At 48.3% G+C, this 144,179-nt stretch overlaps 1 protein-coding gene across 2 annotated transcripts; it reads right to left on the reverse strand.

Moving 5' to 3' along the window:
* Positions 1-6,296: 6,296 nt before the first annotated feature.
* Positions 6,297-92,139, reverse strand: LOC122555665 (phospholipid scramblase 1-like). Of its 2 annotated transcripts, XM_087993214.1 has the most exons (9): positions 91,811-92,139; positions 90,449-90,574; positions 41,216-41,328; positions 38,977-39,019; positions 34,299-34,519; positions 30,208-30,369; positions 12,497-12,658; positions 7,921-7,999; positions 6,297-6,916 (listed from the first exon to the last, which is right to left on the reverse strand). In XM_087993214.1, exons 3-8 carry the CDS (start codon positions 41,264-41,266, stop codon positions 7,967-7,969), a joined length of 672 nt encoding a protein of 223 aa, XP_087849340.1. In that variant the 5' UTR covers positions 41,267-41,328; positions 90,449-90,574; positions 91,811-92,139; the 3' UTR covers positions 6,297-6,916; positions 7,921-7,966. The 2 variants fall into 2 exon arrangements, with proteins under 2 accessions (XP_087849340.1, XP_087849339.1); XM_087993213.1 differs by lacking the exons at positions 6,297-6,916; positions 7,921-7,999 and having other exon boundaries at positions 12,226-12,658.
* Positions 92,140-144,179: the final 52,040 nt, after the last annotated feature.

Here is a 144,179-nt window from a genome sequence, read left to right on the forward strand (position 1 = left end):
AGATAACTTTTCCTGCAAAACAGGAAATTGTTCATTGATTGTGACTGTCAGAACACACCTACACTGAAACGTAGGCTGATACATGAGAGCATTCAGTCTCACTAGTGCACTCCAGTAGAGTTGAAACTGACTTTATAACCCCTGTCCTTGTGTATACTTCCAAGTGAAAAATACAAAATGTGTCTACAGTTTGGAACATAATGCTGTTGACTCAGGGTTATCAACTTCTCAATATTCTTACAATCACAACAGATCACCGTCCAATCTGTTTGAAGTTTCTTTGATACCATTAAGTCTTCCATCCTTTGCGCCCCACTAAGATTTTATAAAATCAGCTGTAATAGGTTCATAGAAATGTACAGCATGGAAACAAATCCTTTGGTCCAACTCATCCATGCCGACCGGATATCCCGACCTAATCTAGAACATTTGCTAGCACCAGGCCCATATCCCACCAAACCCCATTGAGATACAACATAAATGGTGTAATTGTACCAGCTACCGCCACTTCCTCTGGCAGCTCATTCGTACTACCTTTTGTGTGAAAAAGTTGCCCTTTTGGTCCCTTTTAAATTTTTCCCCTCTCATCCTAAACCTATGCCCTCTAGTTCTGGACTCCCTGACCGCAGGGAAAATACTTTGTCTATTTATCCTATCCATGCTCTTCATGATTTTATAAACCTCTATAAGGTCACCCCTCAGCCTCCGACACTCCAGGGAAAACAGTCCCAGCCTATTCATCCTCTCCCTATAGCTCAAATCCTCCAACCCTGGCAACATCCTTGTAAATCTTTTCTGAACCCTTTCAAGTTTCACAACAAACCAAATGCCTTCTTCGCTATCCTATTTACCTGCGACTCTGCATTCAAGGACACTCCCTAGGACCTTACCATTAAGTGTATAAGTCCTGCTCTGATTTGCTTTTCCAAAATGAAGCACTTCGCATTTATCTAAATTAAACATCATCTGCCACTCGGTGCATTGGCCCATCTGATCAAGAATCTATTGTTCTCTGAGGTAACCTTCTTCCCTGTCCACTAAACCTCTAATAATGGGGTCATCTGCAAACTTACTAACTATAACTACTGTGTTCACATCCAAGTCATTCATATAAATGAAAAAAAGCAGTGGACCCAGCATCAATCACCACCACCCTTTGTCTTCTGCCTTTGAGTCAGTTCTGTATCCAAATGGCTAGTTCTCCCTGTATTCCATGAGATCTAACCTTGCTAATCAGTCTCCCATGGGGAACCTTGTCGAACGCCTTACTGAAGTCCATATAGATCACATCTACAACTCTGCCCTCATCAATCCTCTTTGTTACTTCTTTAAAAGTTCAATCAAGTTCATGAGATATGTTTTCCCATGTACAAAGCCATGCTGACTGTTCCTAATCAGTCCTTGCCTTTCTAAATCCTGTCACTCAGGAGTGCCTCCAACAACTTGTCCACCACCGATGTCAAATTCATCGGTCTGTTGTTCCCTGGCTTGTCCCTACCATCTTTCTTAAACAGTGGCACCACGTTAGCCAACCTCCAGTCTTCCGGCACCTCACCTGTGACTATCAATGATACAAGTATCTTAGCAAGAGGCCCAGCAATCACTTCCCTAGTTTCCCAGAGTTTTAGGGTACACCTGATCAGGTCCTGGGGATTTATCCACTTTTATGCGTTTCAAGACATCCAGCACCTCCTCCTCTGTAATGGACATTTTTCAAAATGTCACCATCTATTTCCCCACATTCTATATCTTCCATGTCCTTATTCACAGTAAATACTGATGCAAAATACTCGTTTAGTAACTCGCCTATCTACTGAGGCTCCACACATAGGCTGCCTTGCTGATCTTTGAGAGGCCCTATTCTCTCCCTAGTTGCCCTTTTGTCTTTAATGTACGTATAAAATCCCTTTGGATTCTCCTTAACCCTATTTGCCAAAGCTATCTCATGTCCTCTTTTTGCCCTCCTGATTTCCCTCTTAAGTATACTCCTGCTGCCTTTATACTCTTCGAAGGATTCACTCGATCTCTGCTGTCTTTCCTAATGAAGGGCTTATACCCCATATGTCGACTCTCCTGCTCCCCAGATGCTGCCTGATCGGCTGTGCTTTACCAGCACCACCCTCTTTGGTTCGAATCTCCAGCATCTGCAGTCCTCACTTTCTCGCTGTCTATATCTGACATATGCTATCTTCTTTTTCTTAACCAAGCCCTCAAATTCTCTAGTTATCCAGCATTCCCTGCACCTACCAGCCTTCCCTTTCACCCTAACAGGAATATACTTTCTCTGGGCTCCTGTTATTTCATTTTTGAAGGCTTCCCATTTTCCAGCCGTCCCTTTAAAAGCGAACATCTGCCCCCAATCAGCTCTTGAAAGTTCTTGCCTAATATCGGCGAAATTAGCCTTCATCCAATTTAGAAATTCAACTTTTAGATCCGGTCTATCCTTTTCCATCACTATTTTAAAACGAATAGAATTATGGTCGCTGGCCCCAAAGTGCTCCCCCACTGACACCTCAGTCACCTGCCCTGCCTTATTTCCCAAGTTTTGCACCTTTTCTAGTAGGTACATCCACATACTGAATCAGAAAATGTTCTTGTACACACTTAACAAATTCCTCTCCATCTAAAACCTTAGCACTGTGGGAGTCCCAGTCTATGTTTGGAAAGTTAAAATCCTGACCATAACCACTCAGTTATTACCTCGTTAGTAGTCCTCTTTTTAAAACAGTGCATTTTAGAATTAGGGCTATAAATGTCAGTAATACACTGGAGTTCTGATCTGTGGACACGACAGTATTGATCCCTCATTGACTCCAGTGGTTCAAAAGGCCACCACCACCTTTTCAAGGGCCTCTAGGGCTGGACAATAAATGCAGACTCAGCCAGCGATACTCATACCCCACCAAATATCTTTTCCAAAGTTGTATTTTGTACACTGTCGATTTGAGAAGAAGTAATATACCATGATTGAAAACCAATGACCTAGTGTGAACCGCAATATTCAGATACAATAATTTAATCTTTATTAACTTTACAGTTTGTCGGCCAAATTTAGTGCCTTGTAGTCTGTAGTGATGTGTTTCTTTCATGCATGGCGAAGAGAGTGTTTCTGTTTGTACACATTCATGGGAAATAGAGCACATTTGTACATTTTTAATGTTTTTACCTGGATGTGTTTTAATAATAAAGTTACTCAGTTACATGTTTAACTTAAGAACATTTCCTGGCTTAATTTTTGCCAGCTGTGCATAGCCAAGAACATACCAAATTGACAACCCAACACCCTTTTAAATTTCACATTTGTTGAAGCCAAACCAGAGATGGAAAGGAGAGGACATTAACACTCCAACATGTCATGTGACAAACACAACAGGAATCCCAATTTCTACTGATCAAATAGATAAAAATTAGTATTCCTACCATCAAGTGTGATAGTGATTAAACTACAAAAAGGACTCTAAAAGTTATTTAGTGCTGTGTCATCTAATGAAGAAAAACCCTGTCATTTCAATTTCTATTACTCGGGCCACAACATTGTCTTCTGAATAAACTGAAGCCAGCACTGATTCAATAACACCCTCATATTCGAACAATACGTTGTATTTTGAAAGCCAAGGTTCACTGGCACGTAATTACATGACAAACATGTGACCAGCTTGTTTTTTTTTTAAAGATGTTGGATTAAACAAAGGTTTCATAAAATGCTCCATTTCCCCCAGTCACAAGCATAGCGCACATTTCTTTGTTCCTGCAACCCTTTAGAAGGCTAACTGCCTTGATAAGCATTTTCCCCTACAGTATGCCCCTTTCTCCTCGCAGTGCCATGGTTGTCTAGCTCATGCCCCCTCACATAAACAAGCACATACCTCCTGCATCTGGTAGGAAACTGAAATGTAGCCAATGCTTTTCTCCATTTTTAGTAGAGAATTCAGAAGGAACCTCTTTACTCTCAGTGTGGTGAGAGTGTGGAAATGGCTTCTATGGGAAGTAGATAAAATGAATAGAACACATGAATGTATGGGGAATCTGGATAAATGTATGAAGGAGAATAGAACTGGATGTTACAACTGAATGATGAAAGGTGGAAGGATGCTCTACTGGAACATAAACATTGGCATAGACTAGATGGACTGGATGGATTGGATGACCTGTTTCTGATTTTGCGAGAACATCGAGGGCTAAAGGGGCAACTTGATAAAAGTGCATAAAATAATGATAGTCATGCAGGGGATGGATAGTCGGGAGTCTTTTACCCAGGGTGGAAATGATAAATATTACAGGACATCCGTGAGGGGGGTAAGTTTAATAGAGACGTACAAGGCAGGTTTTTAACACAAAGGGTGGTAGGTGCTTGAAATATGCTGCCGGGGAAGCAGTAGAAGCAGGTATGGTAGCAACATTTGAGAGGCATTTTGACACACATATGAACAGGTAGTGAATAGAGGGATATGGATCATGTGCAGGGAGATGGGGTTAGTACAGAATGGCATCCTGGTCGGCACAGACATGATGGACTGAAGGGCCTTTTCCATTCAATGTTCTGTAAATCCTGTCTCATCCCACACAATTCCATCCGAAATCACAAAGATTTACTTATTTATACATTTCATCATAAGTGGCAATATAATTTGATTTTGTGGAATCTACATTAAAAAAAGAATTAAGAATCTTTCTTCCTTTCCAATTTCTATTCATTCTCCACCCCACCCCAGCAATATGATTTGCCTTTTCTGGAGGACATTATCTAACTACGTGACTTTTACTTGAACCATAGTTGGCTCAGCTTTGACATGCATTAAGGAGAAGTTAAAACGTTCTGGGTGAATGGGACAAAAGCTTATTTCAATGCATTCAGGTGTGGCCCAGTTTAGCTGCAGGATTAAGCTCCCTTTGCATTGCCACATCAATATGCTTCCACCCCCAATCAACTGCAGTGCGTTTGCATTTTGTTCCACCAACAAATCCAATCTGTGATCAGACGTAAGCCACAATGACGCCGAGTTTTGTCCTGGTAAGTGATTTGTGCTGAATGCACAGGGTCATCAGGAAGGTGTACATTAAAGTCTCAGAGTGAGGGAAGGCCACTTTCTTGCATAGCAAGAGAAAGACCAGGGCAGAAGTTTAACCAACCTTTCATAGAATCCTCACAGTGTGGAAGCAGGCCACTCAGCCCATCGAGTCCACAATGACCCTCTGCAGAGCATCTTACCCAGACCCACCGCCCTACCTTATCCCTGTAAACCCTACATTTCCCATGCACATCTTTGGACTGTGTGACAATGCTGTCACTTGAGGAGGTTATTTTGTTCTGGTCTTATTTGAAGATATGTTGTAAGACAGAGAAGCTGAGTTGTCTCGAGGCAAGTAAACAATTTAATAAGGCCTTCGTTTTTTTTAAAAGTTGGAACAATGGGAGCAGCCTGGGTGTGGCCAGCTCTCACACACCAGACTTTCTAGTTTTTTTGTTAGTTTTAAGCAGAAGCCTTTAGGGCCTCAGAAGGTTCAGTGAATGTCTCCATGCTACTTCTCCCTTTGAATGTTCTCTTGATATTTTCCTCTTGGAGTGGAGAACTGCATGTGAGAATCTGTATCTGAATTTGCCAAGGAGTGTATTTGTGGGGTGCCACTATACTGCTACAGTTAATTAATACTAAGAACTAATCTATTACGTGGTGAAGTTTTCTAGTCGTTAAGTTATTCTAAATTTCTATTTCTTTTGTTTGAACTTAAATAAATTGTGTTTTGCTTCACGTCTCGTAGTTTGACCATTCACATTGCATCGGGAACACAGCACTTCCAATCTACCTTTAAAAAAGAAAAAGTCTAGGCCACCTTCTTAAAATATTTTGAGGAGTTCTGGTCTGGTCCATTACAGAGGAAACCCATGCAGACGCAAGGAGAACATGCAATCTCCACACGGACAGTCACCTGAGGAATCGAACCCGGGTACCTGGCAATGTAAGGGAGCAGTGCTAGCGGCTGAGCCACCATGCTCCCTACCACCCACCTCCCCCTCACTGTATTTGTAATGAGGGGACCAGGTTCTAACACGTTCCATAATGGAAGGCTTCAGCATGTACACTAAGAATATGGACATTTGATTTGTCAGTGAGTTCAATAATTTCAAATTACAATTTCTGTTCCTGCTTTCTCAAGACAGTAGATTCTGGTCATAGTTCTTACTGATACGACCTATATCTCCTCCAGGGCTGTTTTTGCTCGTCCCATTACCACATTGCTTTTGCCTAACCCTTTGTCATTTAATTCCTATTCTCTGCCACTCTGTCACAGAACCCCCACACTGTTCATTTCCTCTTTCCCCTAGTTCTATACTTGCTTAAAAACAAGTTTCACACATTTAATCGCTTCCAATCCTGATGAAAGCTAGGATGGTAGCTACCTCATGAAGGAGCAGCGCTCCAAAAGCTAATATTTCCAAATAAGCCTGTTGGTCTATAATCTGGTGTTGTGTGATGTTTAATTTAGTTCTGATGAAAGGTAATTAAGCTTAAACTTTAGAGACTCAGACTTTAAACTTGAACTTTGATTATTTTCTTTTTGCTGTTCACAGACTCTTCCTGGCACATTAAGTAATTGCAGAACTTTTTGATTTTATTATAGCGTGCATGCAGTTGCAATTCATGGAGTAATTTCAAGATCGATTGCTTGTGAACTTTAGAGGTAAACCATTCTGGGTGGTTTCTGCACAGCAGCATCCTTCCCACTGCACCACTACACCAGTTCTCCTTGTTCCCTCCAAGGCACTTTCAGCCTCAACATGGTCATACTTCATCTTTACTGGAGATGTCAATGCCAAGCCAATTAATTTTCAATTCAAATGAATGTTCTCTCGGAAAGGGAGATCCACAGAGAGTGGGAATAAAAGTCTTGAAATAGCTTCACAGTGATTTGGTCCCTGTAAATATAGAGTCACAGCGTCACAGAGATGCACCGCACAGAATCAGACCCTTCGGTCCAACCCGTCCACGCTGACCAGATATCCTAACCCAATTTAGTCCCATTTGCCAGCATTTGGCCCATATCCCTCTAAACCCTTCTTATTCATATACCCATCCAGATGCCTTTTAAATGCTGTAATTGTACTAACCTCCACCACTATTATTCAATACACGCACCACCCTCTGCATAAAGAACTTGCCCTTTAAGTCTCTTTTATATCTTTCCCCTCTCACCCTAAACCTATGCCCTCTAGTTTTGGACTCCCCCACCCCATGGAAAAGACCTTGTCTATTTATCCTATCCATATCCCTCATGATTTTATAAACATCTGAGGTCACCCCTCAGACTCCAACACTCCAGGGAAAACAGCCCCAGCCTGTTCAGCCTCTCCCATTAGCTCAAACCCTCCAACCCGGGCAACATCCTTGTAAATCTTTCCTGAACCCTTTCAAGTTTCACAACATCTTCCTGATAACAGAGAAACCAGAAATACATACAATGTTCAAAAAGTGGCCAAACTAATATCCTGTACAGCCGCAACATGACCTCCCAACTCCTATACTCAATACTCTGACCAATAAAGTAAAGCATACCAAACGCCTTCTTCACTATCCTATCTACCTGCGACTCCACTCTGAAGGATTATGAACCTGCACTTTAAGATCTCTTTGTTCAACAACACTCCCCAGGACCTTACCCTACTGCTCCTCGGATGCTGCCTGAACTGCTGTGCTTTTCCAGCACCACTCAACCCAGAATCTGGTTTCCAACATCTGCAGTCATTGATTTTACCATTAAATGTATAAGCCCTGCCCTGATTTGCTTTTCCAAAATGCAGCACCTCACAGCTATCTAAATTAAACTCCATCTGCCACTCCTCAGCCCATGAATCCATCTAATCAAGCGTAATTAATACAATGATTTGGTGCGTAAGGCAGAGAGAAGGATGTGTCCACTTACTCAAGTTGTATCGTTGCCTTTCTACTCCATTCCAATCACTCACTTCTCATCGTGGTGTAATTTCAAAGTACATATAATCCTGCAAGAAAATGGTATCATTCAATATCCACTTGTACAGTATCCTTAACACACCTTACTGTACTTTGCAGAAGGATCATCAAACAAATCTGACATTGAGCCCAAAGGTGATATTGAAAGAAGTGACAAAAAGCCTGGTTGGAGATGCAACTCCAATCATCCTAAAGGAAGGGAAGGAGATTAACAGCTGAAGATGTTTAATCTAGTGACTGTAGCTCAGAGGGCTGAAGGCAGGGACAGTATCATGGGGCAAAGAGATTTTCCGGATGCTCCGGAGACCAGAGTTCTTGGAACATAAGGGTTGGAGAAAGGCACATAGACAGATGGAATGGGCAAGGCAGAAAGGGTTTTGTGCCAAAATTTGAACTCTATCCTTTTGAGGGATGCAGGGACAGAGTTGATAGCTTAGTGAATTTGTGTCGGCTAGGAGACTTGGAACAGCCAAATTTGGAAGTGCCTAAGAGTACACTGAGTACAGGAGTTGGGAGGTCATGTTGTGGCTGTACAGGACATTGGTTAGGCCACTTTTGGAATATTGTGTGCAATTCTGGTCTCCATGCTATAACAAGATTCAGTGAAACTTGAAAGCTTTCAGAAACAATTTACAAGGATGTTGCCAGGGTTGGAGGGTTTGAGCTATAGGGAGAGGTTGAACAGGCTGGGGCTGTTTTCCCTGGAGTGGCGGAGGCTGAGGGGTGACATTATCGAGATTTATAAAATCATGAGGGGCATGGATAGGGTAAATAGACAAAGTCTCTTCCCTGGAGTGGGGGAATCCAAAACTAGAGGGCATAGGTTTAAGGTGAAAGGGAAAAGATTTAAAATGAATCTAAGGGACAACGTTTTCATGCGTGTGTGGAACGAGCTGCCAGAGGAAGTGTGGAGGCTGGTACAATTAAAACTTAAAAAGCATCTGGATGAATATATAAATAGGAAGGGTTTAGAGGGATATGGGTCAAATACTGGCAAATGGGACTAGATTAATTTAAGATATCTGGTCAGCATGGACATGTTGGACCGAAGGGTCTGTTTCTGTGTTGTACAAGTCTATGATTCTGACTGTTTATTGCTGAAAGCTACAGCAGTAGATGGGTTGAGAGATGAGCAATATTGTGGAGGTGGCCTTACTAAGGAAGATGTTTGAAGTTGGAAGGTCACTTTGTGTCGGATGAGATGCTATGGTCACACAGTCAGATTCATGTCAAATGCGATTACTTCCATTTCAGCAATGAATTATTCATGGATATAATATGTCCATTTCAATATATCATGATGATGCAACTGATGTCAGCAGATGTCAATACATGCTGACTTAGCTAGTGACACCCACATCCTGTGAATGAATTTAAAAAGGCCTCAGCTATAGGCCGAATGTTATGCTAGCAGCATGAAATCATGTGTTCTCCCACTTTCAGCTTTGCTCTCAATGCTCTATTCTACGATGTCACAATTCTAATTGATTTTACCTTCCCTCACCTAATGCCTATACTTGCCTGCTCTCAATAAAGATGACAAGAAGCTGCTCAGAAACAGGGATTAGAAATAATTTCTGTTTCCATTTCCTAATCCTGGGATGCAAAGATTTTATGGAGGTGTTATCATTGATGACAATTAATGTTGTCGAGATGTTGAAACTGATTCTTGCTCAATAATCTATTACGAGGGGGCATAGCTTTAAATTAAGGGGTGGTAGATATAGGACAGATGTTAGGGGTAGATTCTTTACTCAGCGAGTAGTGAGTTCATGGAATGCCCTGCCAGTAGCAGTGGTGGAATCTCCCTCTTTATGGGCATTTAAACGGGCATTGGATAGGCATATGGAGGATAGTGGGCTAGTGTAGGTTAGGTGGGCTTGGATCGGCGCAACATCGAGGGCCAAAGGGCCTGTACTGCGCTGTATTTTTCTATGTTCTATGTTCTAACCATAATTCTGTTGAAATTGCTTCCATTGTGTTTTCTTGCTTAACCTTTGATGGGATGAGGAAATATTTTCCCAATCTGATCATCAGAGCCAGGCAGGTGACCTGAGTTTATCAGGTACAAACATGTGGATAAGGTAGAAACACAGGCCATTGGCCCTTCCAACCTGCTCTACCATCCAAGAAGATCATGGCTGAATTCATTGTAACCTCAACTCTACATTTCTACATATCCCCAAAGGTCTTTCATCCCCCTTGGTCATTAAGGGCTCTGCCTTAAAAACAATTAAAGACTCTGCACCCATCACCTTTAGATCAAGGAAATTCCAAAGACTCTCAACCCTTAAGTCTCTTTTAAATCCTTTCCCCTCTCGTTTTAAACTTCCGCCCTATAGTTTTGGACTATCTTACCTTGGGAAAAAGACCTTGGCTATTCACCTTACCCATGCCCCTTATGATTTTATAAACCTCTCTAAGGTCACCCCTCAGCCTACGTTGCTCCAAGGAAAACAGCCCCAGCCTGTTCAGCCTCTCCCTCTATCTCAAATCCTCTAACCCTGGTAACATCGTTGTAAATCTTTTCTGAACCCTTTCAAATTTCACAACATCCTTCCTCTATAGCAAGGAGAACAGAATTAAATGCAATATTCCAAAAGTGGCTGAGCCAATGTCCTGTACAGCCGCAACATGACCTCCCAACTTCTCTACTCAATGCACTCATCAATAAAGGAAAGCATACCAAACATCTTCACCATCCTAATCCACTTGCGCTCCACTTTCAAGGAACTATGAACCTTGTATCACAAGGTGTCTTTGTTTGGCAACACTCCCCAGGACCCTACCATTAGGCGGATAAGTCCTGCCATGATTGTCTTACCAGAAGTGCAACTGGGCTTAATTATCAGAGCACTCCTCCTGTTATGATTGAACTGAGAAATGGTCACCACTTTGTGGTAAAGGGGCTGTTATGATGCAATGTTCTTGTCTCTAGCTCTGCAGTAGGACCTCTTCTGGCACCCTTACCTTGATAACTTGTTATGATTGCTCTACCTGAATTGGTTTGTACAGTTTTGGATGTCTTGTTACTTTGATTAGACCCGCGGCATGTGTGTCTTATAGCTATCATATTATTCCAGCCATTTCCAGCACCATGTTATTTTAATTTTTTTGTAATTATCTCTCTGTCTCATTTAATCAGCTACCTGACTTGCATGAAGTTCTGGGATTTACATATTAATGAATCGAAACCTGCAATCCATCTAAAAGATGAAAGATTTAACAGAAATCCAGGTTTGTTCAATACATCGCCCAGTTGTACGACACTTTGTTCTTTTACTATAAATTCTGTCCCCTGTGATCCAGCCCCACTAGCTACCTGACAAAGGAGCAGTGCTCTGAAAGCTTATACCTCCAAATAAACCTGTTGGACTATAACATGGTGTTGTGTGATTTTTTAACTTTGTCCATCCCAGTCCAACGCCGGCATCTCCACGTCATTTGATCAAAGTGCCGGTTATCTCCTCACTTGTTATTCAGCTGTTGACATTTTACTCGCACCATCTGACATTTTGGAACACCTGCAGAGACTTACTATCCAATACTCCTCTCACAGTTTTTGTATAACTTTTTGATACCTCTGTCCTTGATCTCTCTGCCCTGGATCTCTCTGCCCTGGATCTCTCTGCCCTTGGTCTCTCTGTCCTTGATCTCTCTGCCCTGGATCTCTCTGCCCTTGATCTCTCTGCCCTTGATCTCTCTGCCCTTGATCTCTCTGCCCTTGGTCTCTCTGTCCTTGACCTCTCTGCCCTGGATCTCTCTGCCCTTGATCTCTCTGCCCTGGATCTCTCTGCCCTGGATCTCTCTGCCCTGGATCTCTCTGCCCTTGATCTCTCTGCCCTTGATCTCTCTGCCCTGGATCTCTCTGCCCTGGATCTCTCTGCCCTGGATCTCTCTGCCCTGGATCTCTCTGCCCTGGATCTCTCTGCCCTTGGTCTCTCTGCCCTTGGTCTCTCTGCCCTTGATCTCTCTGCCCTGGATCTCTCTGCCCTGGATCTCTCTGCCCTGGATCTCTCTGCCCTGGATCTCTCTGCCCTGGATCTCTCTGCCCTTGATCTCTCTGTCCTTGGTCTCTCTGCCAATAAATTCTGTACCCTCCCTCACTTCACCTGATGAAGGGCCTATGCTCCAAAAGTTTGTGATTTCACATAAACCTGTTGGGCTATAACCTGGTATTGTGTGACATCTGACGTTTTCCAGCCCAGTGCAACACTGGCTCCTTCACACCTGTAACAGGAGTCGTGGGTTCAAATTCTTCCTACTTCAAAGATCACAACTTTGGTTTACACCACACCACCATTTGTGGTAAAGCAATCCACATTCCAATGATTACAAGAAAGATTTTCCCCTCCTTTTACCTCCAATCAATTATCCAATGTATAAAATATATTACTTTGTATATGTTTATTTAATTTTCTCTGTAAAGATATGCCTGAGTGACTCACCTTTTTGTAAGACAGACTGGTTCAGCGCCACTATTCACCAACCAGAGTTGGATGTTTCATGAAAATCTTTATACTTACAATTAAAAAACATAGACCAATCAGGGCTGCTTTAATCCTAACATCCAGCCCCATTGGAAAGTTGATTTCAAAGTTATCCTTATCTGTGAGAGCTTCAGTGAGAAATCCACTCCAATTCTTTGTTATACTTCCAACTTTTGTTGATGTCTGAAAATCTTTAATCTGTATCAAAACCGTAAAAATAAGAACAATACAAGACCTTGATCGATATATTCAATGAATTTTAACTTAGAGACATACAGCACGGAAATGGACCCTGTGGTCCAACCAGTCCGTGCCGAACATAACCCCAAACTAACCCAGTCCCACCTGCCTGCTCCTGGCCCATATCCCTCCAAACCTTTCCTCTGAATGTACCTGTCCAAATGGCTTTTAATTGTTGTAATTGTACCCAAATCCAGCACTTTCTCTTTGTAAAACCACTCTCTGTGTAAAAAATGTGCCTCTCATATCTTTTTTAAATCTCTCTCCTCTCACCTTAAACATGTGCCCCTGAGACAACTTGAAAAGGAAAGGACTTGCATTTCTGTAGCACCTATTACTGTTGCATACAAATGGAAGGATCAGAAAGGATGCATTTTGAGGAGTGAGTTAAGCACAATGACGTGGTGGGAGGTCCACTTAGGGTCTCGAATGTGTAAGACGTACCAATTACGTTGGCCTCATTGTTTCCATAACAAAGTCTATGATTTCAATGCAGTGTGTACCTGTGGTCATGATTTGGAGATGCTGGTGTCGGACTGGGGTGTACAAAGTTAAAAATCACTCAACACCAGGTTATAGTCCAACAGGTTTAATTGGAAGCACACTAGCTTTCGGAGCGACGCTCCTTCATCTATCACCTGATGAAGGAGCAGCACTCTGAGAGCTAGTGCTTCCAATTAAACCTGTTGGCCTATAACCTGGTGTTGTATGATTGTTAACTTTCTACCTGTGGTAGTTGTTTAGTTCAGTTGGCCAGCTGATTGTTCTGTAATGCTAATAGTGTAGGCTCAATTCCTGCACCAGCTGAAGTTATCATTCAGAGTTCTCTTTCCCTCAGTCTCCCACATTACCTCAGGGTGAAGCACCATCAGCCATCTCTTTCCAAAGGGACTGTGGCTACATAACTTTTAACTCATAAATATCAAGCAATAAACTACACCTTATTAAAGACAAGTGGCTCTTCTCCTTAAACGATCAAATAGATTTCCTCTATCACAGTCTCCTAAACTGACCCAATGGATCCTGACCTCTAAACAGGTTAATGGCAGCAAATCTACCTCAAAGTGAGTGATGGTAAAGTGAGTTTATACAACATGATGGACAACACTTCCAATGGAATCCACCTCCACCTCTCTCCCAGGCAGCGCATTCCGAATCCTAACAACTCTCTGAGTGAAGTAATTTCTCCTCATCACACTCCTCGCCCTTTTGCTGACAATCCTGAAATTGTGACCCCTCATTACTGACCCACCAACTAGTGGAAACAGAATATCCTTCTGTCAACATTACTCATATGTTTGAACACCTCCATAAGATCACCTTTTAATCTTCTCTGCTCCAGGGAGAATGAGCCCAACCTCTCCAATCTTTCCTTGTACCGAAAATCCTTCATTCCTGATATTATTGCAGTAAATTCCCTTTGAACTCTCTCTGCAGCTTACTTAAGTAAGGTGCCCAGCAGTGAACACAATACTTCAGATGGGGTCTGATCAATGATTTGTAGAGATGTAGCATTATAAAAATTCAAAGTTATATCAAAATAATTCGTCAAAACTGCAGACAATGGGACTCGTTCGACTAAGTTGGTTAAAGAAATGGGTTAAAAATCACACAACACCAGGTTATAGTTTTAACTTTGTACACCCCAGTCCTCCAAATCATAAAACAATGGGAATCATTTATTTGGTCCCATGTGGTTGCTCCTATACATAGGCATTAATAAAAGGTAATAAAGAAATGGTGAATGAGGTGATCAAAGATTTTGCTTCCCCATAAAGGATATAAAAAATAATCCAATAAAAGCTGTAGATGGAACTGGAGGAGGTGGAACTGAAAGGGGAATTACAATTGCAAGGGAAGTTAAAACAAATGAGTGGAGCTTGTGTTGATAGGTCCAAATGGACTTCATTTTAACAAACAAGTAATGGGTGAGTTGGTGTTAATTTTCCAAAACTTGTTAGGTTCAGGGGAGGTTCCACTGAACTGGAAAGTAGTAAATATAACTCTTCCAGACAATGAGGGAGTAAAACAGGCAACTTAACTTGACGTGTCAAAATTAATTATGAAGCGATTGTTGCTGCTAATGTCGAAAGGTAAATCTGGAAGAGTCAGCAAGGTTTTACGAAGGAAAACTTGTTGAGGTTCTTTGGAGAAATAGCATGTGCTGTAGATAATGAGATTTTTTTTGATAATGGGCGACACTATGGCTCAGTGGTTAGCACTGCTGCCTCACAGCGCCAGGGTCCCAGGGTCGATTCCAGCCTCGGGTGACTGTCTGTGTGGAGTTTGCTCATTCTCCCCGTGTCTGCGTGGGTTTCCTCCGGGTGCTCCGGTTTCCTCCCACAATCCAAAGATGTGCAGGTCAGGTGAATTGGCCATGTTAAATTGCCCACAGTGTTAGGTGCATTAGTCAGAGGGAAATGTGACTGGTTGAGTTACTCTTCGGAGGGTCAGTGTGGACTGGTTGGGCTGAAGAGCCTGTTTCCACACTGTTGGGAATCTAATCTAATCTAATAATGGGAAACCTGGAGATATGCTGTCCCTGAATGACTGGGCAGAATTTGATCAGGTGCCACATCGAGATGACTGCAGTAAATTAGAGTTCATGTTGGCGATGGGGATGACAACATGTTAGCATGAGGTTGGCTGGTGGTATCATGGTAGTATTGTGCTGAACATAGCTTCCCTCTTAGGTTTGATTCCCAGCCTTTTACAGATAGAAGATTGACTGGCAGGTGGAAAATAGACAGCATGCAGAAATGGGTCTTTGTCTGATGTTCAGGGTATGATATGTGGAGACCACAGACATCTGTAAAGAGGCCTAAACCTTTTAGAATTTACGTCACTGACTCAGGTGCGTAGCTCAAATCTCAGAACCCCCAAGATAGATTAGATTCCCTACAGTATGGAAACAGGCCCTTTGGCCCAACAGGTCCAAACCAACCCTCCAAAGAGTAACCCACCCAGACCCATTCCCATATGCTATATTTACCCCTGCCACGACGGGCAATTTAGCATGGCCAATTCACCTGATCTGCACATCTTTGGATTGTGTAAGGAAACGCACACAAACATGAGGAGAATATGCAAACTCCACACAGACAGTAATCCAAGGCTGGAATCAAACCCAGGTCCCTGCACTCTGAGGCAGCAGTGCTAAACACTGAGCCACTGTGATGCCAATAGGTAGGGGAGTGTACTGCGATGATGACATAAGGATGTTGCAGACAGATATAATGGGATTGAATGAGTGTGCCGAAATCTGGCAGAGGGATTGTGATATGTGTAAATGTAAAGTTGTTCACTTGCCAGGATGCATGACCAATCAAGTATTACTTAAATGGTGAGCAGCTGTGGAAATTAGGACTTGGAAAAGATGTTTCATCTTCTGGGCCAGTCTGGAACCAGAGTGGGGTTGCAGGGTGCTGGGGATGTGGGGGGTGGGGGAGGGGTGCTGTGTCAAACTTTGGCATCAACCATTTCAGGATCGAGCTGAGGGGCTGAATTTTACCATATTTTGGCAACATGTTATTTTCATTACTGTCCATGAACCACAAGGAATTTTCGCACACTGTTGTCACAAACCTGCTTCATTAACTATCTCCCGCACCTATCCTGATGCCAGCTCCGTTCCTCCACTCACTGTTGCTGTTGCCACTGATGCTAGGATCTCTGAACACTTCTATCATTTTTAGAAGTCTGCTGTGGATCCTGTCAGGCACTATCAACCCAAAGCTGCCCTGCACAGTTTGTGATATTTGCCCTGGAGATGACAGAGAAGGGAAGAGATTGGTGCCCAACTTTGCGAGTGGGGACCAGAAGGTTCTGATGGATGGGGTTGTGCGGAGGAGGGAAGTGCTCTTTTCCAGAGCCTGAAGAGAAAGTCACTAAGCCCTGGTCAACCTGGTCCAGGCTCATCGCCCCGGGTCAGTGGTGTCTCGGCCAGCTGGAAGAATGCTCACCAGCGTATGACAGAGGTCAGTGACCTTCTCTGCTCTGCCAAGCTAAGTGCTACCATCCTCTCTCCACTATCTCACTCTCACTCTCTCAATGCTGCGGTACTGACTCTCCCCCTCACCAAGGCTCATACCCACGATTCCCATGATTGGATGCAACATCATCCCTCACTCACTCTTAGCCCCCAATCCACCCATAGCCCAAACCCTGCATGCCCTCAGCACTACCAACTCATTCAGTTCTGAACCCCCACCCCTCTGTCCCCACTGGCACCAGCACTAACAGCTGTGGGCAGAAGGAGCTAAGATGGGTGTCAGGCTGCCTGACAATCAGCTCCTCAAATCCTTTGAGGAGTGGATACTGACCCTGACTGTCCCGAGTGTCTGACTGGCTGTGTCCAAGTTCCACACTGAGAGAGCAAAATGCAAAATAAAAATCAAGACAAGGCAGGGGTAATGTGAGCATCTGGGTAGGTATTAAGTGAACCAGTGCTAAGAGGCAAGTGAGCAGCCCTGAAATACAGCCTGGACCAGGCTGTGAGATTATTAGGGATATGCATGAATGCAGAATTGAGGCAGAGATCAGATCAGCCAAGTTCTTAATGAATGGTGGAGTAGACTCAAAGGGCTGACTGGTCTACTCATGTTCCTTGTTCATACGAGCTGTGTTAGTATCCCTGTTAGCCAAGAGTCCTTGCAGAGGCATTACAATGGAAAAAATTGGTGTACTTCAAAATGCAGCATTAAAATGCCGGGGCGTACTGTAAGAACATCGGGAATGAGGCATGATGGTGTGGAGTGACTGTCACAGATCCGCTGACATGGAGTGCTTGTAGCTGCTTTTTTTCTTCAGAATTGTTTTCTCCAAGATATCCAGTCTGTATCAGATTTATTCCATGGAGTGCTTGTGGCTGCTGCTTCTGGAGTGTGCTCTGATTTGTTAGTGCCTTCTGTCCAAGGTGGAGTAAATGGTAAGTTAGAGCCACTATGTGCTCATTCTGACTTGCATGTCGGGAATTCTCAGTGTCTAGTTTCTCTCTGATGTATTGTAGAATGGGAACCTGCATAGTAATGAGTTGAGGTTAGGTAATAGTGAGGGTATAGAAGAACAAGAATCCCCGTTAACAGGTCTCCTGCCACTTACTAGAGAGAATACTCTCTTGACTCAGTTGGAAAATGCGACTTGTTCTTTGCATCAGGAAAGGCCTTGTTCGACTTCTCATGGGAGTCTCCCAAATTTAGCAAACTACACACGTCATTCAGGGCCTTGGAGACATCTGCCTGAGGAGGTTGTACAAATTTGGAACTCTCTGCCTCAGAAGGTCAGGTAATTAAATATTCCTAAAACTGAGCTGGATAGATACTTGTTAGACATGGGCATGAAAGATTCCCAACACAAATGGAGTTAGCCATGATATTATAGAATAGCAGAGCAAGCTTGAGGGGCTGAATGGTTCACTTCTGCTTCTATTTCATATGTTCTTATGCTTTCTCACAGAATCTGAGAAAGCACTAGACCTCCCTCTTATTCGCACAGGCGAGATGAACTAATTTTTTCTGGTAGAATGCAAGTATCCTCCATTTTGACTGGAGAAATCTGTAGAAACATTTCTTTGCAACAATACACAACAACAGAGTTTCTTTGTTGTAAAATAAATAGCCTTTAAAGTAAGAAAATATGTAATTACTGTGAGACATGGCTTCTGAAATAAATATTGTCAAGAATTTTTAATCGTAGATATTTCCTAAATAAAAAACAGGATAGATTGGGCATCTCGGAGAAAGCAATTCTTAAGAAGGAATAGCTTCCAATGTCAGATACGAAATCAGATGCTGAACAACTGGATGTATCTCTATACACAATTTGAAGTATAATTGATGACATTATAGCTCAGCCTGATGTAAAAGCAGCGGATAATTTTGAAAAAGTTTGAAAATCTTTGGAAGTTACTCCAACCTTAAAATCAATCCAATTCTTGAAACAGCAATATTTGACAGAACAGTTCATTATTCAGGAAATCCATAGATAATTCCATATTGAGACCACCAAATTCATGGAAAAACGTGATCACTATGATTTAAAGTGAGAGATCATGAAGGACAGAATTGTTCTTGATTTGCTGATGATAAGTCTTTGTTAGATTTATTGCACTCAAAAGAACAATTCACTCTGGAGAAAAGTGAGTGAAGCTAAAGTTCGGACAGAATGCAGATCAGTCCTAACAGGAGCTGAGTTTAAGAAATAATCAAAATCCATTTAGTTTTTAAGATTATATAAACCCTGAAGACACACAAGAGAAACCAATGCAGTAAGTAAGACAGACACCAGATACCAGCAGTCATTGTTTGCCTTGTTAGTTATCACTGTGGAACCCTTTCAAACATAAATAGTATTTAAACAGATTATTTGTTTCTTAAAGAGTAGACCAATTTCAGAAAAAGTGCTGAAGTAGGACACAGCCCCAGAGCAGCAAGAGTTAAACATCTATAGAGACAAAGAAGTTAATGAGGTAGAACAGGAGAAGGTATTCCGAGAGCAAATAGGTAATCCAATCTAACCTCTCACAAAAAGATGGTGATGTGAATGTTAATCTTGACACGGGGTGAATGTCACTGTATTATCAGATAGCGTACATGCTTGGAGAAACTCAGTTTTCAATTGACAACAGTACCGCGATGCAGTTCAGGGGATATAGCTTTAAAATGATAAATATAGTGCAAACAAAAAGACTGTCAGTGTGAAACATTGGCATGCTTTAAAATCAAGAATTGTGAGTCTTGAGCAGGAACATGTGCCTTGCCCTTAACCTTTTCTGAAGATTGAAGAGGTTAAACAGCACAAGATAAAGAGTTCTTTTACACAGCATTAAGGAAGCTCAACACTGAATATAGCATCATATTTTTCAACAAGGAGTTCAATATGGGCTAAAGAGATCATAGGGCTATGGGGAGAAAGTGGAAAGCAGGAGACAGAGTTGGACGGTCAGCCATGATCAGATTGAATGGCGGAGTAGGCTCGAAGGGCCGAATGATGAACTGAAAGCTTGTGATTGAAATAAACCTGTTGGAATTTAACCTTTTGCCATGTGACCTTTGATTTTGTCTCCCCCAGTCATAGAGTCAGAGAGTCATCCTCTGGCATCTCCATGTCATCTCTACAAGCAGGAAGATTTTGCATGATTTAACGGAACAAATTGCAAGACAACTTGTAGAGAAGACCAGTGCGGGCTTCACATCCCTCGTAATCAAACCAATTGAGTGATGCTTGGGCATCCAACTGAATTTTATATTGACCTCAAAACACTCGTGATGACAGATAAATATCCTACGTCCATGGTGACAAGAGTGCAGCTAAATTAGCCAAAAATACAGCTTTCATAAAATGTAATGCAGTGGCATCCCCTTTTCTTTCAGTTAGTTTGTGGATGTGGGCATCGCTGGCTGGGTCAGCACTTATTGCCCTATGTCCTGAGTTGCTCCTTGAGATGGTGGTGTTGAGCTGCCTTGAACCACTGCAATCCACCTGCCGTGGGTTGACCCACAATGCCCCAGGAACATGACATTGTCCTCGTGTCATCGAGTCACGTATGGAGTCAGCTATTACAAGGGGGCATAGCTTTAAATTAAGGGGTGGTAGGTATAGGACAGATGTTAGGGGTAGGTTCTTTACTCAGCGAGTCGTGAGTTCATGGAATGCCCTGCCAGTAGCAGTGGTGGACTCTCCCTCATTATGGGCATTTAAGCGGGCATTGGATAGGCATATGGAGGATAGTGGGCTGGTGTAGGTTAGGTGGGATTGGATCGGCGCAACATCGAGGGCCGAAGGGCCTGTACTGCGCTGTAATCTTCTATGTTCTGTGTTCTATGAGTCATACAGCACGGAAACAGACCCTTTGGTCCAACCAGTCCATACCAAATGTAATCTCAAACTAAACTAGTCCCACCTGCCTGCGCTTGGCAGAAAAAAGTAGAACAGTTTTATCCAGAAAATACAGTTGATTCTATTCTGCTTAGTTTGTGCAGTGTGATTTATAGGAACAGCTTAGGATTCTCTTCTACCAGATAGTGTCATAGAGTCCTACAGCACGGAGACAAGCCCTTTGACCCAAACTGGTCCATGCTGACCAAAATGTCCACCCACGCTAACCCCATTTCCCTGCACTTGGCCCATATCCTTCTAAACCTTTGCTATCCATGTATTTATCCAAATGCTTTTTAAATGTTACTAGTGTACCCTCCTCAACCACTTCCACTGGCAGCTCATTCCATATGTGTACCACCTTCTGTGTAAAAAATGTTGCCCCTCAGATTCTCTTTTATTCTTTCCCCTCTCACCTTAAACTGATGTCCTCGATTCCCCAACCCTGGGAAAAAGACGGAGTGCATTCACCCTATCCATGCCTCTCATGATCTTATACACTTCTATAAGATCCCCTCTCAGTCTCATATGCTGTCATGAAAAAAGTCCTAGCTTGTCCAACCTCTCCTTATAACTCAGACCCTTGAATCCTGGCAACATCCTTGTAAATTTCTTCTGCACTCTTAATAACATCCCTCCTATAGCAAGGTGATCAAAACTGAACACAATACTCCAAATGTGGCCTCACCAAGTCCAGTAGAACTGCAACATAACTTCCCAACTTCTATACTCAGTGTCCTGACTGATGAAGGCAAGTGTGTCAAAAGCCTTCTTCACTGCCCTGTCGACCTGTGACTCCATTTTCAGAGAACCATGCACCTGAACTCCAAGGTCCCTCTGTTCTACTGCACTCCGTATGACCCTACCATTCACCATAAAACTCCTGCCTTGATTTGACTTCCCAAAATGCAAGACCTCACACCTATCTATATTAAACTCCAGTTGCCATTTCTCAGCCCACTTCCCCAGCTGATTAAGGTCCTGCTGCAATTTCTGATAACCTTCCTCACTGTCCATGATACTGCCTATTTCAGTGTCATCTGCAAACTGACTAATAATGCCTTGTACATTCTCATCCAAATCCAAATCATTGATGTAGAAATGAAATCAATTGATCACCTCTGAGTTCAAAACTTACATTGCATAAAAATTATATCAACTTAACATGAAAACTGATAAGCGCTGAAAATGTGTTGCTGGAAAAGCACAGCAGGTCAGGCAGCATCCAAGGAGCAGGAGAATTGACGTTTCGGGCATGAGCCCCTGTGCTTGATGAAAACTGATAAGCCAGTAATGGACAGAGATCCAGCCAGGTTAGTTAATCTTCTCACATAAGATCTTGTACTGAAGGATCAAAACAAAAAATGCTGGAGATCATAGCAGGTCGGGCAGCATCAATGGTGAGAGAGCAAGCTAACATTTCAGCTTAGATGAAGAGTCATCTAGATGTGAAACATGATCTTGTATTGAACTCTATCCCCATGGTTTAATACTGTCCTAATGAGACCACTTGGACTTTGAGCAGGATTATGTGTCTTGGTGAAGGGCTTTTGCCCGAAATATCGATTTTCCTGCTCCTCGGATGCTGCCTGACCTGCTGTGCTTTTCCAGCACCACTCTAATCTTGACTCTAATCTCCAGCAGTACCCACTTCTGCCACCTGTGTCTTGCCCCTAACTTTCTCTTGCTCAGTTCTCTTTCTCCACTCAAATATTCAATTTTCTTTCCTTCCAACTGCAGAATTTGTGGGTTTTAAGAGTTTGATTCAATTAAATAATCATATTTGCTTCAGTGCAAAATGTTTTCATCCTAAAAAAGTCATCGATAATTCAACGTTATTCACAGCATAACTTCACTGTGTGATGTGAGATCTTAGCTGAAAATGTGTTGCTGGAAAAACGCAGCAGGTCAGGCAGCATCGAAGGAACAGGAGAATCGACGTTTCGGGCATAAGCCCTTCTTCAGGAAGAAGGGCTTTTGCCCAAAATGTTGATTCTCCTGCTCCTTGGATGCTGCCTGACCTGCTGCGCTTTTCCAGCAACACATTTTCAGCTCTGATCTCCAGCATCTGCAGTCCTCACTTTCTCCTCGATGTGATATCTTACATGATTAAGATGGGAAATACAAACTGATTTCATTTCAACAGAATATTCTTGAATATAGAATGTTTGAGAGTTCTCTGAAGATATTCAAGCTGAGACAAGAATAACATGAATAACCCAGACACATTGAAGTTGAGAGAAATAAATAAGAGCGACTTTCAAAGAAATGAAACCAGACGGATCCAACACACCACACTTCTACAGATGACACAAAATTCATAAACCAGCAGCCCCCCTCAGACCCATAGTCCCGCTACCTGGAACACCATCATACAGATTGGGCAAGGAGCTATAACAAAGACTAAAACACTTAGTAGAAGACTCATGCCACTTCATTCACTCCACCCAAAATTCCCGAAGACCATCAAAGACACTAAGATAGAAGAGGATGAAATAATAGTCTCCTTTGACGCAGCAGCCCTGTTCACATCCATCAACATCAACCTGGCCAAGGAAACACTGACTACACTATTAGAAGAACCAAAGACACATACACCAAACACCACCAACTTCATCAGCCATGAAACGCCCATGGGATCTCCATTATCAGGGTTCTTAGCAGAGGCAGTAATGCAGAGACTCGAACAAACAGCTCTGTCAACCATCCAACCGAAACTTTGGGTCCACTATGTGGATGACACCTTTGTCATCACTAAATGAAACAAGTTAGAGGAAACCTTCAAGACCATCAATAATACCCTTACTGGCGTAAAACTCACTAAAGAGGAGGAAAACAACAACAAACTGCCATTCCTAGATGTCGCAGTAGAGTGAATAGCCAATGAACAACTTCAAACCAGCGTCTGCAGGAAAGCAACACATACGGAACAAATATTGAACTACAGAAATAATTGTCCCAACATCCACAAACAAAGCCACATTAGAACATTATGTCAATGAGCTACCACACACTGCAGCACAGAGGAATTACAAAGAGCAGAGGAAAATCACCTATACAGCGTATTCAGAAAGAATGGGTACCCATTGAACACAGTCCGCCGATTTCTCAGCAACAAACCCAAACAAGCAGACAAAACATCTCCAGAAACCCTAGCCTCTTTCCCCCACATTAAGGCATCTCAGCAATGACTGCCACACTACTCAGGCCTCTCGGGTATAAGCTCTTCATCAGGAATTAGGCATGTGGGCCGGTGCTGAGAGATAAATGGACGGGGTGGTGGGGTTAGGGGGAGATAACTGGGAAAGCGATAGGTGGATGAAGGTGAGGGAGAAGGTGATATGTCAGAGGGGGCAGTGATGGGTCCAGAGGGTGGTGCCGAGTTGGAGGCTTCGGATTGGGATATTGTGGGGGGCGATGGGAAATAAGAAAGCTGTTGGAATCTACATTTATCCCGTATGGTTGCAGGATCCCAAGGTGAAATATGAAGTGTTCCTCCTCCAGGTGTCAGTTTGGCGGTGGAGGTGACCTGCATGTCCTTGACGGAGTGGTAGGGGGAGTTGAAGTGTTCAGCCACAGAGCGGTGGGGTTGGTGGGTACGGGTGTCCCAGAGATGTTCTCTGAAACGATCCACAAGAAGGCATTCTGTCTCCCCGATGTAGAGGAGACCACACCGGGAGCAACGGACACAGTAGATAACATTGGGAGAGGTGCAGGTGGATTTCTGACAGATGTGGAAGGACCCCTCGGGGTCTTGGACAGAGGTGAGGGGAGTGATGTCAGTGCAGGTTTTGCACTTCCTACAGTGGCAGGAAAAGGTGCCAGGAGTGGGCTGTTGGAGGGTGTGGACCTGATGAAGGAGTTGGGGTGCGAATGGTCTTTTCGGAAGGGGGAGGAAAATATATCTCTGTGGTGGGATCTGTTTGTAGATGGAGGAAATGGCAGAGGATGATGACCCACAAGCCTCATTCGTGATGAAGGGCTTATGCCCGAAATGTCGATTCTCCTGCTCCTCGGATGCTGCCTGACCTGCTGTGCTTTTCCAGGTCCACACTCTCGACTCTGATCTCCAGCAGTTGCAGTGCTCACTTTCTCCTACTCAGACCCCTTGGCATCATGGTAGCCCACAAACCCACCAACACACTAAAACAGCCATTAGTGAACTTAAAAGAGCCTGTACAGGCAACAGATAAAACTAATGCCATTTACAACATAACTTGCAAGAACTGTAACAAACATTACATTGGACAAGCAGGCAGAAAACTAGCCAGCAGGATACATGAACATCAACTAGCCACAAAAAGACATGACCCACTCTCACTAGTATCCTTACATATAGATGAGGAAGGACACCACTTCGACTGGGACAACACATCCATCCTAGGACAAGCCAGAGAGATGCGCGAGAATTCCTCGAAGCATGACACTCCAACCGGAACTCTACCAACAACCACATTGACTTGCATCCCATTTACCACCCACCCCCCCGAGAAAAAGAACAGGAAATGACATCACCAACCCAAGGAAGCCTAATCACATAAATAAAAAGCAGGCCATACCACCAGTGATTCACCAGAGGCTCACTGATGATGTGATGAAATGCCTGAAAATGAACCTTCCAGCTCAGCCTTGCAAACCTACATCCAGGGCCTCAACCTGAGCTACAAATCTTCTCAAAACTCGCTAACGTTCAACTTGCTTGGACACTGAATCTGTTTAGACTTGTCACCATTTTCTTTGACCAAATGATACTCTCTTTCAAAAATAACACTGTCGGAACAAAACGGGCAATCATGATTCTTGTTCAAACACAGAATAAGACCTTACTCAAGGAGTGCAAAAACAACCAATAAATAATATCCAGCTGCATGACAATTTTCTATTTTACACAATTGCAGCTTGATCAGATTTCTGTATCAAAAATTCATAAATATAAACTTTGGCCGTACTTGCTGATAGTCTGCTTGGGCTTTATCTATAATAACTAAAAAAGGATGGAATTTCATTGTCTATATCTTGTATTCCGTAACATTGTCTTCATGTAACCCTGTCGTACTGCAGTCATAGCATTGATGATGGTCAATGCAAGGTGTCCTTCCTTGGTTTTCTATGGCACTTTTTCTAGTCATTTGGCACTCACCAAAAGCTGACACAACTCCTTATCAGATTTACACACTGTTTGGGATGTTTTGGTTCAATGCACAGCCCATCAGAATTTCCTCCCTCCTCCCAGAGATTTTGCACCAGATTACTTCAACATTTCTACAAAGTCTTCAAGGCATACCGCGCCTCACGGATGATGGGAAATCGTCAAGAAACATGGTCAGAGGATGTAGGCAATTTAAAGCCTACAAACCAAACATCTCACCCTCAATGACAAAAACACTCTTCCAAGAAATCGGTTCACTTCTTGGGACACACTGCCAACGGTCTTTCACTCAGAGGCCCAACAATGTCCAAAGAGAGTATGTTCTGGGAATATAACTCCCCAAACTGCCTGAATGTCTGAAATCATCAAATCATAGAATCCCTATGGTGTGGAAGCAGGCCATTGGACCCATTGAGTCCACACTGACCTTCTGAAGAGCATCCCACCCAGGCCCACTCTCCTACCCTATCCCTGTAACCCTACATTTCTCATGGCTAATCCACCTCACCTGCATATCTCGGGACACTATGGGCAATTGAGCATGGCCAATCCAGCTAACCTGCACATCTTTGGATTGTGGGAGGAAATCGGAGCACCCAGAGGAAACACATGCAGACACTTGGAGAATGTGCAAACTTCACACAGAGTCAGGGGGCTAGGAAGAGATAGGATAATGGTAGAAGTAATTATAAACACAAAAATATACAAATTCACAATAGGGATTAAAAAAGGTTTGGGATGAGATGTGTGTAAGGGTCTGAAAGGGTTAATGTTGAGAAGTGCCTTAAGTACGCTCCACTTGTGTCATCTGGACTTGGTGAAAGATCAGCTTAGGACATTGAAGAAGAAATGGCAAACATTTGCATTGTCCTCACAGTCTGTGTAACAGTGCCTTTCATATCTCTGTCACTTGTACATAGCCACAATCATCTAATAAACTGCATCTTGTTTAAGACAACAGCCCCTTCTCATTAGCCTAGGAGAAAGTGAGGACTGCAGATGCTGGAGATCAGAGTCGAGAGTGTGGTGCTGGAAAAGCACAGCAGGTCAAGCAGCATCCGAGGAGCAGGAGAATCGATGTTTCAGGCAAAAGCCCTTTATGCCCGAAACGTTGATTCTCTTCTCATTAGCCTACCAAGCAATTTTCCCCCACCACGCTAGACTAAGCAAGCCCTGTACATCCCTACCCTGTAAGAAAATAGTGGCAATACGTCCACCTTAGGGTCCACGGTAGTACAGAGAGCTCATACAATGTGATGTGCAGTGGTACAGATCGCACATAAAACATACATGTCTTCAGGATATCACAAAATGCTTCACACAAAGTATTCATGAATTATAACTAACATTAATATTAAATTAATTTGAGGCAGTTACAAGAATCCATTTTGCATGTATCACGGGCCCAGATAAATGCCCAGTTCATCTGTCTCAGGGAAGCCATGATGTGGAGTGCTGGTGTTGGTCTGGGGTGGACCTGATGAAGGAGCAATGCTCTGAAAGCTTGAGATTTCAAATAAACCTGTTGGACTATAACCTGGTGTTGTGTGACTTCTGATCTTGTCTCAGGGAAGTTAAGGAAGTAACATTGTACCTGTGAATTAGAACATTTCAAACTGTCCTATTGAAACTGTATAATCTCCAAGGGAATTATAGATGGTGGATTGGATTACTGCTCTAGTAGAAGTTGCCAGAATTTATTGTTTCTGTCCACCCTGGTGAATATTGAACTGTTTATGAGTTTAGTTACACTCTTTTTGTTAGTGTCAGTCAATGTATTTCTCCCTGTACCGCCATACTCAGATTATGTTTATTCAGCACCAATTTGAACAGATCCATTCGGTTTGCGATCCGACACCACAGAGAGCACTTATGCATCTGCTGCAATTAACTTGCTACTTGCTGGAGGTCACAGGTTTGGAAGGTGCTATTGAAGGTGCTTTTTGAGCTGTTCAGGGTATTTTGTAGACAGGACACACTGCTGCAACTGTGCACCAGGAGGGAAAAGAGTGAATGTCCACTATGGTCAATGGAGTGCCAATTTAAACAAGCTGCTTTGTTCTGGATGCTGTCAGGTTTCTTGAGTGTTATTGGAGCTGCAGCAAAATAGGGAGCATTCCATCACAGACTCGAGTAGGCAAACATTTAGGAGACAGGAGTTAGTTATTTGCTACACAATTCTGAGCCCCTGACCTGCTTTTGCAGTCACAGTATTTATATGGCATTTTCAGTTAGCTTCTGGCTAATGATAAACCTGAGGATATTGATAGTGGGGGATTCAGTGATGGAACTACTATTGAATGTAAAGAGACAGTGGTTTGGTGCTGTCATTTTGGAAATGGCACTTGTGTATCCTGAATGTTACTTACCACTTATCAACCTAACTTGGATGCTGTCCAGGTTTTGCTGCATGTGGACAGTGTCTGAGGAGTCATTGAACACTGTGCAAACATTGGCAAATATCCCCATCTCTGACTTTATGATGGTGGGAGGATCGTTGATAAAAAAGTTGGCCTAGCACACTGCTTAGAGGAACTCCGATAGTGATATCTTATTCTCAATCAAATGCTGCCTTGAGATCAAGGACAGTCATTCTCACCTGAACTTTGGAGTTCTGTTCTTTTGTCCATATCTGCCAGATTAGATTAGATTAGATTCCCTACAGCGTGGAACAGGCCCTTCAACCCAACATGTCCACACCAACCCTCTGAAGAGTAACCCACCCAGACCCATTTTCCTCTGATTAATGCACCAAACACGATGGCCAATTTAGCATGGCCAATTCACCTAACCCGCACATCTTTGGACTGTGGGAGGAAACCGGAGCACCCATAAGAAGCCCACGCAGACAAGGGGAGAATGTACAAACTCCACATAGACAGTCACCTGAGGCTGGAATTAAACCCGGGTGCCTGGTGCTATGAGGCAGCAGTGCTAACCACTGAGACACTGTGCCACCCTGTAATGAGATTAGGATTTGAGTTGCCTTAGTGGAGCTCAACTGAGTACCAGTGAGCAGGTTATTATCTTTGCAAGTTATGCTTGATAACACCTTCTCAACACTTGGCTTATGATTGAAAGTTCCTGATTTCATTCCTGATGAAAGACTCTGGCCCAAAACATCGATTTTCCTGCTCCTTAAATGCTGCCTGACCTGCTGTGCTTTTCCAGCAACACACTCTCAACTCATGATTGAGAGGTGCCAGGTGAGGCTGTAATCAGCTGGGTTGATTGTTTTTTTTTTGTGGATAGAACATACCACGACAATTTTCCATATCATTGGGTAAATTCCAGTTCTCTAGCTGTACTGGAGCAGCTTAGCTAGGTGCCAAAGTAGTTCTGGAGGACACAGCTTCAGGAATAGTGCCAGAATGTTGTCAGGACCCCTTGCCTTTGTAGTATCTTTGTACTTAAAGGTAAAGGATGTATGATCTATTTTATATAAGCTCATCTTAACCCGAATTGCCTAGTGAAACTGAACAGACTGAAACTGGTGGGAAGCTGTGGCAGGATTTAAGTAAGTACTAGCCATTATTATTTGGCCATTTATTTTATTTCTCTTTGTGGAATCTTGCTACACATGAATAACTGCTGCATGTCCCTCCTCTACAATGCTGAGTACATTTCTTTCATGGTTTTAAAGTGCTTTAGGGCATCCTGAACCTATGAACGACACTGTAAAAATCCTAATGTTCTTGACCATTCAGTGTTTGTGAAGCTGACTTCTTATCCACCAAGAGTTATTGGAATATATTTAAAAGTTGAGATCTCTCTTTGATGTTCAATAGACAACCAACACCTAATAACTAACGCGTTGGATCACTGCTGACATCCAACAAGTGAAGGCTATCATCTGAAGGAATGAAAAATAATTCAGACGATGTATCCTGTGGTCTTTCATAAAAATGCAGAAAACGGGAACAAGAAGAGGCCATTCAGCCCTTTGAGCCTGCCCCACCATTTGATATGATCATGGCTGATCAACCAACTCAGTCCCCTATTCCTTCTTTCCCTCCCATACCCTGTGATAGCTTGAGTCCTAGGATCTATATCAAACTCCTTCCTGAAAACATTCAATACTTTGGCCTCTCTGTAGCAGAGAATTCCACTTCTTCATCTTATTATAGAGTCATACAGCATGGAAACAGACCCTTCACCCAACTCATCCATGCTGACCATGTTCCCAAACTAAGCTAATCCCACTGCCTGCACTTGGCCTTCCAAACATTTCTTATTATTCATGAACCAATCCAAATGTCATTTAAATGTTCTAACTGTACCACCACTTCCTCTGAAAGTTCGTTTCACACAAAAAACACTCTCTGTGTAAAAAAGCCTTCTCCTCTCACCTTACAAATATACCCTTTAGACTTGAAATTCCTCACCCTTGGGAAAAGACACCTGCCAGTCAGCATATCTATACCTCTCTGCACCAGTTGGACTAATGCAAACAATCCCTTCTGACATCTCCAAAAGAGCTTACCTTGAACTTAATTGGATGGCCGCAACTAGAAAGACAGCACGGGCCGAGGATCTTCAAAACAGGAACTGTGCTTTTATCTTGAATGACAAACTTGGGTAAGCATGGGTGCCATTTCTGGACCACGTAGCTAATAGGTTCCCCTGGAGGGGCTTGTACTTCCAACTGTGGATGAAAGAGATCAGCGCACAGAAAGAGAAACAGAATGATGCAAAGTGTGGGATATTTGAATCCCATTTAATATTTCATCAGGCGAGTAAAAGCAGCTTTCATTTCAAAACTCCATCACTGACACTTCCATCACAATCAGACAGCCAAATATCATCATGACAAAAAGAACCGTTCTGTTGACAGGAACATGAGTGACCTAAACTTGTTTTCTCAAGTGTTGAACTTAACAAACGCTGGTCAGTCAATATGAGTTTGATGTTCAGTTCACACAGCATTTTCTCAAACCCAACCTTTGTCCAATAACGTTCACAATTCACCAGCTCTAAGTGTGTCAGAAGTGAGTTTTACGCACTATAAATAAAAGATTACATAACGTCTATGATTTTTTTGATGACCAGGGAGTCTTTTCTGTAACATAAATGGGAGTTATATGTTGGGAACTTTGAGAGAATTACCAGGAAATTGAAGATTCCACCAGGAACTCTCTGTTGAATTCACAGCAGTTACTCAGGAAAAGTAAGTGTAATTAATGGATAGTCATAAAACTCACACACACACGCGCATACACGCACATGAACACATGCACTATGTGCACATACAGGATCACACACACAGGAACACACACACATGTATTCACACCCGCACATGCAAACATACAGGCACATACATATACCTATACACACAGGCACACACTTGCGCACACGCACACACACAGAAACACACACACACACACGCACACACACACGCCCACACACACACAGACAGTCACACACACACAGACAAATTCTATGAGACCACCCCGCCACACAGCTACTGGAGCCTGACCTAACACTCTCTCTTGCCCCAGGACCTGACATTATCCACACCACCCCCCCACCCCCCCCCCCCACCCCCACCACCCTCCCTTGGGACCTCAGAAAACCCCTCACTTGGGGACCTGACACACGTCTCTGCACCTATGATCCAACACCACCCCTCAACTCCAGACTCTCTCTCCTCAACAGACCTGATATCCTCAACTCATACCAATCCACCCTAAACACTCAATCACTTTATTGGCACACTTCATGATTTACTTCCTGGCATCCTAATCATTGGCATCCAACTCACCTGGTACCCTTCCCACCTGGCGTTCTAACCTCATATTTACCCTTTCAAAGAGCTGTCAAAGTGGCTCATAAACACTTAAACCTCCGAATGGGTCAAATATTGATGTGTAAACAGGGAAGTGTCTTGGCTTCACCTGACTATTCTGTATTATTGGGATAGAGACTAATTTAAGGTTCACTCCCTATCTATGAAGAATCCATGATCAAAGCCTCCTGCCAGAAATGCAAAGCTCTTTCTTAACAACAAAAAAGTGCGGAGTGTCAATCTAATGATGACTGCTACTCTTTTAAAAATCAGGCTGATTGTCTCAAAGAACACTGAGGATGTCACCTAGACAGGGGACGAAACGTTTGCAACAAAAACTTCCAGCTCGGCGAACAGAACCACAGCAAAGAGCACCCGAGCTACAAATCTTCGCACAAACTTTGGATACCAGTCAGTCTGATCCATCAGCTATGCAATTGAGGGTGGGAGAGTGGTTTCTATTGACCAAGTGTTAACCTTGACCATATTTTCAAACAGTCAATATATATGTACAGGATGAGCAGCCAATTCGCATCCATATCGGCTGGAATAGTTAGGGGCTTGTGTTTGATGCAGACTTGATGGGCTGAATGGCCTTTCCCTTTGTTGTATGACAATGCCTGCTTCAAAAACTCAGATGATGGAGGAATGAGTCATTGAATATTGGTCAATGCATGTTAATATTCCCATCTCATTGAGAATGAGCACATTGCAGAAGGTCGTTGCTCTCTCTTCCTGCCCAGAGAGAGGGAGTTGATGTTGAAAATGTTGGATCCACTGCCATTGAGTCATCGAGTCACGGAGGTCTACAGCACAGGAAAAGGCCCTTCAGCTCATCAGGAGGGCTACTCTGTCCAGGATGGGAATTATAAAGCAAGCTGGATGTTCAACTAATAGAATCATCCCTGATGAAGGGTTTTTGCCTGAAACGTCGATTTTCCTGCTCCTCGGATGCTGCCTGACCTGCTGTGCTTTTCCAGCATCACACTCTTGACTTTAATCTCCGGCATCTGCAGTCCTCACTTTCTCCTATTAATCCGGACCCCCAGGTAATGTGCTGAAGATTCTTTTTTTAATAAGTTTGCAGGATGAGTGTGTCACTGGCCAGGCCAGCATTTATTGCCCATTCCTAATTACCCAGAGGGCAGTTAAGAGTCAACCCCAATACTGTGGGTCTGATTCCTCTCCACAGAAAGTGCCAGACTTGCAGAGATGTTCCAGCAATCTCTGTCTTGTTAATCTTCTGGGGACCTGGGTTCGAATCCCATCATGGCAGATGGTGGAATTTGAATTTAATGCAAATCTGGAATAAGGAGTCTAATGGTGACCATGAACCTACTGATGGCTGTCAGGAAAGTCCCATCTGATGCACCAAAGCCTTTTAGGGAAGGTGACTGCAGTCCTTAACACCCGGAATGGCCTAAATATGATGCCAGACCCACAGCAATGAGGTTCACTCTTAACTGCCTGCTGAAGTAGCCTAACACTCACTCAGTTCAATTGCAATTTAGATATGGGCAATAAATGATATCTTAGCCAGAAATGCCCACATCCTGTGAATAAATAAAAACAGTCAGAAGTCACATGACACCAGGTTATAGTCCAATAGATTTATTTGAAATCACAAGCTTTCTGAGTGCTGTTCCTTCATCAGGTGAAATCTGCTCCGAAAACTCCAAAACAAATTGTGATTTCAAATAAACCTGTTGGACTATAACCTGGTGTTGTTGACTTTGCCCACCCCAGTCTATCACCGGCACCACTACATCATGATTTAATAAAAAGTGGTGGACAGTAACTGGGTGGTATGGTGGCTCAGTGGTTAGAACCACTGCCTCCCAGTACTAGTGACCCTGGTTCAATTCCAACCTTGGGCAATTGCCTGTATGGAGTTTGTATGTTCTCCCTGTGTCTGTTCATAGGTGCTCTGCTTTCCTCCCACAATCCAAAGCTGGGTAGCTTATGTGGATTGGCTATGAGAAATGCAGGGATGAGATTCTCTCCTGCTGGCCAGTGTGGGCTGAATGGCCTGCTCCTACACTGTAGGGATCCAATGAACTAGCTGAAAGATCAATTTGCCTTTCTCCGGATGCCCCAGTATATTTTACAGCCAATGATGTTCTATTGAAGTGTAGTCATGGATCAGAAATAAAAAAATAGCAATGTTATCAGATTATTTTAAAGTGTTGTTGGTTGAGTACAAATAGTGGTGATGTCACTCGGGAGAGTTTCCTTTCAAAGGGGACCATGAGGTCATTTACAACCATGTCTGAGAGTTCACAGGCTCCTGAATATCAAAGGCCGAGCCTCCAACAATGCCACACTGACATTGTCTTATATTGAACTGTCAGCCTGGATCTTGTTTTCAGCTCCGGAAATACTTGAAATACCAAACTCCAAAGCAAAGATTAGCAAATGCCATGATGTGGGGTACCAGTGTTGGACTGGGTTGGACAAGGTCAGAAGTCACACGACACCAGGTTATAGTCCAACAGGTTTATTTGAAATCCCTGGCTTTTGGAGCTCTGCTCCTTCGTTAGGTCAAATGTCTTCACCAGACAAAGGGGCAGCACTCCAAAAGCTTGTGGTTTCAAATCAACCTGTTGGACAATAACCTGCTGTTGTGTGACTCGTGAAGAGGAAAAGAGCATAGGAGTGCAAATGGAGGTGGTACAGAGAGAGATGTCAATGATGCTTTCATTAACCTAGAGCAGGCACACTTTAACATGTGTGGACAAAGAAGTAAGAAACTGGATGAATCACCAGTGTTTTTTTAATCAATCACTCACCTTCTGCAAACAGCATGGACACCAGCAACTCTGACATCGCAAGGTTCGTTTCATGCGGATTACCTCTGTTCCCATATTGTCCACAAGTTTAATTTTGAAAGCACGCCTTGACCCGCAGCACATTTTGCAGCAGAAGTTAGACTTTTCAGTGACAAAGTAGATCTGTTGGCCGATTATGTTCTTAACTTCATATTTGTTGTTGGTCTCATATCCAATCACAGCTGAAAACACAAGGACATACAATAGCTGCCAACTGCAGCCTGCTATGAACGTGCTACCTGATGAGTGGGTGATGATGGGTTTTTAGCATGCTCCCAGAGTTGAGAAACTTTGAAATCACATTCATAAAGGACATATAGGAAGGCCAACAAATTAATGTCTCATTTATTTTATTGAAGCTGAGGGTGGAGAGTGGGGTATTGGGGGTGCGTGGGTGTTGATTGGTACAGTTCTTTGGAGCATTCGGAAGTGAGTTACACTAAGAGTTGCTCAAAAGGCAAAAAAAAAGCAAATTTTTTTTTAAAAATCTGTCTCCCGGTCTTCCTGTGTCTCCTGAAGGTGGTGACTCATTTTCTTGTTTGATTCTCACATCATTGGTTGATTTTAAATACTTTCACTCATTTTCAAAGCAATCAAAAGACCATAAGGCCATAAGACATAGGAGCCGAACTAGGCCATTTGCCCCATCAAATGGATAGGGTAAATAGACAAGGCCTTTACCCTGGGCAGGGGAGTCCAGAACTGGAGGGTATAGGCTTAGACTGAGACTGGAAATATTTAAAAGGGATCTAAGGGGAGACTTTTTCATGCTGAGGGTGGTGTGTGTATGGAATGAACTGCCAGAGGAGGTGGTGGAGGCTGGTACAATAACAGCATTTAAAAGGTATCAGAATGGGTATAAGAATAGAAAGAGTTTAGAGGCAGGTGGGCCAAATGCTGGCAAATGGGACTAGATTAATTTAGGATATCTAGTCAGCATGAGTGAGTTGGACCAAAGGGTCTGTTTCCGTGCTGTACATCTCTACAACTCTAAGTCGGCTCCTCCATTCAGTGAGATCATGGATGATCTGATGATCCTCAAATATGCTTTCCTGCCTTTTGCCAATAACTCTTGATTCCCTTGCTGATTAAATATCTGTCTGTCTCAGCCTTGGATATATTTAACCCACCTTTGACCTCTCTGTGGATTCCACAGATTCACTACCCTCTCAGAGAATAGATTTCTCCTCATCTCTGTCTTAAATGTGTGACTCCTTATTCTCAGGTCATGTTCTCAGGTCCTTGACTCTCCCACAAGCAGACACAACCTTTTTGCATCCACATGGTCAAATCCCCTCAGAATCTTGTATGTTCTAATAAGGTCTATGTTAACATTGGAGGCAGAGTGGAAAAGATTCACTAGGCTGATACCAGGGATGAAGAGAATGTGTTATGAAGAGACATTGAGTAGATTGAGCCCTACCCATTGGAATACAGAAGAATGAGAGGTGATCCTTAGAGGGACACTTGCTTGTTATGGAAGTGAGAGCCTTGGCTGATTTTATTCCCCATGCTATAACAGGGACATTAACAACTTTTCTGTCTACATTTAGACCTGTTTGAGTCTTCATTATAGGGTGTTACAGAATGGAAACAGACCCTTCGGTCCAACCATTCCATGCCAAACATAATCCCTGATGAAACTAGACCCACCTGCCTGTTCCTGGCCATATCCCTCTAAACCTTCCCTATCCATGTGCCTATCCAAATGTGTTTTAAATATTGTAACTGTGCCCACATCCACCACTTCCTCAAGAGGTTTATTCCACACGTGAACCACTCTCTGTGTAAAAACTTTGCTCATGTCTTTTTTAAATCTATATCCTCTCATTTTAAACGTGTCCCCTAGTCTTGAAATCCCCCATCTTGGGGAAAAGACAGCTACCATTAGTCTATCTCTACCCCTCATGACCTTATAAATTTCTAGAAGGTCACCTCTCAACCTCCTACGCTCCAGTGAAAAAAGTCCCAGCCTATCCAGCCTTTTTGGCCTCAAATACAGCTTTGTTCTTTAAACACTAGCAACATCGAAGAGTCGCCATGATTTCGAGATGCTGGTGTTGGACTGGGGTGGACGAAGTTAAAAATCACATAACAACAGGTTATAGTCCAACAGGTTTAATTGGAAGCACTAGCTTTCGGAGCGCTGCTCCTTCGTCAGGTGGTTGTGATAGGGTGATCGCAGGACAACCACCTAATGAAGGAGCAGTGATCTGAAAGCAAGTGTTTCCAAATAAACCTATTGGAATAAAACCTGACGTAGTGTGATTTTTAACTTTGAACATTTAAGAGTTCTTCCTTGAGGCAATTCATAGTTTCCGTTGTTCCAGAAACCATAACTTCCTGCCAACCCACACCTGAACAATGCAAGTCATAGCAGGCTATCACTGACAGTCCAGAACTGGTGGGTGGAAAGCTTAGCATGTGAACAAGTTGCAGGTATGTCTAACCTGCTGCCTATTTACATACTTCTCATTTTTACTGGGATGCAAACACTTGCTGCTGGTCAATATCCATAGCAAGATGCGGCAATTAAAATGGAGCATGTTGGGTTAAACAATGAGACTTTAGTTTACCAGAGGTCATGCACACAGTCACAATGGGACCAGAATTTCCAATTTCTTATGGAACTGTCATTTCCCATAGTAATGGTAACTCAATTAAAATTTGGGAGGCGCTGACCAGCTTGTTCAAACTTTGGTTTAGCTTTGTGGTGTTGGCAGAGTAATGATAATATCACTGGACAAACTATCTAAAGGCCCAAGGCAACACTCTATGGACATAGGGCCCAACCCCACCATGGTCACTGGTGGAATTTAAATTCAATTAATATTATTTAGAATTAAAATGATAGTCTCAGTCAGGATGATAGTAAAACTACCATTGATTGACATAAAAATCCATCTGGTTCCCTCACATCCTTCACAGAAGGAAATCTGCCACCCTTTCCTGGTCTCGCCTTCATTTAACTCCAAACCCATTGCACTAGGACTGACTGTCAACCACCCTCTGAATAACAAGCCACTCAGTCCAAGGGCAATTCAAGAGTCTAGATCAGTTGGGACTATATTCACTGGAGTTTAGAAGAATAAGGCGGGATCTTGGAGAAACCTATAAAACTCTAACAGGACTAGCTTGGGTAAAAGCAGGAAGGGTGTTCCCAATGATGTGAGAATCCCGAACTGGCGCTCACAGTCTAAGGATACAAAGTCGGACTGAGATGAGGAGAAATTTCTGCACACAGATGCTGGGGACCCTGTGGAATTCTCTGCCACAGAAAGCGGTTGAGGTTAAAACATTAAATGCTTTCATGGTGTTAGATATAGTTCTTCGCACTAAAGGGATCTAAAAGCAAGGGGAGAAAGCAGCAACAGGGGACTGAGTTCAATGATCAGCCACGATCATATTGAATGGGGGAGCAGGCTCGAAGGGCCGAATGGCCAACTCCTGTTCCTGTTTTCCATATTTCTAGAGGCCTCGAAATTTGCATTTGCCAATATTGCACAAGAGAAAGAAGAAATGAAAATCAATTAACAACTACAGTTGAACGGACTCAACTGTCAAGTACGTATATTTAAAGCTGATATAATAATGAGCCTTCTCACATCCTCAAAACAAGTCACTGCATTTCACACAGTGAAGATCAGACGCTGCTTTTATTTAGAAAATTTTCGAGGCTTCCGGTACCAGCAACATTTGACAAACAACAATGGGATAAATGAGTTGCATATCTGCTGTTTTTTTTGCTGTTGACAAGGGAGTAAATACTGGCCAAAAACTCTCATGTGGGAGGAATGGCCAAAGATTCAATGGAAACACTTGTGTACATAAACTGTAGAGTGAAAGGAAAGGTTTAATGCGGTAAACACAGTTCAAACTGGAATTACAGCTGATGTCTTCACATTAATGGAGAAACAGAGGGATCTTGGGATCCATGTCCACAGATCCCTCAAACGTGCCACCCAAGTTGACAGGGTTGTTAAGAAGGCATAAAGTGTATTGGCTGTCATTAGCAGGGGGATTGAGTTTAAGAGGCACGAGGTTATGCTGCAGCTCTACAGAGCCCTGGTTAGACCACACTTGGAATATTGTGTTCAGTTCTAGTCACCTCATTATAGGAAGGATGTGGAAGCTTTAGAGAGCGCGAATGGGAGATTTACCAGGATGCTGCCTGGACTGGAGGGCATGTCTTATGAAGAAGGGTTGAGGAAGCTGGAGCTTTTCTCATTGGAGTGAAGAAGGCTGAGAGGTGAATTGATAGAGGTGTACAAGATGATGCGATGCATAGATAGAGACTTTTTCTCAGGGTGGAAATGGCTATCATAAGGGGCATAATTTTAAGGTGATTGGAGGAAGGTTTAGGGGAGATGGCAGAGGTAGGTTCTTTACCGAGAGTGGTGGGTGTGTGGAATGCACTGCCAGCGGTGGTAGTAGAGTCAGATACATTAAGGACATTTAAGTGACTCTTGGGTAGGCACATGGTTGATTGTAAAATAAAGGGCATGTAGGTTAGTTTGACCTGAGAGTAGGATAAAAAGTCATCACAACATCAATGGCTGAAGGGCCTGTACTCTGCTGTACTGTTCTACATTGCATGTTTTATGCTCTATCAATCCTTCTGCCCCGACAATGACCTTACCTTCTATTATCTCCAACTGTTGATGAATGAGAAGACGGTCTACCTGAGGAACAACAGAGTTTAATTCATTTTCTATTTCATTCATACCTTACCCAAATGTTGCTGCTATACAGTGGGTTACTTTTATGGGACGCTGCTTTATGAAGTAACTTTGCAAAATTTGTTACTGTGCCCATTTCGCTGACCTTCCATGTATTATATCTCTCATTAAATGGCTTTGTTCAAAATTACTTCGTATCCAATCTTATTTCCACTTCTATCCAGTGATACTTTTGAGGCCAAAATAGCCCATTAAACTTTCCTTCCCTTCACCACTGGCACACTGAGTAATCTGCACTATCTCTGTGATACGTTGCAGTGACTCACCAATGCCATTGACTGTACCTTCCTAACCCACAGCAACGGCAGTCTGGGAGAAGCAGGGGGAAGGTTTCCGGGAAACAGTTCAACAGCCACACGCTATTCCTTCTTGAAACTACATTATCATTCCTCACTTTCATTGGGCCAAAGTCTTGCTATTTGTGCCTTAACTGCAGCCAATCATTGCTCACCACCACTTTCTCAAGGGATAGGTAATAAATGCCATCCCATGAACCAATAAAACGATGGTAGAGCCTTGCTTATTGGATGTAAAGGCTTGTATCGGTAAAGATGTGCAGTCAAAAACCACATGCACCGCTCAATGTGTACTTCTTTCTTGGTGCTCCTTTAGTGTTGATGGCAGATCGTTCAATGAGTATGATTTCATGAAATTCGTGCAAATGCTCCAAACTTGACCCCACCAATGATTGAAATGGGAACAACCTGCCTCTGGCTATGACCAAAACTTTCAATGCATAACTAGACTGTGCTTGTACATTGCTGAAAATGTGTTGCTGGAAAAGCGCAGCAGGTCAGGCAGCATCCAGGGAACAGGAGAATCAACGTTTCGGGCATAAGCCCTTCTTCAGGAATGAGGAAATTGTGTCCAGCAGGCTAAGATAAAAGGTAGGGAGGAGGGACTTGGGGGAGGGGCGTTGGGAATGCGATAGGTGGAGGGAGGTCAAGGTGAGGGTGATAGGCCGGAGTGGGGGTGGGGGCGGAGAGGTCGGGAAGAAGATTGCAGGTTAGGAAGGCGGTGCTGAGTTCGAGGGATTTGACTGAGACAAGGTGGGGGGAGGGGAAATGAGGAAACTGGAAAAATCTGAGTTCATCCCTTGTGGTTGGAGGGTTCCTAGGCGGAAGATGAGGCGCTCTTCCTCCAACCATAGCAACATGACGGTTGGAGGAAGAATGCCTCATCTTCTGCCTAGGAACTCTACAACCACAAGGGATGAACTCAGATTTCTCCAGTTTCCTCATTTCCCCTCCCCCCACCTTGTCTCAGTCCCAACCCTCGAACTCAGCACCGCCTTCCTAACCTGCAATCTTCTTCCTGACCTCTCCGTCCCCACCCCACTCCGGCCTGTCAGCCTCACCTTGACCTCCTTCCACCTATCGCATTCCCAACGCCCCTCCCCCAAGTCCCTTCTCCCTACCTTTTATCTTAGCCTGCTGGACACACTTTCCTCATTCCTGAGGAAGGGCTTATGCCCGAAAAATCGATTCTCCTGTTCCTTTGATGCTGCCTGACCTGCTGCGCTTTTCCAGCAACACATTTTCAGCTCTGATCTCCAGCGTCTGCAGCCCTCACTTTCTCCTTTGTGCTTGTTCATTGACTAGACTCGTCAATAATCATAATCAGAGCCTTATTGCTTCCCTTGCCTGCTGGTTGACTCTGTCTCTGAAGCACAATCTCCTGGCGAGGAGGCTAGGTGTACAGGGAATGCCAATTGAGGTACGGCCAGACCACAGCCCTTGATTTCTATTCCGTTAATTTTGTTGTGGTCCCAGAACTTTGTGAGGGCCAGACTATTGGGAAATGTTTGATCAGAGAGCTGATTGCTTCATCTTGTGAGAGGGAAAAACGACTATGCCAAGGCAGAGTGAGGCAATATCTCCAAGTGTTTGATGATGGGCATTCATAAGCATCTCTGGTGTGCCAAGGTGACATCAAGCACACATCTGCTCTAACCTTCAAAAAGCTTCAACAGGGCAGAGACAGGATGGTCATTGTTAGGCTACTCTCCAACTAATGTGTTATTTAAATTGAAGGTAAAAGGTATTGATGACAGAGTGGACAGCAGATGACTAGTCCAATATTGTCCCCGTATCCCATTGACAAACATTAAAATGAGCGATTAGTCAAATGTCTTTGTACCTCCAGAAGATACTCCAGCCCCGGTGGGCATTGCGTTGAGTTTTCTGCCATTCTGAATTACCTTCATGGATGTCGAAGACCAGGGAATGTGATGGGGGACAGTTTCAGGCCAGCTGGATTGAAGCAGAAGTTCTGAAGCATTAGCGGCTGCTGCTCATTTTTATTCCTGGAGAATAAGTCAATTTCTATACAACTAAAATGTTACTGCGGACCAAAGGCCAATTGATTACAGCTAAATCGTCAAAGATGAGAAATAAGATTGAAAGTTATGAATGAAAGTATTGATAACAATTGGGAGAAGGTGTTGCAGTGGGGGGAGTCTGTACCTGTAGGTTTCCTAAGGGGTAAATGAGAATATAACAGCATAAGCATGAGGAGCAGATGTAGGCCATTCAGCCCATTGAGCCTGCTCCTCCATTTGACATGATCATGGCTGACATCTCGGCCTCAACTCCACTTTCATGTCCACTATCCATAATGCTTCAACCCACTACTAATTAAAAATCTGTTTATCTCCTCCTTACATTTATTCTGAGTCTCAGCATCCACTGCACTCTGGGGAAGTAAATTCCACAGATTCATGACCCTTTAAGTGAAGTAATTCCTCAGTATATCTGTTCTTAATCTCTTAATCTAAAACCATGATCTCGGTTTCAGATTGCAGCACAAGGGGAAACATCTGCATCGACTTTGTCCATCCCTTATAGCATCTTATTTCTCTCATTTGGATCTTCTCTTATTCTTCTAAACTCAAGCAAGTATGGGTTAAGCTGCTCAATCTCTCCTCATAAGATAAGTCTTTCATCTCTGGAACTACTCTTATCTACCTTCTCTGAATTGCAATTCCCTCCCTCCTCACAGAAGGGGATCAAACTGTGCTCAGTGACGTGAAGGAATGAGTGTTACCATGGCTTAGTCATCCGGTTATAGAGATGTATGGTATGGAAACAGGCCCTTCGGTCCAACTCATCCATGCCGACCAGATACCATAACCTAATCTAGTCCCATTTGCCAACACTTAGCTCATATCCCTCTAAAACCTTCCTATTCATATCTAGATGCCTTTTAAATGTAATTGTACCAGTCTCACCACTTTCTCTAGCAGCTCATTTCATACATATACCACTCTCTGTCACAAAGAGCCCAGGGCCTGTTACAGAGACCACGGGACCTGTCACAGAGACCGCGGAGCCCGTTGGTGAGACCCTGGGACCCATTACAGAGACCCCGGAGTGTGTTACAGAGACCCCGGGTCGTGTTACAGAGACCCCGGAGTGTGTTACAGAGACCCCGAGGCGTGTTACAGAGACCCCGGAGCATGTTACAGAGACCCCGGGGCGTGTTACAGAGACCCCGGAGCATGTTACAGAGACCCTAGAGCATGTTACAGAGACCCTAGAGCATGTTACAGAGACCCCGGGGCGTGTTACAGAGACCCCGGAGCATGTTACAGAGACCCCGGGGCGTGTTACAGAGACCCCGGAGCATGTTACAGAGACCCCGGAGCATGTTACAGAGACCCTAGAGCATGTTACAGAGACCCCGGAGTGTGTTACAGAGACCCTAGAGCATGTTACAGAGACCCCGGGGTGTGTTACAGAGACCCTAGAGCATGTTACAGAGACCCCGGGGTGTGTTACAGAGACCCCGGGGCGTGTTACAGAGACCCTACAGCATGTTACAGAGACCTCAGAGCATGTTACAGAGACCCCGGGACGTGTTACAGAGACCCCGGATCGTGTTACAGAGACCCCGGGGTGTGTTACATAGACCCTGCGGTGTGTTACATAGACCCAGGAGTGTGTTACAGAGACCCCGGGGCGTGTTACAGAGACCCCGGGGCGTGTTACAGAGACCCCGGAGTGTGTTACAGAGACCCCGGGGCATGTTACAGAGACCCCGGAGTGTGTTACAGAGACCCCGGAGTGTGTTACAGAGACCCCGGGGCGTGTTACAGAGACCCCGGGGCATGTTACAGAGACCCCGGGGCGTGTTACAGAGACCCCGGGGTGTGTTACAGAGACCCCGGGGCATGTTACAGAGACCCCGGGGCGTGTTACAGAGACCCCGGGGTGTGTTACAGAGACCCCGGAGTGTGTTACAGAGACCCCGGGGTGTGTTACAGAGACCCCAGAGCATGGTACAGAGACCCCGGGGCGTGTTACAGAGACCCCGGGGCATGTTACAGAGACCCCGGGGCGTGTTACAGAGACCCCGGAGTGTGTTACAGAGACCCCGGGGTGTGTTACAGAGACCCTGGGGCGTGTTACAGAGACCCCGGAGTGTGTTACAGAGACCCCGGGGCATGTTACAGAGACCCTGGGGCGTGTTACAGAGACCCCGGAGTGTGTTACAGAGACCCCGGGGCGTGTTACAGAGACCCTGGGGTGTGTTACAGAGACCCCGGGGCGTGTTACAGAGACCCCGGAGTGTGTTACAGAGACCCCGGGGTGTGTTACAGAGACCCCGGAGTGTGTTACAGAGACCCCGGGGCGTGTTACAGAGACCCCGGAGTGTGTTACAGAGACCCCGGGGCATGTTACAGAGACCCCGGAGTGTGTTACAGAGACCCCGGAGTGTGTTACAGAGACCCCGGGGCGTGTTACAGAGACCCCGGGGCGTGTTACAGAGACCCCGGGGCGTGTTACAGAGACCCCGGGGCATGTTACAGAGACCCCGGGGCGTGTTACAGAGACCCCGGGGCATGTTACAGAGACCCTGGGGCGTGTTACAGAGACCCCGGAGTGTGTTACAGAGACCGCGGGGTGTGTTACAGAGACCCCGGGGCGTGTTACAGAGACCCTGGGGTGTGTTACAGAGACCCTGGGGTGTGTTACAGAGACCCCGGGGCGTGTTACAGAGACCCCGGGGCGTGTTACAGAGACCCTGGGGTGTGTTACAGAGACCCTGGGGTGTGTTACAGAGACCCTGGGGTGTGTTACAGAGACCCCGGGGCGTGTTACAGAGACCCCGGGGCGTGTTACAGAGACCCTGGGGTGTGTTACAGAGACCCCGGGGCGTGTTACAGAGACCCTGGGGTGTGTTACAGAGACCCTGGGGCGTGTTACAGAGACCCCGGGGCGTGTTACAGAGACCCCGGAGTGTGTTACAGAGACCCCGGGGTGTGTTACAGAGACCCCGGAGTGTGTTACAGAGACCCCGGACTGTGTTACAGAGACCCCGGGGCGTGTTACAGAGACCCCGGAGTGTGTTACAGAGACCCCGGGGCATGTTACAGAGACCCCGGAGTGTGTTACAGAGACCCCGGAGTGTGTTACAGAGACCCCGGGGCGTGTTACAGAGACCCCGGGGCATGTTACAGAGACCCCGGGGCGTGTTACAGAGACCCCGGGGTGTGTTACAGAGACCCCGGGGCATGTTACAGAGACCCCGGGGCGTGTTACAGAGACCCCGGGGTGTGTTACAGAGACCCCGGGGCGTGTTACAGAGACCCTGGGGCGTGTTACAGAGACCCCGGAGTGTGTTACAGAGACCCCGGGGCATGTTACAGAGACCCCGGGGCATGTTACAGAGACCCTGGAGTGTGTTACAGAGACCCCGGAGTGTGTTACAGAGACCCTGGAGTGTGTTACAGAGACCCCGGAGTGTGTTACAGAGACCCCGGGGCGTGTTACAGAGACCCTGGAGTGTGTTACAGAGACCCCGGGGCGTGTTACAGAGACCCCGGAGTGTGTTACAGAGACCCCGGAGTGTGTTACAGAGACCCCGGGGCATGTTACAGAGACCCCGGGGCGTGTTACAGAGACCCTGGAGTGTGTTACAGAGACCCCGGGGCGTGTTACAGAGACCCCGGAGTGTGTTACAGAGACCCCGGAGTGTGTTACAGAGACCCCGGGGCGTGTTACAGAGACCCTGGAGTGTGTTACAGAGACCCCGGGGCGTGTTACAGAGACCCCGGAGTGTGTTACAGAGACCCCGGAGTGTGTTACAGAGACCCCGGGGCATGTTACAGAGACCCCGGGGCATGTTACAGAGACCCCGGGGCGTGTTACAGAGACCCTGGGGCGTGTTACAGAGACCCCGGAGTGTGTTACAGAGACCCCGGGGCATGTTACAGAGACCCCGGGGCATGTTACAGAGACCCCGGGGCGTGTTACAGAGACCCCGGGGCATGTTACAGAGACCCCGGGGCATGTTACAGAGACCCCGGGGCATGTTACAGAGACCCCGGGGCGTGTTACAGAGACCCCGGAGTGTGTTACAGAGACCCTGGAGTGTGTTACAGAGACCCCGGGGCGTGTTACAGAGACCCCGGGGCGTGTTACAGAGACCCCGGGGTGTGTTACAGAGACCCCGGGGCGTGTTACAGAGACCCCGGGGTGTGTTACAGAGACCCCGGGGCATGTTACAGAGACCCCGGGGCGTGTTACAGAGACCCCGGGGTGTGTTACAGAGACCCCGGGGTGTGTTACAGAGACCCCGGAGTGTGTTACAGAGACCCCGGGGTGTGTTACAGAGACCCCGGAGTGTGTTACAGAGACCCCGGGGCGTGTTACAGAGACCCCGGAGTGTGTTACAGAGACCCCGGAGTGTGTTACAGAGACCCCGGGGTGTGTTACAGAGACCCCGGAGTGTGTTACAGAGACCCCGGGGCGTGTTACAGAGACCCCGGAGTGTGTTACAGAGACCCCGGAGTGTGTTACAGAGACCCCGGGGTGTGTTACAGAGACCCCGGGGTGTGTTACAGAGACCCCAGAGCATGTTACAGAGACCCCGGAGTGTGTTACAGAGACCCCGGAGTGTGTTACAGAGACCCCGGGGCGTGTTACAGAGACCCCGGGGCATGTTACAGAGACCCCGGAGTGTGTTACAGAGACCCCGGGGCGTGTTACAGAGACCCTGGGGTGTGTTACAGAGACCCCAGAGCATGTTACAGAGACCCCGGGGTGTGTTACAGAGACCCCGGAGTGTGTTACAGAGACCCCGGGGCGTGTTACAGAGACCCCGGGGCATGTTACAGAGACCCCGGGGTGTGTTACAGAGACCCCAGAGCATGTTACAGAGACCCCGGAGTGTGTTACAGAGACCCCGGAGTGTGTTACAGAGACCCCGGGGCGTGTTACAGAGACCCCGGGGCATGTTACAGAGACCCCGGAGTGTGTTACAGAGACCCCGGAGTGTGTTACAGAGACCCCGGAGTGTGTTACAGAGACCCCGGGGCGTGTTACAGAGACCCTGGGGTGTGTTACAGAGACCCCAGAGCATGTTACAGAGACCCCGGGGTGTGTTACAGAGACCCCGGAGTGTGTTACAGAGACCCCGGGGCGTGTTACAGAGACCCCGGGGCATGTTACAGAGACCCCGGGGTGTGTTACAGAGACCCCAGAGCATGTTACAGAGACCCCGGAGTGTGTTACAGAGACCCCGGAGTGTGTTACAGAGACCCCGGGGCGTGTTACAGAGACCCCGGGGCATGTTACAGAGACCCCGGAGTGTGTTACAGAGACCCCGGGGTGTGTTACAGAGACCCCGGGGTGTGTTACAGAGACCCCGGGGTGTGTTACAGAGACCCCAGAGCATGTTACAGAGACCCCGGAGTGTGTTACAGAGACCCCGGAGTGTGTTACAGAGACCCCGGGGCGTGTTACAGAGACCCCGGGGCATGTTACAGAGACCCCGGAGTGTGTTACAGAGACCCCGGGGTGTGTTACAGAGACCCCGGAGTGTGTTACAGAGACCCCGGGGCATGTTACAGAGACCCCGGAGTGTGTTACAGAGACCCCGGGGCGTGTTACAGAGACCCTGGGGTGTGTTACAGAGACCCCGGGGCGTGTTACAGAGACCCTGGGGTGTGTTACAGAGACCCCGGAGTGTGTTACAGAGACCCCGGAGTGTGTTACAGAGACCCCGGAGTGTGTTACAGAGACCCCGGAGTGTGTTACAGAGACCCCGGGGCGTGTTACAGAGACCCCGGGGCGTGTTACAGAGACCCCGGGGCATGTTACAGAGACCCTGGGGTGTGTTACAGAGACCCCGGAGTGTGTTACAGAGACCCCGGGGCATGTTACAGAGACCCCGGGGCGTGTTACAGAGACCCTGGGGTGTGTTACAGAGACCCCGGGGCGTGTTACAGAGACCCCGGGGCATGTTACAGAGACCCCGGGGCGTGTTACAGAGACCCTGGGGTGTGTTACAGAGACCCCGGGGCGTGTTACAGAGACCCCGGGGCATGTTACAGAGACCCCGGGGCGTGTTACAGAGACCCCGGGGCATGTTACAGAGACCCTGGAGCGTGTTACAGAGACCCCGGGGCATGTTACAGAGACCCCGGGGCGTGTTACAGAGACCCCGGGGTGTGTTACAGAGACCCCGGGGCGTGTTACAGAGACCCCGGGGCATGTTACAGAGACCCCGGGGCGTGTTACAGAGACCCTGGGGTGTGTTACAGAGACCCCGGGGCGTGTTACAGAGACCCCGGGGCATGTTACAGAGACCCCGGAGTGTGTTACAGAGACCCCGGGGTGTGTTACAGAGACCCCGGGGCGTGTTACAGAGACCCTGGGGTGTGTTACAGAGACCCCGGAGTGTGTTACAGAGACCCCGGGGCGTGTTACAGAGACCCCGGGGCATGTTACAGAGACCCCGGGGTGTGTTACAGAGACCCCGGGGTGTGTTACAGAGACCCCGGGGCGTGTTACAGAGACCCCGGGGCATGTTACAGAGACCCCGGGGTGTGTTACAGAGACCCCGGAGTGTGTTACAGAGACCCCGGGGTGTGTTACAGAGACCCCGGGGCGTGTTACAGAGACCCCGGAGTGTGTTACAGAGACCCCGGGGCGTGTTACAGAGACCCCGGGGCATGTTACAGAGACCCTGGGGTGTGTTACAGAGACCCCGGGGCGTGTTACAGAGACCCTGGGGTGTGTTACAGAGACCCCGGAGTGTGTTACAGAGACCCCGGGGCGTGTTACAGAGACCCCGGGGCATGTTACAGAGACCCCGGGGTGTGTTACAGAGACCCCGGGGTGTGTTACAGAGACCCCGGAGTGTGTTACAGAGACCCCGGGGTGTGTTACAGAGACCCCGGGGCGTGTTACAGAGACCCCGGGGTGTGTTACAGAGACCCCGGGGTGTGTTACAGAGACCCCGGGGTGTGTTACAGAGACCCCGGAGTGTGTTACAGAGACCCCGGGGCGTGTTACAGAGACCCCGGGGTGTGTTACAGAGACCCCGGGGTGTGTTACAGAGACCCCGGGGTGTGTTACAGAGACCCCGGGGTGTGTTACAGAGACCCTGGAGTGTGTTACAGAGACCCTGGGGCGTGTTACAGAGACCCTGGAGTGTGTTACAGAGACCCTGGGGCGTGTTACAGAGACCCCGGGGCGTGTTACAGAGACCACGGAGTGTGTTACAGAGACCGCGGGGCGTGTTACAGAGACCCCGGGGCATGTTACAGAGACCCCGGAGTGTGTTACAGAGACCCTGGGGCGTGTTACAGAGACCCCGGAGTGTGTTACAGAGACCCTGGGGCGTGTTACAGAGACCCTGGAGTGTGTTACAGAGACCCCGGAGTGTGTTACAGGGACCCCAGAGCATGTTACAGAGACCCTGGGGTGTGTTACAGAGACCCTGGGGCGTGTTACAGAGACCCCGGGGCGTGTTACAGAGACCCCGGAGTGTGTTACAGAGACCCCGGGGTGTGTTACAGAGACCCCGGGACGTGTTACAGAGACCCCGGAGTGTGTTACAGAGACCCCGGGGCGTGTTACAGAGACCCCGGAGTGTGTTACAGAGACCCCGGGGTGTGTTACAGAGACCCCGGGGTGTGTTACAGAGACCCCGGGGTGTGTTACAGAGACCGCAGGGCGTGTTACAGAGACCCCGGACTGTGTTACAGAGACCCCGGAGTGTGTTACAGAGACCCCGGGGCGTGTTACAGAGACCCCGGGGTGTGTTACAGAGACCCCGGACTGTGTTACAGAGACCCCGGAGTGTGTTACAGAGACCCCGGGGCATGTTACAGAGACCCTGGGGCGTGTTACAGAGACCCCGGAGTGTGTTACAGAGACCCCGGGGCGTGTTACAGTGACCCCGGGGTGTGTTACAGAGACCCCGGGGTGTGTTACAGAGACCGCAGGGCGTGTTACAGAGACCCCGGGGCGTGTTACAGAGACCCCGGGGCGTGTTACAGAGACCCCGGGGTGTGTTACAGAGACCCCGGGGTGTGTTACAGAGACCCCGGGGTGTGTTACAGAGACCCCGGGGTGTGTTACAGAGACCGCAGGGCGTGTTACAGAGACCCCGGGGCGTGTTACAGTGACCCCGGGGTGTGTTACAGAGACCCCGGGGTGTGTTACAGAGACCGCAGGGCGTGTTACAGAGACCCCGGGGCGTGTTACAGAGACCCCGGGGCGTGTTACAGAGACCCCGGGGTGTGTTACAGAGACCCCGGGGTGTGTTACAGAGACCCCGGGGCGTGTTACAGAGACCCCGGGGTGTGTTACAGAGACCCCGGGGTGTGTTACAGAGACCGCAGGGCGTGTTACAGAGACCCCGGGGCGTGTTACAGAGACCCCGGGGCGTGTTACAGAGACCCTGGGGCGTGTTACAGAGACCCTGGGGCGTGTTACAGAGACCCCGGAGTGTGTTACAGAGACCCCGGAGTGTGTTACAGAGACCCCGGACTGTGTTACAGAGACCCCGGGGCGTGTTACAGAGACCCCGGAGTGTGTTACAGAGACCCTGGGGCGTGTTACAGAGACCCCGGAGTGTGTTACAGAGACCCCGGAGTGTGTTACAGAGACCCCGGACTGTGTTACAGAGACCCCGGGGCGTGTTACAGAGACCCCGGGGCGTGTTACAGAGACCCCGGAGTGTGTTACAGAGACCCCGGAGTGTGTTACAGAGACCCCGGGGCGTGTTACAGAGACCCCGGGGTGTGTTACAGAGACCCCGGGGTGTGTTACAGAGACCCCGGAGTGTGTTACAGAGACCGCAGGGCGTGTTACAGAGACCCCGGGGCATGTTACAGAGACCCCGGGGCGTGTTACAGAGACCCTGGGGTGTGTTACAGAGACCCTGGGGCGTGTTACAGAGACCCCGGGGCGTGTTACAGAGACCCTGGGGTGTGTTACAGAGACCCTGGGGCGTGTTACAGAGACCCCGGGGCGTGTTACAGAGACCCCGGGGTGTGTTACAGAGACCCTGGGGCGTGTTACAGAGACCCTGGGGTGTGTTACAGAGACCCCGGAGTGTGTTACAGAGACCCCGGAGTGTGTTACAGAGACCCCGGGGCGTGTTACAGAGACCCCGGGGTGTGTTACAGAGACCGTGGGGCGTGTTACAGTGACTCCGGGGCGTGTTACAGAGACCCTGGTGCGTGTTACAGAGACCCTGGGGCGTGTTACAGAGACCCCAGGGCGTGTTACAGTGACCCCGGGGCGTGTTACAGTGACCCCGGGGCGTGTTACAGAGACCCCGGAGTGTGTTACAGAGACCCCGGGGTGTGTTACAGAGACCGTGGGGCGTGTTACAGTGACTCCGGGGCGTGTTACAGAGACCCCAGGGCGTGTTACAGTGACCCCGGGGCGTGTTACAGTGACCCCGGGGCGTGTTACAGAGACCCTGGAGTGTGTTACAGAGACCCCGAGGTATGTTACAGAGACCCCGGAGTGTGTTACAGAGACCCCGGAGTGTGTTACAGAGACCCCGGGGCATGTTACAGAGACCCTGGGGTGTGTTACAGAGACCCAGGGCGTGTTACAGAGACCCCGGAGTGTGTTACAGAGACCCCGGACTGTGTTACAGAGACCCCGGGGCGTGTTACAGAGACCCCGGGGCGTGTTACAGAGACCCCGGAGTGTGTTACAGAGACCCCGGACTGTGTTACAGAGACCCCGGGGCGTGTTACAGAGACCCCGGGGCGTGTTACAGAGACCCCGGAGTGTGTTACAGAGACCCCGGACTGTGTTACAGAGACCCCGGGGCGTGTTACAGAGACCCCGGGGCCTGTTACAGAGACCCCGGGGCGTGTTACAGAGACCCCGGGGCGTGTTACAGAGACCCTGGGGTGTGTTACAGAGACCCCGGGGCGTGTTACAGAGACCCCGGGGTGTGTTACAGAGACCCCGGGGCGTGTTACAGAGACCCCAGAGCATGTTACAGAGACCCCGGGGCGTGTTACAGAGACCCCGGGGTGTGTTACAGAGACCCCGGGGCGTGTTACAGAGACCCCGGGGCGTGTTACAGAGACCCCGGGGCGTGTTACAGAGACCCCGGGGTGTGTTACAGAGACCCCGGGGCGTGTTACAGAGACCCCGGGGCGTGTTACAGAGACCCCAGAGCATGTTACAGAGACCCCGGGGCGTGTTACAGAGACCCCGGGGTGTGTTACAGAGACCCCGGGGCGTGTTACAGAGACCCCGGGGCGTGTTACAGAGACCCCGGGGCGTGTTACAGAGACCCCGGGGTGTGTTACAGAGACCCCGGGGCATGTTACAGAGACCCCAGAGCATGTTACAAAGACCCCGGGGCGTGTTACAGAGACCCCGGGGCATGTTACAGAGACCCCAGAGCATGTTACAGAGACCCCGGGGCATGTTACAGAGACCCCAGAGCATGTTACAGAGACCCCGGGGTGTGTTACAGAGACCCCAGAGCATGTTACAGAGACCCCGGGGCATGTTACAGAGACCCCAGAGCATGTTACAGAGACCCCAGAGCATGTTACAGAGACCCCGGGGTGTGTTACAGAGACCCCGGGGCGTGTTACAGAGACCCCAGAGCATGTTACAGAGACCCCGGGGCGTGTTACAGAGACCCCGGGGTGTGTTACAGAGACCCCGGGGCGTGTTACAGAGACCCCGGGGCGTGTTACAGAGACCCCGGGGCGTGTTACAGAGACCCCAGAGCATGTTACAGAGACCCCGGGGCGTGTTACAGAGACCCCGGGGTGTGTTACAGAGACCCCGGGGCGTGTTACAGAGACCCCGGGGCGTGTTACAGAGACCCCGGGGCGTGTTACAGAGACCCCGGAGTGTGTTACAGAGACCCCGGGGTGTGTTACAGAGACCCCGGGGCGTGTTACAGAGACCCTGGAGTGTGTTACTGAGACCCCGGGGCGTGTTACAGAGACCCCGGGGCATGTTACAGAGACCCTGGAGTGTGTTACACAGACCCTGGAGTGTGTTACAGAGATCCCGAGGCGTGTCACAGAGACCGTGGAGCGTGTTACAGAGACCCTGGTGCGTGTTACAGAGACCCCAGAGTGTGCTACAGAGACCCCGGAGCGTGCTACAGAGACCCGGGGCGTGTTACAGAGACCCTAGAGCATGTTACAGAGACCCCGGGGTGTGTTACAGAGACTCCAGGGTGTGTTACAGAGACCCCGGGTCGTGTTACAGAGACTCCGGGGCCTGTTGCAGAGACCCCGAAGTGTGTTACAGAGACGCCGGGGTGTGTTACAGAGACCCCGGTGTGTGTTACAGAGACCCCGGTGTGTGTTACAGAGACCCCGCGGTGTGTTACAGAGACCCCGGGGCGTGTTACAGTGACCCCGAAGTGTGTTACAGAGACCCTGGAGCCTATTACAGAGACCCCGGGGTGTGTTACAGAGACCCCGGGGTGTGTTACAGAGACCCCGAAGTGTGTTACAGAGACCCCGGAGTGTGTTACAGAGACCCCGGGGCCTGTTACAGAGACCCCAGAGTGTGTTACAGAGACCCCGGGGTGTGTTACAGAGACCCCGGGGCCTGTTACAGAGACCCCAGAGTGTGTTACAGAGACCCCGAGGCGTGTTACAGAGACCCCGAGGCGTGTTACAGAGACCCTGGAGTGTGTTACAGAGACCCCGGGGCATGTTACAGAGACCCCGGGGCGTGTTACAGAGACCCCGAGGCGTGTTACAGAGACCCTGGAGTGTGTTACAGAGACCCTGGAGTGTGTTACAGAGACCCCGGGGCCTGTTACAGAGACCCCGGGGCCTGTTACAGCGACCCCAGAGTGTGTTACAGAGACCGCGGGGTGTGTTACAGAGACCCTGGGGCGTGTTACAGAGACCCCGGGGCGTGTTACAGAGACCCTGGGGCGTGTTACAGTGACCCCGGGGCGTGTTACAGAGACCCTGGGGCGTGTTACAGAGACCCCGGGGCGTGTTACAGAGACCCCGAGGCGTGTTACAGTGACCCCGGGGCGTGTTACAGTGACCCCGGGGCGTGTTACAGTGACCCCGGGGCCTGTTACAGAGACCCCAGGGCCTGTTACAGCGACCCCAGAGTGTGTTACAGAGACCCCGGGGCGTGTTACAGTGACCCTGGAGCGTGTTACTGAGACCCTGGGGCATGTTACAGTGACCCCGGGGCCTGTTACAGAGACCCCGGGGCCTGTTACAGCGACCCCAGAGTGTGTTACAGAGACCGCGGGGTGTGTTACAGAGACCCTGGGGCGTGTTACAGAGACCCCGGGGCGTGTTACAGAGACCCTGGGGCGTGTTACAGTGACCCCGGGGCGTGTTACAGAGACCCCGGGGCGTGTTACAGAGACCCCGAGGCGTGTTAAAGTGACCCCGGGGCGTGTTACAGTGACCCCGGGGCGTGTTACAGTGACCCCGGGGCCTGTTACAGAGACCCCAGGGCCTGTTACAGCGACCCCAGAGTGTGTTACAGAGACCCCGGGGAGTGTTACAGTGACCCTGGAGCGTGTTACAGAGACCCTGGGGCATGTAACAGAGACTCCGGGGCATGTTACAGTGACCCTGGGCCTGTTACAGAGACCCTGAAGCGTGTTACAGAGACCCCGGAGCGTGTTACAGAGACACTGGGGCATGTAACAGAGACCCCGGGGCCTGTTACAGAGACCCTGAAGTGTGTTACAGAGACCCCGGGGTGCATTACAGAGACCCCGGGGCGTGTTACAGAGACCCCGTGGCATGTTACAGTGACCCTGGGCCTGTTACAGAGACCCTGAAGCGTGTTACAGAGACCCCGGAGCGTGTTACAGAGACACTGGGGCATGTAACAGAGACCCCGGGGCTGTTACAGAGACCCTGAAGCGTGTTACAGAGACCCCGGGGTGCATTACAGAGACCCCGGGGCGTGTTACAGTGACCCCGGGCCTGTTACAGAGACCCTGAAGCGTGTTACAGAGACCCTGGAGCGTGTTCCAGCTGCTGCATGCTGTCAAGCAAGACTGGAGGAGCAGTGGAGCAGAAGATGAGGGAAAGGAAGAGAGGAAAATGGACTCTACCTCAGTGAAATCTTTCATTATATCGTGTTTCATGTGGGCACTAGAGCAAGGCAACACTTTGTGTATAACACGCAAAATAGCACTTTTCACTGTATTTACATTTACATTTGACAATAAATCTAAATCTAAGTGAAATCAAATCACATCAAAAGGTGAGAGTATGTAGCACTGATTGTGACACAACACTCAAAGGCAGCAGTAATATTTAAACAATCCAACACAAACATGTTTACCCAGTGCTTGCAATGAATCCATTAGGGAATGTACAACATCTGTGTACGACCACACAACAAGTCTGCACATCAAAACAATAACGATATTGTACGCATGGCTCTGATCTGCTTATCAGCTGAGTGTGGAGTTGTTCCCTTTTTTGTTACGGAATAAAAACCCAATGACGACAATTAAAATACATTAGCCACACATAGCACTATATTTTGAAAAAACACCATATTATGCAATCAAAGCAGCAAACTAAACACATTAAAAGAGAACTGTTCGTTCAGTCACAGGGTAGGTTTAAACTAGCACAGGTGGGAACGTAAGCATGGTGACAAGGGAAAGAGAACAAGGACATTTATAAAAGCAAAAACAGTGAAACTCAATAACAGTAGAACGAGTAATCAAGGGCAAGAGGCATATAGTTCCCCATCACAAAGAAAGTTTACATAAATAAAATGGCAAAAAGGCAAGCCAAAAGGGTTAATACCGCAAACAACTGGGATACGTTGACATGGTCACATGGTTTCAAGGAGATCAGAACATGGAACTTAACGTGCAGGGATGTCTCTCCTTTCAGAAAGATAGGAGGGGAGATAAAGTTGATGGGGTCGCACTGTTCATAAGATAGAAAATTAGGACAATCATGACCGATAATCTTGGGTCTGTTGATACAGAAGAGAAAGTGAGGGCTGCAGATGCTGGAGATCAGAGTCGAGAGTGTGGTGCTGGAAAATCACAGCAGGTCAGGCAGCATCCGAGGAGCAGGAGAGTCAACATTTCGGGCATAAGCCCTTGGTCAGGAATGAGGCTTGTGGGCTGGGGGAGCTGAGGGATAAATGGGAGGGGGGGTGTGGCGTGCGGTGGGGGGAGGTCGGCGGTAGCTGAGATTGCGATAGGTAGATGAAGGTGAGGGAGAAGTGATAGGTCAGAGCGGAGGGTGGAGCAGGTATATGGGAAAGGTGATGGACAGGTCAAGAAGGCGGTGCTGGGTTGGAGGCTTGGGACTGGGATAATGGGAGGGAGGGGAAATGAGGAAACTAGTGAAATCCACATTGATCCCATGTAGTTGCAGGGTCCCAAGGAGGAATATAAGGCATCCTTCCTCCAGGCATCAAGTGGTAAGGGTTTGGTTAATAAGGAGGCCCAGGATCTGCTTGTCCTTGGTGGAGTGGGAGGAGGAGTTGAAGTGTTCAGCCATGGGGCAGTGGGGTTGGTTGGTGTGGGTGTCCCAGAGATGTTATCTGAAATGATCCACAAATTAGCATCCTACATTGGATGCAACAGATACAGTAGATGACATTGGTGGAGGTACAGGCAAATTTCTGTTGGATGTGGAAAGGTCTTTTTGGGGCCTTTGATGGAAGTGAGCGGGAGGGTGTGGGCACAGGTTTTGCACTTCCTGTGGTGGCAGAGGAAGGTGCTGAGAGTGGGGCTTGGGTTGGTGGGGTAATGTGGACCTAACAAGGGAGCCGTGGAGGGAATGGTCTCTCCAGAATGCTGATAGGTGTGGGGAGGGAAATATATCTCTGGTGGTGGGGTCTGTTTGCAGGTGGTGGAAGTGGCGGAAAATGATACGATATATGCAGAGGTTGGTGGGGTGAAAAGTGAGGACCGAGGAGATGCACTGGAGGGCGTCATCAACCACGTGGGAAGGGAAATTGCAATCTTGAAAAAAGGAGACCATCTAGGATTTTCTAAGGTTGAATTGGTCATCCTGGGCATGGATGCGGTGGAGGCGGAGGAATCGGGAATAAGGGATGACGTTTTTACAGGAGGTAGGGTGGGAGGTGGTGTAGTCTAGATAGCTGTGAGATTTGGTCGCTTGTCAGTTGCCAGAGAGACCCCTCCACTTCTGCAATGTTCAAACGTACCACACCGCCAGAGATATATTTGCCTCCCCATCCCTATCAGCATTCCGGAGAGACCATTCCCTCCGCGATTCCCTCATCAGATCCATGCCCTACCCCCAGACCAGCCCACACCCCACTCCCGGCCCCTACCCTGCCACCGCAGTAAGTGCAAAACCTGTGCCTTCATTTCCCCCTCACCTCCATCCAAGGACCCAAAGGATCCTTCCACAGCCGACAGAAATTGACCTGCACTTCTACCAATGTTATCTACTGTGTCCGATGCACCTGATGTGGTCTCCTGTACATCAGAGAAACAGGATGCCAACTTGGGGATCATTTCTGTGGCAATCAATTCCATAGATTCCCCACTCTCTGGCTGAAGATGTTTCTCCTTATCTCTGTTCTGAAATGTTCTCCCTTTACTCTAAGGCTGTGTCCTTGGGTCCTAGTCTCTCCTACCAATGGGAACATCTTCCCAACATCTACTCTGTCCAGGCCATTCACTATTCTGTATGTTTCAGTTAGGTTCACTCCTCATCTTTCTAAACTCCATAGAATATAGACCCTCAAACATTCCTCACACGTTAAGCTTTTCATTCCTGGGACCATTCTCGCAAACTTCTTCTGAACCCGCTCCAGGGTCAGTACATCCTACCTGACGTATGGGGCCCAAAACTGCACACAATATTCCAAACGTAGTCTGACTGGAACCTTATAGAGCCTCGGAGGTACATCTCTGCTTTTATATTAAAGTTCTCTCAAAATAAATGTCATCATTACATTTGCCTTCCTAACTTCTGACAACCTGCAAGTTTACTTTTGGAGAATCCTGGACTAGAACTCTCAAGTCTCTTTGCACTTCAAGCTTCTGAATTTTCTCCCCATTTAGAAAATTGTCCATGCTTCTTTTCTTACTACCAAAGTGCATGACCTCACACTTTCTCATGGTGTACTCCATCTACCACTTCTTTGTCCACTCTCCTAACCTGTCCAAATGCTTCTGCAGCCTCCCTGCCTCCTCTACCAGTCTTTGTATCATCTGTAAGCGTAGCCAGAATACCCTCACTTCCTTCATCTTTAATGTATAAAGTAAAAAGTTGTGATTCTAATATTGAACCTTGTGGACTCAATATCGAGTTCATCAATTTTAAGGTTTGAGTCACCTTCACCCTTGTACCTACCCCAATAATCACCCAGGCCTTGCCATCACAAGGAATGCTACTATACAATCCATTGTTCAGCTACAAATAGTCCACATTTACTAGTTATTCAGTCTAGGAGAAAGTGAGGACTGCAGATGCTGGAGATCAGAGCTGAAAATGTGTCGCTGGAAAAGCGCAGGAGGTCAGGCAGCATCCAAGGAGCAGGGGAATCGACGTTTCGGGCATGAGCCTTTCCTGAAGAAGTCTCCCAGGCTGAGCTTTACCTTTTCCTTTGTTTGTCCAACTGCTGTCCTCTCTCTTTCCGGACCTCATCTTGATTTATTGTTTACTCCACCCCCTTCTCCCATCCCACTGTCTTCCGTATATAAATCACCCTTTTCATACCAATGTTGAAGAAGAGTCACTGGACCAGCAATGCTAACTCTACTTTCTCTCTCCACAGATGCTGGCAGACCTGCTGAGTTTCTCCAGCAGTTTGTTTTTAGTTTGGATTAGAAACAACTGCATTTAACTCAAATAAAGGGAATTACAATGAAATGGCCTGAGAGTTAGCTAAAGAGGAGAAAGTGAGGTCTGCAGATGCTGGAGATCAGAGATGGAAATGTGTTGCTGGAAAAGCGCAGCAGGTCAGGCAGCATCTAGGGAACAGAAGAATCGAAGTTTCGGGCATTAGCCTTCCTGAAGAAGGGCTAATGCCCGAAACGTCGATTCTCTTGTTCCCTAGATGCTGCCTGACCTTCTGCGCTTTTCCAGCAACACATTTCCATCAGTTAGCTAAAGAGGACTGGGCAGGTAGATTAGTAGCAAAGACAGTGAGGTAGCAGGGGCAGCCACTTAAGGAGATGGTTCACGACTCTCAGGGATAAATAAATCTCAGTACGATGGAAAGATGCTAAGAGAGGCATAAACCAACTGTGGATAACCAGGGAAGTTAAGGAGACTACAAAGTTGAAAGAAACACTTTATAAAGAGGCAAAGGTCAGTGACGGCCCAAAAGGATGAATCCAGCAGAATCCAGCAAAGGAGGTCTGAAACGTTAATAAAGAGAGAGAAAATAAACTGTGAGGGCAAACTAACGAGGAATATAAAAACTGACAGTAAGAACTTCTTTAAACATGTATAAAAAGGAAGAATGAGGTCAAAGTGTTCATAAGCTCCTTAGAAAATGAACCTGGAGACATGGTGCTGGGGAACAGGGAAATGGCAGAGGAGTTAAGCAGTCAGTCTTTATGGTGAAAGATACTTTGAACATCTCATTAATGCTGAAGAATATGGGAGTGGGGAAGGAATTAAGTGCATCACCATCATTACAGAAGTGTTATTTTGAACAAAGTATTGGGCCAAAAGGCGGTTACGTCCCCCAGCCCTCATGGCTTGCATCCTAGGATTGTAAAAGAAGTACCTGCAACTACCGTTTCCTCTTGTAGTTCGTTTCACATAAGAATCACACAGAGGGTGGTTCATATGTGCACTGAACTACCAGAGGAAGTGGTAAACGCATAGACAGTTTGAGCAGACATTTGAATAGGTACATGGATAGGAAAGATTTGGAGAGCTCTGGGACCAAATGCAGGCAAGTTGGGACTAGTTTAGTTTGTGAAACTTGTGCAGCATGGATGGGTTGGACCAAAGGGTCTGTTTCCATGTTGTTTAACTCCATGACTCCACGTAGCTACAGAGATAGTGGATACTGGATCAGTGGTGCTGGAAGAGCACAGCAGTTCAGGCAGCATCCAAGGAGCTTTGAAATCGATGTTTTGGGCAAAAGCCCTTCATCAGGAATAAAGGCAGTGAGCCTGAAGCATGAAGAGATAAGCTAGGGGAGGGTGGGGGTGAGGAGAGAGTAGCACAGAGTACAATGGGTGAGTGGGGGAGGAGATGAAGGTGATAGGTCAGGGAGTAGAGGGTGGAGTGGATAGGTGGAAAAGGAGCTAGGCAGGTCGGACAAGTCTGGACAAGTCATGGTGACAGTGCTGAGCTGGAAGTTTAAGACTAGGATGAGGTGAGGAAGGGGAAATGAGGAAGCTGTTGAAGTCCACATTGATGCCCTGGGGTTGAAATGTTCTGAGGCAGAAGATGAGGCGTTCTTCCTCCAGGCGTCTGGTGGTGAGGGAGCGGCGGTGAAGGAGGCCCTGGACCTCCATGTCCTCGGCAGAGTGGGAGGGGGAGTTGAAATGTTGGGCCACGGGGCGGTGTGGTTGATTGGTGCGGGTGTCCCAGAGATGTTCCCTAAAGCGCTCGGCTAGGAGGCGCCCAGTCTCCCCAATGTAGAGGAGACCGCATCGGGAGCAACGTATAGCTTCAGGGCAGAGGAAATGACCTGGGAGTTGCTTCAGGGCAGAGGAAATGACCTGGGAGTTGCTTCAGATAGTGGATACATTGGTTATAATAATCCAAACGTTGTTGGATTCTGGAGAAGTACCGAAGGATTGAAAACTGCCAACGTGATATCCCTATTTAAAAAGGGAGGGAGGCAAAAATCAGATAACTATAGGCCGACTAGCCTAACATCACTCATGGGAAAAAGGTTGGAAGCAATTATAAATGATGCAATAGCAGAATTTTTGGAAAATCATAACTTAATCAACAAGAGTCAACATGGTTTCATGAAAGGATAAATGTGTCTGACTATTTCATTAGTTTTTCGAGGAAGTCTCAACTGGATGCAGATGCATTGTAATAATGTTGTACTTGGACCTCCAGAAGATATTTGGCAATGTACAAAAGGTTAAGTCATAAGGGTCCAGAGTGTTGGAGGTAGCATATTGGCGTAGATAGAGAACTGGCTAATGGGTGGGAAACAGCAAGGGATTCCTTCTCAGGTGAGTGACCTGCAATCTGTGGGGTTCCAGAGGGATCAGTGCTATTTGCAATATATATTCCTGACTTAGAGGAAGGAAGTGAATGTACTGGAACCAAATTTGCAGAAAAGAGGTGGAAACCCAAGTTGCAAAGAGGTTACAAACCTTTTACAGTGAGATATTGATCAGTTAGGAAGTGGGTAATAGACTTTGTGCATTTTCACCTAACACAGGCTCACATCTTAAATCAATCGTCACTTATTGGCATCCAGTTTTTGTTCGGCATTGGACATTGGCAATTGATGTGTATTGGTACTTTGGAAAATGCTGTAGGCCTCTGCTATGATCAGGGATTGACTTGCATCATCCTCTAAGTGGATTTCTATAACTGTATAGGTTATTAACTAAATGTCGGGAATAAATAAGAGTATAAACAGCATTCCAACATCATCAGCATGAGTGATTGCTATCAAAGAGGCAAACATTTTATTCCAGTTTTATTAATTAAATTTAAACAATGGGGTTCAAATTTAAATCTTTAGTTACCATTGGATTACCAATCTGTCCCTACATCTCTGCCCAAAGGAGATGGGAGTCACTGCCTGACCACCTCACCTGCAGTGCTTTACCATCTCCTTCTCCAGGGTAATTAGGGATTGGAGGTTAATTAAACAAAGAAAGGTGTGACATTGTTGGTCAAGGACAGTATTACAGTTGCAGAAAGGATGTTTGGAGACTTGTCAACTGAGGTACTTTGGGCTGAGGTTAGAAACAGGAAAGGAGAGGTCACCCTGTTGGAAGTTTTCTATAGGCCTCCGAATAGTTCCAGAGATGTAGGGGAAAGGATAGCAAAGATGATTCTCAATAGGAGTGAGAGAGACAGGGTAGTTATCATGGGGAACTTCAACTTTCCAAATATTGACTGGGAACACTAAAGTACGGGTCAGTTTTTGTCCAGTGTGTGCAGGAGGGCTTCCTGACACAGTATGTAGACAGGCCTACAAGGGGCGAAGCCACATTAGATTTGGTACTGGGTAGTGAGCCTGGCCAGGTGTTAGACTTGGGAGTAGGTGAACACTTTGGTGATAGCGATCGCAATTCTGTTATGTTTACTTTAGTGATAGAAAGTGATAGGTGTATACCACTGGGCAAGAGTCACAGTTGGGGGAAAGGCAATTACGATGCAATTAGGCAAGATTTAGGAAACATAGGATGGGGAAGGAAACTGCAGGGAATAGGCACATTAGAAATGTGGAACTTATTTAAGGAAAAGCTCCTGAGTGTCCTAGATAAGTATGTACCTGTCAGGCAGGGAGGAAGCTGTAGAGCGTGGGAGCCGTGGTTTACGAAGGAAGTGGAATCTCTGGTCAAGAGGAAGAAGAAGGCTTATGTTAGGATGAGATGTGAAGGCTCATTTAGGGCGCTTGAGGGTTACAAGGTAGCCAGGAAAGACCTAAAGAGAGAGCTCAGAAGAGCCAGGAGGAGACATGAGAAGTTGTTGGTGGATAGGATCAGGGTAAACCCTAAGGCTTTCTATAGGTATTTAAGGAATAAAAGAATGACGAGAGTAAGATTAGGGCCAATCAAGGATAGTAGTGGGAAGTTATGTGTGGAGTCAGAGGAGATAGGGGAAGCACTAAATGAATATTTTTCGACAGTATTCACTCTTGAAAATGACAATGTTGTTGAGGAGAATCTGAGATACAGTCTACTAGACTGGGGGTGGGGCTGAGGTTCACAAGGAAGAGGTATTAGAAATCCTGCAGAGTGTGAAAATAGATAAGTCCTCTGGGCCGGATGGGACTTATCCTAGGTTCCTCTGGGAAGCCAGGGAGGAGATTGCCGAGCCTTTGGCATTGATCTTTAAATCGTCATTGTCTACAGGAATAGTGCCAGAAGACTGGAGGATAGCAAATATGGTTCCCCTGTTCAAGAAGGGGAGTAGAGACAACCCTGGTAATTATAGACCAGTGAGCCTTACTTCAGTTGTTGGTAAAGTGTTGGAAAAGGTTATAAGAGGTAGGATTTATAATCATCTAGAAAATAATAATTTGATTAGGGATAGTCAGCATGGTTTTGTGAAGGGTAGGTCATGCCTCACATACCTTATTGAGATTTTTGAGAAGGTGACCAAACAGGTAGATGAGAGTAAACCGGTTGATGTGGTGTATATGGATTTCAGCAAGGCGTTCAATAAGGTTCCCCACAGTAGGCTATTGTACAAAATGTGGAGGAATGGGATTGTGGGAGATATAGCCGTTTGGATCAGTAATTAGCTTGCTGAAAGAAGACAGAGGGTGGTGGTTGATGGGAAAAGTTCATCCTGGAGTCCAGTTACTAGTGGTGTACCGCAAGGGTCGGTGTTTGGTCCACTGCTGTTCGTCATTTTTATAAACGACCTGGATGAGGGCGTAGAAGGGTGGGTTAGTAAATTTGCGGATGACACTAAGGTCGGTGGAGTTGTGGATAGTGATGAATGATGTTGTAGGTTACAGAGGGGCATAGATAAGCTGCAGAGCTGGGCTGAGAGGTGACAAATGGAGTTTAATGCAGACAAGTGTGAGGTGATTCCGATCGGAGTAACCGGAATGCAAAGTACTGGGCTAATGGTAAGATTCTTGGCAGTGTAGATGAGCAGAGAGATCTCTGTGTCCAGGTACACGATCCTTGAAAGTTGCCGCCCAGATTGACAGGGTTGTTAAGAAGGCATACAGTGTTTTAGCTTTGATTAATAGAGGGATCGAGTTCCAGAACCATGAGGTTATGCTGCAGCTGTACAAAGCTCTGGTGTGGCCGCACTTGGAGTATTGTGTACAGTTCTGGTCACCGCATTATAAAAATAATGTGGAAGCTTTGGAAAGGGTGCAGAGGGGATTTACTAGGATGTTGCCTGATATGGAGGGAAGGTCTTACGAGGAAAGGCTGAGGGACTTGAGGTTGTTTTCGTTAGAGAGAAGAAAGTTGAGAGGTGACTTAATAGAGACATATAAGATAATCAGAGGGTTAGATAGGGTGGACAGGGAGAGCCTTTTTCCAAGTATGGTGACGGCGAGCACGAGGGGGCATAGCTTTAAATTGAGGGGTGATAGATATAAGACAGATGTCAGAGATAGTTTCTTTACTCAGAGAGTAGTAAGGGTATGGAATGCTTTGCCTGCAACGGTAGTAGATTCGCCAACTTTAAGTGCATTTAAGTCGTCATTGGACAAGCATATGGGCGTACATGGAATAGTGTAGGTTAGATGGGCTTCACGTTGGTATGACAGGTCGGCGCAAGATCAAGGGCCAAAGGGCCTGTACTGCGCTGTAATGTTCTACATGTATTCTACATGAACTACAGACGCTGGCAATCTGAAACAGAAACATAAGTGCAGGGTTGGCAACACGTGGAGAGGCATACAGAGTTCAAATCTCAATTCCAGTGACCCTTCAGCAAATAAACAGCAATGGAAAATAAATGGCAACACAGTGGCTTTGTGGTTAGCACTGATGCCTCACAACACCAGGGACCTGGGTTCAATTCTAGCCTTAGGTGACCATCTGTGTAGAGTTTGCACATTCTCCCCGTTTCTCTGAGGGTTTCCTCCCACAGTCCAAAGATGTGCAGGTTCAGTGGATAGGCCATGCTAAATTTCCCCTGATGATAGCAGAGGCCTAAAGCATTTTCCAAAGTGCTGACACTCATCAATTGTCAATGTTCAATGCTGAACAAAAACTGGATGCCAATAAGCGACGTTTGATTTAAGCTGTGAGCCTGTGTTAGATGAAAGTGCACAAAGTCTATTACCCACTTCCTAACTGATCGATAACTCTCTGTAAAAAGTTTGTAGGCCAAGTGGATTAGCCATGGGAAATGCAGGGTTACAGGATAGGGTAGAGGATGAGTCTGGGTTGAATGCTCTTTGGAGATTCACTGTGAGACTTGTTGGGTCGAATGACCTACTTCCACACTGTGGGGATTCTATAATCACATTACAAAAATGAAAATTGCAGTGGGGTGGCAGTGCTGGCTCATTCTCTGCCAATGCTTTCTCCTGCTTTGCTGTCCTGGCTGTGATTTTGGTTTTTGTCTGTGGTGGTTTGTCTTTTGTTCTCAATGCAGAGTGCAGTTTTGTTTTGGTGGTGTGTTGAAGCAGATACTGTACATCTGGCCCATTGAGCTCACTAACCCCCTCCAGTGCAGCGAGTCAATTATAGAGTGGTACTCAAAGTTGATGGCTGTCATCTTGTTCTTTGAAGGGCACGGGAAGTGGCTTCCTTTTGTGAAGACGTGCAAAGCCAAGTTGTAGACTAGGAACCACAAGACATCAAAAAAAAGTAGGACAATGCAATGCCCTTGCTCAAGTTGTGTCACAGAGATCCGCGAAATGTGAAAAGCACAGGTGCAGGCAAATACAGCTCAGCAAAAGGAAGGAATAATTAAAACCCAAATAAAAACCAAAATAACTGCGGCCGCTGGAAATCAGCAACAAAAACAAAAATCCTAACCTAACCTAGTTCCACCTACCAGCACCTGGCCCATATCCCTCCAAACCCTTCCCATTCATGTACCCATCCAAATGCCTTTTAAATGTTGTAATTGTACCAGCCTCCATCACTTCCTCTGGCATTCCACACATGCAACACCCTCTGCGTGAAAAAGTCTCCCTTAGATCCCTTTTCAATCTTTTCAGTCTCAGTCTAAACCTATGTCCCTTAGTTCTGGACTCCCCGACTCCAGGTGAAAGACTTTGTCTATTTACTCTATCTGTGTCCCTCATGATTTTATAAACCTCTATAAGGTCACCCCTCAGCCTTCGATGCTCCAGGGAAAACAGCCCCAGCCTGTTCAGCCTCTCCCGATAGCTCAAATCCACCAACCCTGGCAGCATCCTTGTCAATCTTTTCTGAACCCTTTCAAGTTTCTCAACATAGACTAGGTCTTTTCCTGACTTAGATTTCCTGGTTCACGACCCAGCCAAGTCTCCAACTTTAACTAAGAGTTGAGACTATTTCAGAGGGCCCCAGAGAATAGGGGAATTAACCATCAGAAGTTCGAGCTTCTTGGAACATTCCCATTGTGTTCTTGCAGGGACCCGACACACATTGACTTGACTACGTCCACTCATTGACTGGCCAGGGACTGGAAAATTTGTATCCGTGTCTCTGGGCTGTTAGCTTACGTCCCTGAATTACTCGCCCAACAACACAAAAAGCACCCACCTTGTGTGTTGTTGTGTGACAATGAAAGAGACTTTTGACAGCTTTTTAATGCCAGGTCAGAGTCCTTCAAAGAAAATTCATCTTGAACTGAGCTATTGCTGTGCACCATCAAGTGAAGAAAATGGTGGATCCATGAGTGAGCAGGGCATTACGCTGGTACTAGCCATAGACATGGAAATTGATGTGCAATTGACATTCTCACAGCTTATTTGCCAGTGGCTGATGAACTGGAAAGTGCTTTGCAATATCTTGAGGTCATGGAAGCTGCTTTTCAAGTGAACCATTTTTTTTGTTCAAAGCAACCATTCCAACAGACTTCTGTTTGATTCAGAATCAGTTGTCCCAACACAAGGTTTGCGGATATCAGGCTGGTTTAGAAATTAGAATCCCTACAGTGTGGAAACAGGCCCTTCGGCCCAACAAGTCCACACCGACCCTCTGAAGAGTAACTTGCCCGGACCTATTCCCCCACATTCCCCCCGACTAATGAACCTTCCTCATCTCGCCTTCCCCCACCTTATCTCAGTCCCAACCCTCGGACTCAGCACCGCCCTCTTGACCTGCAATCTTCTTCCCGACCTCTCCGCCCCCACCCCCTCTCCGGCCTATCACCCTCACCTTAACCTCCTTCCACCTATCGCATTCCCAACGCCCCTCCCCAAGTCCCTCCTCCCTACCTTTTATCTTAGCCCGCTTGGCACACCCTCCTCATTCCTGAAGAAGGGCTTATGCCCGAAACGTCAATTCTCCTGTTCCTTTGATGCTGCCTGACCTGCTGCGCTTTTCCAGCAACACATTTTTCAAGTCAAGCAACAAGACCTACTTACTCTCTTCCTGCATGACAATTAGTGCCTACCCAGCTCAGAGGCATCCATGCTTTGGGCCCATTGATTTTTGAGCAAGAATTGCAGCTTCTCATCTGATCTAGTAAGCTTTATCTCTTGAAACATTTTGAGACTGCCATTCTTGAGATGTTAGTGTTTCTGACAAGGCTGACCTACATTACCTGGTTCACCCAACCCTTTTTTCAGAGGACACTTTACAATTCACTGCATCGTCATGAGACTTGAATTGTCATAAAAGCAACTCAGAGGTGGCATGGTGACTCAGTGGTTAGCTCAGCACGACCTCACATCACCAGGGACTCAGGTTCAATTCCATTCAGGCTGGGGCTGGTTTCCCTGGAGTGCCAGAGGCTGAGGGGTGACCTTATGGAGATTTATAAAATCATGAGGAGCATGGATAGGACAAATAGACAAGGTTTTTACCTTGGGGTGAGGGAGACCAGAACTAGAGGATAGAAGTTTAAGGTGAGAGGGGAAAGATTTAAAAGTGACCTAAGGGGCAACATTTTCATGCAGAGGGTGGTGAGTGTGTGGAATGAGCTACCAGATGAAGTGGTGGAGGCTGGTACAATTACAGCATTTAAAAGGCATCTGGATGGGTATACGGATAGGAAGGATTCAGAGGGAGAAAGTGTGGACTGCAGATGCTGGAGACCAGATTTGAAAAATGTGGTGCTGGAAAAACGCAGCAGGCCAGGCAGCATCCGAGGAGCAGGAGAGTCAACATTTCGGGCATAAGCCCTTCTTCAGGAAACTTCAGAATTCAGAGGGATATGGGCCAAGTGCTGGCAAATGGGAGTAGATTAATTTAGGACATCTGGTCAGCATGCACCGAAGGGTCTGTTTCTGTGTTGCACCTTTCTGTGATTCTATGGTTATATCTGTATAGAGTTTCCATACTCTCCCCGAGTCTGCGTTGGTTTCGTCTGGGTACACGGGTTTCCTCCCACTGGCCAAAAATTGCAGGTTAGGTGGATTGGCCATGGGAAATACAGGGTTACGGGCATGGGGTGGGTCTCGGTGGGACACTCTTCGGAGCGGTTTTGTAGACTCGATGGGCTGAATGGCCGGTTTCCACACAGTAGGGATCCTATGGAGGTAAGGTCTGGAAGATTTCCCTGCCTAACGAACGCTAATGAAGCAGGTACGATTTCACCACATCAACCAAGCTTTGTGGGTGTTTACGTAGTGCCAGCTTTGATGATAGGTCATCTCCAGCTGTGAGGACGAATCTCCCAGCTGAAACTTTATTGCTGGAACAGCACAGCAGGTCAGGCAGCATCCAGGGAACAGGAGATTCGACGTTTCGGGCACAGGCCCTTCTTCAGGAATGAGCAGAGAGTGTTCAGCAGGAGAAGATAAAAGGTAGGGAGGAGGGACTTGGAGGAGGGGCGTTGGAAATGTGATAGGTGGAAAGAGGTCAAGGTGAGGGTGATAGGTCGGAGTAGGATGGAGGCGGAGAGGTCAAGAAGAAGACTGTAGGTCAGGAAGGCGGTGCCGGGCTGGAGGGATTCGGCTGAGACAAGGTGGGGGGAGGGGGGATGAAGAAACTGGTGAAGTCCAAGTTCATCCCCTGTGGTTGGAGGGTTCCCAGTCGGAAGATAAGACGCTCCTCCTCCGACCGTCGCGTTGTTGTGGTTTGGCGGTGGATGAGTCCAATGACCTGCATATCCTCGGTGGAGTGGGAGGGGGAGTTGAAATGCTGTGCTACAGGTTGGTTGGGTTGGTTCGTCCGGGTGGCCCAGAGGTGCTCTCTGAATCGCTCCGCAAGTAGGCGGCCTGTCTCCCCAATATAGAGGAGGCCACACCGGCTGCAGCGGATGCAGTAGATGATGTGGGTGGAGGTGCAGGTGAATCTGTGGCGGATATGGAAGTTTCCTTTGGGGCCTTGGAGAGAAGTGAGGGGGGAGGTGTGGGGGCAAGTGTTGCACCTCCTGCGGTTGCAAGGGAAGGTGCCGGGAGTGGAGGTTGGGTCGGTAGGGGGTGTGGATCTGACAAGGGAGTCGCGGAGGGAGTGGTCTCTATGGAAAGCTGATAGGGGAGGGGAGGGAAATATATCCTTGGTGCTGGGGTCTGTTTGGAGGTGGCGGAAGTGACGGCAGATGATGCGCTGTACATGGAGATTGGTGGGGTGGTAGGTGAGGACCAGTGGGGTTCTGTCCTGGTGGCGGTTGGAGGGGCGGGGCTCAAGGGTGGAGGAGCGGGAAGTGGAGGAGATGCGGTGGAGGGCACCGTCGACCACGTCGGGGGGGAAATTGCGGTCCTTGAAGAAGGAGGCCATCTGTGTTGTACGTATTTTGAACTGGTCCTCCTGGGAGCAGATGCGGCGGAGACGAAGGAATTGGGAGAATGGGATGGCGTTTTTACAGGGGGCAGGATGGGAGGAGGTGTAGTCCAGGTAGCTGTGGGGGTCGGTTGGTTTGTAGTAGATGTAGTAGATCTCCCAGCCCCTCAGTGACATGGGTGTTGGTGAGAGAGTTTTGGTAAATATGGTGTAATCAGCAGCAATGTGATTCTCAAGGAAAAATCTCAAGGAGACAGACATGACAATCATATTTTTTCACTCAACAGCCTTTGTTGACTGGGCCCAGCATTTCTTGCCCATCCCTAATTACCCAGAGGGCAGTATGAGTTAATCTCATTGCTGTGGGTCTGGAGTCACATGTAAAGCAGACCGGATAAGATGGCAGTTTCCTTCCCTGAAGGCTAGTCAGCCAGATGGGGCTTTTCCAAAGATTGACAATGGTTTCATGGTCTTCTTTCGACCCTTAATTCTGGATTCGCTATGGAATTCAAATTCCACTTCCAAACCATTTTGTGAACTGAACGCAGGTCCCTAGAACGTGAACCGAGTGTCTAGTTTAATTATTCCAGCGACAATTCCACAAAGCCTTGAGGGCCGAGTCCAATATGCAGGCATTTGCATGATGTCAGCACCAAGTCCCATTCCCGTGATGTGCATTTTCCCTCTCCCCTCATGTATCAGAGACCATGGAGACACCAACAATATCTGGTATGAGCAGGACAGAGCAGGTCTTTGTGAATCTAACTTGCTGCTTGATACTCTAGACTTTAAACAGCAAGTAAAGCTCCCTCTACACCGTCCCCATGTGCAACACTCTCCAACCCAGATCCCTGCTGGAGAGGGGAAGGATTGGTGGCTCAGTGGTGAGCACTGCTGCCTAACAGCACCAGGGACCTGGGTTCAATTCCAGTCTTGGGTGACTGTCTGTGTGGAGTTTGCACATTCTCTCTTCGTGGGTTTCCTCCCACAATCCAAAGACGTGCAGTTTAGGTGAATTGGCCATGCTAAATTAACCCTGGTGTTCAGGGATGTGTAGGTTAGGTGCATTAGTCAAGGGTAAATGTAGAGTAATAGGGTAGTGGAATGAGTGTGGGGAGGATACTCTTTGGAGGGTAAGTGTGGACTTGTTGGGCCAAATGGCCTGGTTCCACACTGTCGAGATTCTGTGATCACTTTGCCCATTTCTGATCAAATTCAGTCCTCTGTGATTCTTGCTATGACTGAATAGCTGCAATTATTCCTGCATTTTCTGTTTTTGTTATGGACTTCTCACATCCACAGTGCTCTGCTGTTTAACATTGTTTACAGTGCATCTGGGATTTCCCCAGCTGACCTTGGAATTGTTCCTACCACCCCTGCACTATCACTTGCAAGTTACAGAGCTAACATGCAAATAACTATCAAACAAAAGCAACATTCTCTATTCAAATAACTGAGCCAGATTAGAGACTAGGTTACAAGTACAAAATGGGTAAGTTAAATCTTGGTAAAAATGATAAACAGGCAGAGACAGAAGTGAATAATAATATCAAAATATGAATCCAGGATAACTTACAAATGTATTGGCATTTAGCACAGTCTGCATGGCAGTTTAACTGTCTCATTCAGAATTCTTAAATGGAACCATTTGAACTATAACTGGTCTGGAATGTATCCCCCTGTGGAATTTTGATACCATTATGATGCCCATCAGCCATGATTAAATGGCAGAGTGGACTCGATGGACTGAATGGCCTGACTTCCACTCCTGTGTCTTATGGTCTTATTACAGCTCTTTGTGGGTAAATGCAGCAGCTCACGGTTTCAAAGCTGGTCTGTGCTGATTTATCTGAAAGTGAAGTTTGGAGCAATTGTCTCGAGAAGTAGTTTTGTGTGAGCATAAATTGGGACCCTTACCTCCCCCCACTTCCCCGCCCCTTCCCCAATCCCTCCAAATACTGCACACAGTCTGGCCATTTTCTGCTGTAAGGTTATGGATGTTGTGCAGGACTGGGACCAGATGTGACTGTGGTTGATCGTACAGTTGAGGTTTTTTTTTAATCATTGCAGGATGTTGGCATCGCTGGCTGGCCAGCATTTATTGCCCACTTGTAGTTGTCCTTGAAGACATTTTGTAGTGATTTGCATGATTCAATGGCTTTCTCGGTTCTGTTCTGAGGGCAACTGAGAGTCAACCACATTGTGTGGATCTAGAGTCACATGTAGGCCAGACCAGGTGAGGATGGCAGATTTTCTTCCCAGGTTATAATCCAACAGGTTTATTTGAAAGCGTTACTTCGAAAGCTTTTGATTTAAAATAAACCTGTTGGACCATAACCTGGTGTTGTGTGACTTCTGACTTTGTCCACCCCTATCCAACACTAACACCTCATGAAGAACATTAGTGAACCAAATGGGTTTTGCCCAACAATCCACCTTGGATTCATGGCCATCAGTAGATTCTCAAATCTAGATTTTTTTTATTGAATTCAAATTCCACCATCTGGAATTTGACCCCAGGTCCCCAGATTTCACTAAGGCATTTGATAAGATTCCCTATGGTAGACTATTGCACAAAATACTGAGGCATGGGATTGAGGATGATTTAGCGGTTTAGGTCAGAAATTGGCTTGCTGAAAGATGATAGAGGGTGGTAGTTGATGGGAAATATATATCCTGAGTTTAGTTACTAGTGGAGTACTGCAAGGATCTGTTTCGGGGCCACTGCTGTTTGTCATTTTTATAAATGATGTGGGCATAGAATGATGGGATAGTAAATTTGCAGATGCCACTAAGGTCAGTAGAGTTGTGGATAGTGGTAAAGGATGTTGTAGGTTACAGAGGGACATAGATAAGCTGCAGAGCTGGGCTGAGATGTGACAAATGGAGTTTAACGCGGAAAAGTGTGAAAGAGCAACAGGAATAAAAAGTACTGGGCTAATGGTAAGATTCTTGGCAGTGCAGCTGAGCAGAGAGATCTTGGTGTCCATGTGCACAGATTCCTGAAAGTTGCCGCCCAGGTTGATAGGGTTGTTAAGAAGGCGTACAGTGAGTTGGCTTTTATTGGTAGAGGGATTGAGTTTCGGATCCATGAGGTCATGCTGCAACAGTTCAAAACTCTGGTACGGCTGCACTTGGAGTATTGTGTACAGGTCTGGCCATCGCTTTATAGGAAGGATGTGGAAACTTTGGAAAGGGTTCAGAGGGAGATTTACCAGGATGTCGCCAGGTATGGAGGAAAGGTCTTATGAGGAAAGTCTGAGGAACTTGAGGCTGTTTTCATTTGAGTGAAGAAGGTTGAGAGGTGACTTAATTGAGACATATAAGATAATCAGAGGGTTAGATAGGGTGGACAATAGACAATAGACAATAGGTGCAGGAGTAGGCCATTCAGCCCTTCGAGCCTGCACCGTCATTCAATATGATCATGGCTGATCATTCCTAATCAGTAGCCTGTTCCTGCCTTTTCTCCATAACCCTTGATTCCACTATCCTTGAGAGCTCTATCCAACTCTTTCTTAAATGAATCCAGAGACTGGGCCTCCACTGCCATCTGGGGCAGAGCATTCCACACAGCCACCACTCTCTGGATGAAGAAATTTCTCCTCATCTCTGTCCTAAATGGTCTACCCCGTATTTTTAAGCTGTGTCCTCTGGTTCGGCACTCACCCATCAGCGGAAACATGTTTCCTGCTGCCAGAGTGTCCAATCCTTTCATAATCTTATACGTCTCAATCAGATCCCCTCTCAGTCTTCTAAACTCAAGGGTATACAAGCCCAGTCGCTTCAGTCTTTCAGTGTAAGGTAATCCCGCTATTCCAGGAATTGACCTCATGAACCTACGCTGTACTCCCTCAATAGCCAGAATGTCTTTCCTCAAATTTGGAGACCAGAACTGCACACAGTACACCAGGTGTGGTCTCACCAGGGCCCTGTACAGCTGCAGAAGCACCTCTTTGCTTCTATACTCAATTCCTCTTGTTATGAAGGCCAGCATGCTATTAGCCTTCTTCACTACCTGCTGTACCTGCACGCTTACCTTCATTGACTGGTGTACAAGAACACCCAGACCTCTCTGTACTGCCCCTTTACATAAATTGATTCCATTGAGGTAGTAATCTGCCTTCCTGTTCTTGCCACCAAAGTGGATAACCATACATTTATCCACATTAAACTGCATCTGCCATGCATCTGCCCACTCACCTAGCCTGTCCAGGTCATCCTGTAATCTCCTAACATCCTCATCACTTTTCACCCTGCCACCCAGCTTAGTATCATCAGCAAATTTGCTAATGTTATTGCTGATACCATCTTCTATATCATTAACATATATTGTAAAAAGCTGCGGTCCCAGCACGGATCCCTGCGGTACCCCACTGCAGTTAGGGCGATGGCTAGCACAGGGGGACAAAGCTTTAAATTGAGGGGTGATAGATATAGGACAGATATCAGAGGTAGTGTCTTTACTCAGAGAGTAGTAGGGGTGTGGAACACACTGCCTGCAACAGTAATAAACTTGCCAACTTTAAGGGCATTTAAATGGTCATTGAAGAAACATACGGGTGAAAATGGAATAGTGTACAAAGTTAAAAATCACACAACACCAGGTTTTAGTCCAACAGGTTTAATTGGAAGCACACTAGACAATCACCTGATGAAGGAGCATCGCTCCGAAAGCTCGTGTGCTTCCAATTAAACCTGTTGGACTATAACCTGGTGTTGTGTGATTTTTAACTTTGTACACTCCAGTCCAACACCGGCATCTCCAAATCATGGAATAGTGCAGGTTAGGTGGGCTTCAGACTGCTTCCAGAAGTTGGCATAACATCGAGGGCTGAAGGGCCAGTACTGTGCTGTATCGTTCTATGCTCTAATGTTCTAAAAAGCTGAGTTTCTAGATTAATAGTCTAGCAATAACACCTACGAGGCCATCACTTTCCTGTGGTTAGCTGACATTTAGAAGCTGGCTATGAGTGGAAAATGGCGGATCGAGGTCTTTGTGTTCCTGAAGCAGGGATTATCCCATCACTGGGCTGTGGAAAACACAGGATATTTGACCAGGATTCTTGAGGGGGAGGGGTGGAGGTAGGGAGAGACAAAACCCCTGTTGAGCTCCACCCCCTGGCAATGTTTACCCAATTTACATCAATGGGGATGGTAATTCCTCCAGTGGGAACACACAGAAATCTCTGTTTTCTCTCCACTGTTGGACCTGTTGAGTTTCTCTGTGTTCTCCAGGAGCCTTAATGTTTATAGCATACCTGCCTGGCCTTGCCTTTTTATGGTGTGGCCCCCTCGACTAGACTTTAAAAGAATCACCGTACTTGCGTCTCACCTTGATGTTTAACAATGTTTGTCATGGTCACCAGCACTTGCCAGTCAAGAAGGTTTAATGTATTGCTGTGTGACACTGTGCTGTGTCAATCTCACACTCATACCATGTGCCACCAGTGTCCACAATAAACACCACGGTCTTTAACCAAACAGCCAGGTCTCAGAGATGAATCATAGAATCCTTACAGTGTGAAAGCTGGCCATTTGGCCCATCGAATTCACAGCAACTCTGAAGAACATCCCTCTTACCCCACATTTCCCATGGCTAACCCACCTAGCCTGGAGGAGAAAGTGACCACTGCAGATGCTGGGGATCAGAGTTGAAACAGGTGGTGCTAGTAAAGCACAGCCAGTCAGGCAGCATCCGAGGAGCAGGAGAGTCGACGCTTCGAGCATAAGCTGTTCATCAGGAATGAGCGGTGGCCCAAGGGGGGGTGAGCAATAAATGGGAGGGAGGTGGGGCAGTGGGGAAGGTAGCTGGGAATACGATAGATAGATGAAGGTGGGGGATGATGGTGATAGGTCGGAGAGGGTAGTGGAGCGGATAAGTGGGAAGGAAGATGGACAAATAAGACAGTTCAAGAGGGCAGTGCCGAGTTGGAAGGTTGGATCTGGGATATCTGCAAAATGTGGATTGGGGTGGGGAGGGAAATATATATATCCCCAGTGGGGTCTGTTTGTATTTGGTGAAAATATCAGAGAATGACGCGTTGTATCTGGAAGTTGGTGGGGTGGAGGTGAGGACAAGGGGGGGTTCTGTCCTTGTTGTGATTGGAGGGGTGGGGTTCAAGGGCAGAGGTACGGGAAGTGGAGGAGATGCACTGGAGGGCATCATTGACCACGTGGGAGGGGAAATTGTGGCCTTTGAAGGAGGCCATCTGGGATGCTCTGTGGTGGATTTGGTCCTCCTGGGAGCAGATGCGGCAGAGACAGAGGAATTGTGAGTACGGAATGGCAGATGTGATGGATCAATATAGATTTCACCAGGTTTTTCACTTCCCATGCCCCCAACTGATCCCAATTCCAACTCTCCAACTCGGCACTGCCCTCATGAACTCTCCTACCTGTCCATTTTCCTTCCCACTTATCCGCTCCACTGTCCTCTCCAACCTATCACCATCACCCCCACCTTCATCTACCTATCGTATTCCCAGCTACCTTCCCCCCCAGTCCCACCCCCCTCCCATTTATCTCTCAGCCCCCTTGGGCCACTCCCTCGTTCCTGATGAAGGGCTTATGTTCAATATGTTGCGTATGTTCAATGTGTTGATTCTCCTGCTCTTTGGATGCTGCCTGATCTGCTGTGCTTTTCCAGCACCACACATTTGATGATATCATGGCCAATCCACCCTAACCTGCACAGCCTTGGACTGAGGGAGGAAACCAGAGCACCTGGAGGAAACCTACATCGACGCAGGGAGAATGTTCTCACTCCACACAGATACCTGAGGGTGGAATTGTACCAGGTTCCCTGGCGCTGTAAGACAGCAATGTTGAGCACTGAGCCACCATGCCCCCCTCAAAGTGATGTCATCCTTAGTAAGGTCAATGGGGCTCCAGCATACAATTGGTCAAAAGCAGCACTGTGATTAGTCCAGAGGCTTGGACAGGTCATCTTCAGCTTGCGCAGGTCAGGGTCGGGCTCTCTGTCTCACTACAGTCTGGAGAGCAGGCCCACTCAGTTGGGGGGACATGGTTCAGGATCTGATCAGTCATCAGTCCTCAGGGCCAGCCAGGTCCAAACCAGTGGGAAGGAGGAGAGGCTGGGCCATTGTCACTCCCAGGGGTCAGCACAAGGAATGTTGGTGGGTGGGAGTTAGTGGGAAGTGCATCAGGGGTCAGTAGTGTGATAGGGAGGTGGGAAAACTCAATGCAGAGGGTTGGAGGTAGCAACCTGGGATGCTGAGGGAGCAACATTGGTAAAGGGGGAGTAAATTCGACATATAAATGGGGAGAGGGGAGTGCATTGGAGGATGTGGGATGCTGAGGCAGGGTTTATAGACAGTCACTCCCCCCATGGCTCCAATCAGAGGGAGCGTACATCATGGCAGACAGCAGAAACAAACTCTAGTGAATGGTGTTGGGGTCAAGGAGATCTCAGGTTGTGGGTGAGGCAACGTGGGGGGTGTGGGCGTGGTGATCGGTAATGATGAGTTGTGCATGGGAAGCGACAAATAGATAGGGGCTTGGAGGGTTGGGGGTACTAGGCTGGAGGGGGAGGGTCAAAGAATCGTACAGTACAGAAGAGGCCCTTCAGTCCATCAGGTCTGTGCTGCCAAAAACATGCCACTGCCCACACTAGTCCCACTTTCCCCACTAGGCCCATGGCTTCAATATTAGGACACTTCAAATGCTCATTTAAGAACTTTTTCAAGGTTGTGAGGTTTCCCGCCTCAACTATACCCATCAGGCAGTGCATTCCAGACCCCCACCCCCACCCTCTGGGTGAAAACAGTTTTCCTCAAACTTCCTGCCTTCCACTTTAAAATTGGCTTCATCAAGTGTTCTTGGTAACTAGGCTGACCCTGGACCTCCCTTTGTTGCCTTCCACAATCTTCCAATTCCAATGTGCAACCGATGAGTGGAAAGAGGCTGTGACAGTGTTTGGACAGAGTCAGTGCTTTACCTCTGGGCCACAACATGAGCGCCATTTAACAGAGATGTAAGGTCCTTCAAGATGTAAATGCATCAATCATGAACTTGCCGAGTACAGATTAAAGCCATGTTTTTATTTTCACTTGTGTGGCGTGGGCCAGGATTTATTGCCCCATCCTTAACTGCCTTTGAGAAGGTAGGGGTGAGCTGTCTCCTTGAACTGCTGCAGACCATGCACTGCAGATAGGCCCACAATGCCCTCAGGGAGGAAATTCCAGGATTTTGATCAAGGAACGGTGATATATTTCCAAGTCAGGGTGGTGAGTGGTTTGGAGGGGAACCTGCAGATGTATCTGCTGCTCTTGTCCTTCCAGATAAAAACGGTCAGGGGTTTGGAAGCTGCTGTCTAAGGATCCTTGGTGAATTTCTGCAGTGCATCTTATAGATAATACACACTGCTGCTACTGAGCATCAGTGATGGAGGGAATGGATGTGGTGCCAATGACGCGGTCTGCTTTCTCCTGGATGGTGTCAAGCTTCTTGAGAGTTGTTGGGGCTGCACCCCGCAGGTCATCTCCTCTGCCCTGAACTCTTCAGTCACGTCCTGAAACAGCCTCGCTACCACAGCCACATCTCCTTCCTCACGCAGCCCTCCACTCCCGCCACTCCAACCCCAACCCCACCATCAAACCGGCAGACAAGGGAGGCGCAGTGGTAGTTTGGCACACTGATCTTTACACTGCTGAAGCTAGACGCCAACTCGCGGACACCTCCTCCTACTGCCCCCTTGACCATGACCCCACCTCCCACCACCAAACCATCATCTCCCAGACCATCCATAACCTCATCACCTCAGGGGATCTCCCATCCACCGCCTCCAACCTCATAGTCCCACAACCCCGCACCGCCCGTTTCTACCTCCTGCCCAAAATCCACAAACCTGTGCCCCGGCCGACCCATTGTCTCAGCCTACTCCTGCCCCACCGAACTCATCTCTGTATACCTCGACACGGTCCTGTCCCCCTTAGTCCAAGAACTCCCCACCTACGTTCGGGACACCACCCACCTCCTCCATGATTTTTGCTTCCCCGGCCCCCAACGCCTTATCTTCACCATGGACATCCAGTCCCTGTACACCTCCATCCCCCATCACGAAGGACTCAAAGCCCTCCGCTTCTTCCTTTCCCGCCGTACCAACCAGTACCCTTCCACTGACACCCTCCTTCGACTGACTGAACTAGTCCTCACCCTGAACAGCTTCTCTTTCTAATCCTCCCACTTCCTCCAAACCAAAGGAGTAGCCATGGGCACCCGCATGGGCCCCAGCTATGCCTGCCTCTTCGTAGGATATGTGGAACAGTCCATCTTCCGCAACTACACTGGCACCACCACCCACCTTTTCCTCCGCTATATCGATGACTGTATCGGCACTACCTCATACTCCCACGAGGAAGTTGAACAGTTCATCCACTTTACTAACACCTTTCACCCCGACCTCAAATTTACCTGGACCATCTCAGACTTCTCCCTCCCCTTCCGAGACCTCTCCATTTCTATCTCGGGCGACCGACTCAACACAGACATTTACTATAAACTGACCGACTCCCAGAGCTACCTAGATTACACCTCCTCCCACCTTGCCCCCTGTAAAAACGCCATCCCATATTCCCAATTCCATCGCCTCTGCCGCATCTGCTCCCAGGAGGACCAATTCCAATACCAAACAACCCAGATGGCCTCCTTCTTCAAAGACCGCAATTTCCCCTCTAACGTGGTCGACGATGCCCTCCACCCCATCTCCTCCACTTCCTGCTCCTCCGCCCTTGAACCCCGCCCTTCCAATCGCCACCAGGACAGAACCCCACTGGTCCTCACCTACCACCCCACCAACCTCCAGATACATCGTATCATCCTTCGTCATTTCCGTCACCTCCAAACAGACCCCACCACCAGGGATATATTTCCCTCCCCTCCCCTATCAGCGTTCCGGAGAGACCACTCCCTCCGCTACTCCCTCATCAGGTCCACACCCCCTACCAACCCAACCTCCACTCCCGGCACCGTCCCCTGCAACCGCAAGAAGTGCAAAACTTGCGCCCACAGCTCCCCCCTCACCTCCCTCCAAAACCCAATGGATCCTTCCATATCCGTCGCAAATTCACCTGCACCTCCACACACATCATTTACTGCATCCGCTGCACCCGATCTGGCCTCCTCTACATTGGGGAGACAGGCCACCTACTTGCGGAACGTTTCAGGGAATGCCTCTGGGACACCCGCACCAACCAACCCAACCGCCCTGTGGCTCAACACTTTAACTCCCTCTCCCACTCCGCCAAGGACATGCAGGTCCTTGGCCTCCTCCATCACCAGACCATGGCAACACGACGCCTAGAGGAAGAGCGCCTCATCTTCCGCCTCGGAACCCTCCAACCACAAGGGATGAATGCAGATTTCTCCAGCTTCCTCATTTCCCCTCCCCCAACCTTATCTCAGTCCCAACCCCCGGATTCAGCACCGCCTTCTTGACCTGCAATCTTCTTCCCGACCTCTCCGCCCCCACCCCCTTTTCGGCCTATCACCCTCACCCTCACCTCCTTCCACTTATCGTATTCCCAGCGCCCCTCCCCCAAATTCCGCCCCCCCACTTTTTATCTCGGCTCGCTTGGCACACCAGCCTCATTCCTGAAGGAGGGCTTATGCCTGAAACGTCAATTCTCCTGCTCCTCGGATGCTGCCTGGCCTGCTGCACTTTTCCAGCACCACAGTTGTTGGGGCTGCACCCATCCAGGCAAGCGGGGAGTATTCCATCACACTCCGGACTCGTGCCTTGGAGATGGTGGGCAGGCTTTGGGAAATTAGGAAGTGAATTACTCACCACAGTATCCCTGGCTTCTGGCCTTCTCTTGAGCCACTGTATTTATACATCTAGTCCAGTTATGTTTCTGGCTAATAGTAATCCCCAGTATGTTTCCAATCATATAATCATGCATGTGCAATGTATACAGTACATAACTATTAGCATACAAATTCTAGTCACATTCTACATTGGCCATGTCTTTGGGCTTTGCATTTTGAAAATTAACAACGCTGAGAAACAATAATAGAACATAGAACATAGAAGAATACAGCGCAGTACAGGCCCTTTGGCCCTCGATGTTGCGCCGATCCAAGCCCACCTAACCTATACTAACCCACTATCCTCCATATACCTATCCAATGCCCGCTTAAATGCCCATAAAGAGGGAGAGTCCACCACTGCTACTGGCAGGGCATTCCATGAACTTACGACTCGCTGAGTGAAGAACCTACCCCTAACTTCAGTCCTATATCTACCCCCCCTTAATTTAAAGCTATGCCCCCTTGTAATAGCTGACTCCATACGTGGAAAAAGGTTCTCATGGTCAACCCTATCTAAACCCCTAATCATCTTGTACACCTCAATCAAGTCACCCCTAAACCTTCTTTTCTCTAATGAAAACAGCCCCAAGTGTCTCAGTCTTTCCTCATACGATCTTCCTTCCATACCAGGCAACATCCTGGTAAACCTCCTCTGCACCCGTTCCAGTGCCTCCACATCCTTCCTATAGTATGGCGACCAAAACTGCACACAATATTCCAGATGCGGCCGCACCAGAGTCTTATACAACTGCATCATGACCTCAGGACTCCGGAACTCAATTCCTCTACCAATAAAAGCCAGTACGCCATATGCCTTCCTCACCGCACTATTTACCTGGGTGGCAACTTTCAGAGATCTGTGTACATGGACACCAAGATCCCTCTGCTCATCCACACTACCAAGTATCCGACCATTAGCCCAGTACCCCATCTTTTTGTTATTCTTCCCAAAGTGAATCACCTCACACTTAGCTACATTGAATTCCATTTGCCACCTTTCTGCCCAGCTCTGCAGCTTCTCTATATCCTGCTGTAACCTGCCACATCCTTCCTCACTGTCAACAACTCCTCCGACTTTCGTATCATCCGCAAACTTGCTCACCCAACCTTCTAACCCCTCTTCCAGGTCATTTATAAAAATGACAAACAGCAATGGTCCCAAAACATATCCTTGCGGAACACCGCTAGTGACGGCACTCCATGAAGAAACTTTGCCATCAACTACTACCCTCTGTCTTCTTCCATCCAGGTGACCTGAGAAGAGGCGCCTGAGGGTCACACAATGCACAAAGATCACATAAGCTTCTTGGGGCCATGGTACTGATGACAGATCTAAGTTAAGATGTTCTTCGGTCCCTTCAGTTGGTGATATGTGGCTGGGAGAGGAAGAGTTCAGTACAGGCAATTCTTCTGTAAATCGATGTTGCGGTCTTGTGCACCCCCGCGTTATAGAAAAATTGCGCTTTAGAAACATCGCTTAAAGTGTTGGTGAAGTAATTGTCAGTAAACACATGCTTTAAAAGTTTACACTTTTGAAACAGCGTCCCCAATTCAGCAATGGCATAACAGTGAAATGGTGTTCACGAACCCTGCATGAGTACAGCTCGTTGTAGCAGAACGACCTGGATTCGTACAGCCCTCGCAATGTGCCTTCATCGGAATAAGGTGCAATGTCAAATTACCATGACCCTCCTTATCAGAGTGCTCCATGCCCCATTGTATGGGGGAGTTGGGTGAACCACCATTTGTGAGTGATGTGAATGCTGATTGCTCATGTTACTAACGGCCTTTTCTGTTTGTAATGAGCTTCACTCCGGTTCGTTGCCAGGGTGATTGACGGATCCAGCCGCAGCAAGGGTTATCGTCAGGGTTACTGTGATGCAACAAACATGCAGAGCAATGGAGGAGCAACAGCTCACTTCAGCGGATAACCAAGCTGCCTCAACATGGTGAGATCACAGCTGAAGGACCCCTCAGGGGGTACAGGAGGGTTAGAGTCTACTGCCTTCAGTGCCATTTCCTCCAGCTGAATGGGGTGCAGTGTTGGCACAGACTGAGGGTGTCCTGGGACACTGTGGTTGAATCATGCTAACTGTTGGTGCCGGACAGAATCGTTTCTTATTTCTCTGATCACAGGTTGTGTGGGGGGGATCACTGGTTAGGTTAGTATTTATTACCCAGAGGGCAGTTAAGAGTCAACCACATTGCTGTGGTTCTGGAGTCACATGTAGGTCAGACCAGGGAAGGATAGCAATGAACCAGCCAGGGTTTTCTGAAAATGGATTCATGGTCACCATTAGCTCTTAATTCCAGGCTTTTATTTCACTATCTGCTGTAGCAGGATCTGAACCTGGGTCCCTGAACATTACCTGGGTCTCTGGATTAACAGACAAGCGATAATACCACTCGGCCATTTCCTCCCTTGGCCAACAAGATGACAGTTGTAAATTCTGAAGAAGGGTCGCTGAACCCAAAATGTTAACTCTGCTTTCTGTCCACAGGTGCTGCCAGACCTGCTGAGTGTCTCCGGCAATTTTTGCTTTCGTTTCTGAAGGTGAAGGTGAGAACAGCGCTGAGCCATTATGTGACTGAGTCCTTCCTTGGGTCCACTGGATAGTTATGTAGGGTCTCTCAATCGCAAAAGCATCAAGGCTGGTACCAATGCCAGACCACATGGCTTTATCTCGTTTCCCCATAGCCAGGTCAGCGCTAGATCCCGGGGGGTAGAATTCAGCAACATGGCTGACTTTCCACTGGTGTACAACTAGTGCATTAATAGGCAGATAAAATCATGTTACAGTTCCAAAGGAGCCATTGAATCCATTGTGTTTATAGCAGCTCCAGAAAGAGCTACCCAGCTAGTCCCATTCTCCAGCCCTATCTCACCTCATCAACAGAAAAGGCTTCCATTCCGTCAATGTTCAAGTGTCATCATTGGTGCCAAGTGAGTGCTGCACTTCGTGAGAATGATGCTGAGAGACTTCAGAGCAGATACCTGACAGATGAATTTCAATTGGTTGGTGAGATACAGAGAGACCACGCAGGGTCAATAGTACACCCTTGAGGGGAGTACAGGAGCAGAGGGACCTCGGGTTGAAGTGTATACAGAGGAAACTCAATTATCTGACATTTGCTTAACCGAACTTTGGATCATCTGAACAAGATCACAAGGTCCTGATGCGTGGCTAACTATATTATCTGGCATTTGATTATCCAGCATTTGATTAACTGAATGAAATACTCCCCACCTGTGTCCTTCAGATAATCAAGGTTCCTCTGTAATTCACTGACAGTGGTGAGGCGAGTTAAAACGGTTGCTAAGAAGGCCTATAGGATCCTTGGGTTTATAAATAGAGAGGTAGGGAGGTGATGGCCTAGTGGTATTATCTCTGAACTGTTAATCCAGAATAATCCAGGTAAAGTTCTGGGGACCCAGATTCATATCCTGTCTTGGCAGACTCCAATAAAAGAAAATCTAGAATGAAGTCATCGAGTCAGAGAGATGTACAGCACGGACACAGGCCCTTCGGTCCAACCCGTCCATGCTGACCAGATATCCCAACCCAATCTAGTCCCACCTGCCAGCACCCGGCCCATATCCCACCAAACCCTTCCTATTCATATACCCATCCAAATGTCTCTTAAATGTTGCAATTGTACCAGCCTACACCACTTCCTCTGGCAGCTCATTCCAGACACGTACCACCCTCTGTGTGAAAAAAGTTACCCCTTAGGTCTCTTTTATATCTTTCCCTTCTCACGCTAAACCTATGCCCTCTAGTTCTGGACTCCCCCACCCCAGGGAAAAGACTTTGCCTATTTACCCTATCCATGCCCCTCATCATTTTGTAAATCTCTATAAGGTCACCCCTCAGCCTCCGACGCGCCAAGGAAAACAGCCCCAGCCTGTTCAGCATCTTCCTATAGTGTCTAATGACCATAAATTCGTTGTTGGTTGGCAGAAAAAAACCCCATCTGGTTCACTAATGTTGTTACGGCACAGGGTAAACCCTGCTGCTTAATTTAAAGCAGCAACACAGAAAAGATTTATAATGTGCTGCAATCTGTGAAAATTGAGAGGCCAAGAACTATTTAAAGCAAAAAGTAACCGCTTTATTTCTTAAGGTATAACAGAGAATAATTAACTAACAACTATTTACAACTATATCCTTCCTCTAACCTATCTTTTACTTTCCCCTTCTATAATACTAGTCCGATAAAACCTCCTGATTAAAATTTATCAAAAATTCAAGTTTTCAAAACCAGCCAGCTGCCGAATCTTCTATTTGGATCTTCCTGTGTCTTATTTTCTTCTTCTTGGGGATTATGCTTCACAGGTCAATAAAGGTACCTTTAAGAGAGCTATTCTCCGGGCAGTTGGCTTGGCTTGGCAGTTCTCCCCCCAGCTGTTCAATTTTCCCATCTTATACCCCCAAAGAATCAGATTGTGGCATAGGCTTTTAAGATCGTCAATATATTAAATTCAAACTTGATTGGAATTTGATATTTTTCAGGATATAATTTAAACCGATTGGCCTAATTCAGATCTGTTTTGTCATTTTCGGGTGACCAGCTAATCTTGATTTCTACCAAGTGTTACAATGCGACCCTATTCAGAACATTTGGTGCTGTGTCAGGTAGTTCTGCTAGCTTTTAACTCTCTTAAGGGTAAAGTACACCCACATCTTCATAACAATGTACTTTTGGGAAGGAAACTGCCATCCTTATCTGGTCTGGCCTCCATGTGACTCCAGACTCATAGCAATATGGTTGACTTTTAACTGCCCTCTGGGCAATTAGGGATGGGTAATAAATGCTGGCCTAGCCAGCGATGCCCTCACCCGGTGAATAAATGAAAAAAAACCGTAGAGTATAGAAGCAAGGAAGTGATGCTCCACCTCAACATACCATTGGTCAGACCACATCTGGACTATTGTGTTCAATTCTGGGCACATTATTTAAGGAAGGATGTTCTGGAGAAAGTGCAAAGGAGATTTATTGGAATGATACCAGGGATGAAAGATTTTAGATACAAGGAAAGATTAGAGAAATTGGACTTATTCTTCTTGGAGCAGAGAAGATCAAGAGGTGGCCTTATTGAGGCGTTCAGAATTGTGAACAATTTTGACACTATAAAAAAGGATATTCTGTTTTCACTAGTTGATGTATCATTAACTATGTGTCACAATTTCAGACTGTCAACAAGTGGGCTCGGAGTGAGATGAGAAGAAACTGTTAGAATTTGGAATGTGCCACCTGGGACAGTGGGGGAGGTGGCTTTCATACGAGGTTGCAAAGGAGAGTTGGATATATATCCAAATGTGCTGAGTTCAGAGGACTACAGAGATAGGGCTGGAGAATGGGACGAGCTGGGTAGCTGGTTCCCCTCCGATGTGGTCGACGATGCTCTCCACTGCATCTCCTCCACTTCCCGCTCCTCCGCCCTTGAACCCCGCCCCTCCAATCGCCACCAGGACGCCTCACTGGTCCTCACCTTTCACCCCACCAATCTCCAGATACATCGTATCATCCTTCCTCATTTCCGCCACCTCCAGACAGACCTCACCAGGGATATATTTCCCTCCCCACCCCTATCAGCATTCAGAAGAGACCACTCCCTCTGCGACTCCCTCGTCAGGTCCACACCCCCTACCAACCCAACCTCCACTCCCGGCACCGTCCCCTGCAACCGCAAGAAGTGCAAAACTTGCGCCCACACCTCCCCCTTCACCTCCCTCCAAGACCCCAATGGATCCTTCCATATCCGTCGCAAATTCACCTGCACCTCCACACACATCATTTACTGTATCCACTGCACCCGATGTGGTCTCCTCTATATTGGGGAGACAGGCCGCCTACTTGCGGAACGTTTCAGGGAATGCCTCTGGGACACCCGCACCAACCAACCCAACCACCCCGTGGCTCAACACTTTAACTCCCCCTCCCACTCCGCCAAGGACATGCAGGTCCTTGGCCTCCTCCATCGCCAGACCCTGGCCACACTACGCCTGGAGGAAGAGCGCCTCATCTTCCACCTAGGAACCCTCCAACCACAAGGGATGAATGTAGATTTCTCCAGCTTCCTCATTTCCCCTTCCCCCACCTTATCTCAGTCCCAATCCTCGGATTCAGCACTGCCCTCTTGACCTGCAATCTTCTTCCCGACCTCTCCGCCCCCACCCCCTCTCCGGCCTATCACCCTCACCTTAACCTCCTTCCACCTATCGCATTCCCAATCCCCTTCCCCTAAATTCCCTCCCCCCAACCTTTTATCTCAGCCCGCTTGGCACACCAGCCTCATTCCTGAACAAGGGCTTATGCCCGAAACGTCGATTCTCCTGCTCCTCGGATGCTGCCTGACCTGCTGTGTTTTTCCAGCACCACATTTTTCAACTCTGGTCTCCAGCATCTGCAGTCATCACTTTCTCCTAGCTGGTTCCAGAGCCAATAGAGGCACAATGGGGTTGGAAATTTCATTCTGGACTGTGACATTCTATGAGTCTGTCTTTTACAGCCAAATTTTCAAAATCACACAGCCATTATGTTACAGTGTCATCAAGAAGCAAAAAAAAACCTCCAAATGCCACAAGCTGTCACTATTTTTCTTCTGTAAACCAATCATACACAAGTATTGGTAAAACAAAATGCATATTCTTTAGTTGAACTTAAAAATATATGCAAATAATATTCACTGGAACTCAGATTAGTACATCCGTCTTCTACCACTGCTGTTTCAGACTTGCCTTATGAATCATGAAACTACTCCATCATATACTTTTGAGTTGGATAGTGATTGACAATTGTTCAAGGTCGCAATGCATTTTTAAAAAAAGATGCAGACACGTCCCATCATGACAATGAGCTCGATTAACAGTCCAGTTAAATGATGCTGGAAGAAGATTCAATTCCAGCTTTTTTATAAAGTAGATTTTAAAAATGGAATTAAATAACAGAGCCATGAAAACAAACCATGCGAGTGTGGCCAATTGAAAAGCCCAGATTATCGGCACAGATATGATTGGCCGAATAGCTTCTTCCACTTAATCTTAATGTTTTGCTGAATCTGCACATGGGAATGTGACAATACTGCGGCTATAAGAGGTGTATATTGTCCTGGCCTCTTTTAACAGAGCAATTGAATGAGAGGCAGTGAACAGTCTGTGGTTACATACACAGCTTGTGAAGCCTTGGGGTCTTTTTGGAAAGTTGGAACAAAAGAAGCGACCTGGATGGGTGTCGCCAGCTCTCCCAGACCCGGACTTCTGGTTTTTTTTTAGCTTTTAGATTCAGCAGAAGCTGCTGGAGTTTTGAAGAAGAAGCTAATTTCTCCCCTCTCTTGGTTACAACTAGAAGCTGGAGTTTCCCTTCCTCCTCCTGACATTGCATGTGAGAATCTGTGTCTGAATTTGCCTTTTTGCCAAGGCGTGTGATCATGGGATGTTACTATATTTGAACAGTTAATTAGTAACAGGTAATGTATCTGTTATAGTGTTAAGTTTTCCAACAGATTTAAGTTACTCTAAGTTCTTCTTTCTTTTGTTGCATTTTAACTGTAGAGTTTGAATAAATTGCTTAACATTGAGTAATTTGACCAGTTGAACACTGCACCTTACATTTATCATTAAAATTAGAAAAAGTTAGGGTCTAGGCTACCTCCTTAAATATTTTGAGGGGTTCTAGTCTGGTCCATAACAGGATGTGGTCATCACGATTGATGCTAACATTGGTTACGTTTACCTAATATCTCTTGATAAAATGGTGGCAAGCTGTTTTCTTGATCTACAGCAGTCTGCGTGGTGTAAGTAACTATTGTGCTGTTAAGAAGGAAATTCTATGATGTTGACCCAGCAACAGTGAAGCAATGGCACTGTAGTTCCACAACAAGAGAGAGTGTGATTTGGAGGGAAACTTGCTGGTGTTCCCTTACATCTGCGACCCTTGTCCATTGGGATGGCAGTAGTCATGGAACTGGAAGGCGCTGTCTAGGAGCCTTGATAAAGGAGCTATATAAAACCCTTGTGAAGCCGCATTTGCAGATTGTGTGCAGTTCTGGTCACCACACTACCAGAAGGACATGGAGGCTTTGGACAGACAGTGCAGAGAAGGTTCACCAGGGTGTTGCCCCAAGGACCTTGGTTATGAGGAAATGTTAAAAAGACTAGGATTGTTTTCACTAGAAAGACGATGGCTGAGAGGAGACCTGATAGAGGTCTACACAGTTATGAGAGGCATCGATAGGGTGGATGGTCAGAGGCTTTTTCCCAGGGTTGAAGTTTCAATTACAAGGGGACACAGGTTCACGGTGAGAGGGGGAGAGTTTAAGGGAGATGTGTGAGGGACATTTTTCACACAGAGGAGCCTGGAACACACTGCCAGGAGAGGTGGTGAAAGCTGGGACATTGGTGACACTGAAGAAGTATCTGGATGGTTACATGAACAGGGAGGGAATAGAGGGATAGGGACCAAATAAGGGCAGAAGGTTTGTTTTTTAGTTTAGTTAGGGCGTGATGATCGGCACAGTTTTGGAGGGCCGAAGGGCCTGTTACTGTGTTGCACTTCTCTCTTGTTCTTTTGGTGAGTTGCTGCAGTGGGTAACTTGTTGGTCAGGGGCAGTTAGTTCAGGTAGGCTAGACAACAATATAGTACAGTGCTGACAGTGCGGGTTCAACTCCCACACCAGCTGAGGTTACCATGAAGGAGTCTCCTCCTCAACCTCTCCCCTCAGTTGAGGTGTGGTGACCCTCAGGTTAAACAACCTCCAGTCATCACTTCCTAATAAGACAGCAGCCCTATGTTCTGGTAAGGTGACGGCACCTTTACTTTAGTGATGAATTTCGAACAGGAAGGTGTGACTGGTCTTGACAGGATAGATGTGGAGAGAATGTTTCCTGTAAGAGAGAATCTAGAACAGAAATCACCTGTTTCCAACAGAGATGAGGTGAAAGTTTTTCCTCACACAGCATGGAGACAGGCCCCTTAACCCAAACTGGTCAGTGCCGACCAAAATGTCCATCCACGCCAACCCCATTTCCCAGCATTGACCCTTTTGCTTCTAAATCTTTCTTATCCATGTATTTGTTAAATGCCTTTTAAATACTGTTAATGTACCCACCTCAACCACTTCCCCTGGCAGCTCATTCCATATGTATACCACCCTCTGTGTGAAAACATTACCCCTCGGGTTCCCTTTTATTCTTTTCCCTCTAACCTTAAACTAATGCCCTCTAGTCCTCAATTCCCCAACCCTGGGAAAAAGACTGAGTGCATTCACCCTATCCATTTGTCTCATGATCTTATACACCTCTATAAGATCGTCCCTCAGTCTCCTACACTCTAAAGGAAAATGTCTTAGCTTGTCCAACCTCTCCCTATAACTCAGACTGTTGAGTCCAGGCAGCATCCTTGTAAATTTCTTCTGCACTCTTTCCGATTTAATACATCCTTCCTATAGCAAGGTGACCAAAACTGACCACAATATTCCAAGTGTGGCCTCACCAACGTCCTGTATAACTGCAACATAACTTGCCAATTTCTACACTCAATGCCCTGACTGATGAAGGCCAATGTGCCAAAAGCCTTCTTCACTGCCCTGTCTATCCATGACTCCACTTATAGAGAATCATACACCTGAGCTCCAAGGTCCCTCTGTTCCACTACACTCCTTAAGGCCCAACCATTCACCATGAAATTCTTACCTTGATATGACTTTCCAAAATGCAAGACCTCACACCTATCTATATTAAACTCCATTTGCCGTTTCTCAGCCCACTTCCCCAGCTGATCAAGGTCCTGCTGCAATTTCTGATAACCTCCCTCACTGTCCATGATACTGCCTATTTTAGTGTCATCTGCATATTTACTAATCATGCCTTGTACATTCTCATCCAAATCATTGATATAGCAATTAACTGCATTAACAGCAATGAGCCCAACATCGGCCCCTGAGGCACTTCACAAGTCACAGGCCTCCAGTCTGACAAACATCCTTCCACTATTACCCTCTGCTTCCTGCCATCAAGTCAATTGTGTCTCCAATTTGCCAGCTCCCCCTGGTTTCCATACGATCTAACCTTCCAGAGCAGCTCAGAGGTTCCTTCGGAGGTTCATGAGTCTTTGGAACTCTCTGAAAGGGTGGTGGAAACAGAGAACTTGACTAGTTTTCAAGGCAGAGGGAGATAGATCATTTCTCATCCAGGAAGGTGAAAGGTTATCATGGATGGGTGGGAATTCAGGTTTGAGCATATAATTGGATTTGTCACAATCTTGTTGGATGACAGAGCAGGTTCGAAATGCTGAAGTGACCTACTCTTACACCTGTTCAGTATGTTCCTATGTATACACTGTCCATCAATGACCAATAAATCCACACCAACCCTCCAAAGAGTAACCCACCCAAACCCATTCCACTACCCCTATTACTCTATATTTACCCTGAATAATGCACCTAACTAAACCTGAACACTATGGGTAATTTAGCATGGCCAATTCACCTAACCTGCTGAACTGTGGGGGGAAACCGGAGCACCCGGAGGAAAAACACACAGGCACGGGGAGAACGTGCAAGCACCTCCCAGACAGTCACCCGAGGCAGGAATCGAACCCGGGTGCCTGCTGCTGTGAGACAGCAGTGTTAACCGCTCAGCCACCATGAAGCCCACAGCTACTTGAGTGTTGTTGGACCTCCACTCCTTCAGGCAAGTGGGGGGGGTGGTGGGCATTCCATCACACTCCTGACTTGTGCCTTGTCGGTGGGGGACAGACAGACAGACTGACAGACAGAGAGATAGGGGTGCTAGGATGTGAGGTGCTCAATGTTGTATTCTGGTCTCTGACCTGATCCTGTAGCCACAATATTTATGCGACTGATCCAACTGAGTGTCTGGCCATCAGCAAACCCCAGGAAGTTGATTGGAAACAAAAACAGAAATTGCTGGACAAGCTCGGTGGGGCTGGCAGCATCTGTGGAGAGAAACCAGAGTTAATGTTTCGGATCCAGTAACCCACCCTTTTTTGGTTTTAATCCAGGAAGTTGATCGTTTGGGAATTTTGGTGCTTTAGGAATGGAGTGTAAACATGGGGAAGTATTATTGAAACTGTGCAAAACATTGGTAAGACAGCACCCGGTGTAACAACATACAATTCCATCCCTTTACTCGATGCAGTTACACTGGAGGCAGTTCAGAGAAGGTTCATGTGTTTTGTTCCAGAGATGAAAGGCTTGTCTTATGAGAAGAGATTGAGAAGTTTCGATCTATTCTGATTAAAATTTCAAAGGAATGAGGGAAGGTGTACAAGAGGAGAAAGTGAGGTCTGCAGATGCTGGAGATCAAAGTTGAAACTTTATTGCTGGAACAGCACAGCAGGTCAGGCAGCATCCAGGGAACAGGAGATTCGACGTTTCGGGCACAGGCCCTTCTTCAGGAAATCCTGAAGAATCCAGAATCTTTCCTGAAGAAGGGCCTGTGCCCGAAACGTCGAATCTCCTGTTCCCTGGATGCTGCCTGACCTGCTGTGCTGTTCCAGCAATAAAGTTTCAAAGGTGTACAAGATGCATAAGAGGATTGGCCAAGGAGATATAGGGAGGGTGTTTTCTCCTGTGGGGCAATCTACAATGAAAGGTCACAGCTTCAGAATAAGGGAGAGCAAAATGAAAGCAGAGAGGAGGAGAAATTATTTCTCTCAAAAGGCCGTGAATCTGTGGAATTCACTCCCGCAGAATGTGGTGGATGCTGGGACTCTGAGTAAATATAAGGAGGAGATAGACAGATTTATAATTAGTAACGGGTTGAAGGGTTATGGAGAGCGGGTAGGGAAGTGGACTTGAGGCCATGGTGAGATCGACCGTGATTGTATTGAATGGCAGAGCAGGCTGGAGGGGCTGAATGGCCTACTCCTGCTCCTTATGTGCTTATTTAGTGACAGCAAAGCCATTGGGAGATGGTTCAATTCTCATTTTCGGGATGGACGTCTGCCTCTGTCATTAGAAACGGTCATTGTCTGTGAAATGGGAAAGATGAATTCGATGGACTCCCACTGATCTTATATGGGAACTGACCTGACAGCTCCAGGAACAGCGATCTCCCTCAGATATTCCACCAGCTTCACAGCAATGACTGTTTAATTGCGGTTGTGAAATGCATTCAGGTAGAATGCTTACTCGTCTTGTCTCAAGAGAGATAAAGAGAGAAAAGTTACCTGCGGTGTCTGCGTAAGTGGGTCTGGTTGTTTTTCCCTTCCAATATCAGCTGCTTACATACTGCAGTCGGGTCAAAATACTCTCCAGAGCCAAGTGCCTCTGCTCCACTGACATGTTTTATATAGATTCCTTTAGCACATCAGAATACTGAAGGCAGTTCTCTCACTCACTGCTCCCTAGTTCTGCACGGTGTGTCATTCACTCTGTCTACCAGTCACTTCAGATCTGATAATACTGTGCTCTGTGCGGGGGAAATGAATCTTATTTCCCATGACAACATCTAAAGCTCATTTCTGTCCCATCGCTCTCAATCAGCTGAACTCAGCCTGTCCAGTCAGTGAGGATCAGGCAGAGTATCTGTCGTGATTAGCAGTAACTCCTCTGCTAAAACTCTGCTCCTGTATGCCCACTGCATTCCAATGATATGAAACTGGCACTGAAATAAAAGACGGGTGTCATAGAGACTGCCAATCTCTGTTGCATCTTCATGGCAACATCCTGACCAATCAGGATGGACTGGGACCTGTAATTGCTCTCGCTGCATCACGACACTGAAGGTGTTCAAAGCAACCATAGAGTCACAGTGCTGAAACAGACCCTTCAGCCCAACTCAGCCATGCTGACCCAAACTGAACAGGTTCCACTTGCTTGTGTTTGGCTCATATCTCTCGAAATGTTTGCTATCAATGTACCTGGGAGATACTGAGGACTGCAGATACTGGAGAGTCAGAGTTGATAAAGTGTGGCGCTGGAAACGCACAGCAGGTCAGGCAGAACCTGAGCGGGAGAGTCGGCATTTCGGGTGTACCTGCTCTTCAGGACTTCTATCCATGTGTCTGTCCAAATCCCTCTTAAACGCTGTCATTGTACCAGCCTCCACCACTTCCTCTGGCAGCTCATTCCATACACGTACCACCCTCTGTATGAAAACGTTGCCCCTCAGATCCCTTTTAAACCTTTCTCCTCACCTTCAACCGACACCGTCTCGTTTTGGAGTCCCTTACCCTGGGGAAAAGACCTTGGCCATTCACCTCATCCATGTACCTCATGGTTTCATACACCTCAGTCTCCAAGGGAAGAAAATCCCAGCCTTTCCTTATAACTCAAACCTTACAGTTTCGTTTTAAATCCTTATGAATGATTTATTCACCTTTTCCAGTTTAATAACATCCGTCCCAAGAGCAGCGCAGCCAGACTTGTATGCAGTACTCCAAATGCTGCCTTACCAATGTCTTATACAGCCGCTGTTAAAAATCACACAACACCAAGTTATGGTCCAGCAGGTTTATTTGGAAGTACTGTTTCAGGGCGCTGCTCCTTTGTCAGGTAGCTAATGGGATCATAGAACACGCAAGTTTTAGCAAAAGGTCAAAGTGTCAAACAATTGATGCAATAACACAGAGTCACTAAGCAGAGCCTGAGGGCCAGGTTCGGTACCAATGAGGATGGTCTCAGACAGGATGTTAGGTTCATGTCACACTACAGGTGACCCCACTATACTATACACACACACTCACTCTTACACACGATCACATTCTCACACTCACCTCTCTTAAACACACACTTTCTCTTAGACGCACAAACACACCCTTGCAATCACACTCAAGCTCACACACACTCTCTCACAGATATATACACACACACACAGTCACACATCTCTCCCCGTCTCCCATACACACACACACTCACACTCACACACTCTCTCCCTTTCTCCCATACACACACACACTCACACACACACTCATACACTCTCTCCCCCTCTCCCATACACACACACATTCACACACTCTCTCCCCCTCTCCCATACACACACACTCTCACACTCTCTCCCCCTCTCCCATACACACACACTCACACACTCTCTCCCCCTCTCCCATACACACACACACTCACACACACACTCATACACTCTCTCCCCCTCTCCCATACACACACACACTCACACACTCTCTCCGCCTCTCCCATACACACACACACTCACACATCTCTCCCCATCTCCCATACACACACACTCACACACTCTCTCCCCCTCTCCCATACACACACACACTCACACACTCTCTCCGCCTCTCCCATACACACACACACTCACACATCTCTCCCCATCTCCCATACACACACACTCACACACTCTCTCCGCCTCTCCCATACACACACACACTCACACACTCTCTCCGCCTCTCCCATACACACACACTCACACACACTCTCCCCCTTTCCCATACACACACACACACACTCACACACACACTCACACTCACTCTCCCCCTTTCCCATACACACACACACATTTTCTCTCACTCTCTCTCTCCCTCATGCAGGCCCACACCACATATAAGTCGATGGGGTGAATTTGCATTTATAGAATTGTATTTGCAGATACACTCTATTTTGTTTAAAAAGCACACTGTAGTGTAGACAGTCAGCCAATGTGACGTTTTATAAATTCTTATTTTGGAAACAGAACCAGTCTGACTCAGGATTGGGGTACAGACAGACTCTAACCTCACATCTTTAATGCATTGTCTGAACTGAGACGTCACCTTTTTTTATAAAACCTCAAGTTATCTCAGGAACGTGACTTTAAAGAAGTTCTTGGGTTTACATATTAATGAACTGAAACCTGCAACACTATTCTACGTGATTAAAGATTTAACAACAATCTAGATGCTGGAGGTTAGAGTCTAGATTAGAGTGGCGCTGGAAAAGCACAGCAGGTCAGGCAGCATCCGAGGAGCAGGAAAATCGATGTTTCGCGCAAAAGCTCTTCATCAGGAATGAGGCTGGGAGCCTTGAGGGTGGAGAGCCTCATTCCTGATCAAGGGCTTTTGCCCGAAACGTCGATTTTCCTGCTCCTCGGATGCTGCCTGACCTGCTGTGCTTTTCTAATCTTGACAGCAATCTAGGTTTGTTCAATACATTTTCATCAGTTTGATCTTTTCCTATAAATCCTCACCACCTGATGAAGGAGCGTCGCTCCGAAAGCTAGTGCTTCTAAATAAACCTATTGGACTATAACCTGGTGTTGTGTGACTTTTAACTTTGTCCACCCCAGTCTGGCACCTCCACATCATTGTACAGCTGTAACATGACAGGCCTAACTGTTGTACTCAGTGCTCTGACTGATGACGGCAAGTGTGCCAAATGCCTTCTTCACTACCCCATCGACCTGTGACTCCACTTTCAAGGAACAATGCCCCTGTACCCCTAGGTCTCTCTGCTCAACAGCACTCCCCAGGGCACCACCATTAATTGTGTAAGTCATGTCAGCAACACTCTCTCCTTAGAAAGGAATAGTGGTCTTGGAGGGTAGGGGTGCTGTTGGCGAGAATGATACCAGGAGTTCAGTTATAAGGAGAGATTATACCAATTAGGCCTGTTAAAGGCTATTGGGTGATTGGAACAAGGTCTTCAAGATAGTAATGGGAAAAGTAACTTATTTCATTGGGGGCTGTTCATAGAAGGTTCTCTCGGCTAATCTCTGGTGTGGAGAGATTGTTCTCTGACCATAGGTTAGACAAGTTGGAATTCTACTCATTGGAGTTCAGAGGAATGAGAGGTTGAAACATATCAGATTCTGAAGGGGCTGGACAGGGTCAATGCTGAGAGGATCCTTCCCCTCATGGGAGAGTCTAGGGCCAGAGGGCACAGTCTCTCAATACAGGTGGAAGACTGAGATGAGGAGGATGTTCTTCTCTCTGAGGGTTGAGAGTCTTGGGAACGCCTTGCCATGGGGGCGGAGTCCTCGTGGGGGCTGAGATCGATGAGTTCTTGATCAGTCAGGGAATGAAGGGAAAAGGCAGGAAAGTGGATGTGAGGAATGTCAGATCAGGCAAGATTTTATTCAATGGCAGAACAGGCTCAAGGGGCCAAATGGCCCATTCCTGTTCTCATTTCTGGTCCTGTTACTGTAGATAACTGAGAATTACAGCCAGACCGTTCAGGTGAGATGTTAGAAAGCCCAGTGATAGGCAAACGGTAGGAGAGGTTTAGAACTCCCTTCCGCAAATGGCAGGGGGACGCTGGATCAGTTGTTAATTTTTAATCGAAGATTGATAATTCTTTGTTGAGCAAAGGGATATTGGCCAAAGGCAGGTATAGGGAGTTAGGACACAGGTCAGCCATGATCAGATTGAATGGTGGGACAGGCATGAGGCCTGCTCCTATGTTCCTCACGCTGTGTAAATTGGTATCTCTTTATTCCAAATCTGATTTCTTGCATCTTAATCCTGACAGGTGCAAGATGCAAAAGCTCTGCCTTCTTGTCTCCAAACAATGTTTACTTTCTGTTTCAAAGCTTTAGGATTTGTGTTTTCTGAACATTTGTTTCCTGAAGCGTAGCATTTGGTCTCAGGTGATGGAAGTTCAATCCTGCATCAAGATGTAGTACGTTGACTCACATTGTAGTTTGGTTAAAATTAGCGCAGCTCAGTGGTTAGCACTGCTGCCTCACAGCACCAGGGTCCCAGGTCCGATTCCAGCCTCGGGCGACTGTCTGTCTGGAGTTTGCACATTCTCCCCCGTGTCTGCGTGGGTTTCCTGCTGGTGTTCCGGTTTCCTCCCACTGTCCAAAGATGTGCACGTCTGGTGAATTGGCCATGTTAAATTGCCCACAGTGTTAGGTGCATTAGTCAGGGGGAAATGGGTCTGGGTGGGTTACTCTTCAGAGGGTCAGTGTGGACTGGTTGGGCCGAAGGGCCTGTTTCTACACTGTAGGGAATCTAATCTAATCCAACAACAGAATTCACAATTCAGGAGGTTCTCAACTGGCAAATGTTCTGACTTGAAAAGTTACAGAGTCGTACAGATGTACAGCATGGATACAAACCTTTCAGTCCAACCTGTCCATGCAAAGCAGATATCCTAAATAAATCTAGTCCCACCTGCCAGCACCCGGCCCATATCCCTCCAAACCCTTTCTATTCACATACCCATCCAGATGCCTTTTAAATGTTCCAATTGTACCAGCCTCCACCACTTCCTCTGGCAGCTCATTCCATACACGTACCACCCTCTGTGTGAAAAGGTTGCCCCTCAGGTCTCTTTTATATCTTTCCCCTCTCACCCTAAACCTATGCCCTCTAGTTTCGGACTCCCCCATCCCAGGGAAAAGACTTTGTCTATTTATCCTATCCATGCCCCTCATAATTTTGTAAACCTCTATAAAGTCACCCCTCAGCCTCCGGCGCTCCAGGGAAAACAGCCCCAGCCTGTTCAGCCTCTCCCTGTAGCTCAAACCCTCCAACCCTGGCAACATCCTTGTAAATCTTTTCTGAGCCCTTTCAAGTTTCATAGCATGCTTCCGATAGGAAGGAGACCAGAATTGAATACTGTATTTCAAAAGTCGCCTAACCATTGCCCTGTATAGCCACAACAGCCTCCCAACTCCTGTACTCAATGCACTGACCAATAAAGCAAAGTGTACCAAACACCTTCTTCAACACCCAGTCTACCGGCCCTTTCAAGGAGCTGTGAACTTGCACCCCAAGGTGCCTTTGTTCACCAACAGCTGATTAACAGTGTCTTGCATTGTGTTCCAATTGCATTGAAATTGGCGTGTGAACAAAATCCAGAACGCATATGCTTGGAACCCAGGGGTCGACCTGTTTTGGAAGGAGGTCAATGGAAAATACTGGAGATAATAATGACTCGATAATCCATTAATAATTAGCTTTAATTCCTGATTTTTTTCCCGCTGCATTCAAGTATCACTGTGCTTTGAGTATTTTGAGAATGTATACAGGTAAACACATGCAACAGAGTCACACTAATAAAGTACTATTACGTAAAATCCAGGTTCCAGTTGGTCACTTGATCTGAACCAATCTGTCCTGACTCCAGCCACTGACCACAATGGAAGTTTGAGGAACGAGCTCCCTCTAGTGGCCTAATCATGAATATTGTTTGCAATCTGCAAATTCTCTCTCAGTTCAATCCTCACCGCTCCCACCACTCCCTCCATAGGTTTGACCTCCAGCAGCAGAGGATCGGGGACACTAACCCGAAATGAAAACAGGAAGTGTTGGAAAAGCTCAGCCGGTCTGGCAGCATCTGTGAAAGTGGACTCCAACCAGCAGAGGGTTTTCCCCGTCACACCCCTTGCTCTGTCCCCTCAGTGCCTCACCCGATCGAATGCAGCCTTGATGTCAAGGGCTGTCCCTCTCCCCTCCCCTCTGGGATTCAGCTCCTTTGTCCATGTTTGACCCAAGGCTGGAATGAGGTCAGGAGCTGAGAGGCCCTGGTGGAACCCAAACTGGGGCGTCACTGAGCAGGTTATTGCTGAGCTTGATAGCACCGTCAATGACACCTTCCAGCACTTTACTGATGATCAAGAGTACACTAATGTGGGGGCGGGGGAGTTGGCTATGGGTTGGAGTTGTCTTGCTTTGTGTGATTTGGAGATACTGGTGTTAGGCTGGGCTGTACAAAGTTAAAAATCCCACAACACCAGGTTGTAGTCCAACAGGTTTATTGGAAGCACTAACTTTCGGAGCGCTGCTCCTTCATCAGGTGGGTGTTATCTGTAAGTGCTCCAAAAGCTAGTACTTTCAAATAAACCTGTTGGACTATAACCTGGCATTGTGGGATTTTTAACTTTGCTTTTGGTGCATAGGATATACAGAACAACCTCAGTTAACCTGATGGAGGGCTTATGCCCGAAATGTCGACTCTCCTGCTCCTTGGATGCTGCCTGACCAGCTGTGCTTTTCCAGATCACACGTTTTGCCTATTATTATCACTAGACTATTAATCAGAGACCCAGGTAATGTTCTGGGCCCCAGGAGAGACTCTATCCAGCAGGTCGAGGATGGAATTTGAATTCAGTATAAAAAAGCTGGAATGAAGAGTCAAATGGGAATGCTGACAGAGATGGAGCTGGGAATGTGGACAGGGAAGGAGCTGGGAATGTGGACAGGGAAGGAGCTGGGAATGTGAGTATGGAGGGAGCTGGGAATGTGGACAGAGAGGGAGCTGGGAATGTGGACAGGGAGGGAGATGGGAATGTGGACAGAGAGGGAGTTGGGAATGTGGACAGGGAGGGAGCTAGGAATGTGAGTATGGAGGGAGCTGGGAATGTGGACAGAGAGGGAACTGGGAATGTGGACAGGGAGGGAGATGGGAATGTGGACAGAGAGGGAGATGGGAATGTGAACAGGGAGGGAGATGGGAATGTGGACAGAGAGGGAGCTGGGAATGTGGACAGGGAGGGAGATGGGAATGTGGACAGAGAGGGAGATGGGAATGTGAACAGGGAGGGAGATGGGAATGTGGACAGAGAGGGAGATGGGAATGTGGACAGGGAGGGAGCTGGGAATGTGGACAGAGAGGGAGTTGGGAATGTGGACAGAGAGGGAGATGGGAATGTGAACGGAGATGGGAATGTGGACAGGGAGGGAGATGGGAATGTGGACAGAGAGGGAGTTGGGAATGTGGACAGGGAAGGAGCTGGGAATGTGAGTATGGAGGGAGCTGGGAATGTGGACAGAGAGGGAGCTGGGAATGTGGACAGGGAGGGAGATGGGAATGTGGACAGAGAGGGAGTTGGGACTGTGGACAGGGAGGGAGCTAGGAATGTGAGTATGGAGGGAGCTGGGAATGTGGACAGAGAGGGAGCTGGGAATGTGGACAGGCAGGGAGATGGGAATGTGGACAGAGAGGGAGCTGGGAATGTGGACAGGGAGGGAGATGGGAATGTGGACAGAGAGGGAGATGGGAATGTGAACAGGGAGGGAGATGGGAATGTGGACAGAGAGGGAGATGGGAATGTGGACAGGGAGGGAGCTGGGAATGTGGACAGAGAGGGAGTTGGGAATGTGGACAGAGAGGGAGATGGGAATGTGGACAGGGAGGGAGATGGGAATGTGGACAGGGAGGGAGATGGGAATGTGGACAGAGAGGGAGTTGGGAATGTGGACAGGGAGGGAGCTAGGAATGTGGACAGAGAGGGAGTTGGGAATGTGGACAGGGTGGGAGCTAGGAATGTGAGTATGGAGGGAGCTGGGAATGTGGACAGGGAAGGGGCTAGGAATGTGAGTATGGAGGGAGCTGGGAATGTGGACAGGGAGGGAGTTGGGAATGTGGACAGAGAGGGAGATGGGAATGTGGACAGAGAGGGAGATGGGAATGCGGACAGAGAGGGAGATGGGAATGTGGAAAGGGAGGGAGATGGGAATGCGGACAGAGAGGGAGATGGGAATGTGGAAAGGGAGGGAGATGGGAATGCGGACAGGGAGAGACATGGGAATGTGGGCAGAGAGAGAACTGGGAATATGGGAAGGGAAAGAGCTGGGAATGTGGGCAGGGAAAGAGATAGGAATGTGGGCAGGGAGGGAGTTGGGAATTTGGAGTGGAGTGGGAGACAGGGAACCTGGGACAGGGAAGGAGCCGTGAGGTGAGACATTGAAATTACAGGAAGGTGTGAGTTTGAGAAGGACCTTGCCTCTCGAGATTTTGTGAGGAGTTTGGGATAAGGGTTTAGATGCAGGGATGGTGGGAATGAGGGGTCCTTTAAGTCCAGGATCAGTGCTGTTAATGCTGGGGACTGAACAGAGCATATTGCACAGTGGAGGGAGCAGTCAGAATGAGATGTGGGGGGAGCGGGGTGCGATGAAAATGCAGTAGGGTGGAGGATGGACAGATCACATAGTCTTGGGAGTGGGACCAGAGAAATGGAGGGAACAGGTGACACAGGAGTGGTCAGCATTGGCCGAGAGGCTGGGAGTGGAGAGACGATGATCCTGTGGGTGGAGGTCAAGACTAACCAGACTCTGTTTGATGGCTAACAGTGGGAGGAGGAGGATTGGTTATATTGAGGAGGTCAACAGTGATGCTTGAATGCAGCATTAACGCCTGAGCCATGGGTCTCCCTCCAGCGAGGTCAGCACCTGGAGGACAGGGGCACTGTTTGGATAGTGGAGGGCAGGCGGCTGGAGGGGCAGTTGGCAGCATCTGGAAGGGCATCATAATGGAGCCAAGTAGGTCACAAATCTGCCCATCCATCCGAATGACCAACGGCAGGTGGTAGGCGACTGGAAGGTTTCCTGGTCAGTGTAACAACCTCCCCACTACGTTAAAAATCTCAATGTCTATGTTCTTGCCATGAGGGACTGGTCCACATCACTCTGTTGGAGTTTATGTCAATGTTGTAGTTTCATAGGAACACCTTGTCTAGGTGCATTCTCGGACTCAAGTCTTCAGTCCTGTTCTTGGATGACACTGCTGTCTTTCCAGTATCCAGTACGTTCACTTAATTGTTACTATCTCAAGGAGCTGAAAAACTTCTGCTTGAGCTGACAAAAGGTTCAGACCAATTTATCTCCCTCAATGAGATCAGTGAGGAAATCAAAGGACATTGGCTTAGAAAAACAGTCATGGCAACCTTTTTCATTTCTTTAAAAGCATTCCCTCTTGTTGAAGAGCTGGTGGAGCAGAAGCGACTTGCATATTTTCGAAATGCGGACGGTTACAGTTTGAGGTAAAATGGGAATTTTTGATGAACCCATCCTCCAAAGGAGTATAATGTAAAAATTCAAGATGCCCCTTGGATGTGAAGAAATGAGTTTAGTCAGAGAGGTATGACTGTTTGGAGCTCCCTACCTCGAAGAGCCGTGGAAACTTAGCCTTTGATTATGTTTAAGGTTGGAATTGATGGATTTCTAATTTGCCAGAGGAGTACAGGACGATGGGGATAGTGTCAGTAAGTGGCATTGTCGTCGGTAAGGTGTGGAGCTGGAAAGGCACAGCCGGTCAGGCAGCATCAGAGGAGCAGGGGAGTCGACGTTTCGGGAATCCTGATGAAGTGTCCCAAGCTGAAACGTTGACTGTCCTGCTCCTCGGATGCTGCTTGACCTTGTGTGCTCATTCCAGCTCAACACTGTATCGACTCTGACTCTCCAGCATCTGCAGTCCTCACTATCTCCAAACATCATGGGAGTGTTTGTTCAGCCCTGATCACACCGAACCGTGGGGACAGGCTTGAAGGGCTGAATGGCCTACAGCTGTTCCTAAATCTTTTATATGTTCTGCTCCACGTTGGATGGACTTGGTCCTGAGAAACTCTCCCGCAGGACTGACAATCCTTCCGGAGTTTTCCAGACCACTTTGAGAGCCTTTAGCCAGTTTGAGGTCTCTGGGAGACAGGTACCTGATCCACATTACAACATTGCCATCTGCTGTTCAAACCTGGAAGCACAACCTGGGCCAGAGCTGATTTAATTTTGGTTGCGCAGTTGGAAATTGTCACTCCACCTGACAAAGGGGCACCGCTCTGAAAGCTTGTGATTTCAAATGAGCCTGTTGGACCGTAACCCGGTGCTGTGTGACCTCTGACCCTGTCGGAAATGGAGCATTGGAGATACAAGTTGAAACTTTATTGCTGGAACAGCACAGCAGGTCAGGCAGCATCCAGGGAACAGGAGATTCGACGTTTCGGGCACAGGCCCTTCTTCAGGAATGAGCAGAGAGTGTTCAGCAGGAGAAGATAAAAGGTAGGGAGGAGGGACTTGGAGGAGGGGCGTTGGAAATGTGATAGGTGGAAAGAGGTCAAGGTGAGGGTGATAGGTCGGAGTAGGATGGAGGCGGAGAGGTCAAGAAGAAGACTGCAGGTCAGGAAGGCGGTGCCGGGCTGGAGGGATTCGGCTGAGACAAGGTGGGGGGAGGGGGGATGAAGAAACTGGTGAAGTCCAAGTTCATCCCCTGTGGTTGGAGGGTTCCCAGTCGGAAGATAAGACGCTCCTCCTCCGACCGTCGCGTTGTTGTGGTTTGGCGGTGGATGAGTCCAATGACCTGCATATCCTCGGTGGAGTGGGAGGGGGAGTTGAAATGCTGTGCTACAGGGTGGTTGGGTTGGTTCGTCCGGGTGGCCCAGAGGTGAGAGGGGAAAGATATAAAAGAGACCTAAGGAGCAACTTTTTCACACAGAGGGTGGTATGTGTATGGAATGAGCTGCCAGAGGATGTGGTGGAGGCTGGTACAATTGCAACATTTAAGAGACATTTGGATGGGTACATGAAGAGGAAGGGTTTGGAGGGATATGGGCTGGGTGCTGGCAGGTGGGACTAGATTATAGTCAATAGACAATAGGTGCAGGGGTAGGCCATTCAGCCCTTCGAGCCTGCACCGTCATTCAATATGATCATGGCTGATCATTCCTAATCAGTATCCTGTTCCTGCCTTATCTCCATAACCATTGATTCCACTATCTTTGAGAGCTCTATCCAACTCCTTCTTAAATGAATCCAGAGATTGGGCCTCCACTGCCCTCTGGGGCAGAGCATTCCACACAGCCACCACTCTCTGGGTAAAGAGGTTTCTCCTCATCTCTGTCCTAAATGGTCTACCCCGTATTTTTAAGCTGTGTCCTCTGGTTCAGCACTCACCCAACAGCGGAAACATGTTTCCTGCTGCCAGAGTGTCCAATCCTTTCATAATCTTATATGTCTCAATCAGATCCCCTCTCAATCTTCGAAACTCAAGGGTATACAAGCCCAGTCGCTCCAGTCTTTCAGTGTAAGGTAATCCCGCCACTCCAGGAATTGATCTCGTGAACCTACGCTGCACTCCCTCAATAGCCAGAATGTCTTTTCTCAAATTTGGAGACCAGAACTGCACACAGTACTCCAGGTGTGGTCTCACCAGGGCCCTGTACAGCTGCAGAAGAACCTCTTTGCTTCTATACTCAATTCCTCTTGTTATGAAGGCCAGCATGCTATTAGCCTTCTTCACTACCTGCTGTACCTGCATGCTTGCCTGCATTGACTGGTGTACAAGAACACCCAGATCTCTCTGTACTGCCCCTTTACCTAAATTGATTCCATTGAGGTAGTAATCTGCCTTCCTGTTCTTGCCACCGAAGTGGATAACCATACATTTATCCACATTAAACTGCATCTGCCATGCATCTGCCCACTCACCTAACCTGTCTAGGTCACCCTGTAATCTCCTAACATCCTCATCACATTTCACCCTGCCACCCAGCTTTGTATCATCAGCAAATTTGCTAATGTTATTGCTGATACCATCTTCTATATCATTAACATATATTGTAAAAAGCTGTGGTCCCAGCACGGATCCCTGCAGTACCCCACTGGTCACTGCCTGCCCTTCCGAAATGGAGCCGTTTATCACTACCCTTGGTTTCCTATTAGCCAACCAATTTTCAATCCAATCTAGTACTTTGCCCCCAATACCATGCGCCCTAATTTTGCTCACTAACCTCCTGTGTGGGACTTTATCAAAAGTTTTCTGAAAGTCCAGGTACACTACATCTACTGGATCTCCCTCGTCCAACTTCATAGTTACATCCTCAAAAAATTCAGGAAGATTAGTCAAGCAGGATTTCCCCTTCATAAATCCATAGATTGGGTTGGGATATCTAGGTCGGCATGGACAGATTGGACCGAAGAGTCTGTTTCCATGCTGTACATCTCTATGACTCTATGATTCTGCCTCTTTTGTCCATTCAGACAGTGAATTCTAAATCTCAGTGAGACAACAACTCCTCTCTTCCCTGTAATCCTGCTCAAAGTTGCATTAAATCTATCCCCTCTGTAACTGTTCTTTGCCATGAGAAAGTACCTACTTCCTATCCACACTGCCCAGGCTCCTCATAATAAATCAAAACAGTTTGATTTTCTAAAAAAAAAATTGGAGCTAATTTTTCACAAAAATATTAAGTGTCCAAAATGCACTTGAAATTGCCTTGGCCTCTGCACTTTACAGGGAGAAAGTGAGGGCTGCAGACGCTGCAGATCAGAGTCGAGAGTGTGGTGCTGGAAAAGCACAGTAGGTCAGGCAGCATCCGAGGAGCAGGAGCAGCATAAGACCTTCATCAGGAGTGAGGCTGAAGAGCTAATGCTCGAAACGTCGACTCTCCTGCTCCTCGGATGCTGCCTGACCTGCTGCGCTTTTCCAGCACCACACTCTCCACTCTGCACTTTGAGCATTGATTTCCCTCGGAGGGATTTTGTTTCGTCACTGGTGGAGCTTGTATCTGTCAGGGTGATCCAGTCCGAGTCAACAATGAGAGATTCTCAAGGTCTTCAGCAGGGAATGTCTTCACCCGGGTGGTTGTGAATTGGTGGAATGGCCTGCCCAGGGATGGAGTTGGCTACCTCGCCGAATATGTTTAGGGCAAAGACAGAGAGATTGTTGAACAGGAACGGAATTAAGGGTGATGGTGAGAGGATGGGTAATTGGAGCTGAGTCCAAGACCAGCCATGATCTTATTGACCAGTGGAGCATGCTCAAAGGGCCAGATTAATGTTGTTACATGTACCTAAGTACAGTGAAAGGTTTTGTTTTGTGAGCAGTACAGGCAGATCATAGCAAACAAGGACATACAGATCATAGGGCGCTGAGACAGAACGGGGCAGACACGGTTACACTGCACAGGGGGTACACAAAGCAAGATCAACATCAGATTTGTGGCCAGAGTCCACTCAGCGGTTTGATAACAGTCGGGAAGAAGCTGTTCCTGAACCTGTTGGTGCCTGTGTTCAGGGCTTCTGTATCTTCTGCCTGACGGAAGAGGTTGTGGAAGATCCTTACCACGGTGCGCTGGGTCTTCGATGATGTTGGCAGCCTTTCCACAGCAGTGAGCATGGTTGGGAGCCTGGCTCTGTGATGGTTTGGGCTGTGCACACCACTTTCTGTAGTTTGCTACGGTCCTGGGCAGAGCAGTTGCTGCACCAGGCCGTTATGCACCCGGACAGTCTGCTCTCAGTGGTGCATCTGTAAACGTTGGTGAGGGTCCTTATGGACATGCCGTATTGCCTGAGTCTCCGAGGAAGAAGAGGCAGCATTGTGCCTTCTTGACTGTTACATCTACGCAGGACGTCCAGGACAGGCAGTCAGTTACTGTCACTCCTCGGAACTTGACGTTCTCCACCCTCTCCACCTTCCCCCTCATTGATGTAGATAGGGCATGATCTCCTCCTTCCTTCCTGAAGTCAATGATCAGACATTTTGCTTTGCTGACATTGAGAGAGAGGCTGTTCTCATTGTACTATGAAGGCAAGCACTCTCTCTCCTTCCTGTATTCTGACTCAGCACTGTTTGCTGTCAGCCTACTTGTCAGCGGTCTTTTCAGCGAACGTGTAGATGGGCTTTGTATGAAATTTGGCGACACAGTCATGGGTGGACGGGGAGTAGAGTAGGGGAGTAGGAGAGTAGACAGGGAGTGGTAGCTGAGGACATATCCATGCCCGCGTGGAGGCTTCAATATTTTGTATGGAGACTCTGAGATCTGCAGGTACCAAATCTCAATGTCCATTGGCTGGTGCTGACCAAAACCCCTTAGTCAGACAATAAGAGACTGACTGTATGTACAATGCTGGGGGCTGAGGTGTATTATCATTCGACTCTTATTAATCCAGAGACCCTGGGAATGTTCCGAGGACTCAGATTCACATCCTACATTGGCAGATGGTGGAATTGGAATTCAGTAGAAATCTGGAATTAAGAGTCTAATGATGACCATTGTCAAGATAAAACCTAACTGGTTCCCTAATGCCCTTTACTGAAGGAAATCTGCCATCTTTATCTGCTCTGGCTGACATGTGACTCCAGACCCACAGCAATGGAGTTGACTCTTACCTCTCCTGTGGGGGATGGGTGATAATTGCCAGCCTAGACAATGGAGCCCACAGAGAATCATAGAACACTGACAGTGTGGAAAAAGGCCATTCGGCCCAACCAGTCCACACCGATCCTCTGGAGAACAACCCACCCAGACACATTCACCTGACCAATGCAACAAACCTAACCATTCCTGGAGAATATGGGGGAATTTAGCCTGGCCAATCCACCCTCACCTGCACATCTTTGAACTGTGGGAGGAAACCAGAGCATCCAGAGGAAACCCATGCAGACACGAGGGGGGGGGAGAATGTGCAAACTCCACACAGCCAGTCACCCGAGGCTGGAATGGAACCGAATTGAGACTGGTGCTGTGAGGGAGCAGTGCTAACCACAGAGTCACTGCGTCATTCCATCTCAAGAAAGAACAAAACCAATTGGAAGCCAGTTGTAGTTATTGATAACACATCAAACAATTCTTTGTAAAATGTTGTTGCATTTTAGCGTTTTAGTCCAGGAGATTAAATTCCATCTGCTGCTGATAATGTTCCATTAACATAAACATAATCCAAAGGAATTTATACATGATATTCCCTGACAGTCTATAACACACAGTTAATAGAATAAAATCTCCTTCCTGGTCACATGAGCACTCTGGTACAGGAGTACAAGTGAAACGTTTTCACAATGGCTGCTTTTAATGGCACCATCTTAGGTACATACAACAAAGCCCAATCTCGGATACAACTGAGAAATAAAAGGAAAAATATTAACATTTTTACAGTCACTAAAAGGTAGTTCTAAAGAATTGACAAGACAGTCCAGTAAAGGATTTCAGATCAGCATTACACAGCAGCAGCTCAGCATGTGGTCAGACCACTAACACAACGCCCCAGTCCAAGAAGTATCCCACTCCATTCCAACCCTCCAGACCGCTCTGCACCGGCGCTAGTCTGCACCAAGTTGTGCTGTTCCAGGACTGATTCCCCAGGCACTGCTCCGGGATACGCTTCCCCTCGGCGTGCTCCAGATGCAATTCCACTCGCTGCTCCGGGATACATTTCCCCACACACTCTTCGGAGATACACTTCCCAACAAACCGCTCCAGGATACATTTCCCAACAAACTGGTCCGTGACACCCTTCCCCACACACTGCTCCAGGACAAACTTCCCCATGCCCTGCTCCGGGATACACTTCCTGACAAATTGATCCAGGACGCGCATCCTCACACACTGCTCCGGGATACACTTCCCTCTGCACTGCTCCGGGATACACTTCCCCATGCACTGCTCCAGAATACGCATTCCTATGCACTGCTCCGGGATACACTTCCCTACGCACTGCTCCGGGATACACTTCCCCATGCACTGCTCCAGAATACGCATTCCTATGCACTGCTCTGGGACACACTTCCTGATAAATTTCTCCGGGATACACTTCCTCACACACTGCTCCGGGATACACTTCCCTACGCACTGCTCTGGGATACACTTACCCACACACTGCTCCGGGATACACTTCCCTACGCACTGCTCTGGGATACACTTCCCCACGCACTGCTCCGGGATACACTTACCCACACACTGCTCTGGGATACACTTCCCTATGCACTACTCCAGGATACACTTCCCCACGCACTGCTTCGGGATACGCATTCCCATACACTGCTCTGGGATACACTTCCCAATGCAGTGCTTCGGAATACGCATTCCTATGCACTGCTCCGGGACACACATCTTGATAAATTGCTCCGGCATACCCTTTCCGACAATCTGCTCCGGGATACACTTCCCCACGCACTTCTCCGAGACACATTTCCCCACAAATTGCTCTGGACACACATCCCATCGCACTGCTTCAGGATACAGCTCCGCATGCACTACACTAAGACACAATTCCCTATGCACTATTCCAGGATACACTTCCCCAAACCCTGGTCCAGAATACACTTCCCCAAACCCTGCTCTGGTATACACTTCCCCACACACTGCTCTGGGATACACTTCCCCATCCCCTGTTCCGGGAGACACTACCCCATGCACTGCTCCGGGATACACTTCCCCACGCTCTGCTCCGGGACACACTTCCTCACACACTGCTCCGGGATACACTTCCCCATGCACCGCCCCTGGATACACTTCCAGACAAATTGCTCTGGGACAGACTTTCCGACAAAATGCTCCGGGATACACTTCTCCACTCCCTGCTCCGGGATACACTTCCCCATGTCCTACTCCGGGATACACCTTCCCAGGCCCTGATCTGGGATACACTTCTCCATGCCCTGCTCCAGGATGCACTGCTCTGGGATACACTTCCCCAAGCACTGCTCCAGGATACACTTCCCTACACACTGCTCCGGGACACATTTCCCCATGCTCTGCTCCGGGATAACCTTCCCCACACACTGTTCCGGGACACACTTCCCCATGCCCTGCTCCGGGACACACTTCCCCATGCCCTGCTCCTGGATACACTTCCCCATGCACTGCTCCGGGATACCCTTCCCCACGCACTGCTCCGGGATACACTTCCAGACAAATTGCTCTGGGACACACTTTCCGACAAAATGCTCGGGATACACTTCCCCACACCCTGCTCTGGGATACACTTCCCCATGTCCTACTCCGGGATACACTTCCCCAGGCCCTGATCCGGGATACACTTCTCCATGTCCTACTCCGGGATACACTTCCCCACGCCCTGATCCGGGATACACTTCCCCATGCACTGCTCCAGGACACATTTCCTCATGCACTGCTCCGGGATACACTTCCCCATGCACTGCTCCAGGACACATTTCCTCACGCACTGCTCCGGGACACAATTCTCCACACACTGGTCCGGGATACACTTCCCCATGTCCTACTCCGGGATACACCTCCCCAGGCCCTGATCTGGGATACACTTCCCCATGCACTGCTCCAGGATATACTTCCCCACACACTGCTCCGGGATACATTTCCGCATCCCCTTTTCCGGGATACACTTCCCCATGCCCTGCTCTAGGATGCACTTCCCGACGCACTGCTCTGGGATACACTTCCCCACGCACTGCCCCGGGATACACTTCCAGACAAATTGCTCTGGGACACACTTTCCGACAAAATGCTCTGGTGTACACTTCCCCATGTCCTACTCCAGGATACACTTCCCCAGGCCCTGATCCGGGACACACTTCCCCACGCACTGCTCCAGGACACATTTCCTCACACACTGCTCCGGGACACACTTCCCCATGCACTGCTCCGGGACACACTTCCCTCTGCACTGCTCCGGGATACACTTCCACATGCCCTGCTCTGGGATACACTTCCCCACACACTGCTCCGGGATACACTTCCCCTCACACTGCTCCAGGATACAGCTCCGTAAGCACTACTCTAAGACACAATTCCTCATGCACTACTCTGTGATATAATTCCCCATGCACTACTCTGGGATACGCATTCCGATGCACTGCTCCAGGATACACTTCCTGACAAATTGCTCTGGGGCACACTTTCCGACAAACTGCTCCGCACACGCACCCCCATGCCCTGCTCTGGGGTACACTTCCCCACGCACTGCTCCTGGATACACTTCCCCACGCACTGCTCCTGGATACACTTCCCCATGCACCGCCCCGGGATGCACTTCCCCACGCACTGCTCCGGGATACCCTTCCCCACGCACTGCTTCGGGACACACATCCCCATGCACTGCTCCGGGATACCCTTCCCCACGCACTGCTCTGGGACACAATTCCCCATGCACTGCTCCGGGATACACTTCCCTATACCCTGCTCCGGGATACACTTCCCCACACACTGCTCCGGGATACACTTCCCTATGCACTGCTCTGGGATACACTTCCCCATGCTCTGCTCCGGGATACCCTTCCCCACGCACTGTTCCGGGACACAATTCCCCATGCCCTGCCCCGGGATACACTTCCCCATCCCTAGTTCCGGGATACACTTCCCCATGCTCTGCTCCGGCATACCCTTCCCCACGCACTGTTTCGGGATACACTTCCCTATGCCCTGCTCTGGGATACACTTCCGCACACACTGCTCCGGGATACACTTCCCCATGCCCTGTTCCGGGATACACTTCCCCATGCTCTGCTCCGGGATACGTTTCCCCACGCACTGTTCCGGGACACAATTCTCCATGCCCTGCTCCGGGATACACTTCCCCATCCCTAGTTCCGAGATACACTTCCCCATGCTCTGCTCCGGGATACACTTCCCCACACACTGCTCCGGGATACACTTCCCCACGCACTGCTCCAGGACACAATTCCCCACAAACTGCTCTGGACACACATCCTCACACACTGCTCCGGGATACCCTTCCCCATGCACTGCTCCGGGATACCCTTCCCCATGCACTGCTCCGGGATATGCATTCCCACACACTGCTCTTGAATACACTTGCCCACATACTGTTCCCCGATACACTTCCCCATGCACTTTTCCGGACATACTTCCCCATCCCCTGCTCCGGGACACACTTCCCCATCCCCTGCTCCGGGACACACATCCCCACGCACTACTCCGGGATACACTTGTCCATGCACTGCTCCGGGACACACTTCCCCACACCCTGCTCCGGGATACACTTGTCCATGAGTCTAATGAGTCCAAATCACTTTCTGTCACTGCATTTTACTTGCTCCTAGAAGACGGTTACTTTAAATTCTCGTCTAAGGTTTGTAACTGAATCTGTCTGAATTCAGTTTGATGTCCAGCGTCAGTTACACATGGGTCTTTCCACAGGTTGGATCAGTCATTTCGCAAAAGCTCTTTCTAATCACTCTGTCACCATGTGTGCAAGTTGAGGTCTTGATGCATTGGAAGAATCTGCTAACAGGGATCTAACCTGCCCAATGTACACTGAAGCCAATGAATAGGTGCATGGGAAAGATTTGAGATTGGAGTAGACCATTCAGCCCCGTCAAACCTGTTCTGAAATTCAATTGCACCACAGCAGATCAGTACCTCAACCCTATTTTCCTGCCCTCGTTACCCCTTGCACAGTAATATCTGAAAGAAAATGGCACTCAACTCTTTGAGGCCTTCAGTTCGGCCACGGTCATCTCTGTATTAACCCCTTTTTTTATTCTTATGCTGCACTTTTAATTTCTTTTTTCTATGTTATATCAAATAGTTAAGTATCTGTACCTCAGTACCTTGTACTAAGACAGCACCGTAAGTGGTGACGTTACAAACTTTTCACCGCATTCATTCGAGTGCACGTGGCAATAAAGCTCATTCATTCATTCATCTGCCACCCTTACCCAACAAACACTTATCTCAGTCTGAAAACATCGAATTGTTCTAACATTTATCGGCAAGTACAGTCAGTGATTTCCAATACCCTTCTGGGAAAACCAGATAGAATCAGTTATCACATGGAAAGCAATCGGTAGAGTCAGCATAGATGTCTAAAGGGAAGATTCTGTTTAAACATCTTCCTGGAGCTTTTGAGGAGCTAACAAAAAGACTTGACGAAAGTAGTGCTGTTGTTGTGGTGTACATGGACCTCCAGAGGTTATTGACCCAATGCCGCACTTATGGGGAAAGATCATGGCAGAACTTTATAGAGGTTTATAAAATCATGAGGGTCATGGATAGGAGAAATAGACAAAGTCTTTTCCCTGGGGTTGGGGAGTCCAGAACTAGAGGGCATAGGTTTAGGGTGAGAGGGGAAAGAGCCTGGGAAGTTTGAATATTTATGGAATGAGCTGCCAGAGGATGTGGTGGAGGCTGGTACAATTGCAACATTTAAGAGGCATTTGGATGGGTATATGAATAGGAAGGGTTTGGAGGGATATGGGCCGGGTGCTGGCAGGTGGGACTAAATTGGGTTGGGATATCTGGTCGGCATGGACGGGTTGGACTGAAGGGTCTGTTTCTGTGCTGTACATCTCTATGACTCTAAATGTGACAGCAGCAACATGGATAAAAAATTAGCTGAAGAATAGGAAACAGAGAGGAATGGTCAATGGATATTTTCCAGGCCAGGGGAGGTTTTGCCATGGAGTTCCCTGGGGGTCAGGACTGGGGCCCTTAGTTTTCCTGATATATAGTAACGATCTGAATCTTAGTGTGCAGGGGACAATCTCAAAGTTTGTGGGAGAACTGTAAACCGTGAAGGGGACAGTGTGGAAATGGAAATGGACATGATATAAGTTGGTGGAATGAGCATATAGGTGGAAGATGATGATCAATACAGAGGAGTCTGAAGTGATGCACTTTGGTTAAGGACATTTAAAGACAGATTAAATAAGAGGGACCATTGTAAGGGACGTGCAGGAGCAGAGGGACTTGAATGTATCCTCAGCACCGGTGCCCCACAAGGCTATGTGTTCAGCCTGTCACTATATTCGCTCTACACTCATGATTGTGCAGCCAAGTTCCACCCTAACTCCCTAACCCCATCTATAAGTTTGCTGACAACACCACCATTGTAGGCCGGATCTCAGATAATGAAGAGACAGAGTGCAGGAAAGAAATAGAGTGCTTGGTGTAAAGATAACAGTCTCTCCCTCAAGGTCAGCAAAACTGAAGAGCTTATCGTCAACTTCAAGAAGCAAGGTGGATCGCACACCCCTATCAATGTCAACGCAGCTGAAGTGGAGTTGGACGGGTGCATCAAGTTCCTAGGAGTGACCATCACCAACAATCTGACCTGGTCCACCCACATTGGCCGAGAAAGCACAACAACACCTCGACACCCTCAGGAGGCGAAGGAAATACGGCATGTCTGTGATGACACTTCCCAATTTTGATAGATGTGCCATCGAAAGTATCCCATTTGCATGCATTATGGTTCCGTATGGCAGCTCCTCTGTCTAAGAAATTACAGAGAGATGTGAGCATAGCCCAGTCCATCATACAAGCCAATCTTCCATCCTTTGACTCCATGATGAAGGGCTTATGCTCGAAACGTCGATTCTCCTGCTCCTCAGGTGCTGCCTGGCCTGCTGTGCTTTTCCAGCACCACCCTTTCCGACTCTAATCTCCAGCATGTGCGTCCTCACTTTCTCTCCATCTATACTTCTCACTGCCTCGGGAAGGCAGCCAGCATCATTGATGACCCCCTCCCTCCCCGGTTTGAACCTCTTCCAATCTCTTCTGTCGGGCAGAAGATACAAAAGCTTAAACACACACACCAACAGATTCAAGAACAGCTTCTTCCCTGCTGTTATCAGACTTCTGATGCACTTCTCAAATTTCAAATTTAATGCTGAGTTCTCTCTTTGTGCACTTTTCCTGCAGCTGTAACATTGTATTCCTTGCCCTGTTCTATTACCCTAATGCACTTTGTATGGCTTTCTCTACCTTAATAAAACAAATCTTTTCATTGTACCTCGGTACATAAGACAACAACAAATCAAATCAAATCAAACATCACTGAAGGAGCTGGGACAGGGGGAGAGGGCAGTTAATAAAGCATACAGTGTCCCTGACTTTATTAATAGAGGCAGAGAGTGCAAGATTCTGGATGAGTGGTGCTGGAAGAGCACAGCAATTCAGGCAGCATCCGAGGACAGGCAAAATCGACGTTTCGGGCAAAAGCCCTTCATCAGGAATAGGCTTTTGCCCGAAACGTCGATTTTGCCTGTCCTCGGATACTGCCTGAACTGCTGTGCTCTTCCAGCACCACTAATCCAGAATCTGGTTTCCAGCATCTGCAGTCATTGTTTTTACCCCACAGAGAGTACAAGACCAATTATTATCAAGTGATGTCTTATTTGATTTGATTTATTATTGTCTTATGCACCTAGGCATGATCCACAGTGTCATTTGGGACATGCTTTATCAGTTTCTGCTTGGTAGACACTAACATGAAGCCGACCTGCGAATCAGATGTTTGAAAATTAGTTGCCTATATTACATCTTATCACAAAGTCACCGAATCACAGAATTGCACTTATAATAATTGGTCTTGCACTCTCTGCCTCTATTAATAAAGCCAAGGACACTGTATGCTTTATTAACTGCTCTCTCCCCCTGCCCTTGATAAGGCAGGCCCCAAATGACACTGTGGATCACCTCACATCACCTCACATGCCCTGCAGCAGTTCAAGAAAGCAGTTCAACACCAACACCGCCAGGACAATGAGGGACGGGCAACTAATATCACGCCCTGCATTCTCTGAAGGGATTTTTAAAAAACTGGTCAAAAAAATGGCCTTTTATCACTTAATATCTCAACAAACCATTCCCTGGTTGACCGCCAAATGGAGAAGGCCCTGGATTTTAAATCAGTTAACGCTTTGGCCCAGTGACCCTTCCTCAGAACCCAGACCCGAAACGTAACTCTGATTTCTCTCCGCAGGTGCTGCCAGACCTGCTGAGCTTTTCCAGCAACTTCTGTTTTTGTTTCTGACTTACAGCATCTGCTTTTGGTTATTTTTTTCTGGGTTTTTTTTACCTGTCCTGAAAAATCTGGACAACAGTCTGTTGCTTAAGGATAGGCCAGAGGAAGATGTGGCCAAATCGCCTCACTCACAGAACACAAGGGACTGTAACAATCATAGTCAGCCGATGACCTACACTCTGAATCTCAGCACTGAGAGCCATTCCTGGCTGATATCGGCCTACCCATACTGCCTCAATTGAAGCCATAGGATGGTGAACTATAACTGCCAAAACATTATAAGAACTTCAGAAAGTTCTGTGTGGAAAATGAACTGGCCTTTGTTCTGTAATCATAGCTCACAGCTCAGCTTCTGACCTTGTTGAGAAATGGAATAAAAAAAAAAGCTTTTAAACAGCATGGGGTTGGGATACAATCATGATTGCTTAAAAGACTACACTTTTCGGAGATGTTCCATCCATTTGTCCCCTCAGCTCAGTGATGTGCTTATTATCACAAACTGCCCCAAGGTAGGTGAGACTGATTGCAGGGAGCGACAGATTGCAAATACAGAAGCAAATACAAATACTTGGAGGTTTCAGGCAAGTGGCCTATAGGGAGGACCCCCCAGTTGCCACTGATTTTGTGGCCATGTATGAGTTAATTCCTGTTGTCCAGCTGCCCATGTAAAGTGGCCATGGGAGACAGCTAACTGGGAAGTTGGCAGTGAACACTTGGGCATCTGAAGAATGCCAAACGAGAATCTCCATCCGCCCAGCAGTGGGAGTGGGCAGCGCCATGTGGGCTGATAGCCAGACCACCCTGGTGGACATGTGTTCCACCTGGGAGAAAGAGCTCCCTCCTATTCAGGCACCCAGTGTCGACCCAGCAAACACTACCCCCTATGGGAAGCCCCTCCCTGTCCATTAACTTGACACCTTCAAATGGCCACAGACCTACATGACTGGCCACCACTTCCCTGCATTGTGAAACTCCATGGCAACTCTTTGTCATGGGGTCAGCTGCAGTACTGGCAGTGGCCATCACTCCTGGTGGTGCTATTAGCATTGAAAAGCTGCTGTTCTCTTATTGGCTGGCAGCCGTCTATGGTGGGGCTTCATTGCTTAGGTTCTAGGAGCCCTGATGTGTGCCTGATTGGCTTTCAACAGCCTGAGTGAGATTACTGCCTGTTGTGTCGATGCGCACGTTGGCATCATCATTAGATGTAGCCAAGGTTAGGCAGGCAAAAACTCGAGGCCAAGAATATAAGTGCATCACCCACAGGAAATCCAAGACATTGAACATTCAGCGTAGTTGAGATGAATAACAAAGATACATTTCAGGGGTAACTACATTATCACATGGGGAAACAAAATAAGGAGGAGATAGATAACGTTCTTATGGCTAAAGAGATTAAACATTAGAGAAAGTGGGAACAGGGGACTGATGATCAGCCATGATCCTATTGAATGGTGGAGGAGGCTTGAAGGGCCGAATGGCCTACTCCTGTTCCTATTTTTTGGGTTTCTATAGGTCTATGATATGTTGGTATATGGTTAGAAGTGGTGTTGGAAGAACATTCAATAAGAATAAACACCCAAGATTGTCATGTGTGCCGTATGTGGTTTTCAGTGTTACTACATTGCCACCATACATTCACCAAGAAATTAACAGGTAACACAGAATTCAATCTGCAAAGCCCTGGTTAAAATTAAAAAAAAAACATGCAATACATGGATTGTTTAGGTTTTTCACAGTCGTAAATCTTCAAAGTGAGCAGAGCGTAAAAATAGGGAGGTTTTGCTGAAACTATAGTAGTCAGAGCACAGATAGAAACCTGAGAACAGGTCAGGGCCCCTTATCTCAGGGAAAACCGACAGCTCATCCAGAGAAGATTCACTTGGCTGATCCTGGGGATGGAGGAGAGGGTGAGTAGGTTGAACCTGTACTCACTGGGACACAGAAGAATGATAGGCAACTTTAACGGAGCATGCACGATCCTTAAGGGACTTGACAGGGTAGATGTGGAAAGGTTATTTCCCATCGTGGGAGAGTCTAGGACCAGAGGATGTAATCTCAGAATGAAAGGTCACACATTTAAGATGGATATGAGGAAAAGTGTCTTCTCTCAGAGGTGAGTAAGTCCTCACTGTACAGGGTTGTCGACATTGGGTCATTACATATTTTCAAGCTGAGATAGACAGATTTAAGACTGCCTTCATCAATAAGTTAAAAATCACACAGCACCAGGTTACAGTCCAACAGGTTAATTTGGAAGCACTAGCTTTCAGAGCGCTGCTCCTTCATCAGGCAGCTGTCTGAAGGACCAGCGCTCCGAAATCTAGTGCTTCCACATAAACCTGTTGGGCTACAACCTAGTGTCGTGGGATTTGTCCAACACCGGCTCCTCCACATCATGACTTAATCAATAAGGGAATCGAAGGTTTCAGGGAAAAGGTGGGAAAGTGGAGCTGAGGGTTATTAGACCAGCCATGGTCTAAATGAATGGCACAGCAGACTCTTGGGCAGAATGGCGTCCTTCTGATCCTGCATGGCCTGATTGTGGGGTGTATAGTTAATAACCCTAATGACATAGTGTGCAAACCTGATGGCCTCAGACTCATAACGAGCATTGCCACGGGTGATCCCTGACATTTTGATTGCAGCTGCACTTCCTGTAATTATCTCACTTACTGCCGGAAGTGCTTCCCATCTCACGTGTTGTTAGCAAGACCATGTGGCTATTAAAACAGTTTAATTTCTGACTGACCACTCGGACAGCGAGATCTGCCACTTTAATTCAGCAACAGGAATAATGTATAATTAATGTATTTCATGTAAATAGGTGCCTTTAGGATAATGAAATGTCACAGAATTTGCTTTCAATGCATTATAAAATAAAGTCTGGCATTGAGCCACAATGGGAATATTTGGGCAGCTGGCCGAGCTATGTCATGGAGGTGCGTTTTAAGAAATATCTTAAGATAGGATGAAGGGAGGCGGAGAGGTGGAAAGAGAGAATTCTACAGAGTAGCCGAGATGAGTGAATGCATGGTTATATTTCAGAATGCACAAGAGGCTAGGCTTAGAGTAACATATGACTCAGAAAAAAAAAACTTATAGAGATAAGAATGGTTTTGGAGAGACTTGCAAACAAGACAGAGATCTTTAAAATGAAGACCCTGACTGATTGGCAGCTAGGTGAGTGAGCACGAAGGCTGAAAGGGGATCCAGACTGGGTGTGAGTTACGACATGGGCAGGGGGGTTTGAAGACCACAGATTTGCACTTGAAAGTGGGATACCAGGCAGGAATGTGTTGGAATAGTCAGATCTACCTTGGTCCATAAGACATAGGGGTGGAAGTAAGACCATTCGGCCCGTCGAGTCCACTCCGCCGTTTAATCATGGCTGATGGACATTCCAACTCCACTTACCCCCACTCTCCCCATAGCCCTTAATTCCTTTCAAGATCAAGAATTAATCAATCACTGCCTTGAAAATATCCTGGCTTCCACTGTGCTCTGTGGCAATGAAATCCACAGGCCCACTACTCTCTGGATGAAGAAATATCTCTTCAATTCCGTTCTAAACTGACACCCTCTAATTCTAAGGCTGTGTCCAGTTAGCAATGAGAGTCTTTGATGACCATGGCATCTGTACTGACACCACGATCCTTGTGTCAGCATTCTGACTCTGCGAAATGACTCCCACACTTACCCTACATGTGGAGGCCACCTCAAGGCCTTGAAGGAGTACCATCAGCGTAGTTTGAGACTGGTTGAGTCCAGCTAGGAGGACAGACATACGAACATCAGGGTCCTTAGAGCACCCAATAGCTACAGCATTAAATCCATGATCACCCGAAACCAACTCCACTGAGCAGGCCACGTGCCTGAGTCCTGACTACTCAAGTTGAAAAATGTGGTGTTGGAAAAACACAGCAGGACAGGCAGCATTTGAGGAGCAGGAGAATCGACATTTCGGGCATAAGCCCTTCTTCAGGAATTCCCGATTCTTCAGGCTTATGCCCGAAACGTCGATTCTTCTGCTCCTCGGATGCTGCCTGGCCTGCTGTGTTTTTCCAGCCCCATATTTTTCAACTCTGGTCTCCAGCATCTGCAGTCCTCACTTTCTCCTTCTGACTACTCGAGCAAATCTTCTTCGCTCAGCTCAAGGGAGACACTTTGAAGGAGAGGAAGGCAAAAGGAGCATTCCAAAGATGTTCCTCAAGAAATGTAACATTGATGTCAACACATAGGAAACCCTCACTCAGAAGAATACGACTTAGGAGAAGCTCCTGTACGAAGGAACACAATTCTTCAAGAACACCTGAGGAAATATTGAAAAGCAGCCAGTGTTTCACTCAGTAGGCGCTAAATCAATTCGGTTTTGTTTAAAACTGAGTGGTTTGACCAGCTGCATCATTCCTGGAATATCCATGCTACACCTGATAAAAACAACTAGAAAAGTTAAGGTCCGGGCTACCTTCTTAAACTATTTTCAGGGGGTCTGGCCTGGCCCATAACAACAGACACAGAATGTATTGGTCAAGGGCAGAGAGACCAAAAGATCGTACAAATGGTGTGAGTGGATTGACAAATAATCAGTCTCTGCGGGTGACCAAGGGTGTCAGACGGTGTGAGTAAAGTATCAACAGCTGAGTAACGAGTGAAGGGACGACCTTAAATCCAATTGAATGAGGCAGAGAGATAATTACAAAAAAATTAAAAATAAGGTGGTGCTGGAGACAAGCCGACTGGCTGGGATAACATGATAGCTATAAGAGTTACATGCTGAGGGTCTAACCAAAGTAACAAGTAATCCAAAACTGTACAAACTAATGAAGGTGGCGAGATCATAACAAGTTATTAAGGTGATGGTGTCAAAACAGGACAGTAAGGAAGATTTTACAGATACAGAACAGCATGGTGGGGTTACATGTAGTGCAACATGAACCCAAGGTCACAGTTGAGGCTGTCTTCATGGGTAGAGAACTTGGCTATCAGTTTCTGCTCGGTGATTCTGCGTTGTTGTGTATCTCAAAGGCCACCTTGGAGGATGCTTTCGCTAAGATGGGAGGGTCGATGTCCTTCATTGCTGAAGCACTGGGAGGGAACACTCCTGGTCTGTCCAACAGGGAGCAGGATGGAGTTTGGCGGCAGGAAAGGAATTTGGAGTGGGCAGTAAAAAGGAAAAACATCTTCAGTCCTCCCAATTTTTAATTGGCAGAAATTTCCATTTTTTTCAGTGCTGGATAGACAGCCTGATTATTATTAACAGAGGAGGTCTGCCAAGGGAGGCAGGAGAACATGCTTTCAAATAAGTGAGTTGGCAATAGCACTAAGTTCTTAAAACCTATAGAAACCTGAGAAAATGTCTATTGTTACAGATTTACTTGACAGAAACGTGTGTATTGCAATCAGTTGTTTTTACCACTGATGCAAAGGTGAGGGAACGATATGGACAACATGTCTATGAGTTTCCTGTTGACTGGCCTATGGAAAATGACCCCTCTAGAGTTCAATTAAGATGCCAGCTCAATGCATACCCCACCCTGAGCAAGGCTAAAAATTGCCATCTTCTGTCATGCAACAACTGCAAATTGAATTTTCTTTAAATAACTAATTCCAGGTTTCGCTAAGATATAATGAAATAAAATATTAACATCCTATGTCAGTGGCTCATTTAAATGAGTCTGTTTGCAATCTTATTATAATAAATGTTGAAGCATAAAGCGTGGGAGTGAAACACCCACCTGTCACATGAATAACACAAAGCTGCTTCATTACACCCATGCGACCAGCATAACTCCCCAGAGTAGAGATAATGGCTAATCCATAGCTAAAGTTTGTTCGGGCTGGAAATTTCTCAGAGTGGTCAGTACGATATGGATGGAATAGGGATTTTATGTGCTCTATCTAGTATTCGGTGTTCAGTTGAAGTTAACTCAATGGAATAGTTTGGGGTTCGGACGCAGGCATAAGGCTGCCATTTTGTCTGTCATGCAATTCACCTCAAAACCATTTTTGTAAGGTGTGAAAAATCAACCATAAGAGGTTGATTCCATTGTTAGATATTCAACTTAATTCTCATTTCCATGAAATATATGGCCTGGATATGGATCTTTGGAGATGGATAGATGACCAGAGATACATTGTGAGTTCATTCGAGGAACTGGGCACATTTACTCCATGGGAATTGCCTGGGAAGTTTGAATATTTATGCAACAAAACTTGGACAACATCCAGATCTGGACTGGTAGGCCTAAAATGTCATGTAAATGTTAAAAAGGGTGGTGCTGGAAAAGCACAGCAGGCCAGGCAGCATCCGAGGAGCAGGAGAGGCAACGTTTCGGGCATAAGGAATGTTACATAAGTGCCAGGCAATGACGACCTTGAACAAGGGAGAATTTACTCGTTATCCTTTGAAGTACAATGGTATTACTGTTACTGAGACCCCAACTATTCAGCATGCTAGGAGTTACCATTGATCTCAAACTGAACCGAGCCAGCCATTTAAACACTGTGCTCATTAGGGGCAGGTCAGATGCTATGAATATTCAGGTTAATATTCCTGATGAAGGGCTTTTGCCCATAACGTCGATTCTCCTGCTCCTCGGACGCTGCCTGACCTGTTGTGCTTTTCCAGCGCCACTCTAATCTATACTCTGATTTCCAGCATCTGCACTCCTTGTTTTTACCTGTTCAGGTTAATAGTGACGTTCTGACTCGCCAACACCTGTCCACACAGATTGGAAGGCTGATGGAATGCTTCCCATTTGCTTAGATGAATGCAGCTCTCACAAGACTTATGAAGCTTGACCCATCCAGAGTAAGTATCCCACTTGAGTGGCACCCATCCACCATCTTATCCATTCAATCTCTTCACCATTGATCCTCAGTAGCTGCAGCATATGCTATCTACAAGTTGCATTGCAGTAATTCACCAAGACTCCTTAGACAATACCCTCCAAACCCACGACCTCACATGTCTCGAAGGATAAGGGCAGCAGATATATGGGAACACCACCACCTACAAGTTCCCCTCCAATCCACTCACCATCCTGTTTTAGAAATGCTTTGTTGTTCCTTCCCTGTCACTGAGTCAAAACCCTGGGGTTTCCTTCCTAATAGCACTGACAGTTCCCCAAAGACTGCAGGATGGCAACTCAACACCAGAGCAGTTCGGAATTGGAATAGGTATTGGCCTATCCACTAATGCTCACGTACCATGAATGAATGAAAAAAAAAAGCAAATTGTAATGGATGATTCCCTGACTCCAATGACCCCTGCGAAAGACTCTGAATTTGAATCAGATTTTGAAGACAATTCCGATTTACTAACCTGAAAGTGTGACATGAAAGAATCCTACTCAAGCACCTGTGTAAGTATACAACTGACAGATTGCCCCCCACCCACAGACTTGATTCTTACCCCAAGCCCTTGCCCTCTGATGCCTCCCTAACCCTCGACTTCCTCTCGCTCCTGACCACACCTCCATCGACTGACCCCCACTTTCCCCATGTGAATCCCTGAGTCCCCTCCAACCTGACCTGACCCACCGACCTCTAACACTCCAACTCCTCCCCCGACTAACCTCTGACATAACAACCCCTCCTCATCCAACTTCCAGAAGGAATTTATCAAGGTGCCACATGAAAGGCTAATGGATTAAAGGAATAACAGTATTCATAGAATCCCTATAGTGTAGGAATAGATCCTTCGGCCCAACAAGTCCATATGAACCCTTCGAAGAGTAACCCACCCAGACCCATTCCCCTACCCTATTACTCTACATTTACCCCTGACTGATGCACATCACCTACACATCCCTGAACACTATGGACAATTTCGTATTCCCAATTGACCTGGCCTGCACATCTTTGAATTCTGGGCGGAAACCAGAGCACCCGGAGGAAGCTCACACAGACATGAAAGAAATGAAAGAAGTCCCTACTGGGCAATTCATATTTCTGAGCTAACTGATCAAAGGGCGTCAATATGTCCCCTTCGAATAAATCACCCAGGCATAGCTGATCTATTTACATTTCAAATCGCACATATCTACACATTCCTGATCAACTTTGATGCTATTGTCATGAACGAAAAATCATCTGTTTCCACCTTCAAAAATACATAGTGACCTTGCTTCTGTTAAATACTGGGAGGTCACTGTATTTAACAGAGAGTGAGTGAGGATTGCAGATGTTGAAGATCAGAGTCAAAACGTGTGGTGCTGGAAACGTACAGCCGGTCAGGCAGCATCCGAGGAGCAAGAGAGTTGACGCTTTGAGCATAAGTTCCACGTTCCTGATGAACAGCTTATGCTCGAAACATCGACTCTCCTGCTCCTCGGATGCTGCCTGACCGGCTGTACGTTTCCAGCACCACACCTTTTGACTCTGTATTTAAACAGAGTCCAAAAAGGCACTTCTACTAACAGCTTTATTTCAAACTCCAGGAAACTCAGACTTGGCTGATTAATATCTGCTTCTGCTCCTGAGCGTCTTTGATGGGAGAATAGACGCTTAGTGAACGTGGCGTCAACCAGATAGGCTTCTTTATCCTGGGTAATGTCACGCCTGGAGCATTTCTGTACTGGAGGAGTTGTAAATGTTACTGAAGATTGTGCAGTCGATTGCAAACAGCCCTGTTTATGGCCAAGATGGCAGGATAGGAGGTGTTCAGACTCCCAGTCTGTCCACTCCCTCTCACCTGACTGACCCTGACCTTTCCATGACATTTTATTCTTTCTTAATTTATCTTTTGAATCAACTTAATTTTTTCTTCCTTCTGTGGCTGCAATGATGGAGAGGGGTTGTGGGGAGCTGTTGAACAATGGATCTGGGTCTATTCCTTGTGGCCATAGCAACTACGGCTTGAGCAACTGTTTCAACGTCGATAGATTGGATTAGGGGGAAGTAGATTAGATTAGATTACATTACATTACAGTGTGGAAACAGGCCCTTCGGCCCAACAAGTCCACACCGACCCGCCGAAGTGCAAGCCACCCACACCCCTACATTTACCCCTTACCTAACACTACGGACAATTTAGCCTGGGCAATTCACCTGACCTGCACATCTTTGGACTGTGGGAGGAAACCGGAGCAAACGGAGGAAACGCACGCAGACACGGGGAGAACGTGCAAACTCCACACAGTCAGTCGCCTGAGGCAGGAACTGAACCCGGGTCTCTGGCGCTGTGAGGCAGCAGTGCTAACCACTGTGCCACCGTGCCACCCACGGTAGTCGAAAGGTGTGGCGCTGGAAAAGCACAGCGTGTCAGGCAGCATCCAAGGAACAGGAGAGTTGATGTTTAGGGCATAAGCCCTTCATCAGGAATGTGGGAGAAGAGAAAAGCAGGCAGAAGACAGAGATGCTTGAACACACTCACTAACAAGTTCAAGAGCAGCTTCTTCCCAGCTGTTATTAGACTGCTGAATGGACCTCTCTAACCTCAAATAACATTGATCTTGCTTTATGCACCTGCTGTGCTGCCGTATGTTAGTATACCTCACTCTGTCTAAGCACCCTATGATCTGTATGTCCTTGTTTGTTATGATCTGCCTGTACTGCTCGCAAAACAAAGCTTTTTATTGTACTTAGGTATGTGTGGCTACAATAAACCAAATCAAAACAATAAATCAATTCAACCCAAAGGCTTAGGAGTGGCTAAGAGTCAAGGCCATCAGTTTGCAGAGAGCTCAGAGTGGGTCATCTTACATCTCTGTCTCTTGCTTTGAGCTGTGTAAGTAATGACACTTTAAGCTACACAGCTGGGTTACTCTGCATTGTTTCTGTGATGGGAAACATTTTGATGAGGTGATGGAAGGCATAATGGGATCTTCCACAATAATTTCCAACGTTTCCAGGTGCTTCCTTTAATGGTGTGAGGCCATCTGACATTCCAGGCTGTATCTTCACTGTGCCTGTTAGCACGGGTAACCCATTCTCTCTCTGTGCCTCATCCTGGGTTAGATTTAGCTGATCTGTAATGAAGGTAAAGTCACCACAGACCCAGAGGGCTATGGAAGAGCTCTATCATTGGACAGAGGTGACAGGTGCTGGTTTAACCTGAGGGTCAGCATACCTCAGGCGAGGGGAGAGGTTGAGAAGTTGGGAGCTTTGTGGTGCCCTCAGCTGGTGTGAGAGTTGATCAGTAACAGACAACATGAATCACCCCCTGTTGCCTCTGTTAAAATTTCAACCACTGCTGTTAACAAGACCATAAGACGTAGGAGCAGAAATTAGGCCATTCAGCCCATCAAGTTGTTTGACAAGGTTCCCCATGGGAGACTGATTAGCAAGGTTAGATCTCATGGAATACAGAGAGAACTAGCCATTTAGATACAGAACTGGCTCAAAGGTAGAAGACAGAGGGTGGTGGTGGAGGGTTGTTTTTCAGACTGGAGGCCTGTGACCAGTGGAGTGCCACAAGGATCGGTGCTGCGTCCCCTACTTCTTGTCATTTACATAAATGATTTGGGTGCGAGCATAAGAGGTACAGTTAGTAAGTTTGCAGATGACACCAAAATTGGAGGTGTAGTGGACAGCGAAGAGGGTTACCTCAGATTACAACAGAATCTGGACCAGAGGGGCCAATGGGCTGAGAAGTGGCAGATGGAGTTTAATTCAGATAAATGCGAGGTGCTGCATTTTGGGAAAGCAAATTTTAACAGGATTTAGATACTTAATGGTAAGGTCCTAGGGAGTGTTGCTGAACAAAGAGACCTTGGAGTGCAGGTTCATAGCTCCTTGAAAGTGGAGTCACAGGTCGATAGGATAGTGAAGAAGGCGTTTGGTATGCTTTCTTTTATTGGTCAGAGTATTGAGTACAGGAGTTGGGAGGTCATGTTGCAGCTGTAAAGGACATTGGTTAGGCCACTGTTGGAATATTGTGTGCAATTCTGGTCACCTTCCTATCGGAAAGATGTTGTGAAACTTGAAAGAATTCAGAAAAGATTTACAAGGATGTTGCCAGGATTGGAGGGTTTGAGCTATAGGGAGAGGCTGAACAGGCTGGGGCTGTTTTCCCTGGAGCATCGGAGGCTGAGGGGTGACCTTTTGGAAGTTTACAAAATTATGAGGGGCATGGATAGGATAAATAGACAAAGTATTTTCCCTGAGGTCGGGGAGTCTAGAACTAGAGGGCATTGGTTTAGGGTGAGAGGGGAAAGATATAAAAGAGATCTAAGAGGCAACTTTTTCACGCAGAGGGTGGTACGTGTATGGAATGAGCTGCCAGAGGATGTGGTGGAGGCTGGTACAATTGCAATATTTAAGAGGCATCTGGATGGGTATATGAACAGGAAGGGTTTTGAGGGATATGGGCTGGTTGCTGGCAGGTGGGACTAGATTGGGTTGGGATATCTGGTCGGGATGGACGAGTTGGACCGAAGGGTCTGTTTCCATGCTGTACATCCCTATGACTCTATGACTCTAAGTCCGTTTCGCCATTTAATCATGGCTGATAGGTTTTTCAACCCCATTTTACCATTTTCTCCCCACAACCTTTGATCCCCTGAGCAATCAAGGACTTATCTATAATAAGCTCTTAAGGAGTTGCTCAGTTACATTAATTAGCCTCAGTCAGGAGTAAAGAAGAGTTTATCCGTCTGTCGGTAGACATTCCCTGGCATAGGAAAGCCTTCCTGAATCTCACCCTCTCAGTCACAGCAGCTCATTTTCAGGATTGCCAGCTTCCTCTACTTCTGACCTCTCCCGACTGGGGATGCAGGGGCTTGGAAATTCAGGACCCAGGTTGCGAAAGCTGCCTCAGCTTCAGTCAGTTGCCTGAGAGAATAGAAATCACATGGGACATATATGCTTGTGTCGAGGATTTGAAAGGATAGATGTGGACAAGTTGTTTCACACTGTGGGAGAGTCAATGAGCAGAAGGCATCACCTCAGAATGAGGGGTCGCCCATTGAAGATAGAGATGAGGAAGAATTTCTTCCCTCAGAGGGGAGTGAATCTGTGGAATCCTTCACCACAGAGGGCTACTGAAGCTGGGTCATTAAATATGTTCAAGCTGATCAGGCCAATATCTTAAGCAGTGGGAAAATGAAAGGTTTTGGGAAGAAAGACAGCAGTTGAGGATTAACAGAATACCGTGACATCATTGAATGGTGGAGCAGACTCGATGGGCTGAATGGCCTCCTTCTGTTCCCATGTCTCATGGTCTGATTGTGTTCTTATGATCAATGCCCCTAACAACAGACAGAGCACGCACGCCCGATTGCCTCAGTCTCGTAATGAGCACTGCCATGGACAATCCTCCAACACTGTTTGGGGAAAGGCAGGAAGGCCAAGTTGATGCTAATCAGATCAGCCAAGATCTCATCGAATGGCAGAGCAGACCTGATGGACCAAATAGCCTACTTCGGCTCTTACGTCTCCTGGTCTTATGAAACTGTCTAGTGGTGTGAATGATGTGGAGGTGCCGGTGTTGGACTAGAGTGGACAAAGTACTTCCACATAAACCTGTAGGACTATAACCCAGTGTCATGTAATTTTTAACTTAGTCAATAGACAATAGACAATAGGTGCAGGAGTAGGCCATTCAGCCCTTCGAGCCTGCACCGCCATTCAACATGATCATGGCTGATCATTCCTAATCAGTATCCTGTTCCTGCCTTATCTCCATAACCCTTGATTCCACTATCCTTGAGAGCTCTATCCAACTCTTTCTTAAATGAATCCAGAGACTGGGCCTCCACTGCCCTTTGGGGCAGAGCATTCCACACAGCCACCACTCTCTGGGTGAAGAAGTTTCTCCTGAGCTCTGTCCTAAATGGTCTACCCAGTATTTTTAAGCTGTGTCCTCTGGTTTGGCACTCACCCATTGGTGAGTGTGGTGTGAACACATCAGAATGGTACATCGACCATGTGTTTAAAAGTCAACACGGCTTGCTGTGTCTTGTTCGTATGCTGTAGAGACCATGTCTGGTTCCCTGACTTGCCAATGAGGAGAAAGAAATGTCAACAAAATCCTGAAACTGTGAGGGGGTTAGACTAGATTTAAGTTTGGGAGATCAGAGCTGCTGAGAAAAGAGACCATGATCATTTTCATTTTAGAGAAAAGACACTCCGTTTTCTTCAAAAGAAAAGGGGATTTGTAGCCAGACCAAAATGGGAAGGTTTTCTTTTCATGGTTACCCAGTAAATTGAGACCACCATCAAACAGCAACTTCACAAACAGGCCGACCTCCAGGATTAGCCTCATGGTACAGCCTGTGGTCAGATCTGAAGCAAATTGGACGCCACCGATTTTTAAAACACTCCTCAAGACACTTGCACGTGAGAAGCCTTATCTTTTCGGAAAAACGAAAGGCTTTTGTGTGTTTCACTTCCGCGGTAGTGTCCATCCTCTGCACCTGGTGGATCGGGCGACTGGTGAAAAGAGCCGTTCCTGAGGCAGAAACATCCCAGTGAGCAGCAGCGAGAAATTTTCATTGTGTCAGCTGCATTTTGTCCAGATCGTAACAATACACGGTCATCAAATAAAAGTATTGAAAGGATCAGCAGAGGGAAAACGAGTTGAGTATTTAGCACGTGTGGAAGGAAGCTTCCATTCCACTGAACAGAGAGAGATAAGACGAGTCACACTAAGACAATGATCTGCAGATGATGTAAATATTATATACTTTATTTCTAAGGAAACAGAACAGAATAGCCTTTATTATCACACGCACACGTATGAGTGCTGTAAAATGTTTGTAGTGTCTCCTCTTGGTGCTATCTTAGATACAGGGCACCAAGGTACAGATACCTGTCAATGTAGCTACAGAGTAAAAAATTATAGTGCTGTTATAAAGTAAAAAAATCGATTAACATGGGAAGTGGTGAAAAAGTCGAGAATAATAATGAGACTGTAAGATTACCGAACCTCTACAGTGTGGAAGCATGCTTTTTGTCCCATAGCGTCCACACTGACCCTCCAAAGAGCTCTCACCCACATCCACCCCAGTAATCGCACATTTCCCATGGCAAACCCACCTAGCCTGCACATCCCTGGGCACCATGTGCAATTTAGCATGGCCGTTCCACCCTAACTGCACATCTTTGGACTGTGGGAGGAAACTGGAACATCTGGAGGAAATCCATGCAGACACAGGGAGCGTGTACAAACTCCAACAGACAGTCGCCCAAGGGTGGAATTGAACCCGGGGCCCTGGTGCTGTGGAGCAGCTATGCTAACAACTGAGTCACCACGCTGCCCCTTTATTTTTGATTTTTTTTTGCATTTAATTTTCAAACAATCTTACTTCTCATTTTGTTAATGTCCAAGGGTGTGTGCTGCAGCTTGTAATTCGCCAGAATGAAGCGAAGCAGACTGGACAGTGCACCAAAGGTGCTTGGAACTGCTCTAAGTTAATTATTGGACACATTCAGCTCTTCCAAACGAGCAAGTTTACCAATGCCCTCTTGAATCTGCTCCGACTTATTGTGACGAAGATACAAATTTCCCAAACTCATTACTCTCTGTGTGGAGTTTGCCCATTCTTCCCGTGTCTGTGTGGGTTTCTTCCGGGTGCTCCAGTTTCCTCCCACAGTCCAAAAATGTGCAGGTTAGGTAAGTTGGCCATGCTAAATTGCCCGTAGTGTTAGGTGAAGGGGTAAATGTAGGGTGGGTTACGCTTCGCAGGGTCGGTGGGGACTTGTTAGGCCGAAGGGCCTGTTTCCACACTGTAAGTAATCTAATCTAATCTAAAAAATAATTAAATTCCACAACTCATCTGGCACCTCCTCCAGTTTATTGTCGATGTAGCATTGTGAGGGCTGATAGCAGCTGAGTATTCTCCAATAAGCACTGCTGTTGGCTTGATGCCAAGGTAAGTTGACTTAAATCTGTCTGATCCCAACCTTGGTCACTTGCAGGAAAGGAGACACAAAAATAGGTTTCCTCCAGGTGTCCACATTTATCCGCCATAATGCTAATTGAGCAGAGAGAGATGACATGAATAACATTAAGACAACCATCTACAGATGATGTAAATATTATATACTTTCTTTCTAAGGAAGTCACTGATGCCGTCTTCTGTTTGGAGATAACAACACAAGAACAACTAAAACTATCTGTCTCAATACTTCTTCTCCAATGCATTCCCTCAAGCTGGGCTTGAGTAGGCCGAGAGGTAAGGTTCGAGGGAGCCAGGTTCAAATCCAGCCATGGTGAATAGTAGAATTTGAACCCAATTAAAATCAGGAATTAAGAGTGAAATGACCATGAATCCATAGTTGGAAAAAAACCTATCGAGTTCATTAATGTCCTTCAGGGAAGGAAATTGCTGTCCTTACCTGGTCTGGCCTACACTTGACTCCAGACACACAGCAATATGACTGACTCTTAACTGCCGTCGAGGTAATTAAGGATGGGTGATAAATGCTGGCCTAGCCAGTGATGTCCTCGTCTTAAGAATGAATAAAAAAAACTACTCATTTTGTGGAAGAAAGTGGTAATTAAATAGTGTTTCTTTGTTTTGAGCAATCTCATATTTATATCTGTGAGATATAGGTGGTATGGTGGCTCAGTAGTTAACACTGCTACCTCTCAGCGCCAGGAACCCAGGTTCAATACCAGACTTGGATGACTCTCTGTGTGGGGTTTGCACATTCTCCCTGTGTCTGCACGCGTTTCCTCTGGGTGCTGCAGTTTCCTCCCACAGTCCAAAGCTATGCGGTTATGTGGATTGGCCATTCTAAATTGCCTGTAGTGTTAGTGCGTTAGCCGGAAGGAAATGAGTCTGGATGGGTTACTCTGCGGAGGTCAGTGTGGAGTTGTTGGGCCAAATGGCCTTTTTCCACACTGTAGGGAATCTAATCTAAAGATGTGAAATTGATAAATTGGTTCTCAATCAATCTGCCTGTTATATTGATGTACTAAATCATCTATTCAGGCACACTTATCCTCATAAAGTTTTTGAGCCTGGCACATTTGTATCCCACTTGCACATCATTTTCTTAATTTCCTATCTAACTATTTATAATGAAAAGATTGTAAATAAACTAGAATAGAATACCTCGATTGTCAATGAGTGTGGAGAAGGGTTTGTAACGTTGGCTCTCGGTGCAATCTTAGGTACAGGGTACTGAGGTACACATTAAGTGTTGTAACAGAATTGTAATAGTGAAAAATATAGATTAGCATGGGAAGACAGAGTTCAAAAAGTCCAGAATGTGAATAAAACATGTCTATAAAGTACTCACATTCTAGTCCTTTTCCAACATGAATCCATGCCTCACAGGCTTCAGAGATCAAGACCACACTGCCTCCACATACTGACCTTCATCCTGGACTTGCTCTGCTCCCAACTTCTGGACTCACTCCACTCCTCACTCCAGGACTCACCCTGCTCCTCACTCCAGGGCTGACTCTGCTCCTCACTCCAGGACTCACTCGATTCCTTGCAACAGGACTCACTCTGCCCTCCGTTCCAGAAATCACTCTGCTCCTCACTCCAGGATTCATTCCGCTCCTCGCTCCAGGACTCACTCTGCTCCCCGCTCCAGGACTCACTCTGCTCCCCGCTCCAGGACTCACTCTGCTCCTCACTCCAAGACTCACTCTGCTCCTCACTCCAGGACTCGCTCTGCTGCCCACTCCACGACTCACTCTGCTCCTCGCTCCAGGACTCACTCTGCTCCCTGCTCCAGGACTCACTCTGCTCCTCACTCCAAGACTGACACTGCTCCTCACTCCAGGACTCGCTCTGCTGCACAATCCACGACTCACTCTGCTCCCCACTCCAGGACTCAACCTGCTCCTCACACCAGGACTCACTCTGCACCTCACTCCAGGACTCACTCTGCTCCTTGCTCCAGGACTCACTCTACACTCCACTACCGGACTCATTCCGCTCCTCGCTCCAGGACTCACTCTGCTCCCTGCATCTGGACCCAATCTGCTACTCATTCCAGGACTCACTCCGATCCTCGCCCCAGGATTCACTCTGCTCCTCACTCCAGGACACATTCTGATCCTCGCTCCAGGACTCACTCTGCTCCTCACTCCAGGACTCACTCTGATCCTCGCTCCAGGACTCACTCTGCTCCTCACTCCAGGAATCACTCTGATCCTCACTTCAGGGATCACTCTGCTCCTCACACCAGGACTCACTCTGCTCCTCAGTCCAGGCCTCACTCTGCTCCTCGCCCAAGGACTCACTCCGCTCCTCACTCCAAGACCCTCTCTGCTCCCCAATCCAGGACACACTCTGCTCCCCACTCCAGGACTCACTCTGCTCCACGCTCCAGGACTCACTCTGCTCTGCGCTCCAGGACTCACTCTGCTCACTGCTCCAGGACTCACTCTGCTCCACGCTCCAGGACTCACTCTGCTCCTCGCTCCAGGACTCACTCTGCTCCTCACTCCAGGACACACTCTGCTTCCCAATCCAGGAAACACTCTGCTCCCCACTCCAGGACTCACTCTGCTCCTCACTCCACTACACACTCTGCTCCCCAATCCAGGACACACTCTGCTCCCCACTCCAGGATTCACTCTACTCTTCACTCCAGGACTCAATCTGCTTCCCGCTTCAGGCCACACTCTGCTCCCCACTCAGGACTCACACTGCTCCTCAATCCAGGACAAACTCTGATCCTCGCTCCAGGACACACTCTGCACCTCACTCCAGGACTCACTCTGCTCTTCACTCCAGGACTCACTCTGCTCCACACTCCTGGGCTCACTCTGCTCCTTGCTCCAGGCATCACTCTGCTCCTCGCACCAAGACTCACTCTGCCCCTAACTCCATGACTCAATCTGTTCCCCGCGCCAGGACTCACTCTGCAACCGCTCCAGGACTCACTCTGCTCCTCACACCAGGAATCACTCTGCTTCCTGCTCCAGGACTCACTCTGCTCCCCACTCCAGGACTCACTCTGCTCCTCACTCCAGGACTCACTCTGCTCCTCACTCCAGGACTCACTCTGCTCCCCGCTTCAGGACACACTGTGCTCCCCACTCCAGGACTCACTCTGCTCGTCACTCCAGGACTCACTCTGCTCCTCACTCCAGGACTCACTCTGCCCCTCACTCCATGACTCAATCTGTTCCACGCGCCAGGACTCACTCTGCAACCGCTCCAGGACTCACTCTGCTCCTCACACCAGGAATCACTCTGCTTCCTGCTCCAGGACTTACTCTGCTCCTTGCTCCTGGACACACTCTGATCCTCGCTCCAGGACTCATTCTGCTCCTCCCTCCAGGACTCACTCTGCTCCTCACTCCATGACTCACTCTGCTCCTCGCTCCAGAACTCACTCTGCTCCCCGCTCCAGGACTCACTCTGCTCCGGGACTCACTCTGCTCCTCACTCCAGGACTCACTCTGCTCCTGGCTCCAGGCCTCACTCTGCTCCCCGCTCCAGGACTCACTCTGCTCCGGGACTCACTCTGCTCCTCACTTCAGGACTCACTCTGCTCCTCACTCCAGGACTCACTCTGCTCCTCACTCCAGGACACACTCTAATCCTCACTCTGCTCCTCACTCCAGTACTCACTCTGCTCCTCGCTCCAGAACACATTCTGATCCTCGCTCCAGGACCCGATCGGCTCCTGACTCGAGGACTCATTCTGCTCTTCATTCCAGGACTCACTCTGCACCGCGCACAGGATTCATTCTGCTCCTCACTCCAGGACTCACTCTGCTCCCTGCACCAGGACTCACTCTGCTCCCCACACCAGGACTCACTTAGCTCTCGCTCTGGGACTCCCTCTGCTCCTCTCTCCAGGACTCACTCTGCTCCCCGCTCCAGGACTCACTCTGCTCCCCACTCCAGGACTCACTCTGCTCCCCACCCCAGGACTCACATGGCTCTCGCTCTGGGACTCCCTCTGCTCCTCTCTCCAGGACTCACTCTGCTCCTCGCTCCAGGACACACTCTGCTCCCAACTCCAGGACACACTCCGCTCCTCGTTCCAGGACTCACTCTGCTCCCTGCTCCAGGACTCACTCTACTCCCCGCTCCAGGACTCACTCCGCTCCTCGTTCCAGGACACACTGTGCTCCATGCTCCAGGACTCACTCTGCTCCCTGCTTCAGGACTCACTCTGCTCCTCACTCCAGAACTCACTCTGCTCCTCGCTCCAGAACTCACTCTGCTCCCCGCTCCAGGACTCACTCTGCTCCGGGAGTCACTCTGCTCCTCACTCCAGGACTCACTCTGCTCCTGGCTCCAGGACTCACTCTGCTCCCTGCTCCAGGCCTCACTCTGCTCCTCACTTCAGGACTCACTCTGCTACTCACTCCAGGACTCACTCTGCTCCTCACTCCAGGACTGAATCTGTTCCTCACTCCAGGACTCACTCTGCTCCTCACTCCAGGACACATTCTGATCCTCACTCCAAGACTGACTCTGCTCCTCACTCCAGGCCTCACTCTGCTCCTCACTCCAGGACTCACTCTGCTCCCCGCACCAGTACTCTCTGCTCCTCACTCCAGGACTCACTCTGCTCCTGACTCCAGGACACTCTCTGCTCCTCACTCCAGGACTCACTCTGCTCCTGACTCCAGGACACTCTCTGCTCCTCGCTCCAGGACTCACTCTGCTCCTCACTCCAGGACTCACTCTGCTCCTGACTCCAGGACAATCTCTGCTCCCTGCTCCATGACTCACTCTGCTCCTCACTCCAGGAAACACTCTGCTACTCACTCCAGGACTCAATCTGCTCCCTGCTCCAGGACTCACCCTGCTCCCCGCTCCAGGACTCACTCCGCACCTCGATACAGGACTCACTCTGCTCCGGGACTCACTATGCTCCTCACTCCAGGACTCACTCTGCTCCCCGCTCCAGGCCTCACTCTGCTCCTCACTCCAGGACTCCCTCTGCTCCTCACTCCAGGACTCACTCTGCTCCTCACTCCAGGACTCACTCTGCTCCTCGCTCCAGGACTCACTCTGCTCCTCGCTCCAGGCCTCACTCTGCTCCACACTCCAGGACTCACTCTGCTCCTCACTCCAGGACTCACTCTGCTCCTCGCTCCAGGATTCACTCTGCTCCTCGCACCAGGACTCACTCTGCTCTTCACTCCAGGAAACATTCTGCTCCTCGCTCCAGGACTAGCTCTGCTCCTCACTCCAGGACTCACTCTGCTCCTCACTCCAGGACTCACTCTGCTCCCCGCTCCAGGACTCACTCCGCTCCGGGACTCACTCTGCTCCTCACTCCAGGACTCACTATGCTCCCCGCTCCAGGCCTCACTCTGCTCCTCGCTCCAGGACTCACTCTGCTCCCCGCTCCAGGACTCCCTCTGCTCCTCACTCCAGGACTCACTCTGCTCCGAGACTCACTCTGATCCTCACTCCAGGCCTCACTCTGCTCCTCGCTCCAGGACTCACTCTGCTCCTCGCTCCAGGACTCACTCTTCTCCTCGCTCCAGGCCTCACTCTGCTCCTCGCTCCAGGACTCACTCTGCTCCTCACTCCAGGACTCACTCTGCTCCGAGACTCACTCTGCTCCTCACTCCAGGACTCACTCTGCTCCAGGACTCACTCTGCTCCTCGCTCCAGGACTCACTCTGCTCCTCACTCCAGGACAAACTCTGATCCTCGCTCCAGGACTCACTCTGCTCCTCACTCCAGGACTCACTCTGCTCCTCGCTCCAGGACTCACTCTGCTCCTCGCTCCAGGACTCCCTCTGCTCCTCACTCCAGGACTCCCTCTGCTCCTCACTCCAGGTCTCACTCTGCTCCCCTCTCCAGGACACACTCTGCTCCTCGCTCCTGGACAAACTCTGCTCCTTGCTCCAGGACTCACTCTGGTCCTTGCTCCAGGACACACTCTGCTCCTCGCTCCAGAACTCACTCTGGTCCCCACTCCCGGACTCGATCTGCTCCTCACTCCAGGACTCACTCTGCTCCCTGCTCCAGGACTCACTCTGCTCCCCGCTCCAGGACTCACTCTGCTCCCCGCTTCAGGACTCACTCTGCTCCTCACTCCAGGACTCACTCTGCTCCTCACTCCAGAACTCACTCTGCTCCCCGCTCCAGGACTCACTCTGCTCCGGGACTCATTTTGCTCCTCATTCCAGGACTCACTCTGCTCCCCGCACCAGGACTCACTCTGTTCCTCATTCCAGGAAACACTCTGATCCTCACTGCAGGACTCACTCTGCTCCTCACTCCAGGACTCATCTGCTCCTCACTCCAGTACTCACTCTGCTCCTCGCTCCAGAACACATTCTGATCCTCGCTCCAGGACTCGATCGGCTCCTGACTCGAGGACTCATTCTGCTCCTCACTCCAGGACTCACTCTGCTCCCAACTCCAGGACACACTCTGCTCCCTGCTCCATGACTCACTCTGCTCCCTGCTCCATGACTCACTCTGCTCCTCACTCCAGGACTCACTCTGCTCCTCACTCCATGACTCACTCTGCTCCCCGCTCCAGGACTCACTTTTGCTCCTCACTCCAGGACTCACTCTGCTCCTCGCTCCAGAACACACTCTGCTCCTTGCTCCAGGACTCACTCTGCTCCTCACTCCAGGACTCACTCTGCTCCTCACTCCAGGACTCACTCTGCTCCCCGCACCAGGACTCACTCTGCTCCTCACTGCAGGACTCCCTCTGCTCCTCACTCCAGGACTCACTCTGCTCCTCGCTCCAGGACTCCCTCTGCTCCTCACTCCAGGACTCACTCTGCTCCCCGCACCAGGCCTCACTCTGCTCCTCGCTCCAGGACTCACTCTGCTCCCCGCTCCAGGACTCACTCTGCTCCTCACTCCAGGACTCCCTCTGCTCCTCACTCCAGGACTCACTCTGCTCCTCACTCCAGGACACACTCTGCTCCTCGCTCCAGGACTCACTCTGCTCCTCACTCCAGGACACACTCTGCTCCTGGCTCCAGGACTCACTCTGCTCCTCACTCCAGGACTCCCTCTGCTCCCCGCTCCAGGCCTCACTCTGCTCCCCGCTCCAGGACACCCTCTGCTCCTCACTCCAGGACTCACTCTGCTCCGAGACTCACTCTGCTCCTCACTCCAGGCCTCACTCTACTCCTCGCTCCAGGCCTCACTCTGCTCCTCGCTCCAGGACTCACTCTGCTCCCCGCTCCAGGCCTCACTCTGCTCCTCACTCCAGGACTCACTCTGCTCCAGGACTCACTCTGCTCCTCACTCCAGGTCTCACTCTGCTCCTCGCTCCAGGCCTCACTCTGCTCCTCACTCCAGGACAAACTCTGATCCTCGCTACAGGACTCACTCTGCTCCTCGCTCCAGGGCTCACTCTGCTCCTCACTCCAGGACTCACTCTGCTCCAGGACTCACTCTGCTCCTCACTCCAGGTCTCACTCTGCTCCTCGCTCCAGGCCTCACTCTGCTCCTCACTCCAGGACTCACTCTGCTCCTCGCTCCAGGACTCACTCTGCGCCTCACTCCAGGCCTCACTCTGCTCCCCGCTCCAGGACTCCCTCTGCTCCTCACTCCAGGCCTCACTCTACTCCTCGCTCCAGGACTCACTCTGCTCCTTGCTCCAGGACTCACTCTGCTCCTCGCTCCAGGCCGCAATCTGCTCCTCGCTCCAGGACTCACTCTGCTCCTCACTCCAGGACTCACTCTGCTCCGAGACTCACTCTGCTCCTCGCTCCAGGACTCACTCTGCTCCCCGCTCCAGGCCTCACTCTGCTCCCCGCTCCAGGACTCACTCTGCTCCTCACTCCAGGACTCACTCTGCTCCAGGACTCACTCTGCTCCTCACTCCAGGTCTCACTCTGCTCCTCGCTCCAGGCCTCACTCTGCTCCTCACTCCAGGACAAACTCTGCTCCTCACTCCAGGACTCACTCTGCTCCTCGCTCCAGGACTCACTCTGCTCCTCGCTCCAGGACTCCCTCTGCTCCTCACTCCAGGACTCCCTCTGCTCCTCACTCCAGGACTCACTCTGCTCCTCACTCCAGGTCTAACTCTGCTCCTCGCTCCAGGACACACATTGCTCCTCGCTCCTGGACAAACTCTGCTCCTTGCTCCAGGACTCACTCTGGTCCTTGCTCCAGGACACATTCTGATCCACATTCCAGGACTCACTCTGCTCCTCAATCCAGGTCTCACTCTGCTCCTCACTCCAGGACTCACTCTGCTCCTCAATCCAGGTCTCACTCTGCTCCTTGCTCCAGGCCTCACTCTGCTCTTAACTCCAGGACTCACTCTGCTCCTCACTCCAGGAATCACTCTGCTCCTCGCTCCAGGACTCACTCCGCTCCTCACTCCAGGAAACACTCTGATCCTCGCTCCAGGATACATTCTGATCCTCACTCCAGGACTAGCTCTTCTCCTCACTCCAGGACTCACTCTGCTCCTCACTCCAGGACTCCCTCTGCTCCTCACTCCAGGACTCACTCTGCTCCTCACTCCAGGTCTAACTCTGCTCCTCGCTCCAGGACACACATTGCTCCTCGCTCCTGGACAAACTCTGCTCCTTGCTCCAGGACTCACTCTGGTCCTTGCTCCAGGACACATTCTGATCCACATTCCAGGACTCACTCTGCTCCTCAATCCAGGTCTCACTCTGCTCCTCACTCCAGGACTCACTCTGCTCCTCAATCCAGGTCTCACTCTGCTCCTTGCTCCAGGCCTCACTCTGCTCTTAACTCCAGGACTCACTCTGCTCCTCACTCCAGGAATCACTCTGCTCCTCGCTCCAGGACTCACTCCGCTCCTCACTCCAGGAAACACTCTGATCCTCGCTCCAGGATACATTCTGATCCTCACTCCAGGACTAGCTCTTCTCCTCACTCCAGGACTCACTCTGCTACTCACTCCAGGACTCAATCTGCTCCCTGCTCCAGGACTCACCCTGCTCCCCGCTCCAGGACTCACTCCGCACCTCGATACAGGACTCACTCTGCTCCGGGACTCACTCTGCTCCTCACTCCAGGCCTCACTCTGCTCCTCGCTCCAGGACTCACTCTGCTCCCCGCTCCAGGACTCACACTGCTCCTCACTCCGGGACTCCCTCTGCTCCTCACTCCAGGACTCACTCTGCTCCTCACTCCAGGACACACTCTACTCCTGGCTCCAGGGCTCACTCTGCTCCTCACTCCAGGACACACTCTGCTCCTCACTCCAGGACTCACTCTGCTCCCCGCTCCAGGACTCACTCTGCTCCCCGCTCCAGGACTCACTCTTCTCCTCGCTCCAGGACTCAATCTGCTCCTCACTCCAGGACTCACTCTGCTCCGAGACTCACTCTGCTCCTCACTCCAGGACTCACTCTGCTCCCCGCTCCAGGACTCACTCTGCTCCCCGCTCCAGGACTCACTCTGCTCCTCACTCCAGGACTCACTCTGCTCCAGGACTCACTCTGCTCCTCACTCCAGGTCTCACTCTGCTCCTTGCTCCAGGCCTCACTCTGCTCCTCACTCCAGGACAAACTCTGATCCTCGCTCCAGGACTCACTCTGCTCCTCACTCCAGGACTCACTCTGCTCCTCGCTCCAGGACTCACTCTGCTCCTCGCTCCAGGACTCCCTCTGCTCCTCACTCCAGGACTCCCTCTGCTCCTCGCTCCAGGACTCCCTCTGCTCCTCACTCCAGGACTCACTCTGCTCCTCACTCCAGGTCTAACTCTGCTCCTCGCTCCAGGACACACTCTGCTCCTCGCTCCAGGACTCACTCTGGTCCTTGCTCCAGGACACATTCTGATCCACATTCCAGGACTCACTCTGCTCCTCAATCCAGGTCTCACTCTGCTCCTCACTCCAGGACTCACTCTGCTCCTCAATCCAGGTCTCACTCTGCTCCTCGCTCCAGGCCTCACTCTGCTCTTAACTCCAGGACTCACTCTGCTCCTCACTCCAAGACATACTCTGATCCTCATTCCAGGACACACTCTGCTCCTCGCTCCAGGACTCACTCTGCTCCTCACTCCAGGATACATTCTGATCCTCACTCCAGGACTAGCTCTTCTCCTCACTCCAGGACTCAATCTGCTCCTCACTCCAGGACTCACTCCGCACCTCGATACAGGACTCACTCTGCTCCCCGCTCCAGGATTCACTCTGCTCCCCGCTCCAGGCCTCACTCTGCTCCCCGCTCCAGGCCTCACTCTGCTCCTCGCTCCAGGACTCACTCTGCTCCCCGCTCCAGGACTCACACTGCTCCTCACTCCAGGACTCCCTCTGCTCCTCACTCCAGGACTCACACTGCTCCTCACTCCAGGACTCCCTCTGCTCCTCACTCCAGGACTCACTCTGCTCCTCACTCCAGGACACACTCTACTCCTGGCTCCAGGCCTCACTGTGCTCCACACTCCAGGACTCACTCTGCTCCCTACTCCAGGACTCACTCTGCTCCTCGCTCCAGGCCTCACTCTGCTCCCCGCTCTAGGACTCACTCTGCTCCTCGCTCCAGGCCTCACTCTGCACCACACTCCAGGACTCACTCTGCTCCCCGCTCCAGGACTCACTCCGCTCCTCAATCCAGGCCTCACTCTGCTCCTCGCTCCAGGACTCACTCTGCTCCTCACTCCAGGACTCCCTCTGCTCCTCGCTCCAGGACTCACTCCGCTCCTCAATCCAGGCCTCACTCTGCTCCTCACTCCAGGACTCACTCTGCTCCTCACTCCAGGACTCACTCTGCTCCTCGCTCCAGGACTCACTCCGCTCCTCAATCCAGGCCTCACTCTGCTCCTCGCTCCAGGATTCACTCTGCTCCTCACTCCAGGACTCCCTCTGCTCCTCACTCCAGGACTCACTCTGCTCCTCGCTCCAGGCCTCACTCTGCACCACACTCCAGGACTCACTCTGCTCCTCACTCCAGGACTCACTCTGCTCCTCGCTCCAGGACTCATTCTGATCCTCACTCCAGGACTCACTCTGCTCCTCACTCCAGGACTCACTCTGCTCCTCGCTCCAGGACTCACTCTGCTCCTCACTCCAGGAAACTCTCTGATCCTCGCTCCAGGACACATTCTGATCCTCACTCCAGGACAAGCGCTGCTCCTCACTCCAGGACTCACTCTGCTCCTCGCTCCAGGACTCACTCTGCTCCACACTCCAGGACTCACTCTGCTGCCCGCTCCAGGACTCACTCTGCTCCTCACTCCAGGACTCCCTCTGCTCCTCACTCCAGGACACACTCTGCTCCCAAATCCAGGAAACACTTTGCTCCTCGCTCCAGGCCTCACTCTGCTCCTCACTCCAGGACAAACTCTGATCCTCGCACCAGGACTCACTCTGCTCCTCACTCCAGGACTCACTCTGCTCCTCGCTCCAGGACTCACTCTGCTCCTCGCTCCAGGACTCACTCTGCTCCACACTCCAGGACTCACTCTGCTCCCCGCTCCAGGACTCACTCTGCTCCTCACTCCAGGACTCCCTCTGCTCCTCACTCCAGGACACACTCTGCTCCCAAATCCAGGAAACACTTTGCTCCTCGCTCCAGGACACACTCTGCTCCTCGCTCCAGGCCTCACTCTGCTCCACACTCCAGGACTCACTCTGCCCCTCACTCCAGGACAAACTCTGCTCCTCGCTCCAGGACTCACTCTGCTCCTCGCTCCAGGACACTCTCTGCTTCTCGCTCCAGGCCTCACTCTGCTCCACACTCCAGGACTCACTCTGCCCCTCACTCCAGGACAAACTCTGATCCTCGCTCCAGGACTCACCCTGCTCCTCACTCCAGGACAAACTCTGATCCTCGCTCCAGGACTCACTCTGCCCCTCACGCCAGGACAAACTCTGATCCTCGCTCCAGGACTCACTCTGCTCCTCACTCCAGGAAACACTCTGATCCTCGCTCCAGGACTCACTCCGCTCCGGGACTCACTCTGCTCCTCACTCGAGGTCTCACTCTGCTCCCCGCTCCAGGCCTCACTCTGCTCCTCGCTCCAGGCCTCACTCTGCTCCCCGCTCCAGGACTCTCTCTGCTCCTCTCTCCAGGACTCCCTCTGCTCCTCACTCCAGGACTCACTCTGCTCCTCACTCCAGGACTCACTCTGCTCCTCGCTCCAGGACACACTCTGCTCCTCGCTTCAGGCCTAACTCTGCTCCACACTCCAGGACTCACTCGGCACCTCACTCCAGGGCTCACTCTGATCCTTTCTCCAGAACACATTCTGATCCACTCTCCAGGTCTCACTCTGCTCCTCACTCCAGGAATCACTCTGCTCCTCACTCCAGGAATCACTCTGCTCCTCACTCCAGGATACACTCTGATCCTTGCTGAAGGACACATTCTGATCCACACTCCAGGATTAACTCTGCTCCTCACTCCAGGACTCACTCTGCTCCTCACTCCAGGACACACTCTGATCCTCACTCCAGGATTAACTCTGCTCCTCTCTCCAGGAATCACTCTGATCCTCACTGCAGGAGCCGATCGGCTCCTCACTCTAAGAATCACTCGGCTCCTTGCTCCAGGATTCACTCTGCTCCTCACTCCGCGACTCACTCTGCTCGCCGTTACATGACACAGTCTGCTCCTCACTCCGCGACTCACTCTGCTCCACGCTCCAGGACTCATTCTGCTACTCACTCCAGGACTCACTCTGGTCCTCACTTCGGGGCTCACTCTGCTCCTCACTCTAGGACTCACTCTGCTCCTCGCTCCAGGACTCACTCCGCTTCTCACTCCAGGACACTCTCTGCTCCCCAATCCAGGACACACTCTGCTCCTCACTCCAGGACTGACTCTGCTCCACGCTCCAGGACTCATTCTGCTACTCACTCCAGGACTCACTCTGGTCCTCACTTCGGGGCTCACTCTGCTCCTCACTCTAGGACTCACTCTGCTCCTCGCTCCAGGACTCACTCCGCTTCTCACTCCAGGACACTCTCTGCTCCCCAATCCAGGGCACACTCTGCTCCTCACTCCAGGACTGACTCTGATCCACGGTCCAGGACTCACTCTGCTCCTCACTCCAGGACTCACTCTGCTCCTCACTCCAGGAATCACTCTGCTCCTCACTCCAGGACTCACTCTGCTACCCGCACCAGCACACACTCTGATCCTCACTCCAGGACACACTCTGCTCCTCGCTCCAGGACACACTCCGCTCCTCACTCCAGGAAACACTCTGATCCTCGCTCCAGGACACATTCTGATCCTCACTCCAGGACTCACTCTTCTCCTCACTCCAGGACTCACTCTGCTACTCACTCCAGGACTCAATCTGCTCCCTGCTCCAGGACTCACTCCGCACCTCGATACAGGACTCACTCTGCTCCGGGACTCACTATGCTCCTCACTCCAGGACTCACTCTGCTCCCCGCTCCAGGACTCACACTGCTCCTCACTCCAGGACACCCTCTGCTCCTCACTCCAGGACTCACTCTGCTCCTCACTCCAGGACTCACTCTGCTCCTCGCTCCAGGACTCACTCTGCTCCTCGCTCCAGGCCTCACTCTGCTCCACACTCCAGGACTCACTCTGCTCCTCACTCCAGGACTCACTCTGCTCCTCACTCCAGGACTCACTCTGCTCCCCGCTCCAGGACTCACTCCGCTCTTCACTCCAGGACTCACTCTGCTCCTCACTCCAGGACTCACTCTGCTCCCCGCTCCAGGACTCACTCCGCTCCGGGACTCACTCTGCTCCTCACTCCAGGACTCACTCCGCTCCGGGACTCACTCTGCTCCTCACTCCAGGACTCACTCTGCTCCCCGCTCCAGGACTCACTCCGCTCCGGGACTCACTCTGCCCCTCACTCCAGGACTCACTCCGTTCCGGGACTCACTCTGCTCCTCACTCCAGGACTCACTCCGCTCCGGGACTCACTCTGCTCCTCACTCCAGGACTCACTCTGCTCCTCACTCCAGGACTCACTATGCTCCCCGCTCCAGGCCTCACTCTGCTCCTCGCTCCAGGACTCACTCTGCTCCCCGCTCCAGGACTCACTCTGCTCCTCACTCCAGGACTCACTCTGCTCCCCGCTCCAGGCCTCACTCTGCTCCACACTCCAGGACTCACTCTGCTCCTCACTCCAGGACTCACTCTGCTCCCCGCTCCAGGCCTCACTCTGCTCCACACTCCAGGACTCACTCTGCTCCTCACTCCAGGACTCACTCTGCTCCGAGACTCACTCTGCTCCTCACTCCAGGCCTCACTCTGCTCCACACTCCAGGACTCACTCTGCTCCAAGACTCACTCTGCTCCTCGCTCCAGGCCTCACTCTGCTCCCCGCTCCAGGACTCACTCTGCTCCTCACTCCAGGACTCACACTGCTCCAGGACTCACTCTGCTCCTCACTCCAGGACTCACTCTGCTCCTCACTCCAGGACTCACACTGCTCCAGGACTCACTCTGCTCCTCACTCCAGGCCTCACTCTGCTCCTCGCTCCAGGACTCACTCTGCTCCCCGCTCCAGGCCTCACTCTGCTCCCCGCTCCAGGACTCACTCTGCTCCTCACTCCAGGACTCACACTGCTCCAGGACTCACTCTGCTCCTCACTCCAGGCCTCACTCTGCTCCTCGCTCCAGGACACACTTTGCTCCCC

Source organism: Chiloscyllium plagiosum, unplaced genomic scaffold, assembly GCF_037043375.1.
Source record: "Chiloscyllium plagiosum isolate Xiang-an unplaced genomic scaffold, Cpla_swu_hap1 HiC_scaffold_13, whole genome shotgun sequence".
NCBI classification, from domain to species: Eukaryota; Metazoa; Chordata; class Chondrichthyes; order Orectolobiformes; family Hemiscylliidae; genus Chiloscyllium; species Chiloscyllium plagiosum.

Bases quoted from the DNA above. Each gene is read 5' to 3' on its own strand.
- LOC122555665 (XM_087993213.1), bottom strand. From the start codon at position 41,266: ATGGCAGAAAACTCAACGCAATGCCCACCGGGGCTGGAGTATCTTCTG. The intron at 30,370-34,298 runs GTGAGTGATTGA...TTTCATCCACAG, and splicing joins GTCCATGCTGTTTGCAGAAG to TTGGAAGTACAAGCCCCTCC. The intron at 12,659-30,207 runs GTAAGCTCTTTT...GTTTTGATACAG, and splicing joins GCCATCCAATTAAGTTCAAG to ATTAAAGATTTTCAGACATC.